Below are 108,847 nucleotides of genomic sequence, written 5' to 3'. Positions count from 1 at the left end.
CAGGTATATACATGTAGGCAAAACACTCATATACATAAAAATAAAATCTTTTTTTTAAAGACTGCTTTACAGAATGCATGGCTGCTAGCTGGCTCAGCCTTTCGCTACCATCTTTGTATATATTTAGTATGATCTCTTACTGGTCTTTTTCTACACCTACCAGCTCACGTAAATTTCTGATGCCATAACCCCATATGGCTCTGATTCTCTCTTGACTTTTCTTTCTTCTTCTCCTCTTTGGAAAAAAAAATGTTTTTAGATTTTATTTTATGTGTCAGTGTTTTGCTTGTGTATATATATGTGTATATGTGTGTGTGTGTGTGTGTGTGTATACACACACATAATGTTGCCCAGTACATGCCTGGTGCCTGCACAGGTCAGAAGAAGGTGTTAGATCCCCTAGAATTGGAATTATGGGTTGTGAGGCACCGTGTGGGTGCTGGGAATTGAACCTAGATCCTTTGCAAGAGCAACAATTGATATAAGCCACTGAGTTTTTTAAAATGGTTTTTGGGGGTTGTTTTTTGTTTGTTTTTTCAAGTCTAGGTCTCACTATAAAGCTTTGGCTGTCCTGGGGTTCACTATGTAGACCAGGCTAGCCTTGGAGTCACAGAGATCTGAATGCCTCTGCCTCCCAAGTTCTGGGATTAGGGATGTGTGCCATAAGCTCAGCTTAAAACAAAGATTTTTTTTTTTTTTTACAGTGTTCTGCCCACATGTGTGCCTGCAGGCCCAAAGAGGGCACCAGATCTTGTTATAGATAGTTGTGAGTCACCATGTGGTTGCTGGGAACTGAACTCAGGATCTTTGGAAGAACAGAACTCTTAACCTCTGAGCCATCTCTCCAGCCCCTAAGATTTTCCTTTTTAATTCTTCTCTCATATATTATGTGCTGAATGTGGTTTCTTCTCCCTCCTTCCCTGCTATTCTCCCCACCCCCACCTCCACCTCCAGTCCTCTCTGTTTCTCTTCAGAAGAAGGCAGGCCTCCCAGGCCTGTCAACCAAACTGGCATATCAAGTTGCAGTAAAACTAGGCACCACCCCTCAGTAGGAGGAAAAGTAGGAGTCAAAAGAGTCAGAGATTCCCCCAACCCCATCCCTCCCACCCCACCCCATCACACCCTTTCCCATTGTTCAGGGTCCTACAAGAAGACCAGGGCACACAACTGTAGCAACAGATTCCCTAATTGTCAGTTCAGTCTCTGTGAGGCCCCATGAGCCCAGTTGGTTCTGTGCATAAGACAAAGAATTTAAAAACATATATATTTCTTTAACTATTTCTCAGTTTTTCTTAGTTTAGACTCTGTACTGGGAAATCTGGCCTGTCTCCTATTCCCATGCTAATCTCAGTTTAGTCAGCTGCACTCAGCAGTAAAACTCCTCTGGCCCCTGCACCAGGTTCTGCAGTTGGACCTGGAGTTCAGGAATGGGAACAACACAGTATTTTAGCACTGCCAGAGGGGACAGAATCTGTTCAATGTCTACTGAGGTTTCTTCAACTTCACAGGCTCTATCATAAGGCCAAAGCTCAGTGTCCTTGCTCAAAGAACATGGGAGATGCTGCCTGCCTTGTGAAGACATTTGTCACTTAGGTCAAGGAAGGGAGAGGTTTTATCCTTTACTGACCCTGCTCCCGTTTTTGTTTATTGAAAACAGTTTCACTGTGCAAGCAAGGTTGGCCTCAAACTCACAGTCTTGTCTCAGCTTCCCTAGTGATGGGATTACAGATGAGTGTCTCCATATCTGGCTTTTCAATTTTCCCGCCCCACCCCTCCTCCTTTTTGCTTTTTTTTTTTTTTTTTTTTTTTGAGACAGGACTTCATGTGTGCCAGGAAAACATTGTGTGTAGCCTAGATAACTTTGAACTTCAGAGCCTCCTGCCCCTCCTTGTTGGTATGGAGTGCTAAGGATCAAACTCAGAGCTTTCTGCGCGTTGGCAGGCCCCCTACTAATTGAGGTACATCCTCTGGCCTCTTTTTGAAGAATTGATCACGGTCGTAGACTTACGAAGGCTTTGGTTAGCTTGATTAATTAAACGTCCCTCCACATCACACCTAAGACTACCAAGGAAGGCAAAACAATAAGCCTCATCAGAACAGCCCCAAAGCAGTGCATTCCTCGGTGCTCAGGTTAGTCAGGTTACATTCCGCATAAAACGATAAACCTCACTGAATGATGTGGGTTTGTGCTTATTAACATAGCAGTATTTACAGTAAAATCTTGAAATTGCCCTTAAAAATGGGGCTGGAGACATGGTTTAGCAGTTAAAAGGCACTTGCTCTTGTAAAGGACCGGAGTTTTGTTCCTAGCATCCATATTGGGTGCTTATAACAGCATGAAACAATAGCTCCAGGGTTACAACTTTTGCAAGAACTCTTTGTTTGTTCGACTGGTTGGTTTTTTGTTTGTTTGGTTTGGTTTGGTTTGGTTTTGAAGACAGAGCGTCTCTGAGTAGCCCTGGCTGTCCTGGAACTCACTCTGTACACCAGGCTGACCTCAAACTCATAGATTTCCTTCTGCCTCTGCCTCCCAAGTGCTGGAAATAAAGTCATGCTCTGACACTGCCCCTACCACCCAGCAAGAAAACCCAGCATGGCCTTCAACTTGACAGCTAAAGATGACTTTGAACTCCTGATATTCCTGTCTTCACCTCCCAAGTGCTGGGATTGCAGGGCTTTACTACCACATTATATATGTCATATATAGTATTCATAAATATAAATGTATGGAGAATAACAGGCCAGGAAGATGGCAGGCACATTCTTGGAGAGTTGGTTTTGTTTAACTAAACCAAACAGAATTCAAAATTAAGGATGTACATGAGCTAATATATGCTAATCAGTCCTTGGCTTCTAGTTTATAACTTAAAAAAATAAAAAATAGCATAAGAAATCCAATATTTACTAGCCAACCTCAGTGAATAAAGAGAAGAATAAACACAACCATGTTTGCGTTATTAGGCAGCAGGATTTAGGATTTTCATTTTCTCTGTGGTCCTGTGGAGTAAAGACAAGGAGATGTACAAATGACTAAATGACTATTGCACTAGTTCTTGGCTGAACATGAGACTGCCCTGGGGGCTTAAGAGATACTTAAAAGCCAGGGCCCACTCTGGAATGGTTTCATTGCTCTGTGACAGAAAATGGATTCCCCCCCCCCCCCCCAAGTTCCCTCAAGTGATTGCAGAGTGCCTGTGAGAATTAGAAGATAACGGAATGAGAAAGTTAGGTATTGAACTGGAAACAGCCTAAGTTAGCTAGCCAAGAGTGGGTGGGGACTGGGCAACTATAAAGGGTCTTTGACTCCATAGTGGGAAGGCATAACTAGATTCCAGAGGTAGGTCTGTAGCCATGCACCTGCCGGCAGGGAGGAAAACGGCCCTTGTTTCCTAATCCCACTGGCCACCTTGGCAGGCCATCGCCATTTTTTGGATTGTTTGTTTATTTGGTTGGTTGGTTTTGCTGTTGTTTTCTGAGACTAGCTCAAGGGCAGCCCAGGCTAGACTTGAGCTCTTGACCTTCCTGCCTCAGCTTCCAAAGTGCTGGGATTAGAGGTGTTTGATATCACATGTGGAAAGCCTACTTGTTACATTAAGCATGGGGCAATATCAAGATGGAAATCTGTTATCCTCTTCATTTAGCTGAGAGTAAGCCTAGCCATTTTCCTTATCAACTAAAGCTCCACCTGCCTCTGTCACAGAGTTCTGGGATTAAAGGCATGCACCACCATTGTTGGCCAAGAGGTAAGAACAACTACTTCTCCTCAGTGCCTACTATGTGCCAAACATTAATTTACATTTTTTAACATTAAAATAGGCCAGCATACCCCCATTTATATATAATATGGGAGGCTTGGAGAGCTTTAAGAAATGGCAGATAAATGTTCTGAAACTTATGAGTCCCCTCTCTTGAAATAATGAATTTCAATTCTCTGCCTAAAGTACTAGCTATAGAATTTTTGTTTTGTTTTGTTTTTGTTTTTTGAGACAGGGTCTCTCTGTGTAGCCTTGGCTGTCCTGGACTTGCTTTGTAGACCAGGCTGGCCTTGAACTCACAGTGATCCGACTGCCTCTGCCTCTCAAGTGCTGGGATTAAAGGCATGTGCCACCATGCCCCGCTTAGAATTTTTAAGAGAGAAGTTGGAAAACAGCCAATGCCCACCTGACAGATCAAGGCCAGGCCTGAATCTATGTCTTGTAAAAGTGTACATTAGCTTTGATTCGTTAACCAGTTGCTCATTTTGCTCCTCAGGGAGCTCATAGTTAACCAGTGGTTGCTAGAGACTAAGAGATGACTGGACACTCCCAGTGCAGGCTGTCTTGCAGCCTGGAGTATCTCAGCTCCTCATTCTTGTTCTAGGGTCCATGACCAAAGCAGCTCCAGCAGCTCCCCCATCATGCCCTCGAAGTACTCCTTAGTCACCCCATACCCTTCAGCTTCTATTGATTATAGGCTTATGTGCCCTGTAGTTGGTAGGCTTGATGGTTAGAAAACAATGCTAATATGATGAAAAATGTTTATTTGAACCTGTTTAAGTTGAGTGTTTTGTTCATATAAAACTGAATTGGACCTTCAGCCTACAGAAGCATAGCCACATGGTAAAGGTGTGAATGGCTGTGCAAAAGTCCACCTGCAGAGGAAACTGGATTAGATGCACTAGGCTGGTGTCCTGCTGTATTAAAAAGGGACATCACCATGACTCACTACACACTTGAGAAGGGACATAATGTTCATTTTATTTTGAGGAGATAGCTTAAACACTTGGGACTAACCTAGTCCTTCATTTCCCATCTCTAGCCAAGTGGAAAGAGAGTTGACGTCCCATAGGTCAGGATATGTCTTCTCAGATGTGGATGGCTGGTAGAAACATAGTTGCCTGGAGCTTTTTGGTCTGGGATTGCCCAGTTCCTCTACTAACAGTGGACATGATATTTTTGTGATATGTGCACTTCTATCCATGCACACCTGTCTCCAGGAAAACAGAAAGAAACCACTTGACTTCTAGATGCATAACCTTCACTAGCCCCTAAGCTTCTTGAGGATAATATGAGCCTATGAAATACTCATTTCTATATTCTGGAAGCATACCTAACAAAGCCCTTAATAACTGTCCTTCTGAAGACAGCCCTTCTGGCACCCTGCCCCTCCCCACAGCCTCATACTGGTCTTAATTTTAAGTGTAGTAGAACTCATGGCTTCCACCAGGTTTGACTTTCCCCAAGGTGACAAGTCTTGGAGAAATCTGTCACAGAGAAGATAAAGAGTGGTCATTTAGGAAGACAAAGTGGACACTATGCTACAGATAACTACAGGGGCTTATCTTGGTGGAATGGTGGGCAATTACTTTTTTTTTTTAAAGACTGGCCTGGAACTATGAAGATCAGACTGACCTTAAACTCAGAGATCCACCTGCCTCTACCTGTCAAGTGCTGGGATTAAAAATGTGCACCACGACGTCTGGCAAAGGGGTTATGGGGGTAACTAACTACCTTTGCTGAGAGCCTACTATGTGCCACCCCCTATACACAGAACATGGGAGGCTCCAAGACAGTAAATGTTCAAAAATCACAGCAGTGGTGACCGTTGCAACTTAAGCCCACAAAACCCTCCCTCTGCCTAAGCAGAATCCGACACATAGTAGGTGTTCAGTAAATATTACAGCAAAATTTTTACAAGGGTGAGGCACCATTTTCTCCTGGGATGTCCAGTGCATTCATAGAAGTATCAGAAATCAAGCCCACAGTCCCGGCCGCAGCATTGCTTGGGACAAGGCTGATCACCCTAAACCTAGAGGCCGGGTTGGTGGCTACATCTCCTCTTTGAGGGGTGGCGATGGCCCCCAGCCTGGAGTGGCCCCGGCCAGCTTTGCAGGCGGGCAGGAGCTCCGAGGCCATTGGCTGGCGCGCCGGCTGCGAAGGGCGGGGAGCGCCACCGAAGGGGACTGTTTGCTCCTACGGGCTGTAGATGGAGCTGTCCGGCCCCGGCAAGGGGGAAGGCGCCTGGAAAACGTTCTTCTTCTCCCTGGCCGGCCCGAGCGGGGAACAGCACTCCCAGGATGCAGTTTGTGTCAACACGGCCGCAGCCTCAGCAGCTGGGCATTCAGGGTCTGGGGCTGGACAGCGGGAGCTGGAGCTGGGCCCAGGCTCTGCCCCCGGAGGAGGTCTGCCACCAGGAGCCGGCGCTGCGCGCGGAAATGGCCGAGGGAATGCCGCCCATGCAGGTGGGTGCAGCGCCCGCGGGCGCCATGGCCGCGCCGCTGCCGTGGGGGCGGGGCGGGGCCGGGCCTCGGGGAGCCTCGCGGCTGCCGCGGCCCCGGGCGGACGGCGGAGCGGGCCCGGCGCAGGCCCCGAACGCCAGGCCCCGCCGCGTCGCCGCGGTGCAGCTGTCCCTGCCGGTGCTGCCCGGATCCGGGGCCCGCGGGATGCAGGAGCCAGGGCTGTGCTGCCCCGGACTTGGCGCGGCGGTGGCCGCTTCACTGAGCCGGGAACCCGGGTTCTTCTTGGCGTCCGACCCGCCTGGGTTTGCGGCAGGCCTTTTCCCGGCCCACAGAGGGAACAGTTCAACCATGTTTACACTGTAGTCAGTTTAATAGAAGGGTTTAAAGCTGTTTTACTGTTGTCTTTTTCCGACTATAAAGGGCAGCCCACTTTTCCTCTGTAGAAGGGGTGAGCAGGGGAAGGGACTGGGAGGGGACTTTGTCATCTTGGGTTGGCAAACTTGCCTGCATATTGGAATCGCCTGAGCAGCCCAAGACAACTGACTACGCCCAAACCGTAAACCCAAGCGTTGTCTTGGGGTTCTGGGGTGAGAAAGAAGGCTCCAGTTTTTTCTTTAGGCTCTCTAAGTGATCCCAGGATGCCTAGGACTTAGCCGGTTGCGGCCTTGGGTATAAAACACAAGAGGAAGGTTCAGAGTGGCCTCACATCACTGTCTCAAAGGGGAGGCTTTGAGTTGCCCGACACTCTGTAGAAAGCCCTCGTGTTCCCTTCTGAATCTCAACCAGGACTTAGGCCTTGAAAAGTAAATATGAAGTCGCTGTGTTGTTTTTGAGCAAAAAGATGAACTGTAGGTCATCAAACTTGGTGAAATGCAACCAGGCTCCGACTTCCTAAACTTCCAGTGTCACTCTTATCCCCTTTCTCTGGACAAGGCCCCAGGGAAGCCTCCATAAAGCCAAAGGATGGCACTCCTAGGGCCCTGTTGCTCTCACTCATTCCTGTGTCCCAGAGGAATTCTTAGACACTGTGGGGTGGTCCTCTGGCTGTCACAGCTTCTCTGAGTTTGAGGAAATAGTTTGTATGCTCGTCAAAGGCCAGTCCATCTTACCTCAAAGCAATAGGATTCTACTTTTCCACACTGGTGGGCCCCTTCAGCAGAAGCAGGGAGGAGAGAGAGAGAGGGGGGGGGGGGGGGGGAGAGAGAGAGAGAGAGAGAGAGAGAGAGAGAGAGAGAGAGAGAGAGAGAGAGAGAGACACTGACTTCTTCCTGTCCTGTTTGGGACCAAGAGTCAGCTATGAGCCTGGGCTGCCATCCAGCACACCCTGACCACCCTGCACGTTTCTTTCTCTGCCATAGGGCTCAGCACCTAGTCTGGAAGATAAAGAAGGAGGCTCCGGGTCGTGGGGAGCCCCCTCATCAGGAAGAGGGAAGGGATCTTTTCCTTGTAGCTCTCACAGGGGTGAAGACTGTCCAATGAATGATACTGTCTAGTGAACCTATTTTTGGTTTGCATAGTTAGGAAAAAGTAGCTATGTGTGGAATCTAACAACTCCTGCTGTGCCATCTAGCCTGGGTGCTCTGGTCTCCTCTGGCTGGTAGGTGTAGTAGGAACGGCGGTGGCCGTGTGTTTGCAGAGTGTTCATGTTAACCTGTGGCACTTCAAACCCTGCCAGCTGGCAGTGCGGGGCGGTGCTGAAGAGTGACCAGCTGCTCCTTTTGTTCCTCAGTTTCATCATCTTTAAGGCAGAGATAATCATTCTTGCCCTAACCTGCAAGAGAGATTGCTCAGAAGATTAACTTCAGGCAACTCACACGGAAATTCCTACCTTGAAACAAAGAATGAGAGCCAAGTGGGAAGTTTGTCATTCAGGGTAGCCACAAGAAAAAAGCAGCTGTTCTACTCAGAGAAAGGGTCTGTGACATGGTAGGCAGGGGGCCTTGACCTACACTTGCCAGAGGCCAAGGCAGACGAACTAGCAACCAGCCTGGCTCTCAGAGGAAGGAAATGGAAGAATGGTTAGTCGGGTGGGTTGCTGGCTGCCTGCTCTAACTATCACTGAGGCCATTAATGAGCACAGCCAGAGGTAGAGACTTCGTAGAAGAAAGATCCTGCTAACATTTGGCTGGCTGTCCCATTTGAGGCCACTTCCTCTCATGCACATGTTCTTACCCTGAGCTGTCACTTTCTCCCCTTGCACACAGGCTCAAGAATGGGACATGGATGCCAGGCGGCCTATGCCTTTTCAGTTCCCGCCCTTCCCAGATAGGGCCCCTGTGTTTCCCGACCGCATGATGCGAGAGCCCCAGTTGCCCACAGCAGAGATCTCTCTCTGGACCGTGGTGGCTGCCATTCAAGCTGTGGAGAGGAAGGTGGATGCCCAGGCTAGCCAGCTACTGAATCTGGAAGGACGCACAGGAACGGCGGAGAAGAAGCTTGCCGACTGCGAGAAAACGGCCGTGGAGTTCGGCAACCACATGGAGAGCAAGTGGGCCGTGCTGGGGACCCTGCTGCAGGAGTACGGGCTGCTGCAGCGGCGCCTGGAGAACCTGGAGAACCTGCTGCGCAACAGGAACTTCTGGGTCCTGCGGCTGCCCCCTGGCAGCAAGGGGGAGGCCCCCAAGGTATGTGGTGAGACAGGGGCAGGGCTAGAGGCGAGGTGAGCAAACCCTTGGTTTCATCTTGCCAGGCTTTGCAGCCATCACTGCTTACATGTTGTCTCAGTGGCTTTATGAAGCCTGCCTTACGCCTTTAATGTGGTCCTGCATGTTGTACCCCAGAGCTGGCCCCATTCCCCCTGCAAAGACCCTATGTGCTTATCTTGGAGCTTTGTTTTGTTTTGTCTTGTCTTGTCTTGTTTTCTTTTTTGAGTCAGGATTTCTCTGTGTTAGCCTTGTCTGTAGTCGCTTTGTAGTCCAGGCTGGCCTCGAACTCACAGAGATCCAACTGCCTTCGCCTCCCAAGTGCTGGGATTAAAAGCGTGCGCCACCATACCTGGCCCCACTTTCAGTTTTTTTATATTTGTATTTTTCGAGACAGGGTTTCTCTGTGTAGCCTTGGCTGCCCTGGACTCACTTTGTAGACCAGGCTGGCCTCGAACTCACAGAGACCTGCCACTTGCCTCTGCCTCCCTGGATTACCGGCGTGCATGCCACCGTGCCCAGCATCTTGGAGCTTTTTATCTTGTTTCCCCCTCCAGCTTCTTGGCGTTGTGTAGCTGTCTACAGACCTGTGGCTTTTACTGCTTGGTTTTATTCACTTCACGGTATATGTGCTTGACTCGACCGTAGCTGCACAAAGGCTCAAAACCATGCTAGAATCATGTTTTGAGTTATGATCTCACTGACTTCAGTTGGGCCCTTCTAGGATTTAGAATTCATTTCAATTCCCATTTCTGTCCTCCTCCTAGTTCATCAACACTGCATTCTCACGTTGATGGCCTTTTGTCTATTTCTCTCAAAGAACGGAGGCTTCAGGAGCTAGGTGTGGTGGTCCACACCTAGAGTCTAAGCACTGAAGGGGCTGAGGCAGCAGTGTTCAAGGGCAGTTTGAGCTATACAGTGAGTTCCAGGCCAGCCCAGGTCTATAGAGGGAGACCCTGTCTCAATAAAACAAAAACAAGACTGGAGAAATGGCTCAATGGCTAGGGGAGCACCGGCCATTCTTCCAGAGGACACAGGTTCGGTCCCCAGGACCCAGAACTGACTCCCACAAGTTGTCCTCTAACATATATATGTGCACAAATAAATGCAGCAAACAAACAAAAAGGATGACTTCAGAAATAGAAGTCTGTTCCTTGGTCTGCAGTCTCGGTGCACATGGATTCTGCCTGCACCTGCCTCTATGGCTCTGTGTCTGCCCCTGCCCTTTCCTCTACATCATCAGTCGTCTCCTCTAACCTAGATGACCCTCACTATCATGCGAACCCTGTTCTCTTGTTTGGACCCTACACCTCCCTCTACCTCACTCTCACTCAGTCTTACCATCACTACAGAAAAAAAAAATGCCTCAGAAGAGTTGTCTATGTTTATTATATCCAGTCCCTCCCTACCTTTTTATTATAGGCTTTTCAAATACATACCAAAGCAAGCAGGATATTGTAATGAACCCTAAGTGCTTACCATGAGCTTCAACAATTAAACCCTTGCCTGATCTTAGGGTTTTTGTTTGTTTGTTTGTTTGTTTGTTTTTTGTTTTGCTACTCATTTCCTAATTCTTGTTGTATTTTGAAGTTAATCCTAGGCATCAGTAATTTTATTCATACCAGCTGTGGTGGTGTGTACATTTAGCCTCAGCCTTTGTGGGGCAGAGGCAGGCAATCTGTGTGTTTGAGACTAGTCTGGTCTATACAGTTAGTTCTGGCCAGTCAGGACTACACAGTGAGCCATCACCACCACCACCACCACCACCACCATTTTACTCATAAATCAATATTCACTCTAAAGTGTAATTACTTGTTTTACAGTATGATGAGCTCCATATGACCCTGCCTTCACCACGATGTTCAGGTTTTCAATTGCTTCTTTTTCTTCATTTAAAAAAAATTTTTTTTTAATCAAAATTTTTAAAAAGCCGTATATGGTTGGATAACAGTTTTCAGGACTTGGGTCTCTCCTTGTACCGTGGGTTCTGTGGTTGAACTCAGGCCATCAGGCTTGTGAGGCGTAGACTTTTACCTGCTAAGCCATCTTGCCAGCCTAGGACAACCTTCATTTCTTTTTCTTTTTTTTTTTTTTAATTAATTAATTAATTAATTTTATTTTCTTTTCTTTTATTTATTAATTTATTCTTGTTATATCTCAGTGTTTATCCCATCCCTTGTATCCTCCCATTCTTCCCTCCCTCCCATTTTCCCATTATTCCCCTCCCCTATGACTGTTCCTAAGGGGGATTACCTCCCCCTGTATATGCTCATAGGGTATCAAGTCTCTTCTTGGCAACCTGCTGTCCTTCCTCTGAGTGCCACCAGGTCTCCCCCTCCAGGGGACATGGTCAAATGTGAGGCACCAGAGTATGTGAGAAAGTCATATCTCACTCTCCACTCAACTGTGGAGAATGTTCTAACTGTTGGCTAGATCTGGGTAGGGGCTTAAAGTTTACCACCTGTACTGTCCTTGGCTGGTGCCTTAGTTTGAGCAGGACCCCTCCTTCATTTCTTATTCTGCCTTGTACTTTATGTGGGAGGAACTGAGCTGTCTGGATCCTCTGCCCCCGTTGAACAGGTTCATCTGTTCTCAGTATGGCAGTAAACTGGTAACTGGATAACTCTCTCTGAAACCAAGTGCAGATCAGACCTTTTCTCCCAACTTCCTCTCTTCTTGGTCTTGTTATGGTCTTCATTGGCCACTCGCCTTGTCTCTGCCTCCATCCTTCTCATTCCATCACCAGCAGCAGGTAGCCACTTCTTCCCTGGAACACCTTTTGTGTGGCTTCTAGGATGCCTCCCTCTCTTGATTCCTTCCCTGTCTCACCAGCTGCTGGTCCGCAGTCTGTTTGCTGGCTGTGCTTCCTCTTTTCATCTTCTGAATGTTTGTAGAGTGGTCCTGGCTCAGTCTTGGCATTTGTGCTCATTTGTGCCCCTTCGCTTATAACTTCATCTCCACCCATGACTGTAACTGCATTCTATTTGCTTGTGACCTCCCAAATGCACTCTTTCCCACCTGTCCTACACCCCACCCAGATTTTCTTCTTGGACGTCAGGTTCACCTTTCTTCCTGTTTTTGTTTGTTTGTTTGTTTGTTTTCGAGACAGAGTCTCTCTGTGTTAGCCTTGGCTGTCCTGGGCTAGCTTTGTAGACCAGGCTGGCCTCGAACTCACAGCAATCCACCTGCCTCTGCCTCCCGAGTGCTGAGGTTAAAGGTATGCTCCACCACGCCCGGCCACCTTTCTTCCTGTTAACTCAGCAGTTAATGTGACCAGACTGATCTCGGGACCTTTTGTCTGAAGCTTGTTCTGTACATAGTCCCCCTCATCTTTATAGATGACAGATCTGTCCTTTCACTCATTCAGACAGAAGCCCTGGGATCCTTCCTAGCTGCTGTCTCTCTCCCATTCCACCTGTGCTGCGCCGCCATAGTCTGACCAGCTTCCTCACCTGCTTCCAGCCTGTCAGATTAGGACCTGATTCTTGTCTGAGCCTCTTGACTGGTCCCCTGTTCTCTATCCTTCAGTAGGTCTCACACACTACAATACGTTTCTAAAAGAATAGCCACAGCAATCTGATTCGAATAACTCATTCACAAGCTGGGAATATGGCTCGGTTGGTAGAATGCTTGCCTAACGTGCACGAACTGATCCCTAGCACCTCATAAAATCTGGCATGGTAGCACATGCCTTTAGTCCCCACGCTTGGAAAGGGAGGTGAGAGCAGGAGGATCTGGATTTGAAGGCTATCCTAGGCTACACAACAAATTCAGGGCCACCCCAGAGATATATCTTTTAAAAATAAAATAAAATAAAATGAAATGAAATAAAATAAAATAAAAAGGCATCATGCTCTACCATCCTAAACCTTACAAATGGCTTCTCATATTTTTCTTCTTTTTTTATGTACAATCTTTTGTCAAACATTTTATTTAGAGGGATGACCTTCGCCATAGCATGTCTATGGAGGTCAGAGAGCAAACTGTGAGAACCGATTTTGACCTTCTACCATATAGGTCCCAGAGAGGGAACTCAGGATCGGTGGCAGGTGACTCTCATACTGAGCCATCACACCAGCCCTTGGATTCCCATCTCATTCCAAATAAATGTCCAGTAAATGTCCTTGACCTTATCCCCATCACGCTCCCTCTTGCCCAGTACCTGTCTGGCCTCCTGCTGTTCTCCAGCATTACAAGATGCTCCTGCCACAGGGACACGCCCCAAGAAAGCTCCTTCCCTGGTTACCTGCCTGCTTCTCTGGTCAATCCCCCACTTCCACAGGGGTTTTGCCTAGCTGTTACTTAATCAATGTGTCCTCCCGTGGTCACCTGACACTAAGGAATCAAACCCCAAGCTTTGTGTGGTAGCACATGCCTATAATACCAGCACTTGTAAAATAGGAAGAGTTTGCGTCACGGCCAGCATGGGATATGTCTTGAGTTCAAAGCCAGCCTATGCAACATAGCAATACCCTTGTCCAAAATAACAAACAAGCAACAGTACCAAGTTCCTCTTGAATCTTGAATATTCACTTTTTCCCCCTTTTGATTGGCTTTCCCACACCAGAATATGAGTTCTTGGTTCATGGCTGTGCCTTTTGTTGAGAGCAGCAATCGGTTTGGAGTTGTTATATGAAACACTTACTTAGTCTCTGACTAAAGAGCTCAGAACTCCTAGGAAGGGACCATGTCTTCATGTGTCTTTGTGTCCACTGGGATGCCCAGTCTGTTGACACTACCAGAGAAGCTGCCAGACATCAGTGTGTCTAGGCTGTGTGAGATGGAGCTGTAATAGCCCCAAGTGGATTTTGTGTATGCTGTTCTCCCAGCATGATCAGTGTTTCCTTGATTCACCCGCTTCCCTTTGCTCTTCTCTGTACTATGTGCCTTAACTCAGTGAAGTATTCTTACCTCGCACGGCACGTGTTCTATATGTTGAATAAAGCGGTAGGAGTCTCAGGTTGCCACATGCCATTGCGTGATAATGCAACAGTTATGGAATCAGAAGATGAGGCTTGTTTTTCTTTTTTTAAGAATTTATTTGAATTTTACTTCCCTGCATGTATGCCTGTATGAGAGTGTCAGATAAGACAGTTGTGAGCTGCCATGTGGGTGCTCGGAATTGAACCTGGGTCCTCTGAAAGAGCAGTCAGTCCTCTTAACCACCAAGCCATCTCTCCAGTCCCCCAGACTTGGCTTTGTATCTTGACCTTTTGGCTTTCCTACTATTGGGCATGTGTATTTTTTGTAGCCTCTAAGCCTCATGAGTGTCTCCTTAAAGAAGCGTAAATAGTTTAGCAAATTTCAAGCTGATCTCTTTGAGCTTCAGTGTTGTCATTTATAACATGAAGATGATGCTGTAATTGCTTTGTGGAGTTACGAGAAGCCATTGATTTTGTTTATAGGAAAACACTATGTGGTCATTGTTAGTTATTTGTTGCTGGGCAGTAAATGATCCCAAAGTGGTAGCCTAAAAAAATATATCATCTGATAGTTTCTGTGAGTGAGGAATGAGAAGAAACAGCTTGGATGGTTCTGTTCAGTCAGTTCTGTGGCTTTTGACTGGTGATGCTGTCATTTGAAGGCGGACTACAACTTCCTTACCTGCTTATTGGACTTCCCTATGACTCCTTGAACCTACTTACAACATGGAAGCTTCTGTTCCTGGGAGTGAGGGGTTCTTGGGTGTTCAAAATGTGTTCTTTTTATCTATTATTTCAAGAAGGATATTCTCTCAGATTCTTTAGACCGACTGTGTCCACTGATGGATTCCTGCAGGCTCCCATCTATCTCAGACCATATCTTAGATGTCTATATTCTGTCACCATGATGCTTTTAAAGAGTGGTGTCTGTTTCCAACTGTATAGAAAGTATTCTGAGCGGGCAGTGGTGGTGTACGCCTTTAATCCCAGCACTCCAGAGGCAGAAGCAACTGGATCTCTGAGTTCAAGGCCAGACTAGTCTACAGAGCTAGTTCCAGGACAGCAGAGAAACTCTGTCTTGAAAAATATAAATCTACAAGAATAAATTTAAAAAAAAAAAGAAAAAAGAAAAATATAAATCTAAATAAATAAATAAGAAAGAAAGAAATTATTCTGAAGTTTTTGTTGTTCTTGTTTTTTGTTTTTCAAGACAGGGTTTCTCTGTGTAACAGCCTTGGCTGTCCTAGACTTGCTTTGTAGACCAGGCTGGCCTCGAACTCACAGCGATCCGCCTGCCTCTGCCTCCCAAGTGCTGAGATTAAAGGCATGTGCCACCATGCCTGGCTATTCTGAAGTTTTAAAAAATTAATTAATTTATTTTTATTTTGTGTACATTGGTGTCTTGTCTGCATGTATGTCTGTGTGGGTGTGTTGGGTCCCCTGGAACTGGAGTTACAGACAGTTGTGAGCTGTCATGTGGGTGCTGGAAATGGAACCTGCTCTGGTAGAGGAGCCAATGCTCTTAACCACTGAGCCATCTCTCCAGCCCCTGTTCTGAAGTTTTGACTCTCCAAAGAAATGGTAAATAAGGTGAAGAAGTTGCCTTTACAACAGAAGATAGTAAGCACACCCTGGATGTATTTACTGTTGGATATTTAGAGCTGATTAAAAGAAGTGGTTTAGAAGGCCATGGAACTTCAAAGGGGCGAAGGAAGGCCTAAGTCATCCTCAAAGAGGTAACAATTGCAATGAAAACAATGAAATTGCCAAAGGGGAGGTGAAGACGCAGAGCTTCATCTCAGATGAAGAGGGAACAGCTTCTCTTTTTGCAGGTGGGAGGTGGATGAGAAAACCAGAATGAATATGGCAGGTTTGGCTTAAGATGAAGAAAAAGGTGAAGGAGGAGCTCCCTAACGCCCACCCAAGGACAGAGAGGGGCAGGAGAAGATGCAGGGAGGCTGGACAGACCTTGAGGAGTGAGGTTTGCAAAAAGTCTCCTGGGGAACATGGCACAGTATCAACAAGAGGTCAGCACAAGGCTTCCAAAGCAGCCATGGCACAGCTGGTGTGAAATTTGTGGCGGATGTTGATTGCAGGATGTTGTGGTATCATCTAGCAACAGCTAAATAGAATGAAGAAAGGGGACTGCATCTCTTCCCAGTCTGGGGATTTGTCCAAGTCTGGTAGGAGTTTTAGTTCTAATTCTAATGATGGACAGGGAGCTGTCAATCGGTAGGCCTGAGCCATTGCACACAGCTGTGCATATCGCATCTGCATAGGGTCTCCGTGCAGGGGTATGCACCTGGCTTGTGGACTGATAGACCTGGCACCAGTAGCTGTGCACCAGGCCTTGCTGGCTCTTTATCATTCACACAAACGTGCCGCACAGGCCAGCTTTGGCCCTGTCTGTGCCGTGTAGACTAGGGCTTGGGTGAGATTTGAGGTACCAGATTTCAGAGTGAGGGTGAGGTGCTGATTTAGTAGGGATGAGAGGGGGCAAGAGGGAAGCCTGTGTGGTCAGAGAGGGAAGTTCCGTGATTAATTAATGAAAGTGGAAAGTGAAACCACTTGGTCCGAAGGGAGGTGGTGCTGCTGGAGGCGGAAATGAGTATGGACGAGGCTCCTGGTCAGAAGGAAAAACAGCTCTAGACAGCAGGTCAGAATATGCTGACTAGCAGTGAGTAACTGATGGCAGCCACAGGACAGCAGGGCGTCATCATAAAGGCAGGGCAGGATCCTGGAGCTGAGGCATATGCCTCTGGATTAAAGATATTTTACTGACAAAATTTAACTTTTGGGGCTAGAGAGATGGCTCAGTGGTTAAGAGCACTGGCTGTTCTCCTAGAGGGCCCAGGTTTGATTCCCAGCATCCAAATTGAGACTTACAACCACTGTAACTCCAGTTCCTGAGGACCTAGCCCCTCTCCTGGCTGCTGTCAGCACTGCAAGCCTACGGTGCACAGACAGACTTGTAGACAAAGCACTCATATACATAAAGATAATTAAATCCTGTGAAGAATTCAACTGTCTATACACAGGTGATCTGACCTGAAGTACTGGTTTTGTCACCCACTTTTACTGTACTTGGCTCTCTGATTCCCACACTTGGCATCTCTCATATCTCTGTTGCCCTGAACCCCCAAAGAAACACACCGACTATGGCTTTGTCTGAAATAGCAAAGGACAAGGTTAAGGGCTTAATAAAAAAGAGAAGAGAGAGCCAAGAGATGGCTCAGCAGGTAAGGGTCCTTGCCACCAACATAGATCTTGGTAGAATTTGAGAACCAGCTCCTGCGAGTTGTCCTCTGACCTCCACATGTGTGCCATCGCGTGGATGCTTCTACACACATATACACAACACACAACAAATAGTTAAAAAATAAGAAAGGGGTTTTAAAAGGGCAGCATTGACACCAGTGCTATTGGATACTTAGGAAGGCCAGCCACGGGGAATTCTGAGTCCGTAGAAATGAAGAGACGTGACCTGGGATGTTGAAATTGGGATGCTGGGAACAGAGGCCAACCTCTGAGCTAGGTTGTCTCCGTGACCCCTCCCCAGGCGAGTAGGGTGCAGAACAGCAGCAGGCTGCTGACTAAAACCCTTGTTGGTCCAGGTCCCCGTGACCTTCGTCGACATTGCTGTCTACTTCTCTGAGGACGAATGGAAGAACTTGGATGAATGGCAGAAGGAACTCTACAGCAATCTGGTGAAGGAAAACTACAAAACCCTGATGTCCCTGGGTAAGGGCACCTCCTTCCATTGGCGAGCGCTCTCTGCTGAGGGCTCCAAGGTGCAAAGGAGCCTAATGGAAAGTAACACGGAACTGAGGATAGAATGAAAATTAAAGGGTGGCAGCTGAGCCTGTCACGGTGGTAGTCTATGTGACACTACTATTATTCTAGAATACTGTAAAATGATCGAGTTTACACCTCCTTGAGTGTATCCTAAGAGTTTGGGGTCAACCACAGACTGACTGTGTGCTCTTGACTCTCAGAGACCAGCTCTTTTTACAGTAGAGGCCTTGGATTCTGTTGGCTTGTATTCAAGGTTCCATCCTTACGTAATGGCTGCCATGCTGAGGGACACTGGTGACAGACAGCCCTGCCTTATCACTGCGATCTGAATTCACTTCATACAACTTCATATGACACACCCCCCCCACCTCTTTCTCACTGCCTCACATACAGACACAGATGGCCCAGTGTCCAAGCCAGATGCTCCGGTCCAGGCAGAACCCAGGGAAGAGCCTTGTGTGTGGGAGCAGCATCACCCTGAAGAAAGAGAAATCCCAGTGGCTGCAGACGCAGGTAATAGCTGTTGACAGGGATGGGAACAGGGAGGTGCAGGAGAGGAGAGCTGGGCACCCTCAAACACTGTGTGAGTCAAGAGAGAATAGCTCTTAAAGCTCCCAGGAGCCACTTCTGCCACCTTTGCAATGTAGTCACTTATAGGACCTGCCCTCGGCGCCTAAAACCATACCATATGTATTGGCCTTTGGTAGCTCAGAACTTACAGGTGAGCTTGGGAAGAGGTTGGGAGTGGTGCACACCTTTAATCCAAGCGTTCAAGAGGCATAGGAGGCAGATGGATTTCCATGAGTGTGAGGCCAGACTGGTCTATGTAGAGAATTCCAGGCCAGCCAGGATGACACAGTGAGAACCTATCTCAAAAAATTAAAATAAGTAAATAAATAAGGAAGGGCTTGAGCTGAGACACCTCCCAGACTTGATGGGATACATGAGGTCTTAGACTTGGGAACAGATAAAGGTCCCAGGCCCAGTTTCAGGAAGACTAACAGGAGGTGGAAAGTGTGCAGCAGAGATGTGCTTCTGTCAGGCCAGTGCTTGCTGTCTGGGTGTAATCCGCATCTCATACCCCGCTCTTGCTTTGGCACACACTTCTCCACTACCCCAAGTCCCCTCCCTTGCTCATAAGGGAGCCATTAGTCCTGAGACTATCACATTTGAGCCGAGTGTAGTAGTGCACACCTGTAATCCCAGCACTTAGGGAGACAGAGGCAGACGGATCTCTGTGAGTTGGAGGCCAGCTTGATCTACAAAGTGAGTCCAGGACAGCCAAGGCTAAGCAGAGAAACCCTGTCTCAGGAAAAAGAAAAAAAGAAAAAAAAATGTGTACACACACACACACACACACACACACACACACACACACACTTGGCAGCTATCACTGGAATGGAAAACACTAGGGTCTAGCTTTAACTGTGCCCTGGAGGACTTCCTGGTGCCTCTGCTTCCTGAGCAGTATTGGGCAAGGTGTGGCGTGATGCTGTACTGGTGTCCTCTGCTTGACTTATCAACTCTCACTCATTGGTTCTTGACCCCCACATTTTTGCTTCGTTTTGTTTTTGTTACTCCAGATAGGGTTTCTCTGAGTAGCCCTGGCTGTCCTGGAACTTGCTCTGTAGACCAGGCTGACCTTGAACTCAGAGACCCACCTGCCTCTGCCTCCTGAGTGCTGGGATTAAATGCGTTCACCACTGGCCAGGTCCACCATTGTTTTTTAAATAGATTATATTTTCATGGAGATTTCTAGCACTGTTCTTTCTCCTTCACAATCTTTAGTTTTGTTATAGTTTATTGGTCATAAAATTCCCCCTTTAAATGATTAACCCAGGGGTCCACGGAGTCACAAAGACGTTGCCACTGGAATGCACGCATATGAGGCTCGCCCTTACCTTTAGCAGCCCCTCTGTGTGTCCTTTTCCTGCAGCTCAGCAAGGTAGACCTACCCCTGTCTCTGTGGACTTCCTGTGATGGATGTTTCATTTCAGGGCCCTTCTCCACTCTTTATCAAGCACTGTGGATGTTCTTTGGTCTAATACTGCGTGGCAGGTTTTTACATTTTGGACCCTGTGACCTCAACAGTTTCACTGAGTTATCAACACATAGGTCTCAAAACAAAACCAGAAATGCTTCACCCAGAGAGATGAGAGGCTCGTGGAGCAGCAAGCTGATGGTGGAGTTGAAACCAGGCTCGTCCTCTTTCAGCTTCTCACTCAGCCTCCTGTGGTCTGAGGAATCTTCCACCAAGATCTATTACATTGTCCCAGAAAGCTCCAGAAAAAAATGCCCTGTTGAACACAAAGCAGAAAAATATATGTTGTTAGCTTTTTAAGGATACCATCTTACTCGCCCAACATCAGGATTTGGTTGTGCCTCTGCCCAGTCCGATTTTTTCACAGAGCAGTATGTTTATGTCTGGCCACGAGGGTAAAAAACAGGGGTGGGTGACTATTACACCAACACACTCCACGTTCTGGTTAGCCCCACGTAGTATGCTGTTTCCAAAGCCTGCCTTTGGTATCTCAGACTTCATGTTGCTGTTGGCCTAGTCTTTCTTTTTTGGTATGGGGGTCTCACTCTGAGCCCAACCTGGCTTAGAACTCACTATGTTGCTCAAATTGATCTCCAACTCATGATAATCCTCCTGCCTCAGTCTCTTGTCCACCAAGATTACAGGCTTGAACCATCATGTCCTTTTTCTTTTCTTTTGTTTTTTTTTAATTTTAAGATTTATTTATTTATTATGTATACAGTGCTTTGCCTGCATGCACACCAGAAGAGGGCATTAGATAACATTACAGATGGTTGTGGGCCACCATGTGTTTGCTGGGAATTGAACTCAGGACTTCTGGAAGAGCAGACAGTGCTCTTAACCCCTGAGCCAACTCTCCAGCCCCCATATCCTTTTTTCTTATCCCCGTTTCTTGAATATTGGTCATTTCTCTGCTACTGGGACCTTTTGCTCTACAGAGTCCCATTTGGCTTCAATAGATACCCAAGATTCTTGTCCTGTCCCCTGGAAGTGCTGGCAACCATGATTCTGACCTCAAAACATCCTGGTGACCAACATATGGGGGACGGGGGAAGGGGGGGGGGCTAAGAAATGTGGTTCTCTCTCCCCAGGAACAGAGCCTCTGGTGCCTGCACAGGACATGTCCTCCCAGGTGAAACGAGAAGAAACCCTGTGTGTGCGGGGCCAGCGGGGCCTGGAAGAGAGAGCCATCCCTACAGAATCCATTACTGGTGAGTGAGCCAAGTAGCTGCTTGGCCAAGGAGGGGTGACACACGGTATGGACTGTAGCTCCTGAAGGGTGTCAGGTCTATGGCAGCAAAGGAAGAGCTATGAATCCAGAACTGGACCTAGACAGGCTTCTTCAGAGGTACAGACATGGCGCTCAGCATTGAGGGCTTCTAGCTACCTTCTGCTTTGCTTGCTCTGGTTTGTTTTTCTTTGTCCTCTCCTTTGTCCAATAAGTGTTGGATTGTCCCTCTGCCCCATAGAAAAGCAGCTTAGAACAGTCACGTTACTGGACTCTATGGGTGGTAGAATATCCAAGCCAGTAAGACCTGATCCTGGACCACAAAGATGCACTGCACAAGTATTTATGGGCTGCCGCTTCCACGCCAGGCTCCCCACTGCCTGCATGCCCACGGGGACCTGCTCCTAGACAGTGTTTCAGCTGAACTTGGTTTAGATGAGAAACTGCTATGGCAGGTGTGTGCCTGAGGCCCAGTTCTTCCGAGACAGAACCAATGGTTTGTGTGTGTGTGCCATGTGATCGTGTACATGCTTATATGTAGAGGGATTTCTTTTAATAAACTGGCTAATAGGATTATAATGGCTGACAGATCCAAAGTTTGCTAGCAAGTAGGCTAGTGGGATAGGACCTGGGAAGGATTGGTGTTGCAGCTCTATTCACAAGATTGTCTATGGACAGTATCTCTTCTTCCCTGGGATTGGCTCTTTTTCAATTAAGACCTTTACCAGGTTAGATCAGGCCCATTCCCATCATAGTGGGTCATCTGTTTTATTTAGTATACTTACTTAAATGTTAATCTCACCTAAAACAAAAAAACAAAAACAAAGTCCCAAAACCCTTCATAATAACATCCCGAATAATGTTTGACCAAATATCTGGGTATTGTTGCCATAAGCTACTAGTAAGTATCCCCGACTCATCCCTCCCCCAGGAAGGCCTGAGATACACAGGCAAGTGGTAATAGCCAAAGGGCAGGAGCCAAGCCTTCCTTCACTCAGATGGGTTCCTTAAATGCACCAAGTATTGTTAAAGAGATAAGACAAAGCTAGATAAAAGATAAATTGAAGTTGATTGAAAAAGAAAAGAAAAATAAATAAAAATGGATACAGAGTCTAATGTACCCAAGGCTAGCCTCAAATTTTCCATATAATCAAGGGGGACCCTGAACTTGTGATCATACTGGCTCCACCTCCCAAGTATGGTGATTACAGTTGTTACATGCCAGTTTAGTAGCCTATGAAAAAAGGATGTTTGGCTCAGATAAATAAGGGCTATGTTCCTGGGAAATACCTGCATGAGGATCTCTTCTTCCGTGGAGGTCATAGCTCCACAGAAGAGACCTCATCCTGGTTGGTTAAGTCTCTCGGGACATTTTTATCCTATTCACCACCCCATGACATCCACTGACTTGTGTAGCCTTGGCTATTCTACATTCACTTTGTAGATCATGCGCTGGGATTACAAGCATGTGCCATTGCGTCCAGCGCTTTATTTATTCTTATTCTTGACTTTTCGGGAAAACAAATAATTGCAGGAAATCAGATTCACTAAAAACGCAGGCTGGTGGGGATTTCCTCTGCTCTAACCCTGTTGCTGCCTTTGTTCCCACGAGTAGACTCCCCCATCTCTGCCCAGGACCTCTTGTCCCGGATTAAGCAGGAGGAACAACAGTGTGTATGGGACCAGCAGGATCTGGCAGAGAGAGATATTCCTACGGACCCCAATTCAGGTGAGAAAGATGTCAGTGTGAGTTATTAAATTTAGCATTTATTGTGTCAGTGGAACCAATATAAATATTACTTTTTGAAGACTCAAAATCAAAAGGTTTCAAAATGCTATGTGTATTTTCTGGAATTTCTTTCTGTTGTTGTTGTTTTTGTTTTTGTTTTTCAAGACAGGGTTTCTCTGTGTAGCCTTGGCTGTCCTGGACTCGCTTTGAAGACCAGGCCAGCCTTGAACTCACAGCAATCCGTCTGCCTCTGTCTCCCGAGTGCTGGGATTAAAGGCGAGCACCACCACACCTAGCTTCTTTTTTGTTTTGTTTTATTTTTGTTTTTTTAAGCCTTATTTTAACTTTTTGCTGGTTTTTTAGTGAATTTCACATCATGTACCCCAATCCCACTCATCTGCCCCTCCCCTCATACCTGCCCTCCACCCCTGCAACTTACCCAACAGAAAAAAAAATCTTGTGGAAGCTGTAGTGTGTCATACTATACCCGTTTGTCCACACTTCTTTACTTGGAAATGTTAATTACAATGATTCGTTAGCCTGGTACGAGCCCTCTGGCTTCTGCTGCACTATCAACACTGGAACCTCACTGGGATTCCTCTCAGATATCCTGTTGCTGCCCTGTGTCATGGAGATCCTGTAGCTTTGGACCTGTAGGACCAGCCCCTTCATGCACTCCAGCAGTTCATCAGTGGGGCAGATGTTGAGGTGGGCCACTTCAAAGCCCTGAGAGATATCTGAGCTGCCACTCTCAAGCCCTCAGGGCCAGCTCACCAGCAACCCTTGAAATCAGGGCTAAATCTACCTTGCTGCCTAGGTGAGGTGGAGGGCCTGTTCTCTTATGTGTTGCAGCTAGTGAAGGTCATGGCCAGTTCCCCCTCTCTCATGACCCCAGTGCCAGCTTTCCCACCTGCCATAGATGGTGAGGGACAGGGAATGGGAAGGGGATGTCTCTTCTGTCCAGTACCACTGCCCAGCAGACAAGAGGCATGGCCAGCTCACCTGCAACCCCACATTCAGGGCCAGCTTTTTACTGCGCTGCCCAGGTGGGGTGTGAGGCCTGCTCTCCCTAGTGCTGCAGCAGGTAAGAGGCAGGGCCAGCTCTCCTGATCTCATGATCCCAGGGCCAGCTTTCCCATTCTGATGATCTCAGGGCAGGTCTCCTGCCTGCTGTAGGTGCTGAGGGGAAAGGAGGGAGGAGGGTATCTCTCTCTCATCCATGACACTGCACAGGAGATGAGTGGTAGAGCCAGCTCACCCACAACATCGGCAGCATGCTCTCTCTTGCAGCTGGCTAGGGGCAGGGTCAGCTCTCCTGCTCTCATGCCCCTAGGGCCAGCTCTCCCATGATGCCCAGGTGAGGGGTGGGGCCAGTTCTGCACAGCCCTCAGACATTAACATGTTCCTGGCTAGCTTGGACCAGGGATGTCCACTTAGCCTTTGGTGGTAACAGACTCTGCCATGGACTCAGATGTGGCCCCTGGTGGCATCAACTGTACTCATTCCAGTTCTGTGTCTCTTCACTGTGCCCACGTCCTTGTTTCTCTTTCTCTTCCATTTCTCCCTCACTTACTCGCTCCTCTTAGTGGCACCTGGGGTCTCTGAGTGTCTGGGGTTGACTTAGGAGTGGTCTTCTGTGGTGCCAGCCTAATGGTTGTTTGAGGCTAGCTCCCTTTCCAGGCTCCTGGCACCGGACTGGTGATCATCTCAGGCTCACTTTTTCCTGGGAGTGTTAGGCTCCTAATCATTCAGATGTTCATAGGTGAGAACACTGAGTGTAGACATTCCTCTCTCTTCTCTGCCACCTCCTAATGCACATGGACCCAGCAGCCACACCTGTAATGCCTCCAGGGGCAGGTGACATCTTATTTCTAATAACGCATATGTGTGTGCCTACAGAGACTAGATTTCCTGGAGCTAGAGTACAAAAAGGTCACGAGCTACTGATGTGAGTGCTGGGAACTGTACTCTTAATCACGGGACCACCCCTTCAGCCCCCTTCCGGAGTTTCATTTGTATGATATCTCCCATGGAAACTCTGGGGAGGTCCCAGCTGTTTAGGGAAGGTCTCCCACCTGGGCTGGGGATGGGTTTATGTATGAGTTTGTAGATCTGGGAGGCCGAGTAGCATTCCTTTCAGAAGTTCTGACACTATCTCATCCTACCCTCCATATCTGGAAGAGAGGATGAGAAATTGAGTGTCGGTTGAGGGGGCCAGGCAGAAGGGAAGCAGAGTCCCCTCCTGGAGTCCTCAGGTCTTGCCATGGGCTCGCCAGTGGCTCTGCCGCTGCCGCTGGTCAGACCAGCCAGTGGTGGCCCGGCAGGTTCAAAGCTGAGCTTTCCTCCAGCATGTCCTGGCCCCAGTCCCCCTGGAGTTGGGTGGATAGTAGATGCTCACTGAAAATGAATGAAGTCTTAAGATTGCCTTTTCCCCTCCAACAACAGAATCTCTCATCTCGGCACATGACATTTTGTCCTGGATCAAGCAGGAGGAGCAGCCGTACCCTTGGGGCCCACGGGACTCAATGGAAGGAGAGCTTGGACTCGACTCTGGCCCCAGTGAGTAATGTGTGTCTCTGCTAGGACCCTGGGGTATTTGGTTGAGAGAAATTGAAGCCTGCAGCAGAGCTGCTTGCTGAAGCCTACTCTCTTCCAGGACGATTTTTGCTGGTGGCAGTCTTTTTAAGAGTCTGGAGGAACTGTCACTGGGTGGGAGAGGTGTGGGTCCTTGCTTGGAGTGGAAATTCAAGCAGTCTTCTTTGTGACCTGTTGGCAAACCAGGATGATGTGTAGGAGAACCAGAAGCCTGACCACTGGCCCTGGAAGAAATGATAATAGCAGCCACCTCCATATCCCCCACGTACCATTTCTAGATTTGGCATTGTTAATTTACTTTCATTTTACATCTCAGCTGGGCATGGTGGTGCACGCAGAGGCTGGTGGATCGCTGTGAGTTCAAGGCCAGCCTGGTCTACAAAGTGACTCCAGGACAGCCAAGGCTACATAGACAAACCCCATATCGAAAAACAAAACAAAACAAAATAAAATTTTACATCTCAGGGTGTTTTGGGCAAAGGCTCATGTAGCCCAGGTTGGCCTTGAATTCATTATATAGCCGAGGATGGCCTTGGACTCCTGACCCTCCTGTCTCCACCTCCTGAATCCTGGGATTAAAGGCCTATGACAACAAACCCAGCCCTATGTGGGTCTGAGGGGCAAACCCAAGGCTTCAGGCATACTAGGGGAGGCACTCTAACAACTGAGGCACATTCCTGGTGCAGTAGATCTGGCCTTCAGTTATAGGGAGCTAGCTCATTGGGCACTGCCAGGATGGTCCACTCAGCCTTGTTCTTGGCCCTGCCTTCCCATTTCTCCAGGTGGCTAGGAGCACAGGAGCCTGGAGGAGCCTTTCCCTAGGTCCGGGAAAGCTCCTTGAGAACTTGCTGGGCTTTACAAAGGGCCATTTCCTACTTTAGTTTGGATATGACAGCTCACAAGACATTTAGCTCAGGGTATTTTATTTGGGGGAGGTCTCTGAGCCCTAGAATTTGGGAGGCAATGGCCAGAATTGCAGAGTCATGAGGGTCTAGAAATGTTTCTCTCACCAGGTGCTACAGCCTATTTGCAGGGCCTGTCTTAGAGGGAACCTGACTGCTGCTTACTTACACTAGCATATGAAATAGCATCTCATTTGGGGTTTTGGAGATTTTAGACAGCTCAGCGCAGGGCCTGGTAGTGCGTGCCTTTAATCCCAGCACTCGGGAGGCAGAGCCAGACAGGTGGATCTCTGAGTTTGAGGCCAGACTGGTCTATAGAGCAAGTTCAGGACAGCCAAGGCTCTGTCACACAGAGAAACACTGTCTCAGAAAACCAAAAACAAAAAAAAAAACCCAAAAAACCAACAAACCAACAAACCAACCAATCAAACAACAACAAAAACTAGATCTTCCAAATCTTTTGGACTGGAGAGGTAGTGAGCACCTACGGCAGGTGGCTCACAATCCCTTGTAACTCCAGCTCCAGAGATTCCATCACCTCTAGCTTCCATGGGCATTGCACTCATGTGCACATACCCTCACACAGACACACATTAAAACAAGATCTTTAAAAGATTTGTATTTAGCTTAGTTTATGCATATGAGTGTTTTGCCCACATGATTGTCTGTGCATCATGTAAATGTGGAGGTCAAAGAGGGGATTAGATTCCCTGGAATTGGAGTTATAGACAGTTGTGAGCCTACGGGGCATGTGGGATCTGGGAATTAAGCCTGGGTCCTCTGCAAGAACAAGTGTCCCTAACCACTGGGCCATCTCTTCAGCCTCATAGATAAAAATCATTTTTTAAAAATATTTATTTTACGTATATGAGTGCCCTATCTGCATGTACACCTGCATGCCAGAAGAGGGCATTAGAGGGTAGGTGGTTGTGAGCCACCATGTGGTTGCTTGGTATTCAGGACCTCTGGAAGAGCAGAAAGTGTACTTTAACCTCTCAGCCATCTCTCCAGCCCTGATAAAAATCATTAAAAAAAAAAAAAAAGATAGCCTTAGTACAGTGGTTTCCAGGGACAGCTGGACGGATGTGGTATTATATGTAAGAACCTTCTCGAAAGGGATTGGCAGGAAAGAGGGCAGTGGAGGGAAAGGATGAAATGCAGCCAGCCTCCTTTCCCAGTCCTAGACTGTGCACAAGAGAGAGTGCATGCACAGGGTATCCTGTCGGACTCAAGATCAGACTTCAGCCCAACTGAATGTGGCATTTTAGTGATATTTTCTCTCTCTATTTTCTATATTAATAAATGTGAATTGAGGCAGTGTAGGGAAAAATTGGAAATACATTTGCTAAAAACTACTGTGCATGAGGCTCCATTAAGCAGGAGGTCTATCTGGGTAGGACTTTGGAGTCCACCGGCTGCCATGCGCTTCCAGAAGAGGCTGGGACTAGGCACTCTCTACCCAGATGCCCTGCATTTTGAAAGCATTCTCTCGAAACTTCCATGTTATCCACTGCCTTGAGTCATAACAATGGGCCCCACCTTTTCTTGTTTTGGTTATTTAACAATAATTCACTTTGTGCCTACTCAGTGCTACACAGTGTGTAAGTACACAGGACAGGCAGGGAATGAAGGGGACGGGCAGTAAATAAGCCAATAAGCAATCCCATTAAGTAAAGGTGGAATGTGGCCAGTGCCCCAAGGATGCCAGATCAGAAAAACAGGAAGAAGGGAGCAAGCAAGAGAGCCAAGGGCAAAAAAACCAAGAAAGGGATTGCTGAGTATCCTCTAGACACCCCCACAAGAGGAGACTGTCAGCCTATCTGGAACAGTAGACTAGAGGGAAGGGCAAAAGCAAAGCCAAGCAGGCTTTAGGGGCTGGGCCTGGGTAGTGGGGGGAGGGGGGAGAGGGATCTCAGAGGACAACTTGTTGGAGTCAGTGCTCTCCTTCTACTATCTAGAGATCACACTCAGGTCATCAGGCAAGCATTGAATGCCTTTTCCTACTGAGCCATCATGCCAGCCCTAAACTGTATTCTAATAAGGAGGAAGCCTAGTGAAGGGAGCCGGATAGGGTAATGTCATGAGATCTGATTGTCTCCCTCTTGAGTGCTGGGATTAAAAAATATGCCTCGCCATCTTTTAAAGACTTACTTATTTTTATTTTATGTGTGTGAGTATTTTATCTGCATATGCATGCATGCTTGGTGTCTGAGGCCTGAAGATGGTAAATTGCCATGAAAGGGGTGGTGTTGGGATTTGAACTCAGGGTCTCTGCAAGAGTACTCTCCAGGCTCCTGGTTCTTTTTTTTTTTTTTTTTTTTTTCCTTTTCTTTTCTTTTTCTTTCTTTTTTTTTATTTTTAAAGTCAGTTTGCCGGGTGTGCTGGTGCATGCCTTTAATCCTAGCACTCCAGAGGCAGAGGCAGGCGGATCTCTGTGAGTTTGAGGCCAGCCTGGTCTATAAAGTGAGTCTAGGCCAGCCAAGGCTACACAGAGAAACCCTGTCTCGAAAAACCAACAATAACAACAAAAAATGGGTTTAGAGCTGGAGGGGAAGCTGAGGAAATGTTTGCAAGTTGAGAAGTTTGCTATAAGCCGAGGGAAGATGGAGTTGGCACAGTCGGTAGCAGTGCTCACTGAAAGAAGGAATGGGAAGTAACTGGTGGGCACATGGAACATGAGTAATCAAGAATGCCTTCTAGATCTGGATCTAAAGGAAAGGATGTGCGGCAGGACCTAGGGCTGGATTGACTTGGGAGTTACAGGCTGAACAACTTTAAAGATTTATATATTTACATATATGAGTGCTCTATCTGCATGTACACCTGCACGCCAGAAGAGGGCTTCAGATCACATTACAGATGGTTGTGAGCCACCATGAGGTTGCTGGGAATTGAACTCAGGACCTCTGACAGAGCAGTCTGTGCTCTTAACCATTGAGCCATCTCTCCAGCCCCGTGGCTGAATGACTTTAGGTGCCAGCTCCCTAGAGCTGGGTCATACATCATAGGTTCAGTCTACGTTGGCACTTACATCAGATACAAGCATCCAGTTTGTGAGGCACCAGGCCACCTCTACCTAGGACTCCAAATTTGAGGATTTCCACTCCCTCTCAAGTTCAAACATGTGATAGAATTCCCCACAAAATTCAGGGATATGCTGTGCTTATAATTGCAAGGTTAGATTGGTTTGGTTTTGGCTTTTCAAGAAAGGGTTTCTTTGTGTAGCCCTGGCTGTCCTCGAACTCAAAGATCCACCTGTTTCTGCCACCTGAGTGCTAGGATTAAAAGCATGTGCAGCCACCTCCCAACAATTACAGTTTTATTATAGCCAATGAATTCAAATCAGAACCAGCAGAAGGAAGAAAGCTGGATAGGTCAGGGTGGGTCCTTTCCCAATGGAGTCAGGATATGCCATGCTTCCAGCACATTGGTATGTGGCAGTATGCAGGGTACTGCCACCCAGGGAAGCTCCCCTAAGCTCCAGTGCCCAGAGTGTTACTGTAGGTATGATTGATTGAATCAACACCATGATAACCAACAAGGTTAAGTGACAAATCCCAATTTTAATTATGAGGTTGATCTTTCTGGAGTGGCCAGCCCCATCCTGAGTCAACTTACTAGTGTCAGCTGTCTTGGGGTCCATCATGAACCCATTAACATACTCCATCAGGGCCCACTGGTATCGAGAAGGATATTTCTGTTAATAATTCACCTTCTTCACCATTATCCAAAGGCTGCCTCTGAGTGGGCGTCAGACTCCTCTTGGGGAGGGAGGACCAGAAAGTGATACACTAACAGAGGAGGTAGAATAAGAAGGAAATTGAAGTCATTTTTCCGACACAAAGAGCCCAGACTCTGCCCACTGCTTCCCCCACCACACATACAAACACACACACTGGTACAGAGCAGTGCTGAGCTTTGCGACTTATTGCCTGGAGAGGCTGGGGTGCCAGGGAAGGGTGCCATTGCCTGGGAGGAAGCAGTTTCCTGGTGAGGCCTGTTGTGAAATGGCATCGCAGTTTTGTTAGAGGCCAGATCCCCTTGGGTCCTGATAGGACTTACACCGTCCTAGTTGCTCAACCTGCTTTTCAGGCCTGGCGCCCAACTGCACATCCCTCTAAGGTGTGGGCACACGCTCCCTGTGTTGCTTTCTGGTAAACCTCTAGACGAGTTTCACCTCAGGCAAATTCTCTCCCTCCCATTGAGGGAATTGCCAAAGATAAATTAGCATTTTCCCTCAGACTAAAGCTAAGTGTCATTACTTCAGGGCAATGAACATTTAATTTTTAAAATTTATATAATTATTTTTGAGACAGGGACTTACGATAGCCTAGAACTCTCAGAGACCTGCCTGCTTCTACCTCCTGTGTGCTGGGACTAAAGGTGTACACCACTGCATCCAGTTCAGTCTATCCTTACAAATTTTTTTAAAATATGTATATAAGTACATATATATGTATGTATGTATACATACACACACATAGGTGTGTGTGTGTGTGTGTGTGTTGCCTGCATGTATGTCTGTGTTCCATGTGCATGCCAGTGGAGGCCAGAAAAGGGCATCAGGTACCCTAGAACTGGAGTTAGACAGTTAGCTGTAAGCCGCATTGTGGTTGCTGTAAATCCAACCTGGGAAGAGGTAGGGCTCTTGACCCCTGAGCAGGCCACCTCTGAAGGTGACTTCTGGATAACTGAAGCGATCTGGAGGTCTTTCCTATCCCTGATCCCAAAGCCCTTGTGCTTTGGTGAGCCTTTAGGCTTATCTAATTATTAGAGAAACTGAGGCCAGGAGGATCCAGGGCCCCTCAGGGACACAGATCCTGAAGATGGGCACTCCCAGCGTTTCACGACTGCCTTCCTCCCCGCCCCTAGGTGACAGCCTGCTGCTGGTGAAGAACCCACCCCCAGCCACTGCGCAGCCCCAAACCCAACCTCACCAGCAGAGCCTACCCACCTTGGCGGTGCCAGAGAATCCTGGCGGCCCCGGGAGCCGAGGCCTGCTGGAGGACGGCTTCCCGGCGCTTCCGGGGGAGCGCAGTACCGGAGGCGAGGCTCAGTCCGGCGGGGAAGGCAGCGCCGGCGGTGGCGGCGGTGGCGGTAGCGGCGGCGGCGGCACTAGTGCGAGTAGTGGCAGCGGTGCTGGTGCGAGTGCAGGTGCGGGTGCTGGCAGTGGCTGCGGCAGCTGCTGCCCCGGTGGCCTGCGGCGGAGCCTCTTGTCTCACGGCGCGCGCAGCAAGCCCTACTCTTGCCTGGAGTGCGGCAAGACCTTTGGCGTGCGCAAGAGCCTCATTATCCACCACCGAAGCCACACCAAGGAAAGGCCCTACGAGTGCGCCGAGTGCGAGAAGAGCTTCAACTGCCATTCAGGCCTCATCCGCCACCAGATGACGCACCGCGGGGAGCGGCCCTACAAATGCTCGGAGTGCGAGAAGACCTACAGCCGCAAGGAGCACCTGCAGAACCACCAGCGGCTGCACACAGGCGAGCGGCCCTTCCAGTGCGCGCTCTGCGGCAAGAGCTTCATCCGCAAGCAGAACCTGCTAAAGCACCAGCGCATCCACACGGGCGAGCGGCCCTACACGTGTGGGGAGTGCGGCAAGAGCTTCCGCTACAAGGAGTCACTTAAGGACCACCTGCGCGTGCACAATGGCCCGGGCCTAGGGGCCCCAAGGCCTCTCCAGGTGCCGCCAGAGCGAGACTAGGGTTGGGCTGGGGGGTGGGGAGGACTGGACTGGAGTTGGGGCGGGCTAGGGTTCCTGAGGACCAACCCTCCTGCCTCACAGTTCTCAGCGCACCTCCCTGCCCTCTCCTCACCTCCTGCTGGAAATCGGCACAGGAATTGCACTCCAGACAGGGTATTCCAAGGGGTAGACCTGGGTACCCCAGTACTGTCTAACCCTAGTGGACAGTCCAGCTCATCTCATTGGGTGGACCCAGTGGCCAGGGAAAGTGCCAGAGGGACAGCAAGGCAGCAGGAATTGTTTGGACACACCTCGGACTTCCTAGTGTGCCCACTGGCCGCCGGGGCTACAGATTCTGATCAGGGAAAGCGATCAGGGAGTCTCAAAACCCTCCTGAAATAAGGAAAAACTGATCTATCCTTAAGTGAGGAGACTCCCTAAAAAAGAAAGCAAAGATGCAATGGGGAAGTGGAGGGATGCGCTAAGGGTAACATCCTCAAGACAACACTGCCTCGCGCTCTGATAGCGCTTTATACTTTTTTAAAAAGTGTTTTCTATCCGTTATCTATTTACACCCTTAGCTTATCCCTTCGAGATAGGTGGGGTAGGGTTTTCCTGATGTGGTAACTGAGGCAAATGAGACACAGGTGAGATACTTGCTTAGCAAGCCCACATGAGAACATTGCGGCCAAGCCGCACTAGGGCTCCAACCCAGTGCAGTGTCCCCACCGCATACACTGCCTACCTCTGTCGGTCTCAGACCGCTCTCACCTGGCCTTCCTGGTCTCTCTCCTCTCTCCCTTCCCTCCCCGATTCCCCAAATCCTCTCTGAAGCAACAGGGGCCAACTCCTGGGGTTACTGGGATAGGGGAAATAATGGGCTGTACAATGTCTAGGCTTGTTGGGAAGGCTCTTCCTTGATATGAACCTGGGCCCTAGCATCCTGGTCCCCCAGCCTGTCCGTCTCAATTCTGATCATTCAGTCAGGTGCAGCAGCAGCTTCTCACTGCACAGTTAAGGCCAGGCCCTCCAGAGGCAGCTGGTGCCCTGCGTCAGACCTCACCCTGATAATTCACTCCAGTTTCCCAGGGCACAGGGTGAGGGAAGACTGGCTGCCAGAGTAGCCACCAAGGAATGAGACTCTGCCCAGGAGGGCTGGGCAAGTGGGTGCTAGAGCCTGAGCTCTCTCCTGCCCTGGGCATCGCAGTTGGTGCTATCTGTTAACTGATTGTGCTCATGGACATGGACACAGACCTACTATGCTCTGACCCTGCAGGCGCCTTGGGAAGTACCCAAAGGACTCCCTGTCATGTTGGTGCATCGCTCCATGGCTCCCAGCACTGCAGCCTGGTGGGCCACTCTCCATTTCAGCATCTTGCATGGCCAGGCACTGGGGTGGGGTGGCATGCCCCAGGACCCTTGTTTGTGTCAAAAATAGCTTTCCTGCTCCTCTTGTGGATCCTGTTTCTCTCCCAGCTTGGGAGCGTGGTGGGTGGCCAGAATTTCATGGCACCGCCTTCGTGAGCGCTCTGCTTCTGTCCTGCTCATCTGCGCTGCTCCGCTTTCCTCAGACCCTTTTTTGCCGTGCAAAGGGAATTCTTGAAATTAAATAAAAGGTATCCAGATTGCAGACTGCATGTTCCCAAAGCTGGAGGCTCCTCCAGCATGGCATCCTACAGCCGACCTCAATGAACTGCAACTCCATATGCTGGGATTTCTTCCCTCCCCCTTTCACTCAGCTTTTTGAAGGAGGCTGATCTTAGGAAAAGTTATCATGAGATAAATGCAAGGGAAGGTTCAGGTGAGTTCTGGTAGAGCAGGAGGGGACCCTCCAGTTCAGGGATTGTTTGGGAGATGACAATGTACTATTTTCAAAAGCATACAAAGACAATAATTCATAATCTAAATTGCAGAAAGATCCAAATATTTTTGGCTGCTAGAAGTGGATGAGGGAGTATAGCTACTGAGACATAAGTTTACACCATTTAACATATAGCTTGAGTTTAATTCCTTTATTTTACCCCAAGAAGCTGATTCCCAAAGAGGTATGGTGATGGAGCTATTGACAGCCAAGGATCCAGTTCTCTGGAGCCCAGTCTGGCGGGCCCAACTGCTCTCCACTACACTCTGAATGGGCCCCTTCCTGATGTGGGTGCTAGAAACTGAATTCAAGTCTTCTGTAAGAGCAACAAGAACCCATCTTTCCAGTCCCAGGTGTGTGTGTGTGTGTGTGTGTGTGTGTGTGTGTGTGTGTGTGTGTGTGTGTGTGTGTGTGTTTAAATATAGTCTCAGAGCCAGGTGTGGTGGCACACACCTTTAATACTAGCTCTTGGGAGGTAAAGGCAGATAAATCTCTGTGAGTTCGAGGCCAGCCTGATCTACAAAGTGAGTTCCAGGACAGCTAGTGCTACACATAGAGAAACCCTGTCTCAAAAAATGGAGGGAATAAAAGAAAGAAAAGAAGAAGAAAGACCTAGGAAGGTGAAAACACCCAATGCTCAGAGCTGTTTCTAGGCCCTTCCCTACCTATGCTCATTGTCCCAGACAGCTGATTTGACTTCCTGGATTGCAGCATTTCTTTGCACTGCCACCACATACTCCTAGGTATGGAGCCTTGCTTTAGGCCACTGTTCTAAAGTAAAGAGAGACAAGAGGTCCTAAGGAACCATAAAAAGAGTCTATTGTCTCCAACACACTAAATACAATTCCACCCAGTGCAGCTTGGTGAGTGAGCTTACTAAGGTTGATTGATTACAGAGGCATGGGCAACTTAGGCAGTCACACCACCAATGAGTTCCACCCCCAGTCTTCTGCCTCTTAAACACATTAGCATGTCTACAATTATACAGAGCTGGGGCAGGGCGGAGGGCTCATTGAACCCTCCTGTGAGGTCAGCTGTGACCCTTCCCCTTCCTTCCACAGGGGGACATTACCAGCCTCACTGCCATTACCACAAAACCAGCTATTGGCTGTATCGTTATCTTACTGTGCCTGAGTACCAAGGTCTTCCTTCTGTAGGCTACCACAGCCAGCTCTGCTTCCTCATGGCGATGGTCACATCAATCTTCCTGAGAATTGCTATGTGACACTAATCAGCTCAGAGAATTTCAGACTCAGGACCTGAAACTCCCTCCCCCCCCCTTTTTTTTTTGAGTCAGTGTCTCATTATGCAGCCCTAGCTGGCTAGAACTTGCTATATAGACCAGCTGTCTTCAAACTCACAGAGATCTGCCTGCCTCTGTCTTTTGAACACTGGAATTATTATTTTTTATTTTATTTTATTTTTTTGGTTTTTCGAGACAGGGTTTCTCTGTGTAGCCTTGGCCATCCTGGACTCACTTTGTAGACCAGGCTGGCCTCAAACTCACAGCAATCCACCTGCCTCTGCCTCCCGAGTGCTGGGATTAAAGGTGTGCGCCACCACGCCCAGCTCTGAACGCTGGAATTAAAGGCATGTGCTACCATGCCTGATCTGGTCCCTTAACTTTTGTGACTTCTGTCATTATATAAGTGTTTAGAGGGTAAGACTGAAGCTCGGTGAGCCTTGGGTCACTATTCAGCATTTAGTGACCATGTATAAGACCCCATCCTTGTCAAGCTTGAAATGTAATAGGAGAAAGAAGATACGTGTGAGACTGAAACCACGTGGCCTAAACCATGAGAACAGCTAGGAGAAACACGTGCTTCATCTCCCTTAGGGCTTGCCACGGTGGCTTGATACAGGAGAACACTGGTCTAGAGAAGCCAGACATGGCCAATGAACACCAATACCCACAGTGCCTACCTGTGGATTCCTGAATCATAGTCCAGTGGGTCTCACTACACTACACTGGTCTCTTCGGCTGCACCGTGAGTGGCCCCAGTCCCTGAGATAGGCCCTGGGAGAGTAAGCTCTGCTCTGAGAACTGACCAAAGGCAGGACTCTCAGTATGTTGGCCTTTGCCTATCATTCATTCAATGACCCATTTTCACGTTCAGCCCATGTCAGTCAGGATAGGCGGTATGTTGGGGGACGGTTTCCAGGTGACTAGAATTAGGAGACTGATCCACATGAAGAAGAAATGGGCAACCCAGGATAGTAGTGCTTGTTGACAACTGGTCTATGCAAGAAATGCCGAGCTCGTGCTGCATAAAGCAGCAGGTGCGGCTTCGGGCTTGAAGCATGCACAAAAGGAAAGGAAGGCAGGGAGACTGGGATTTTAGGCAAGAAGGAGATGGTGGGGCTAGAGCGGTGAGGTAAGAACCCGTGGTCATGGAAGACCTTGAATATTCAAACTTCCCTATAGATAGACCATCAACAGGTCTGGGATCCACTGTGGTGTAGCCCTATAGAGCAGGTGTAGCTCTCAAAGGAGGTCAGGAAGGATTCCATGGAAGTCCTGAGAAGGCAGGATAAACTAGAGACCATTGAAAATGACAAAATACAGGTACATCATCATCTTCTTCTTATTCCTTTTTTTCTTTTTAAGATTTATTTATTTATTAAGCATACAGTGTTTTGCCTGCATTTGTGCCTGCACACCAGAAGAGGGCACCAGATCTCAGTGTAGATGGTTGTGAGCCACCATGTGGTTGCTGGGAATTGAACTCAGGACCTCTGGAAGAACAGGCAGTCTTCTTAACCTCTGAGCCATCTCTCCAGCCCTCTCCTTTGTTTTTAATCTAAATGGGCTTTTCCATTTCTGAGCAAATACATTTTGTGTGCGGGTACACTCATGTACATGAGCAGAGGTTGGTGGGTCCTGTTCTTTGTTCTCTGCCAGAGAGGGTCTCTCACTGGACCTGGAGCTAAGCGGGCAGCCAGCAAGCCTCAGGGGTCATGTCTTCCCTTCCCGCCCCCCACTGCACCCACAACACATTGGAGTTTCAAATACATGTGACTTTTTATGTGGGTGCTGAGGATTTGAAATCAGGCCCTCGTGCCTGCATAGCCAGTGCTCTTACCCACTGAGCTATCCCCAGCCCTTCCCTCTCTCCCTTTTGGGGATGGGGTGGGGTGGGGTGTGAGTGGGTAATGCTGAAGTTTGAACTCAAGGCTTCCTAGATGTTAAGTAAGCACTCTGTACTTCCACTGTACTGCCTCCCAGCCTTTCCTTCCTTTCTTTTTTTCTGAGATGGTCTCAGAGTGGTCTGCAACTTTCTATACAGCCTGATCCTCCTGCCTCCACCTTCTGAGTACTGAGACTATAGGCATGTACCACCACACATGCTTCATACATTGCTGTGTCTGAGTCTCTGGGTTTATGTGTGCAGGCAAATACTATCCACTGAGCTGTATCATATCATCCTATGCTCAAGGATTCTGTCACTATTCTTAAAAGATTTTGAACCACTCTCATCACCAGCAAAATCTCAGAGCCCACCACCTGGATCTTTCTCCATCCAGCATTTTCCCCTGTCTAAGGAGCAGCCTTCTGTTCTGAAGCCTCCTCAGTCCTTCTTTCCAGGATATACTGAGAAACCCCAAATCATCTCCCCCTCCTATTATTATTATTATTTTGTTGTTGTTGTTTTGAGATAGGATTTTCTGTGTAGCCTTGGCTGTCCTAGATTCCCTTTGTAGGCTGGCCTCAAACTCACAGAGATCTGCCTGCCTCTGCCTCCTTGAGTGTTGGGATTACAGGCATGCTAAATCTTAATTACACCTGGCTAAATCTTAATTTTTAATGCAGCACAATTTGTTCCATCTTTGCTGACCTTCTGTTTCTAAGACATTTCCTATAGCCTCTTTTTTCCACAATTCAAATGGTAAATAAAAAACTGGTGAAGCAAAATATTAGTTGTTCTTTAAGAGAAAGTGTGCATCATTTTTCCAAACCATCAGTCAATGAATAGAATTTTGAAGATTTTGTGTTAATATATTCAAAATAAAAAAATGTAAAAAGGGAAGACAAGGGAGAAAAAAAAAAAGATCCTTTCACACATATATCTGTTTCCCCTATAAAGAAGCATCCAAGTTATGAGTTTTAGGAACTACTCCCTATAATGTTACTTTCGTAAGGAATGCTACTTTGACCTTTGTGTTACTTTCTTCCTTTCATCAGGTGTGTGAGAAATTACTGTGATGGTTGCATAGGAAATGACTTTCCTTTTGTGGTTCCTTTTTTCTTTTTTAAATCGAGATCTAACCACGTAGCCCCAGCTGGCCTGGAACTCACTACGTAGAAAAGGCTGGCCTTGAACTCCAGAGTCCGTCTGCCTCCTAGTGTTAAAGGCAGGCTGCTACCATGTCCCACTGAGCAGTTGTGTTTTTTCATGGAGTGAGTGGGCCTCATTTATTTGCTTATTTTTACCAGATCCCTATTGATTACCTTGTGGTTTTTATTGGGGGTGTTTTGTTTGTTTGCTTGCTTGCTTTGGACACAAAGTCTTACCCAGCCTAGGCTGGCTACAAATTCACTATGTAACTAAGGACAGTCAGCTTCTATCTACCAAGAACTGGGATCACATAGGTATATGTCACAGGCCTTTTTTTTTTTTTTTTTTTTTTTTTTTAATTTATCATTATTATGAGGGCAGGGGGTGGGGAAGAGGGCATGCTCCACTGTACACTGTGGAGGGGTCAGGGGACAACTTTGAAGAGTCAGTTCTCTCTTTCTCACATTACCTTGATTCCAAGGAAGGAACTCACATCACCAGGCATGTCTGGTAAGTGCCTTTACCCACTCAGCCATCTCACCAGCCCCACCATGCCTGTTTTTAAAGTAGCACTTCTTTCTCTGCACTGCACCTATGAAAACAACATAAACATTTCACCCTTCTGGCAATGCTCTCACTGGCCTATCCTTTACTGCCCAAACTTCTGTGCTGGGCCACGCCTGTACCTTCAGTGCGACCAGACCATACTTCATTTACTGCCATGCATGCTCTCATAGGTCCCGGGTCAGGGGAGCTATGCTTTACTCTTGTTCCCTCAAACTCCATCTCTGGCTCTACCTCCTCAATAATGAGTGCCCCGTCACTCTAGGTTATGGCCTCTCCTGATTTTGAGCAGCGCTTTTAGAGATATTTCACAGGCACCTAGAAACCGTGTCTGTGAAAAGCACAAGGACAGGGTGGAAGGGCCTTCTGAGCTCTTATATTTGGTTCAACTACAGAAAGCTATAATGATTTTTTTTTAAAGGTGGCATCAATCTCAACACTTTGCTTTAAGCCACGTGTGATGGTATATGCATTTAATCCTAATAATGAGGGGGCTGAGGGAGAAGGATGACTGAGTTTGAGCCTGTCAGAAGCTATATAGCAGGATGCTCTCTCAAAACAGCATCTTGCCTCAACATCCGCCCTCAGAACCCTGCTGGGACTACAGCATTATGCATCACCATGCCCAGCTTCATGTAAAACTTCTTAAAAAAAAAAAAAAAGGTGCCAGACACCCCAGTGTGGTAGAAAACTTTCTTCCGAGTGTAACAGCCATCATCTTTATCAGAACAGCTGCCGCTGCTTGCAAGAAACCAGATCTGGAGGCTGACTACCAGCATTCCCTCATAGAACAGAATAGGAAGGATCCCTCCTGCACCTCCCAGCCATTTGAATGTAAGTCCCCTCTAAGTGCATGTGGTCTCAGTTCTCAGGGGCTAGAGCACATAGAAGGGTGACTGAACGAGGGGGACCCCATCTATGCCGCTATAATGAAGTGGTTGTCCATGCTGGAGTGTAATTTTGCAGTGGTGCAGCTGTGTTGGGGTCACCCGCACCCCTGTAAATCACCCTCACCCATGCTCTGTAAATAAGTTCAATAAATGCATTGGTTCCCCCATGCTGGAACCCTACTTTGCTTTGTTGTTTGTGCTGTATAAAGAGGGGGTAGGTGTTTGTCTACTTCAGCTCAGGGAAAGTTCCCAGCTTCCTATAATTTTTAAATTAAAAAAAAATTATGCGTCTAGGTGTTTCACCTGCATATATGTCTTTGCATCACATATGTGCCTGGAGCCCACAGAAGCCAGAATAGAGTAGATGCCCTGGAACCAGAAAGACTTTTGTGGGAGCCATGTGGGTGTCCCAGTCCTCTGGAAGAAGAGCCAGTGCTCTTAATTGCTGAACCATCTCTATAGTTCCCCAAATACTTTTATTAGTCCAAGTGCTTCTTTCTAATTGTGATCAACAGAAGACAGATGACCAGCTGGGCATGAGGAGCTTTCTGGAAAGAACCTGGAGCCACTTAGACTCAGAGGTGCAGTTGAACCCAGGACACATAGAAAATCACCCCTGATCTCTCTCTGCTCCTGTCTCTGGCTTTGGGTCTCTCTTCAGAACCAGCTTACTGAGAGAGAAAAAAAAAAGAGGAGAGGGGGGGCAGGGGAGGGAGGGAGAGAGAGAGAGAGAGTGTGTGTGTGTGTTGGTCTAGCTCTTGTCATAGGCCCAGCCTGCCTCAATGACTATTACCCGGAGATAGGATGCTATGATGGGGCCTTCATGAGTATATGCCCAGTACATGTTTTTAGAAGCCCTCAGGGGCCAGAAGAGGGCATCATGTACCCTGGAACTGGAGTTTCAGGGGGTTGTGAGCCACCATGTAGGTTCTGGGAACCGAGCCAGGTATCTCTCCAGCATTTGCGCCTTAAATTTTTTTTTTTTTTAATTTTCCTTATTTTATATGTATTGGTGTTTTGCATGCATGCAGGTCTATGTGAGAATATCAGATCTTAGAGAGAGTTGTGAGTTGCCATGTGGTTGCTGGGATTTGAACCCCAGTCTTCTGGAAGAGCAGTCAGTACCCTTAACCACTGAGCCATCTCTTCCACCTACAAATAATTTATGTTTGTTTATTTGTTTGTTTGAGACTGGTTTTCACTATATAGCTATGGCTGGTCTGGAACTCAGTGATCCACCTGCCTCTGCTTCCAGAGTGCTAAAATTAAAGGATGAAGCTGGGCATAGTGACACACGCCTGGAATCCCAGTACTGGGGAGAAAGAGGCAGGTGGATCCCTGTGAGTTCAAGCCAGCCTGGTCTACAAAGTGAGTCCAGGAAAGCCAAGATTACACAGAGAAACCCTGTCTCGAAACAAAACAAAAACAAACAAACAAAGGACACAACACATATACAAATAGATAAATTTTAAAGACATAAGATGGAAAACAAAGAGAAGAGAGTTAGTGTGGCCACTTTGGAAAGAAGAGATTAAGGGGTCCAGTGTCCTCAGCTCTGTCTTTAGGATAGTAATAGGATTTTGGGGGGGCTTATTTAGAATTGAAACAAAGGGCAAGAAAAATGCATAATTAAGCAGTCCTGGTCAATAGATGGTCTACAAGGCCGTTGTCCCAGTTTGGGTTCCGTAAAGTGGTTAGAAGCCCTTACTGCTGCCATTGATCTGCTGGCGAGGACACGTCTGCTTCACGCGTATGGATAACTGCCTTAATCTGAGAGGTGATCTATCTATCCTTCAACATTCTGCTCTTCCTGGGCTCCAGAGTGAAGGTTCAGGACAGAGACTTATGTCTGTGCCTTCAACTTAAAAGGGATAAGATGGGTCAAACAGACACACTCCTTACATGATCAACACTCTTGCTCGGAGTCAAGCAGGGATTTGATCCAAACAAAAGCAATAAACATAAAATGAAGGCAGAGACACCAGGACCTGCCTTGTTGCCTAAATGTGTCAATGCTTTTAAAAAAATATATATGTGTGTAGGTTTTAATGTGCCTGTTAAAGCAGATGCTGAGAAATTTCTTCCAGCAGGCCATCATGTTATACCGAGACTGCTCAGTGTAATACCGAGATCACCTAGATCTTGAGACCCCCAAAAAAGACCATCAGGACTCCATACGGATGCAATATGCACAGGGTCCTGTATTACGGGCTCAGAGCTTCGGATCACAATCTTTCCTGACTCAGCAGGATAGGAGAGTGATACCGGAGCTTCAAGGGTAATGGGTTTATAAGGAAAAACTGTAATTAGGGGTTGGGGTTTCAGGAATGTAGGTCCTTAGGCAGGTTGAGTGGAGGCTGGATCTTCAGGGAAGCCATGGGTCACAGGAATGTAGGTCCTTAGGCAGGTTGGATGGAGGCTGGATCTGGAGGGGAAGATTTTTATCTCAGAGGAACATTGGGAGTTAATTGTATCTAATCGCTCCTGTGGAGTTTCTGGAGGCTGCTGGTAGGTCTAGTTTATGGCAGTGCATGGTCTTTCCTGGAACGCAGGAAGTAGTGAAGTCACCCGGAGGACAACTTCTCACAGACCACGGCATTAATTGTAGAATATACATTACATATAAAATATGGCATTAATTTTGCCCTTACAATCAGATTAGGCACTGGAATGCAGGAAGTTGTTAGCAGGAGTCAGTGTAGACAGGGATCACTTGTAAAATCTTCTCTCTTGTGGAAGAAGGAACCAGTCTAGTGAGAGTAGTTGAATTCTCAGAGGAAGCTGTTCATGCCTATTGTTCAAAGTGGAAACTCATGTCACGTTCTCACTCATCATCTCCAGGACAATGTGGTGGGAATGAGGCAAATATGATGATCACTGTGGCTAGAATGGGTTTTGGGGATTTGGGGAGTTTCTGGCTAGCTGGAAACTCACTACATAGCTGAGGCTCGCCTCAAATGCCAGTGGTAATAGGGCCAGCTATTTCCATGCCAGAATGCAGAATACATTGCCTCGAACACTCAAGATGGAATGAGGTCTAGGTTAATTATTTTCGATTAAGGCTACCTTGACTTCCACAATGCAAGTGATTACCATAATAGTCTACAGCGGGGTGGCCTAAGCCCCAAATCCCGATCCGCGGACATTTGAACCCGCGTTTCTAGTTTCTAAAAAACCAGTGAACATTCGGAATAAAATCACTCGCCTTTGACAACTCATCTTTTCTTCAGCTTAGGCTGTGTTCTTCCCTCAGGAAAAAAAAAAAGTGTGAGTTTACACATCTTAAAAAGCTATCTTTTGACAATTATATGCGTGTCTTTTTGTAAAAAATTATACATAATTGAATCTCTTAAAGCATTTCGCGGAGTGCAGGCAGGACTTATCTTAAATTCAGAAGGTGCTCTTTATTTCGAGAGCCCTTAGAGCTTACGCCCCACACTGAAGTTCCAAGCTGCTGTTCCCCTTCCAGGACCACAGCGGCGCAATAGAAATCCCGCTCGGTAGTAGGAGCGGCCGCAGCTCTTCTTGGCTGGGGGGCGGAGGGGCGAGCGCTCCCAGAATGCACCTTGTATCAACTCGGCGGCGGCGGCGCTCCCCGGAAGGTCCAGGCGTTTGGCGGAGTGGCACACGGTCCGAGCACTATCCCGCCAGTCGGTGTTGTGGGACGACTGCGACCATGGCGGAGTCGGCGCCTGCTCGGGTAAGGCTGCTCTCTCCAGGTCGGGAGGGCCTAGCGGGGGGAGACAGCGCCCTGCCCGGGGCGGGGCTTGAGGAGCTCGGTCGCGGGCTTGGTTTTCCTCCGCGGCGGTTGGCGCCGACGGGTGCCGACCTTCCTCCCGGCTCCCCCTCGCCCTCGGCCCGACCGCTCTCGGGTCCTTCCGCGTCGGGCTCGGAGCCTCGGCGCTCTGCGTCTTCTTTCCGTGGAAACTTCTGCTGCGAGGCGTGTTAAATTGTTTGTGACTGTGCCCACATATTTTCCTGCTTCGTGCTAACCAGGGACGCGTTTTCTGAGTTGGAGTGATGGCGCGGGTTAAAACCCTGGGTTCCGGTTGTTGCCTTTGAGCTCCGCTGCGGAAGACCCCAGGGCTTACGGCTTCTCTCCCTACAGTGGGCTCTGGTCCGGGTGCCATGTTCTGCCGTAGATTTCTGTTCTTGAGTTTGCAGCCACAGGTTGAAGCCAGGCGGGGCCTCCTCTCCTTAGGGACAGGTGTATTTGCTGGATTTTGTTTACGGAGCTGTAGGTGCACACTGTTACCTGCTTTCCTCCTCTTTCAGCTATCTATTCAGGGAATGTGAAGACACTGAAAATTGGTTAGAGGAATATCTTCCGTAACTCAGCGCTCACCTATTCAGTGCATGGTTTTCAGCAGCCTGTGCACACCTCTATAGGCTTTTGTCTCCTTAACTTGAATTGGGAATGTTGGGTTCGTTGTTAGCATTTCTAAAGTCTTTTCTGGCTCCAGGCTTCTCATACGATGTCACAGTAGCGGTTAACTTAGGAAAAGGATAGGATAGATGGAACTTAACTGCCTCAGTCTGTAGCACAGGCTGGCCTCAAGCTAGTGACAATCTTCCTGATGCAGCGTCCTCAGTGCTAGGATTACAGGGGTGAACCATTCATTGTGTTGGCTTTTTTTGTTTACTGGTGGTTGTGTTTTGAGGCATGTGCCCCAGCCTAACCTATCCGAGGATGACCTTAAACTCCTACCTCTACTTATAGAGATTATAAACATAAGCCTTTTTCTTGTCTTAAGCTTTTTATTTATTATTATTATCTTTCAAAATAAAGTCTTGGTATGTAGTCCTGGCTGCCTGGAACTAATTATGTAGACCAGGCTATCTGTCTCTGAACTTGGAGCAATCCCTGCTCTGCATCTCAAGTGCTAGTGAGACTATGCTTTAGACAGACTCCCTGCGGGGGTAAGCAGATAGGGAGAGGGGTAGGCAAATTTCCAAGATAGGCATCATCTTCCTCACCCTCCTGACTTGAGACTAGACTGGCTGTCGGCTTAAAGCAAAGGCTTTCTAGGGTGTTGTCTCCCACGGTCAGATCCCCTGCTGGTGGACTGGCTCACCAAGCTCATGGTCTGTTGCGCAAGAGCTCTGGGCCAAATTGACTTACCCTAAATGAGAGGAGGAAGACTCTTCAAAGGCTTTAAAGCCCCCCAAATCCAGTAGCTTTCTGAGTTTCCCTCCGCTTTGCAGAGGGTCTTTTTCTCTGTGTCTGCAGCATGTGTGTTTTCCCACTCTCAATAAACATTTTGTTTTCAGTTGTGGATTCTGTCAGTAGTGTTTAAGACTTCTTTTATGATACCTGCAGGGCCTGAGTTTTTCCTGCCTGTTAATTCTTTAGCTAGCAGAGAAAACGAACCCGACCCAGACCCATAGAGTGTCTCATTTTCAGATTCCTAGACTGTCTCTGTAGGCACTGTTGTGCACTGTGAGCTTTTGAATTGAGTTTTACTGCAGCTTTTTGGGTCCAGGAATAGTTTGGGAATTCCAAGGTGTTTTGTTTGTTTGTTTTGTGTGTGTATGTGTGTGAAAAAGTGAAGAAAATTTGTGTTGAAAACTTTACCTTGGTTGGAATCCACTGTAGTTTTCTTAGAAAGTGGGTAAGAACTAATTAGGGATGAACTGAAAGATTTATCAGTGTTTATTTTCAGGGAGTTAACTGGGGAAACACAACACTAGGATTTTCTGCATTCGACTCCCGTGAGACACAGATGCAGTCTTTAAGTGTTTTTCTCTTAGTAGATTAGTGCTAAAGAGAGTTGGGAGGACCAACACACTCCTTTTCTGGTCATTCCATGTTTAGTTATTTGTCATCAACAGATGTCGTTGAGAAGAAGCTGGGCATGGTGGTTCATGCCTTTAATCCTAGCACTCAGGAAGCAGTTCGAAGCCAGCCTGGTCTACAAAGGAGTCTAGGACAGCCAGGGCTGTTACACAGAGAAACCCTGTCTTGAGCAGCCTAAAATGTGCTGTTCACGCGCATGCGCGCGCACACACACAAACACATACACACAAAAACTATGTAAATATTATCTAAATTTAATAGTAAATCATAAACCCATTATTTTGTATGGTAATTCAAAAATAATATAATAAATAATATTTATAGCTCCAAAATCAAAATCATGAACGCTTAAGAGATGAACAGAGAAGCCAGGCACGGTGGCTCATGCCTGTAATCCCAGCACTCTGGGAGGCAGACAGGTGGATCTCTTTGAGTTCAAGGCCATCCTGGTCTACAAAGTGAGGCCATGACAGCTAGGGCTACACAGAGAAAGCCTGTGTCGAAAATAACCAAAAGAGGCCGGGCGTGGTGGCACACGCCTTTAATCCCAGCACTCGGGAGGCAGAGGCAGGCGGATCGCTGTGAGTTCGAGGCCAGCCTGGTCTACAAAGTGAGTCCAGGATGGCCAAGGGCTACACAGAGAAACCCTGTCTCGAAAAACCAAAAAAAAAAAAAAAAAGAAAGAAAATAACCAAAAGAAAGAAAAAAAGGAACAGAGTTGTGAAAACATTTTCTGAACAGTTACATTTGATATTTATAAAATCAAGGAACCTTTAAAAAAAGAGAAAACTCAAAGAGTTAAGAGTCATCAGGACCCCATAAAGGTGGACTTGAGAGCAACACTGGGTCAAAAGGTAAACTTAAAAAAAATTTTTTTGAGTCAAGGTTTCAGTATTGATATGTAGACCAGGCTGGCCTTGAACTCAGAGATCCTCCTGCCTCTGTCTCCCAAGTGCTAGAATTAAATGCCTGGCTGAATAAGACAGTAATTTGTTGAGGAGTTAATGACAAATAATTAAACTATATGACAGCATTGATTTGGAAATTAAGAAGAAGGGATCAGAATTCAGAAGTTTAGTGGCCTTTCTTTGTAAATATACTTCTCATAATTTCTAGGATAATTGCTAAAAGACAATTGAGTTAAAGGCAGAGATTATCTGGATGGGAAAATTCCAGCCTTCTGGTTTATAACAAATACAGCTAAAAGGTGAAGCTGTACCATGGTTAAATATAAAGGGATATGAGAACAATTTGTCAGAACAATACTAACTAAAAGAAACTTGGCTTAGAAGTGTATCATTGCCAGAGATCGAATGTATTCCTCCACTTACAATGGGAAAAGATTCAGTTTTCCATCTTGAGATTTATTTATTTATTATTTATATAGTAGTCTGCCTGTACCTCAGAAGGCACCAGATCTCATTATAGATGGTTGTGAGCCACCATGTGGGTGCTGGGAATTGAACTCAGGACCTTTGGAAGAACAGCCAGTGCTCTTAACATCTGAGCCATCTCTCCGGCCCAGTTTTCCATCTTGAAATGATATCTTTTTAAACTAATTGGAGCCTAATGACATTTACTGGTTTGAGGGTAGATTTTAAAATTAATAGACAAAAGTCACCATTATAGAATAGTCAAATATAATCTAGTCTTTTTTTTCTAGCAAAAGAAAGCAGCAAGGGGCCTGCTTGCCAGCAGAACTCTTGGTGAGCAGTACCGTTGCAGAGGATGGAGGTATTCAGCTGCTTTTGCTGCAGTTGTCCTTAGCCACATAGGACTGTCAAGTCTTAAAATGCAGCTAGTATGACCAACAAAATGAGTTCTAAACTTTAGTTTAGCTGATCATGGTGGCTATCGTGACCAGCACTTGGGAGAAGCAGATGAGTCTCCATGAGCTCTAGGCCTGTTGCATGTTCAGAGGTATATTGCAAGACTTTGCCACCAAAAAAAAAAAAAAAAGGAAAAGCCGCCAAAATGGAAATGGGGCAGTGAGCTGTGGAAAGGCATATGCCCATTTTCTACCAGCATATAATATCTATGTATAATGAGAGAGAGAGAGAGAAGCAGAGACAGAGAGGCTGGAAACCTTTGTTGCTCTTGCAGAAAACCCAGGTTCTATTCCCAGCCCCAACATGGTGGCTCAGAAACCATCTGTAACTCCAGCTCCAGGGGATCTGATGCCCTCTTCTGGCCTTCACTGGTCCTGGGCACACTAAATTTTGGGATGGGTTAATACCTAGTAAGAGCTGCCTGGTATAGGAAACTAAGAAATATGTTGAATTTTAAAAATGCTTTAAAAATTCATTCAAATGCAATAGCATAATCTTTGTATGGATCAAAACATTTTATCCTAAAGATATTATTTCTCAATTTTTTCTTCTGTGAGTTGGGCATGGTGTCCCACTCCTTTAATTCCAACACTTGGGAGACAGAGGTAGATGGATCTCTTGAGTTCAAGGCCAGCCTGGTCTACAGAGTGAGTTCCAGGACAGCCAAGGCTACACAAAGAAATCCTGTCTAAAAACAAAAAACAAACAAACAACAACAACAACAAAAACCAGAAAAAAATTATCCATGAAAGTTAATGCATTTCCAGACATAGCCTCTGAAGATATTTTTGTGAAACTCCTAATGTTTGTAGAATATCAGTAGGCCAAAAGAAGTCAGGTACGACTATAAAATAAAGAGATGGGATTTGTCTTAGTAAGGATCAATAATTACTATGCAGCTAGAGTTAATACAATTATAATATTGGTAAATGACAGAAAAATTAACCCATAGAATAGAAAAAAATAAGAAATCAGGCTGACAGGTGGCAAAACTTGTTAATGGTAGAGAATAGCATTGCCTATTAATGTGTACATGTTGATGACTATTTTTATTATTGTTGGGGTTTTTTTGTTTTGTTTTGTTTTTGGTTTTTGGTTTTTCAAGACAGGGTTTCTCTGTGTAGCCTTGGCTGTCCTGGACCCACTTTGTAGACCAGGCTGGCCTCGAACTCACAGTGATCCACCTCCCTCTGCCTCCTGAGTGCTGGGATTATAGGCGTGCGCCACCATACCTGGCATATTGTTGGATTTTTTGAGACAGGGTCTTACTGTATAGCCCTGGCCGGCCTGGGACTCACTATGTAGCTCAAGATAGATATAAACTCACAGAGACCCACCTATGCTGTGGTTAAAGGCATGTGCCTGTTGGTGTACTTTTAACCAACTATTTTTAGTTTGGATTCCTTAAATCTTTTTCTCCCTACTCCACCCCAAACCCAACAACCCAACACCAGGTAGCAGAGAAAGAAGCTTAGTGGGGAGATGGGCATAGCTTTCCTTAGCTGCTTCCTGCTGTTTAGGGTTGTCGGTTCCTTGGGGCAAGTCCAGTCTTCATTTTGTCACACTATACCAACAGCCACCAGGAGCAGCAGAGGGAAGCGCCAGCAGCCTTATTCTTTCTCTGATCTCCAGTCTCTCTCTGGGTCTGGCTTTTATCCTCATTGACAAAGACCACACCCCCACCTGAGGTAGTACCCAGCTGACAAAGATCACGCGCCCTCTCCGTAGGTAATGATTAGCTGTGGACAAACAGGAGCAGCCCCCATATCCCACACCTGGGATTAAAACAAAAATGTGTTTACATATAACCCAAAACTTTCTGTTTCTATTTTTTAAAATGGCTTTTCTTTTGCTTGTTGTTGTTTTTATAACCCAGTATTGCCAGAAATGTCTCCTTTGTTTCTCTTACAGAATGTACCATATTTCTCAGATTTAACGCACCAACTATTTTGAGCTCTGAGGCTTTTAGCAGTTACTGGGAAAGTTAATGGTGGTAATCTCTTAACCTGAGGCCGCTCCTCTGGCAGCACAGTTTGTTCAAGATTAACCTTATTTCTTGAATTGGGCTTTTTCTCTTTCTGCTTCTCCTGGCTTCCCAGCCTGCCCAGGGGGTATGGGAACATAACACTGAAAGTGGGTAGAGCAGGGCAGGGCATCAGTTGTGGGAAACTCTGGGTCTCAGTTACCAGGTGTTTCCCCTTTACCAATGGGCTTTTTGCTGTCCAAGTGCTTCAGCCTCTACCTGTAAACTCTCTAGTTGTGCAGCCAACTCTGCAGTACTTTCCAAAAAGAAAATGGAATGTAGGAAGACAATGAAGCAAAGCCAGAGACTCCCCCCTGGGAGTAATGCAGGAGAGAACCCAGCAGCAGAAACCACAACAAACCTTTCACTCATATCCTAAAACATTATATTCATTTCTCCATACCCTGCTGCTCCTCTATGGTATTAGAACCCAGATGTTTCATTAGGCCCAGCCCCATGTTGGGCGCCAGTTGTTGGCCTCTTTTCAGAATGTCTCTAACTTACTGTCATGCCGCATCAGCAGCAGCTAGGAGCAGCGGGGAGGAGCACCAGCAGCCTGCCTTCTTTTTCTGATCCCCCAGTCTCTCTTTAGGTCTGCCTTTTATCCTCACTGACAAAGACCACACCCCCACACAAGGTAGATCAGAGCCGACAAACATCACATGTCCTCACAGGAGGCAACTATCAGCTGTAGACAAACTGGAGCAGCCCCCATACCCCACACCTGGGATTAAACAAAAACATGATATAAGCAGAAACTTCCACAACATGTACCAACATGCTTGGCCCTATTTTATTTATTTTGTGTGTAGCGTTTGTTATGTAGGTGTGAGCATGCTATTATACTCATGTGGTCCGATGCCAGTGTGTGGGAGTCAGTTTTCTGTTTCCACCATGTGGGTTCCAGGGATCAAACTTAGGTCCTTGGGCTTGGCCTTTATCTGATCAGCACTCTCAATAGCCCAATAATGGCTTAAAATTTGTTTTTTACATTTATGTATTTACTTTGTGGATATATATGCACGGATATATGTGCACACACGCATTTGGAGGTCAGAGGACAACTTGAAGGAAAAGTTTAGCTATGTATGATAGTATTTTGTCTATTTTTCTAATGTTTTCAAAATTATTATATAGTATACATTTAACTTTAACTTTTTCTTCCTTCCCTGCCCAATCCACACCCCCGTTTTGAGACAGAGTTCCAAGTAGTCCATGCAGGCACTGAACTTTAGATCCTGATGCCTCCATTTTAAGTTTTGGAATTATAGGCATGCGCCACAGTTCATGCAGTGCTTCAGACACAAGTCAGAGCTTTGTGCTACATGAGCCTGATGCCAACAGAGCTGAATACCCAGCTCCCGTTGAATCTTCAGTATCCGTCTTTTAGAGTTTCGATTGCTTCCATGAAACACCATGACCAAAAAGCAAGTCGGGAGGGATTTGTTTTGCTCACACTTCCGTATCACTGTTCATCATTGAAGGAAGTCAGGGCAGAATCAAACAGGGCAGAACTCTGAGACAGGAGCTGATGCAGAGGCCATGGAGGGTGCTGCTTACTGATGTTGCCCTTGGCTTGCTCAGCCTGCTTTTTCATAGATTCCCAGGACCCACAGCCCAGGGACGGCACTATCCCCGATGGGCTGCAGAAAATGCCCTCCCGCCCCCAGGCTCTCCTACATCCCAATCTTATGGAGGCAGTTTCTCAATTGAGGCTCTCTCATCTCCAGTGATTTTAGTTTGTGTCAAGTGGACATAAAATTAGCCAGTACAATATCAGAATAAATACATTTGAATATTCTTGGACTTGTTTTTCTCTTTCTTTCTTTCTTTCTTTCTTTTTTCCCCCTGTCCTGGACTCACTTTGTACACCAGTCTTGCCTTGAACTCACAGAGATCTGCCTCCCAGAGTGCTGGGACTACAGGCTTGTGCTACCATGCTTGGCTCTGGACTTGTTTTCTTTATTTGATGTTTGGAAATGACCTTGTCTCATTAGCCTTGTACCATCAATCCTACAGCACAGGAGGAAACGGCGCTCCACACCATTAGCTCCGGCCACACCCCCTTCACAAACAACAGAGAAAAGCTCTTATTTCCAGACCACAGAAATCTCACTTTGGACAGTGGTGGCTGCTATTCAGGCTGTGGAGAAGAAGATGGAATCACAGGCTGCCCGGCTGCAGAGCCTGGAGGGACGCGCAGGGACAGTTGAGAAGAAGCTGGCTGACTTTGAGAAGACTGCCGTGGAGTTCAGCAACCAGCTGGAAGGCAAGTGGGCCGTGCTGGGGACCCTGCTGCAGGAGTACGGGCTGCTGCAGCAACGACTGGAGAACGTGGAGAACCTGCTGCGCAACAGGAACTTCTGGGTCCTTCGGCTGCCCCCTGGCAGCAAGGGGGAGGCCCCCAAGGTAGAGCTTCTTAGTGTAAAAAGTTAGACAAGAAGGGGAGTCCAACTTTGATTAGTCAAGATGTTAAGTCACTGGCTGGTACTCTGTGAGTCAAAGTGCTTATTGCTTGTGGCTTACAATTGCAGGTGTCCGGGTCCCTTGAGAATGATGGGGTGTGTTTCTCGGAACAGGAGTGGGAAAACCTGGAGGACTGGCAGAAGGAGCTCTACAGAAATGTCATGGAGAGCAACTATGAGACTCTGGTCTCTCTGAGTGAGTGGCAGCCTTCTCTCTAGAATTCTTTTTTTTTCTTTTAGTTTTAGTTTTTTGAGACAGGGTCTCTCTGTGTTAGCCTTGGCCGTCCTGGACTCACTTTGTAGACCAGACTGGCCATGAACTCAACAGCAATCCGCCTGCCTCTGCCTCCCGAGTGCTGGGATTAAAGGCGTGCGAGAATTCTTAGAGCCCTCCTGACTGCATCTGGACTCTGCCTGCCTCTCATCCTCTGTGCTCTGTGCTGAGCTGAGGAGTGAGACTCCAAGTCCAGTGTCTCAGGGATGAGCCTTTTGTATTTCTCCTCTGGTAACAATGGCTTCTTGAGACTATTTAGATGTTATTGCTGAAGCATAATATAGGTCTGTAATAGCATAGCTACAAAGTATTGTATTAGTTACTTTTCTGTTGCCTATAAGACACTGTAACAAAGGCAGCTTAGAGGAGAAAAAAATTTGGGGTTTATGGTTTTAGAGGGTTAGAGTCCTTGATGAGCAAGTGGCAAGTGTTGGGAAGAGCCCTGAGAGCTCATATCTTGAATCTCAAGCAGGATACTGAGAGAACTAATTCAAATTAGCTTGAGACTTTTGCAAGCTTAAAGTCTGCCCTCACTGACATGCTTCTTCTAACAAGGCCACACTTCCTAACTGTTCCCAAACAATTCTACCAACAGAGACCAAGTTTTCAAACATATGAGCCTATGTGGGCCATACTTAATCAAACCACCACAAGTATAATATACTTTTGTTTTGATTTTTGAGACAGAATCTCTATGTAGCCCTGGCTGTCCTGGAACTTGCTATGTAGATAAGGTTGGTCTAGAACTCACAGAGATCCTCCTCTCTCTCTCCTGAGTACTGATACTAAAGTCAGGTACTACTATGTCCAGCTAATGTGCTATTTCTAATATTTAAGATTGTTTAATGAGAAATCTTGTAACTTAGGAACCGATGAGTTGGCTTAGTGGATAAAAGTGCTGGCTATACAAGCCTGTTGGCCTGCATTCAATTCCTGGAGCCCATGATGGGAGGAAACAAAAATCTTGTCACTTGAGATGAGATATGCAGCACTGGCCGACAAGGCAAGAGTCACCACCAGCCAGTGTGGTCTCTATGTTGTTTGGTAGACAGGAAGCACTGTTTGTGGAGGTGTTTTGTGTAAAACACTACTAATACATGCTATATAACAACGGTGTGTTTTTCTTCAAGACAAATTCTTTTCAAATGTGAGCCCTTGGAGAAGTACCAAGGAGGCCACTGGCTTGAGCAGAGTGAGGGTGAGAGAAGTCAAGAGGTCACCATGCTAGCCCAGATGGGTTCTGTGCTCTCTTTGAGGCTGTTTCCCTGGGTCACAGAGTCTGTCTTACCTAGCAGTGCTTCAGCAAAGATGAAATTAGGCACTGTAGAAGGAATCCTTGGCAAAACTCCAGCTGTCCAGGCAAAGGTGATAATGCTAGGTGGACACTGGCACTTGAGCCCAGTGTCCCTAATGAAGGCACAGCAGAGCAGCAGCTTGACCATCCATTGGCCAGAGATGTCTAGGGAAAAGTGACAGGATCATTAGCTCTTGTGTCTTTTTAGCTGTTCATATTGATTCCCTGGCATTGGTCATTTGTTCATTGGCATCTGACCAGCATGCAGTAAGTTTTTAATCTCTTAGATTCACACTGTATCTTTTCTAACCCAGAGGTCCTTGGCCAGCCAGAGGAAGAAGCAGAGTTGGGTGCAGAGATGGTGGGTGACTTGGTGGAAGAAGGTACCCACCTGGGTGAGTAGTTCTAGAATGTTCTTCTGTGTTGTTCCTCCATCCCCACTCTGTAGATTTCTATATCTTATAAGAAACTTTCCCACAGCTGAACTGCCAGATAGTATCAGTAACCTCATCTGGCTTGTGCAGGTTGTGGGCACCTGTTTGCTTGGTTTGTAAAGGTTTATTTTACTTTTATATGCATGTATGTGTGACTGTATGGTGTGCATATGTGGGTATCCACAGAGGGAAGAAGAGGGGGGTAGATCCCCTGGAGTTAGAGTTACAGGTGATGGTGAGCCACTTGGCATGGTGTTGGAAACAAGTGCTCTTGTTCAGTGGGCCACCTCTTCAGCCTCTGCTTGTTTTTGAGACAAGTCTTATTTGTTGTATTTACTTACTATGTAGTCCACAGTAGCATAGACTCAATATGGAGCCCAGGCTGGTTTTGAACTCCTGATTCTCCTGATCCTGCCTATTGAGTGGAATTACAGTTGTGAGCCACCACATCTGTGCTAGGTGACTTTATAATAGCAGTTCTCAACCTGTGGGTCACAGCCTCTTTGGGGGTTGAATGACCCTTTCACAGTGGTTGCCGAAGACCATTGGAAAACACATGTGTTTACATTATGATTCATAACAGTAGCAAAATTACAGTTATGATATAGCAATGAAGATAACCTTATGGTTGGTGGTTACCAAAACATGAGGAACTATATTAAATGGTTGTAAGATTAGGTTGAGAACCACTGCTTTCTAACTTTCACTAGAACTGTTATAGGTGTTCCTTAACTCCTGCCAGTCTTTGGAGTGGTGCAGACAGTGTAGCCCTATAATAGGCTGTGGTGAGAGATGGAGGGTGGGCAACAAGTCACAGGGCCAAGGGAAAGAAACCAGGAATGGCATTTGAGCAGAATATCCAGAAAGAAAACAACTGGACATGCGATCCTTTATTTTATTATTTTGCGTGTGTGTGTGTGTGTGTGTGTGGTTTTGCCTGTATGAGTGCCTGGGGACTGCGTGCTTACAGCAAAGATGATATCAAATCCCCTGAAACTGGAGCTACTGATGGTTGTGAGCCACCATGTAGGTGCTGGGACTTGAACCTGAGTCTTCTGCAAGACCAGCTGGGATTCTGAACCACTGAGTTATCTCTCCTGCCCCTGGACGTGTGATTTTTCAAACTGTTAGTTTAGTGTGTTAAATGCAGGGCCTTGCACATGTTAGGCACGCATCTGCAGCTGGGCTTTATCTTTTTAAAAATTTAAGATAGGATCTGAGTTACCCACGGTGGTCTTGAACTCCCTCTGTAGCCTAGGCAATCTATTACTTTGTGATCCTCTTCCCTCCTTTTTCTGAGTAGCTGAGATTACAGGCCTGCATCACCAGACCCAGCTTCAATTTTGTAATTTTAACACTTTTGAACTAATCAGTTGTTAGAGTGTATCATGTCATTTTTTTTCCCCATAGAAATTAAATGCCAGTGTGTAGACAAGGTTGGAGAATTGTAATAACATTGTTCTCTAAGAGTGAGATGTTCAGATCCTCCTCCACATGACCTGATTCAGCTGTTCCTAAGGAGCTTTGATTTGAGCCCTCTGAAGTCCTCAGTGTTTGGCTCTGGAGATACCAGATGTGCTAGGATGTGATTTTTGTTGGTCTTTTTCCTTGCAGCAGATAGAGCCATGGTTAAACAGGAGATGCTCTACAAGCAGGAGGACCCTGCAGTTCTCCCCAGCGTGTTTTCCAGTGCTGCTGAGCAGCAGGCTTTCTTTGGTGCGGAGCCGGCTGTGTTCTGGAATAGCCCAGGAGACTCTGCCCTCTTGGAATCAGGCCCTGAGGACTCTACTAACCCTGAGTCTGTTGAAGGTAGTGGAGACCCAGCCCCTGTTAGGAATCTGGACTGCCCCCGAAAACAGAAGTCTCACAAGCAGGCACAATTGGGTCAGGAGTGTGGGCAGGGTCTGAAGGCTAAAAGAGACACCAGCCCATACAAATGTTCTGAATGCCAGATCAGCTTTCCCTACAAGCAGCAGCTGACAGCACATCTGCAGAGCCACGTGGGCAGGGAGTCTAATTCCACCACAGAACCAGAGGAGAGCCTTAGGCCCAGGCCACGGCTGAAACCACAGGCCAAAAAGTCGAAGCTGCATCAGTGTGATGTGTGCCACAGGAGCTTCAGCTGCAAGGTCAACCTGGTGACCCACCAACGCTGCCACCAGCAGGAAGGCCCCAGCACCAGCCCACACATCCAGGAGAGATTCTCGCCTAACAGCTTAGTTGCTCTGCCCGGCCACATCCCTTGGAGGAAAAGTCGGAGTTCTCTCATCTGTGGGTACTGTGGCAAGAGTTTCAGCCACCCATCTGACCTGGTGCGGCACCAGCGCATCCACACGGGTGAGCGGCCCTTCAGCTGCCCTGAGTGTGGGAAGAGCTTCGTCCAGAAGCAACACCTCCTACAGCACCAGAAAATTCACCAGCGCGAGCGGGGTGGGCTGGCTCCAGAGCCTGGAAGGCCCAATGGCTTGCTTTAAGGTTGCCAGCCCCTCACTGTCTGGGGGCTGAGGGGGGGTCGGCATCAGTTCCCCCGAAGAGACACTACAAAGTCAGGCTGATTTCTTCCTGAGGAGAATTGCTTCTGCTTTGCCCTCCTTGGCTAAGCACAGAGGCTAATCTGAGGCAAAGAAGATCTGTGGCCCCAGCCTCTGCCATTTTGGCCCTGTTGCTAGGCTTGCTGTTGCCGTTCAGGTCCCTGGTTTTCTCCTTTCTGGTGCACTGTTACTCTACAGGGACCAGTGGCCAGTTCCAGGGCCCAGCCTAGCATTTCACACATGTCTTCCCACAGTTGAATGGGGGCCACAGAGGTATGTGGAAAGCTCCAGAAAGTGTTACCTTCCGTTCCCTTTTTTTTTTTTTTTTGTAGCCTCCTTGTTAATAACTAGTATAATTTAAATGAACTGTTTAGCCTGTTCTAAAGACCCCCTTTTGGAGTTAGATTCTTGATGATTTTTTTAAAATATAGCTCAAAACTTGTTTTATAAATTTCAAGAGTTGTAGAAGTTGTTCCTAACATGGGAACTAAGCCTACCCTCCAGGAGGGAATAGTTTATGGGGCTCTTTTAGCCCACCCACACTTAACATAGGCCAGAGAGCCAAGACACACTGCTGGGCTCCCTTGGTGGGTTGCCAAGCACACTCAGATGGGGCTGATTTTCTCAGGTGGGCCAAGAGGAAGCCCCTAAGCCCCTGCTGAGGGTAAAGACTTTGAAGAAGCTGAGAGTTCAGTTCTGGGAGTTTGGTGTCTCAACATAATTTCCCCCTTCTTGCTCTTCTCTTTGCTGTGTTTCTGCAGACCCGGGGCGGTGGAGTGAGGGTGAAAGACTGAGCTTGATTCTAGCACACCAGGCATCAGTTGAGGTTGTTCAGATTAGACTTTCCAGTACCAGAGATGAAAGAGAAAAAGCACAGATGCTTGACTCAGGAGTGTTGAGTAACTGCCCCACTGTCGTTTGGGGAGGGAGTTGAGAGTAGGTTCCTTGGTCATATGTGAATGTACTCTTGTCTGGAATAAATCTTGTTACTTGTATTTAAAAAACCAAAATGTTCACATGGAATGTTTTCTCTTTGTCAGTCATTCTCACCTGGGGTCAAGGAGGGGGCAGTACCTCACCAGGAGGTGCCTAAACCTGTGACCATCTTGCCTCAGAGCTCACACACTGCACCAGGGGTACAATTGCTTCTACTGTTTTGTACCTTAATGTCAAAGTTAGATTCTGAGTTCCCTGCTCCTGGAAGTATGGTCTCAGCACTTGATAGGAGCTTGAAGGTATTACAGGTCAGGCTCCATCTTAGACCTGTGGTTGGAACATTTGTTTCTGGTTTTCAAGGGTTTCTCTGTAATCCTGGCTGTTCTGGAACTTGCTCTGTAGGCCAGGCTGACCTAGCCACCAGCCTCTGCCTTCTCAGTGCTAGGGTTAAAAGTGTGCACCACTAACACCTGGCTTGAAGGGGTCTGGGCTTTTTTGTTGTTGTTGTTTTTAAACATTTTTTTATTAATATATTTCTTTTTTTCAAACATACACATTTATATTATTATACATAAATAAGATAAACTACATACATCAGGAAAAATCACAAGACAATCAGGAATTATATAAATGTTATATTCATAGTGATTTGGCTATTTGTATTTGGCAAACTTGAAATATCTTTCCTATCTTGTTGAGCCAAAATTTCTGAATGAAAATCAATATCTATCATATCCCATCTCTATCAACTTTTTTTTTGGTTTTTTGAGACAGGGTTTCTCTGTGTAGCCTTGGCTGTCCTGGACTCACTCTGTAGACCAGGCTGGCCTTGAACTCACAGTGATCCGCCTGCTTCTGCCTCCCCAGTGCTGGGATTAAAGGCGTGCGCCACCACGCCCGGCTCCCATCTCTATCAACCTAAAACATCCATCTAGATCTAAAAACAAGGGGTCTGTTTTGAAGGGCGCATAGTTCTGGAGGTGCCTCTGTCAGAGGCAAAGGCCCCCTCCCTACTGGAGCTTGGGTAGGCCTGTGAATGTAACAAAATGACCTCCCTACACTGGAGAAAATCAATGGCCTCAAGTCTGCTGTGGTGTTTTGCAGGGCAGCTGCAAGATTGTCCTAATATATGATAAGAATTTCATTCAAAAAACAAAATTCCTGCATCCCCACACCAAAAACATTTCTTACTCAAGAGTTAACTTGTCACTTGTGCTGCTAATACTTGACAATATACTTCATTGGAAACCTACAGCCAAAAGACTGAAACCGAATCTTCACTCAAAACAAAATGAGTAACTTGAGATTTATGACGTCAACACACAAGAACAGGAAGAGGCATGGAGGTGTCTGACTCAAAACTGGTGAAACACAGGTAGGTGTCTATATGAAGAGTGGAGCGAGACCCTGGGGAAAGCTCCCCATGGTCCATGTGCACATACAACATTTTTTTTTTAATGTATACAGTATTCTGTCTGCATGTAGACCTGTAGGTCTGTAGGCCAGAAGAGGGCATTCGATCACATTACAGATGGTTATGAACCACCATGTGGTTGATGGGAAGTGAACTCAGGACTTTTGGAAGAGCAGGCGGTGCTCTTAACCACTGAGCCTTCTTTCCAGCTGCCACACCCCCAACATCTTAACATCATTATCATTATGGAACTGCCAGTAGGCATGTTTCTATTTATTTATTTATGTATTTATTTATTTATGCATATTTGTGTGTTTGAGTGCATGCATGTCATGGTGTATATCTGGAGGTCAGAGGGCACTTTGGTTCTCTCCTATCATGTGAGTTCCCAGGGATCAAATTCAGATTCAGGTTGTCAGTCTTGGTGTTAGCTTTTTTTTTTTTTAAACAGCTTACTCTAACCCAGCTGTTCTAGAACTTGCTATCTAGCCTAGGCAATCCTCCGACCTTCAGTCAGCCTCCTAAATCAGGAGTGAACCACCACACCAGGCTCCATAGGCACTGTTTTAAATGACACAAATTGTGTGACCTGTTCCAACTATCTCACATAGAAAGGCTGTTTGGGGAAAAGTGTGGAATAGCAAGCAGGAAGTGGACTGGTTAACTTAGACATAGCACACAGGGCAGCAATGTTACATACCCAACTAGCTATCGTTTGGGTGGGTTTTTGTTTGATTGTTTGTTTTCTCCCCATTTCATTTTTTGAGACAGGGTTTCTCTGTGTAGCCTTGGCTGTCCTGGACTCACTCTGTAGACCAGGCTGGCCTGGAACTCAGAGGTTCTACATGCAGAGGCCTACAGAGTGCTGGTCTTACAGGTGTGCTCTACCGCTGACCGGTCACAGGGTTTGTTTGTTTGTTTTGGTTTTTCAAGATAGAGTTTCTCTGTGTAACCTTGGCTCTCCTGGACTCACTTTGTAGAGCAAGCTGTCCTCGAACTCACAGCAATTCACCAGCCTCTGCCTCCCAAGTGCTGAGATTAAAGCCATGGGCCACCATGCCTGGCCCAGTTAGGATTTAATGGTCACTTACTTGACCCTCTAGCCAGTCTAGCTAGTCTCATCACCATATAATATTCTGGAACATTGGACATGGCCTTTCTTCAAAGCCTTGCCATGGCATTCCTAGCCTACTGGCTCACAAATACCTGTAACTCTAGCTTCAGGACACACAACACCCTCTTTTGGCCTCCTCAAGCAACCAGAACACCATGCCCCCCCCCACACACACACAAATAAATTCTAAAAAAACTGTCACAGGCCAGGCGGTAGTGTCTCATGCCTTTAATCCCAGCACTTGGGAGGCAGGCGGATCACTGTGAGTTTGAGGCTAGCCTGGTCTACAAAGCAAGCCCAGGACAGTCAAGGCTACACAGAGAAACCCTGTCTCAAAAAACAAACAAAACAACAAAAAAAGTCACACTTTTCCTGTTGCGGTGGTTCATGGCTTGTAACTCAGTACTAAAGAGGCTGAACCAAGACTTTAAGGCTAGTCCAGGCTATATACAAGTTTACCGGCCTATGGAGATCCTACCTTGAAAAGAAAAAGCAAAATAATGCTTTCCTGAGTAAAGCTCTTTCCTAATGCTTTTCACTTTCCAATATATTTTCAGATTCTTCTGATTGTATTGCACATTAGCAATTATTTGTTTGTTTGTTTGAGGCAGGCACTTAGTCTCACAATGACTACACTTACTCACACAGGGTAGTCTGAAATCCACAAGGGTGGCCTGGAACTCATAAGCGCCAATTTTGCCCCAGCCTCCAAAGTTGCTAGGATTACAGGTGTGTGCCACCATGTGTTTTATAACCGGAAATATCTTAGACTGACTTTTGATAGAATCCTACGGAGGATCCTATTATATTGAACACATATTTGCAGTTTGTCTTTAGGTAGGATCACTTAAGCAAGAATTTTCAAGATGAGGAGCTGGTTATGGTGGTACAAACCTGCAATCCCAGCACGGGGGAGACTGAGTCAGAATGATCATGAGGCTGGTCTGTTACATAACAAGACGTTGTCTAAAAATAAATCCAGCCAGACATGGTGGCACATGGCCTGTAATCAATCCCACCACTCCGGGAGGCAGACGCAGGCAGATCTTTTTGAGTTTGAGGACAGCCTGATCTACAAAAGTGAGCCCAGGACAGCAAGGGCTGCACAGAGGAAACCGTGTCTCAAAAAACCAATAAATAGGGAGCTGGAGAGATGGCTGAGAGGTTAAGAGCACTGGCAATTCTTCTAGAGGTCTTGAGTTCAATCCCCAGCAACCACATGGTGCCTCACAACCACCTATAATGAGATCTGATGCCCTCTTCTGGCATGAAGGTATTCATAATAAATTTGGATCTTGTTAAAAAGAGGTAAATTTTGATATAACTCAAGGTAGCACTTCCTACCCCTCGTCCTAAATTCCAGTGATGCAGTGACACATCTTAGAGAAAGGATATCTTGTGTCCATACTATGTCAGCTCACCATACTCCTGTTTGGAGATAATTCCCACCACTCCCTCCACCCCCCAAACCCAAAGATTAAAAAGATTAACAAAACAAAACAAAACAAACAAAACCCAGTTGCAAGATGGAGGCTTATTGGCTTATTGGCTAAAGACCATAACATGAGGGGAAAATACAGGAAACAAAGAAAAAAGTTTTATTCCAAAGTTAATTCTGGCTTTCCTGAGTAAGGCTTTCTAGTTTCAGAAGGAAATTGGTCCTAACTGGAATAGTTGATTCAGAATAGCTCAAGACATGAACCGGTTAGAGAGCCTTACTTATGAACCTAGGAGCTGCGGTCCTGTCCACTTTCTCATTGGAAGCCTCCTGGCAGGGAGGGCAGGATGGCCAACGCCAGGTTCCATCCTGGAGCAAACGCTAACAGGATGCCCTGCTGGTGTCACAAGCTACGCTAGACTGGGTGTGGCAAAAAAAAAAAAAAAAAAAAAGGCTGGAAGAAGGAGCTCTTGCCCCGCGTGTGCTTATGAGACTCACAAATCCCAGAGACTAAGACCCTCGAAGGTGGGTGCTAGACAATACTCCGGAAGTACCTCCCTTGGGTTCTGGCGCAAGCCAGGCAAGCACTCTACCACGGAGGTGCACCCCAGCCACAGGCTTGCATCGTTTTAAACTTGCTGTTTCCCTTAGCGCTTCCAATTCGTTCTAGAAAAAAACCAAAAGGAGAGTTTAGAAACCTAAATGTTTGTCCCCTAGCTTTAGTTAGAGGTTCTACAAAAAGGGCCTCTGAACACCCTAAGGATGACGGTGTTACGGTCGGACACGGAGTCTGGAAATTTCCTGAGCGTTACCCTCACGGGCGTCTTCCATGAATTCACCCGCCCGTGGGCTTGCCTGAGGCCAGCCGCCTGGAGACCCGACGGCGCACCAACGTCAGGCACAGTCCAGGTCGCAGGCGGGCGGCCGCCTGGTGAAGCTCCTGAGGGGGCGGTCCTTCCGGCTGCAGGGGGCGCTGTGCGCGCCGGGACGCGGCCTTTCCCGCCCCGCCCCCTCCGCGGCTCCGTTAAAAAGCCCGCGCGGGACGTGGCACGAGACAGCCGCTAGGCAGCAGCTCCGTGTCTGCACGGTTCCCGCTCGTCCCCGTCGCGCAGCCAGCGCTTGACTAGCTCGGTTGACTGAGGATCACAGCCTGATCAGTCGGCGGAGGAGCGCAGACCAGCGACGACGCGGTAGCCATGACGGAAGCGGCGCCTGCCCAGGTAAGCGTCCCGGCCCGTGGCCGCCGCGTGCGAAGGTCTCGGCTTCCCCGGCCCGGAGCGCCCCCTCCCTACCCTGGCCCCTGCTCAGCCCAATGGGGTTACGGAACTACTACCGAAGCCACCCGCCTGCACCCGGCAGCCTAAACACCAGGCCCGGTGGGTGGGCCTAAAGACCGGTGACAGGGACCTGGCCCCCGAAGCCCCCGCTAGTCCGGGCGCTCAGGTTTCTCCCGAAAGCTTCGAAGGACCCTGCCGAATACACAGCTGAGAGTCCCTGTCGGTTTTTCTTCTGAGGCCTGAGGCTGAGCAGAGAGGAGCCAGTGTGGCTTACCTGCCACATCCGCAAGGCTGGGGCTGGGAAGGGACAGGTAGATGTTGAGTTTAGGCCCCAGACGAGCACGTTAGGAGGAGCCCACTATTAAAATACTTAGCGGCTCTACTTTTATGTAGGAAACAATAGTGAACCCAGTTGGCAACAGGTTTCCGAATTTTGTGACCTTTTTGGTTCTGTTTACTTTAGTGGTTCTCAACCTGTGGGTAGTGAGCCCCCTTGGAGCCCCACATTTACATTACGATTTATAACAGTAGAAAAATCACAGCAAAATAATTTTATGGTTGGGGGCTGTACTTCTGGGCTTGTATGTTAATTTGACACAAGCTAGAGTTATCTGAGACAAAGAAGGCTCAGTTGAGGAAATGCCTCCGAGGTTCAGCTGTAGGGCATTTTCTCAATTAGTGATCAGTGCAGGGGGCCCAGCCCATTGTGCGTGGTGCCATTCCTGGGCTGGTGGGCCTGGGTTTTATAAAAAATAAGACTGAGCAAGCCATGAGAAGCAAGTAAGCAGCACCCCTCTATGGCCCCTGCATCAGCTCCTGCCTCCAGGGTCCTGCCCTGTTTGAGTTTCTGTTCTGACTTCATTCAGAGATGATATGAAAGTATCAGACAAAAAACTCTTTCCTCCCCAATTTGCTTTTTGGTCATGGTGCTTTGTTGCAGCAGTAGAAACCCTAATTAGGACAGGGATCACCACAACATGAAGGTCACATCTGTTGAAGGTTGATAACCACTGAAAGTTTAGTAGTTTTTAGAAGGGTAGCTTGGAGCCTGGTGGTGCTCTTTACACCCCCCCCCCCCCCCCAGTCCCCCACCCCTCTGCTGAACAGGTAGATCTCTTGAGTTGAGGCCTGCCTGGTCTACAGAGTGCGTTCCGTACAGGCCAAGGCTACACACACACACACACACACAGACACAAAACCTATCTTGAAAAACAAATAAACAAACAAAAAACCAAACAACAACAAAAGTAAAATAAAATGAAGAAGAAGAATAGTAGTAGCTTGGTCATGTTTACTATGGCAATTCCGAGGACATTCTAGAAGAACTTTTACTGGTAAAAAAAAAAAAAATCTCTCAGTAAGTGGTATTTATTATTACCAATACATCTCAGATACGTTTCTGAAACCTTAGTCCCCTAGAAGCTTTCGGAAGGGAACCTCTCCTTTTCTCTAGTTGGCTGTGTGTCCTTCCGGGTTTCCTGACTGCAGGGAAGAGAACGTAAGCTGGAGAATGACGGGTTATGGAGTGGGTCTGGAGGCCCTTCCTGTACCTGTCCAGACGATGTCCTCCTGCTCTTTCCACCTGCTCCTACACCTCAACTGTGTGGCAGTACCTACCTACACTACCTACCCCATTATTGTAGTAACTCGAGCAGATAACAAGGGATGCTCAAATCCCTTACGTAGTTTCGTACACTGTTTGCATGTACCCTACACATACGCTCCAAAATATATTAAATGGCCTCTAGAGTTCCAGGACAATGGAAAGGCTAGTGGAAAGGGAACTGATGACAAGAAAAGTATGTACATGTTGAGAACAGAATCAGGTTTTTTTTTTTTTTCCAAATATTTTTATTTTATGCCAGGTTGGGTGAATCTTTGAATGTAGGCCTGCATGTACATGTGACAAAATGCCTTTTTAAGAAAATACTTATTTATATGTATGAGTGCTCTATCTGCATTATACCTGCAGGCTAGAAGAGGGCATCAGATCACATTACAGACGGTTATAAGCCAACATGTGGTTGCTGGGAATTGAACTCAGGACTTCTGGAAGAGCAGACAGAGCTCTTAACCACTGAGCCACCTCTCCAGCCCCCTCCTCCCCCCCCCCTGCCCCCTTTTTTAAAAAAAGACACTGTTATACTATTCAGTCCTGGCTGGTCTGGAACTTGCCCTGTAGATCAGACCAGGCTGGCCTTGAGCTAACAGAAATCAACCTGCCTTTAGCTGCCAAGACAGTGCCAGTCTACCTGGCTGGTGTCAGCTCCTGAGTCTAGGCTAGCCTGGAACTCACTGCCTAGCTGAGGCTGCCCTTGAGCTTGAGGTTTGTGAAACGTTGGGATTATAAATAAGGCACCACCATGCCCAGTTTACAGTGTGGATATTTTGATTCTCCTGTCCTCTGAGCAGCTTTCTGAGGGTGATAAGCAGATGTGTAACAGAGGCCTCCCACCCCTTTCTCTTCACCCAGCCAAATGCAGAGAAGAGCTCATACCTCTGCTCCACAGAGATCACACTGTGGACGGTGGTGGCTGCCATTCAGGCCTTGGAGAAAAAAGTGGATTCTTGCCTGGCCCGCTTGCTGACTCTGGAAGGACGCTCAGGGATAGCCGAGAAGAAACTGGCTGACTGTGAGAAGACAGCTGTGGAGTTCAGCAACCAGCTGGAGGGCAAGTGGGCCGTGCTGGGGACCGTGCTGCAAGAGTACGGGCTGCTGCAGCAGCGCCTGGAAAACATGGAGAACCTCATGCGTAACCGGAACTTCTGGGTCCTGCGGTTACCCCCTGGCAGCAAGGGCGAGGTCCCCAAGGTAGCCTTTGGATGCCCTGAGATAGGGAGCCTGAGAGTCCATGCCTGCAAGCATGTGGGTGAAACAAGTGTGACACTGTGGTTTCAGGTACCCCTGACCTTTGATGATGTGGCCGTGTATTTCTCTGAATTGGAGTGGGGCAAGCTGGAGGACTGGCAGAAGGAGCTCTACAAGCACGTGATGAGGGGCAACTATGAGATGCTGGTCTCCCTGGGTAAGGCTGCAGAGGAATACCGGGGCTTCCATCCAGCGGTGGCTTCCTGCAGTCTTTGCCTTTGCTTTGAGCAGCCAGACTCAGATCTTACCCCACGCCCTCCCCATTCTGTATGCAGATTATGCCATCTCCAAACCAGACATCCTCACGAAGATAGAGAGAGGAGAGGAGCCCTGTCCTTCAGGCTCCTGGGGCCAGGAGAAGGGGAGTGAGGAGGAGACAGTATGCCTAAGGAAACCAAACACTGGTAAGTACTAGCACATATTGGGAGCTGCTGGGGCAAGGTGGACATCAAACTACCTTCCTGGGTATATTGGACCATTTGGAGCTGGGAGGGAGCACAGGCCCTTTACCCAGAGTGGGCTGTGCTTTGAGGCTGCTCTGAGAGAGAATAAACAGAAGGCTACTCCTTAGAGCTGTAAGGATTCTCCTGCCTCTTTATAGGAGGCACCAGCACAGAGGGGGTGGTCGTGAGGTTAGAGGCAGCAAACACAGGTCAAGGATAGGACAGGCATCTCCTGAGTGGGCCGGTGGTCAGCTATGGTAAAGCACAGTGGTGTCTGCCTTGGGCCACCTCACTATTGGTCAGCTCTGCCAGCAGCAGGAGACTACTGCTGCTGTAGCACTTGTCTCTGGGATGGGTCTTTGGGGGACAAGGCTGGGCTGCTCCATAGCCTGTGTTTAGCAATGGCTCCAGAGAGAATATTATTGACTCCTCTGGGGGCTGGAGAGGCTCAGTGTTTAAGAGCACTCACTGCTTTCACAGAGGACTCATGTTCAGTTCCCAGCACGCACATGGCTGCTTTTAGTTGTCTGTAACTCCGGTTTTAGGGAATCTGGTGCTCCCTTCTGGCCTCTGTAGGAAGGAGGCACACATGCAGTGTACATATATACATATATATGCTGGCAAAACACTCATGTACACACAAGCATACATATTTATTTACTTATTTTCGGTTTTTAAAGTCAGGGTCTCACTATTACATAGATCTGGCTGTCCTGGAATTCACCGTGTAGGCCAGGCTAGCCTTGAACTCAACGGAGATCACCTATTTCTGCCTCCCAAGTGTTAGAATTAAAGATATGTGTCTTCATGTTTGGCTAAAGACTTCATTTAAAAAAATTAAGGCATGGTGGCTCATGCTTTAATCCCAGCACTCAGGTGGCAAGGGCAGGTGGATCTCTGTGAATTCAAGGCCAGAGTGGTCTACACAGAGAAACCCTGGCTCAGGAAACAAAAGACAAAACAAAACCAAAAAAGCGGGGGGGGGGGGGGGGGGGGGGGGGGGACGGACGGGCAAGAAAAACCCAACATAAGCCAAAGTAGAACAGGACAGTAACAGATCGGCACTGATCTTCAGCAGTGAGTTTTAGGCAAGCCTGGGCTACAGGGTGGGATCCTATGTGAAAGGAATGTGACTGGGCCCCAGGTGAAAGAAGTCTTTGGGGGCTTTGTTCCATTGAGAGGTCTTTGATACCCCCCACTGAGAGAAGCCTCTGTGATAGAAGTAAAGGAGCCTTTTGGGCCCAGGGATTAAGGACTGGACCAGGGACACCAGCCGGCTATTGTATTGCAAATCGACCATAGATGGGAGGAGGGAACCAGAGGAGAGACTTGGGGTTCCAGGCCGGCTGGGAGAGGCGGCAGGGTCAGACTGCTTCGATGGGGAGAGGCTCTGTGTACAGGCCCTGAGACTCTAAGGGAATCGCCCCTCGGAACTGATACCTGGAAGGTTTATTTTTATCCTTCTTACCCTCCTTTCCTTCCTGCTTAGGATAGTTGAGTTGTAAGGAAGATCCCTTTGTTTAATAAGTTCATAATAAAGTCCTATTGTTAAGGAACAAAAACCACCAATCCTGTGTCAAAAAGAAAAGAAAGAAAAGTCAGTGATTGAGATTTTGCCAACCATCTCCCTTTTTCTAGACATTTTCTACCACAGTATCATCACCTACCCACAGAAAATCATCTTAATACCTGGTCTTTATTTTGTTTTCAGTAGGAACTTGGATCCTAGTTTGTTTGTTTGTTTTTTTAAGATTTATCTATTTATTGTATATGAGTGCTTTATCTGCAGAAGAGAGCATCAGATCACACTATAGATGGTTTCGAGCCACTATGTGGTTGTTGGGAATTGGTCTCAGGACCTCTGGAAGAGCAGGCGGCGCTCTTAACCTGAGCTATCTCTCTAGCCTGTTGGATCCTAGTTTTAATGACGCAAAGTCCATATACTGTATTGGGTTTATGTCTTTTAAATCTATAAAAAGCCCATCAAAGTCCTCCTACATTTTCAACAGTTTTACTGAAGTGTAATTTATGTACCATACAATTCACCTATTAAAGTATAACCCTAACTCCTCAGGGTCTGAGGTGGGAGGATTGTAATCTTTTGAAAAACAAACAAACAAACAAATAGCACAGCCGGGCGTGGTGGCGCACGCCTTTAATCCCAGCACTCGGGAGGCAGAGGCAGACGGATCGCTGTGAGTTCGAGGCCAGCCTGGTCTACAAAGTGAGTCCAGGATGGCCAAGGCTACACAGAGAAACCCTGTCACGAAAAACCAAAAAAAAAAAAAGCAAATAGCTAGGGAAGAATCTGGAGTCCATGTTTAACCAGGGACTATAGAACAGGCTGGTAAAGCGAACTATGCTATGGGCCAGGAGACTCATAGATGAAAGCCTGCTTAGCCTACAGAAGGAGTTCAAGGCCAGCCTGGGCCACTTAGTGAGATCTTATCTCAAAAGTAAAAAATGGAAATAGGGCTGGTGAGATGGCTTAGCAGGGAAACACACAAAAAGAGGTTTGAGACAAGAATGGAGCTGCAGGCAATGGGCGTGGCCACTGTATCTTTACATTCTGCCTTTGGTCTGATAGCCCCAGATCCCACAGACTACTTTTAGTGTGGCCCCAGAGTCACTGGCCACCTGCCTGGGAGACCTTGGCATAGGGCTCAATGACATTGGTTTGTGTTTCTAGGCATCTCTCTGAGTCCAGAGCAGGCCCCAAGTCCAACCAGACTTCCCCAGAAGAAACAAAAAAAAAGGCTGACACCTAAGCAGCAGCAGCAAGTGGAAGCAAGTGTGGCTCCACCTGAGCCAGGCGCTGGTGAGTGGGGCCAGCAGGACAGCAACACTGGTGTTCTCAAGTGTAAGAAACAGGCCAAAGGGTGAACTATGCTGGCTTGGCTCTTGGAAGGTGGGCCTTGGAGAGGTAGGTTTAGTCTCTTCAGTGCTTAGATGTCTATGACTGGCACTGTGGGGGCCTGGCCATACCTGTCTAGCTGGAGGAAGGGGATGAGTGTGGATGGGGCCTGCTGGAGCTTTTCACAGCGGTCATGTGAGCATGGTGATCTGGGTCCTAGTGTGGCATTAGCGTGGCATGCTGCAGTTTCTCAGTATTCTTTCTGAAAACTTGTTGAGAACTCTGACTTCTCATTCTTTCAGGATTCTGTGTCTGCTTGTGTTTACAGGCAGCTCTTGCTGGTCCTTCTCTGAGACTGACTCAGAGGATGTGAGCCTCCTGCACTGAGCTGGGCTTTCCTCTCTTTCCTTATTCTCCCTTCTTGCTGCTGGCCTCACTCCCAATCCTTGCTGCCTTCCTGCTAGTGGTTTCTCTGCATTTCCCCTCACAGGACATGGCTTGTCCCTTCTCTGTGTTCCTCCCAGCCACTGTTAGCTCAAGCTGTATGCATGGAGTTTATGAAGTGGGACCTCGGGTTGGACAGTGTCCTTCCCCATTGCTGACCTGGGACTCTGTGCTGGGGCCTTTCCAGACCTTCTGTTATTTTGAGGCTGATGAAGGTGACAGATGTGGAGGGACATGTTATGAACCTGGGCCTACATGGGACTGGGGATGTGGCTGTCATAGCTCTGTTCTCATCTCAGAAGCCTTCCAGGTGGAAGCCTGAAGATCTCTTCTTCCTGGCAGGCCCTTAAGCATGTCTAGAGCCTGCTGAGGAAACGGCCATGTTTCTTGTGATACTTGTGTCAAGAATAGCCCTCATTTCACTCTCCCTCTCACAGGGATTCGAGCAAGCACCAGCTCTTTATCAATTAAACAGGAAGGAGACTCCGCAGAGGGCCAGTTGCCACCCTCCCTTCCCACAGATAACCTGCCTTCTCTGGGGCCAGGTAAGTGAAAGGAGGGGCCACATGTGGCTGTGGCAGAGCCCCATAGATGTTCAGAGGGCTGTTTGGTAGTAACAGTCAGCCTGTGATCAAGTGGCCTTACTGGAAAGTTACTGCTTGAAGACATGCTGCATATCTTAGGCTGTTCATACGGTGTACTCCAGTCCCACAGTAACCCTGTGAGGTGGCCTACTTAGATTTACAGCCTGTGGTATTTTGCACTTTGCATGTTGACCTAAAGTTGAAGTGTAGGTAGAGTCCATGAATTTTGATGGGGTTCAATGCCTTTATTCTCTAAACTTGAGGACCAGTATCCTCACTCCACTCAGTCTATGTTTTTGGAAGCAGATGGGGCCCATGGGTGCCCTGTCCTTCTCAGATTGTAACTGTTGTTATCACAACATTTTGGGTCTTGCTAGCACCATGGCCATGACTGTCTCCCTCTAAATTCCCCTCCATTTGTCTCCCAGAATCAAATGCTGGACTCCACAGGGTCCCTGGCTCCTGGCTTCCATAGCTCTCTTCCTCCTCTGCTGTTTTTAGCTCAGCGTCCAGGAATGAGTCATAAGATAGCAAACTGAGCTGAGTTAGGCATGAGGCAATACCTGCCCCAGGGTTTGTGACTAGGACCCCTGACCTGCTCTGATGTCACTGACAGAAACTGGGGAAGAAGGAGAGGCTTGAAACTGAACAAGACCTGGATCAAATGGTGGTCCTCTTGGAACCAGTAATGATTGCTTTGCCAGGTGGTGATGCTGTGACCATCAAGACAGAAGCCCCATCTGAGGATGACCCTGAGCAGCACCTTCTGGAGGCCCCTAGGCAGTTCACACATCGAGTCCACAAAAGGCCCAGAAATAAGACTAAAGGCTCCAGACAGCATCATGCCCAGGGAGTACCTCGGGTGCAGATTGGGGAACCCCAAGCAGCAGAGGCTGTGGGCGAGCCACCTAGTATCCTCCCCCGACCACGGGAGCGGGCATTCCTGTGCCCTGACTGTGGTCAGAGCTTCCACTTGAAGATTAATCTGACAATCCATCAGCGGACCCATGTAGAAGAGGAACACAGTGAGGCTTTCAGTGGCTTGCCTGCTGGGTTGGAGGAAAGCCACTCCACACTGGAACCGGGGGAGGTGGTGGTGCCTGGCCCTGTAATTCGCTGTCTACCTGAGGAGTTCACAAGCCATGGTTCCCTGGCAAGCTATGCCATCATGGGACGAAGGCCAGCAGCTAAGGTTTACCACTGTAGTAAATGCCTGCACTCCTTTCAGCAACGGAAGAGCCTGATACTGCACCAGCGTCAGCACACAGGCAAAAGGCAGGGCTGGCCGGCTTGTCCCTACTGTGGCAAGGCCTTCCGCCGGCCCTCAGACCTCTTTCGTCACCAGCGCATCCACACTGGCGAGCGTCCCTATCAGTGCCCTCAGTGTGGCCGAGCCTTCAACAGGAACCACCACCTGACTGTCCACATGCAGACCCATTCCTGAAGCCAGGCAATCCTGCATTTCCTCATGCCTTCTGTCCTCCAGGGGAGCCCAGCCTGGAAGAGGAAGGCTGACAGGAGCCTGCCATGAGACCTTTGGCTGTCCTGGTAGGACCTGTATTACCTGTATTACCTCAGGGCCTTTCTCTTGTGCCTGACCTGACATTGGTCCCTCTATCTGGGATGGCTTTGGAGAGTTTGTTTTCCATTAAAATGGGAAGAAGCTGGTTTTTTGGTGACTGTAAGTGTGACAGGGAGCTTCTGTCTCCTAATTCCTCCTTTTGAACATTCCTGACTTGTGAAAGATTCCTTAAGGTAGGGCCTGGCATTGTAATCAGTAGGAACAGAGACTGTGTCTCTTCCGGGATGGGACCAGAGAGGCCTCAGGGGGAAATGGTTCGAATGGACAAAAGTCTGTAGTCCACCTGAGAGTAGTTGGCGGATGCCTAAGAAAAGGCACAGGAAGTTTGCTTTCTTTCTTTTCTTTGTTACTTTGAGATTTTTCTTGACAACCAGAAGCTCCTTAAGGACAAGAACATTCTGCTACCTCCTCCATGTGGTGCTGACAGGGTGGAAGGACCAGCTTAGTGTTGACTTGTTTAGTGGGGATGCCCCGAAAGCAGAGTACGCAGGGGTTTTGAGTGCCTAGAGTGGCTCAGTCTTCCCAGCTTCCCACTCACATGGCAGCCACATCCATTGTGACCCACTGTGAGTTGTGAGGGAAATGGAAGCTCGGGATGGATTATTCCTCTCAGGTCTCAGGGTTGACAGTGTGGTAGACCCATTGCAACAGGCCTGCAAAAATACCTCAGGGGAATGTAGAGCAAGCCCAGGAAGCACCTGCCTAGAGAACTCTGGGACCGCAGCTAGGCAGTCCTTCAGCTCTGTATACATAATCAATAAATCTGTGACAAGGAGAACAGCCCTAAGTTGTCACCTTAGAGTTGTCTGTGTCAAAAGAGGCACTAGACAAATATGCCTTGTTTTGTCCTTCCTTTTAAGTCTGGGTCTCTTTCCTTTGTTGATCTTGTGCTCTTTGTCCCCAGAAAGAGTCCTTCAGGAAAGACCTTTCTCTTTTGCCACTTGGCAGTTCCTTCACTTTCTGGGTGAGCTGGTAATTTAGGGGCCCTTCAGAAGCACAAGTTCAAGACCAGGAATTTGAGGTGATAGCATCAGGCCTCCTAGTCTTGGGGGCGGGTGGTTTGTTGTGCCTCTTTGCCACACCACTTTGGGTGCTGCCTAGACAGCCTGGTGGGTGCTTCGGAAGCTGAGGTGATGGATCCCAGTTCTCCTGATAGTTTACTTTCTTGTTTTGCTCAGACACCAGAGCACATTCAGGGGGGCTCCCAGGTGCCTCCATCCCTGGCTGTGCTATTTCCTGATGTCCTTCAGACTCTTGCCATTCAAAATTCCTGCCATCGTTCCTGGGGCAGGGGTAAGGAAGCAAGTAAGTCTGTGGCAATTTGACCGTGGTTCTGGATCTACTTGCCTGCTCACCCAACTGTTGCTTAGGCCCTACAAGCAGAACAGCAACTGTTAATGAGTGCTCAGACAGGATGGGCACAGTGTAGCTTTCCCAAGCGTAATCCTCAACAACAAGAGCCCACTGCTGCTGTTCTGGAGGTTCCTAGGCCTCTTTTCTAATGCTTTAAATGCTCTCTGGAAATAAGTATTCTATATTTGAAGCACAAATTCAAGTGCTAGAGGTGGGGAAAGGGGTGCTGTGTCGTCCTGGCTGGCCTTGGCCTTGCCATGCTTTTCCTACCTCTATCTCCAGAGTGCTAGGATTTACTTGCCTGTGCCATCATGCCCAACTGGGCTTACTGCATTTGTTCTGGAATTCAATAGGACATGTTAGATAGTGGTTTGAGTTAAAAATGGACAAAGGGCCTTGCGGTGCCTTATGCCTTTAGTTCCAGCACTTGGGGAGGCAGAGACAGGTGGATCCCTATGAGTTTGAGGCCAGCGTGGTCCACAAAATGAGTTCCAGGACAGCCAGAGCTATACAGTGAATCCCTGTCTCGAAAAATAATTAAAACGAACAAAGGATGCTTGGTTGCAGGAGCCCAGAGATGGAGTCCTAGTTGGATCCCAGGCTCTTCTAGCTCATTTTGTAAAACAAAGAAATGGTTGGGTCACAAGGCCCTGAGAACGATGGAGGTGTCAATTTCGGCCTAATCTGTGCTCTATAAACACATTTGAATAAGCAACTGCGTGATCGTGGCCTAGTTTGTTCGGGGAAGTCTGAGCTGGTGATTTCAGTGGTTTGCTTGGCTCAACACAGGTTGAGTTCATGAGTAAAGGAGCCAGACACCTGGCGCTCACACCTGCGGGGCGGGGCTTCGCGCTAGCCATGCGCCCAGCTAGCCAGTTGAATTTGGGCTCTGTGTCGCTAGGGGGCGGGACCTCTAGGGCTAGCCAATTGGGAGCCTTTTGGGGAGGGTGGGGCCTGTGGTGCAGTCCCGGGAGCCGTGGAGGAGCAGCTAGCTGGAACGCCGCCGACTCACCGTTCTGCAGACTGCGGTCCCAAAGCTGTGCGCCTCGCACGGCCACTCGAGTTCGTGTGTGTGTGGTCCAGGAAGGGCTGCCTGTAGGGAACGTCGCGGCGACTCTGGGAAAAGGCAGGATCGATCGCAGCCATGACTGAGGCGGCCGCTGCTCCGGTAAGAGCGGTCTTCACCGACCTGTGGGGGGTGCGAAGCGGTTCCTGAATTTGCCCGGAGGACATCTTACCTTCTAAAATTGGGTAGAGCTCAGCCAAGGTCTCAGGGAGAAGGACTAAGGCGCCTATGATCATATCATAAAGTCCTTGTCTTTTCTTGCCATGGTTTTGATCATAATATAAGTCAGCTGAGCTTAACTAGGAAATGCCTGGCCCGGGTGCACCAGCTGTGGACGTTTTTACTCCACGTGATTCCTTTTCCGGAATCTCGCTGCTTACCCTCCTACCCCCCAAATTATTGGCCATCTAATATCCATTCCTGAGCTAAGGCTTCTCCAGTTAGCCCACTTGTTCCTGGGAGCTAAAATCTTGTTCCTGCCAAGGAGGGTTCTAAGGCCTTTCAGGCCTGAATTCGATTCTAATCAAGATGGATACATATGTCCTCACCTGCTGTTTTGCAATAACCCCCAGGAAGACTTTCCTACTGGGCTAGTAGGAAATCAGCATTATACTAGAAGACATTGGGTGGGCTTGTATTAGGCTCAGGCTTGATGTGTATTGCCTTCCAACCCGTGTGAGTGAACTGTTGAGATATGCTGTTCCTGAAAATAGAGCGTATCTCCTGCTAGCAATAGCTTTCCAGTGACTTCAGAGACATTGCTCGGTGCCAGATTCATGGTAAGGGATCACAGAGAGACTAGTGCTTTTCATACCTGTAGTTTATTTCATCCTTCACCACCTTGTAATTGAGAAATCAGAGTCATAGAAGAATAGTCTGTCTTTGCCTCAACTGCACAGAATTCAGTTCCGGAAGAAGCCTGTTCCTGGACTCCTGTGTTGTGTTGTCCCTACAGAGGAACTCCTTGCTCTTTGTCTTATTTACAGCTGTGCATGATACCTTTAGACAGGGTATGGTAGGTACTATCTTTTAAGTCTTTTTTATTTTTAACCTCTTTTCCCCTTCTCCACTTCCAATCCCTTCTCACCTACAGGTAGAAGAGAAAGAACGTTAGTGGAGAGAGGGGGTGTAGTTTTCCTTAGCTACTCTCTGCTGTTTAGGCTCGTCAGGTTCTTTGAGGCAAGTCCAATTTTCTGTTCAGGACATCTCCAACTTCTCATCAAACTGTATCAACAGCAACCAGGAGCAACAGGGAAAGCACCAGCAGCCGCCTTCTTTCTCAGAGTCCCCATTCTCTCTCTGGCTCTGGCATTTTTTCCCCACTGGCAAAGACCAGGACCCGTCTCATGAAGCTGTTATCAGCTGTGGACAAACTGGCGCAGCCCCCATATCCCACACCTGGGATTAAAACAAAAACATGTTTACATATCATAAACCAAAATTTCCACAAGAGGGTACTCTTTGGGAATCGCCTTTTAACCAAGATGCTGGCTTTCAGCTTTCCCTGGCCCTGCTGCCGCCAGAGAAGATCTAGCTTCCAGTGTAATAACTATTGAGGGGCTGTGTGATGAGGTGCCACGGCCGTAGAGACCTAGGTAGGGTCCAGCTGTACACAAGCTGGAGTCACCTGAGAGGAGGGACTCTCAACTGAGAAAATGCCTCCATAAGATCCAGCTGTAAGGCAAGCCTGTAGGGCCTTCTAATTAGCGTTTGGGGTGGGTAGGCCACATCTGGGTTGGTGGTCCTGGTTCCAAAAGAAAGCAGGCTGACTCTGTCTTGAAAAAAAACAAAACAAAAAAACCAAAAACAAACAGAAAGAAAGAAAGGAAGAAAAAGCAGACTGAGAAAGCCATGAGGAGTAAGCCAGGAAGCAGCACTCCTCAGTGGCCTCTGACTTAGCACCCGCCTCCAAGTTTCTGCCCTGTTTGAGTTTTCCCTGACTTCCTTCAGTGATACACAGTGCTGTGGAAGTGTAAAGTAGAATACACCCTTTTCTCCCCAAGCTGTTTTTGGCCATAGTGTTTCATTGAAGCAATAGAAACCCTGACTAAGACAGGCAGGTTAGGAATTCACACAGTGTTAGCCGAGTCACTGAGTTCTCAGAGATCCCTCAAGGGCAAAACGGCAGGGCCTCATTTTGGGGAAAGCTGCTCTAAAAGGAGGTGAGGGCTCTGGGTTGTGGCACCTCACGCCTTTAATCCCAGCACTCAGAAGACAGACCTATGGATCTCTGAGTTTGAGGCCAGCCTGGTCTGCAGAGCAAGTTCCAAGGGCAGCCAAGGCTACAGAGAGAAACCCTGTCTCTGGGAGGGGGTGGGGTGGGTGGAAGAGCTGAGATTGCCAATGGGCATGGAGGTTTTGTGGCCCTGCTGTTGGGTTGTGTCCCCAGAGGAAGAAAAGGTGGTTAAATAACGGATGGAACTAATGTAAGTAGGGGAGAGGGATTAAATCTAGTATACATTTGGATTCTATTTTATTTTCCACTGCAATGGGTCTAGGCTCAGTGTTCCTCCCATGAAGGTTCTGTGGGGTCTCATGTCTGTGGTCGTAGACTGGGATCTGACCAGTGAGGAGGCTGAACCCATTCCAGAAGACAGTGCTCTGTCTGTATTTGCGAACAGTTCTGGGGCCTTCTTCTGGAAGCCAACATATCTCCTTGTTTCTGGTCTCAGGACTGGCATGTGGGGACTGACCTCCAGCAGCAGGCCCAGATCCAGTCTGCAGAGATCTCCCTTTTAGCCATCCTGGCCGCTGTTCAGGCAGTGGAGAAGAAAACAGAGTCCCAGGCTGTCCACCTTCAAAGCCTGGAAGTACGAACAGGGTCAGCAGAGAAGAAGCTGGCTGACTGTGAGAAGACAGCTGTGGAGTTCAGCAGCCAGCTGGAGGGCAAGTGGGCCGTGCTGGGGACCCTGCTGCAGGAGTACGGGTTGCTGCAGCGGCGCCTGGAGAACCTGGAGAACCAGATGCAGAACAGGAACTCCTGGGTCCTGAGGCTGCCCCCCAGCAGCAAGGACGAAGCCCCCAAGGTATTCATAGAGTGGATGGAGGCCTCCAATCTAAACTCTGGCGCCTAGTACTAGTCACCGAGGACTTTAAGGAGCTTTAAAAAAAATGTCAGGACAGTGTGACATCAGAAAGGTGTCTGCTTAGGCATAGTGGGTTGTTGGGAAGTATATTTTTAATTAAAAAGAATTATTGAATTGTTTTGCTAGGTGCTGGTACACACCTTTAATCCCAGCACTTGGGAGGCAGAGGTAGATGGATCGCTGTGATTTTAAGGCAAGCCTGGTCTACAGAGTGAATTCTAAGACAGCCAGGGCTACACAGAGAAACCTTGTCTTTAAACAAAAAAATAATTTTCCCTAGGTGTGGTGGTGCATGACTTCAGAGGCAGTTGGATCCCTGAGTTTGAGGCCACCCTAGGTAGGCTACATAGGGAGCTCCAGGGCAGCCAGGACTAGAAAGAGAGAGAGAGAGAGACCCTGTCTCCAAAAATAAATAAAAATTTTTAAAAAGATTATTTTCATACATATATTTTGATCATGTTTTCCTTTCCTTCAATTCCTCCCTATCTCCCTACCCACTGAACTTTGTTCTTTTTCCCCTCTCTCTTTAAAGAACAACAAAAAGCCCCTACAAAAATGCAAAAACGGGTACCAAAATATACAGACAAAACACCAATAGGACAAAAACATGCCCAAACAAAGAAAAATTAGACAAAGTCTGCAAAAATACCATTGAGTTTGCTTTATATTGGCCAACTACTCCTGGGCACGGGGCCTGCTCTGGAGTGTGGTTAACACACTCAGTGAGTCTCCATTGGAGAAAACTGATTTTTCCTTTGCCGTCGGGTATCAGTTGTAGATACCTTTTTGATTGGAGATCCCTCAGTACAGAGACTCCGATCTGCCTTGAACCTGTGCAGGCCATGTGCATGCTGCCAGGCTCTGTGGGTACGTATGCACATCAGTCCTGCTGTGCCTGGGGGATTGTTTCCTTGGAGTTTTCCATTCCTATGGCTCTTACAATCTTTCTTCCTCCTTTTCCATACAGGTCCCTGAGCTGTGAGGAGAGAGGTGGCATTTCATTGAGGACTGAGTGCTCCAGAATTACTCACTCTCTCTGCACATTGTCCATTGTGGGTCTCTGTGTTAGTTCACATGGACTACAGAAAGAAGCTTCTTTGATAATGCCTGAGCTAGGCACTGATTTGAGTCTCAGTCTGGTGTGGCCACTGGGGGTCCCTCATAGAAAGTATTTCTAAGGATGGGCAGCTGACATAAAGGAATGGTGCTGGGCTAGAATGGAAGGCCCCAGAAAGACTATTTTGAGAGTGAGAAATAGTTCAAATAGAGGAAATGTACAGAAAGCATCTCCATTCAGGTGTGCACGAGAGCTGGGAGGACCCTGGGCATTAGTCCTCCTTTCTATAAAGTAATGTGTTGGGTAAAAGCTAGCATTTGGTCAATGGTGCCCACAGTTTTGGAGCTGGTTCTGGCTGGTTTCTGAAAGGGTGCGGGGGACTTGTATTCCTCCAGGTTTCTCTGACTTCTGAAGAGCTGGCTGGGTGTTTCCCCGAGCAACAGGAAGGTAGCCCGGAAGACTGGCAGAAGGAACTCTGCAAGCACACAGCAAAGGAAGGCCGTGAGGTGCTGGGCTCTCTGGGTAAGAGACATCCCCAGGGGCTTCCACGTGTCTTTTCACTCATTTCCTCGGTGTATTGAGACTGGATCTGAGAGCCAGAGGAAACTGGTTCCTCTGCTTTCAAGCTGGTAGAAGGTATCCTTAATTCCTGTCTTTAGAATTAAGTGTAGACATGCTTCTATTTTGTGTGTATGAGTGGTTTTGTCTGTGTGTATGTCTCTGCATCATATGCTTGCCTGGTGTCTGTAGAGGCCAGAAGAAGGTGTTGGGTCTTCTGGAACCAGAGTTACAGGTAGTTAGTTGTGAACTGCTGTGGATAAATTTAGAATCGAACCTGAGTCCTCTGAAACAGCAGCCAGTGCTCTTAACCATTGAGCCATCTCTCCAGCCCCATGCTTTGTAAACGTGTCTCAGATCTGAGAAGTGGGGGCCAGCAGTAATCTCTAGGTCCTCTGGCCAAGTGTGCAGGAGTGTGTTCTTGTGTGAGTCTTGATTAGCTCTAGAATTTCGAAGCTACATCCCGAGCCCTTTCATCAATTTGGAGCTTGCAGAGATGTTAAATGGCTCATCAGTGGAGACACAGAAGTTGGAATCTGCCCCTCAATGTCCAGTTCTTCCCAGGCCATTTCTGTAGCGTGGAGGCTTCCCCTATTTATGTTTGTCCCCCTAGGACTTAGATTTGTAGCTATGCCTACTCCTATCCTACCACTGAATTCTGTTGTCAACCCAGGAGCTGTGGAGAAAGTCAAGGGTGATGCAGATGGTTTACTACCTCCATTAGACTTTCGATACCTATACATGCCTTTGGCCCAGCTCTTTACCCTGCTTCTACCATGGTGTGCTCTCTTCAGGGAAGAAACTGAGTCGTGGTCTGTTTCCCTTCTACACTGCCTGGCTCACCCTCGGATGATAAACGAGGAAGGGTACTGGGTCAGAATGAAAGTTCAGTTTTTGTTCTCTGTCAGATAATAGCACCAGATTGGAATGCAGATTGTGAAGCCATTTGCTTTGTTTTCCAGTACATAGAGATTAAAGCTGGCAAATGCTGAGGAAAGCCCCCTCCCACTGAGTTATAGCTCCAGTCTTCTGTTTCCCTCTCTGGCAGGATCTCACTATAACCCAGGCTGGCCGTGAAGTTATTGAAAGGGAATAGGTCCCTCTTTGCTCAGAACACAAAGATTAGCCAAGGCACCATTCTGTGTGCATGCATGTGTGCGTGTGTGTGCACCTGATTGTTTGTATGTGCCTCTTGAGGCACTGCACACATGTGATGCTTGATCCCCTAGAAATGGAGTTGGAGTCTGTGGTGAGCATCATCCTCATGTGGGTGCCAGGAACTGAACCTAGGTCCTCTGCAAGAGCCATCCCTTGAGTCCCTTTCCTTGTTTTTAGATTTTTAAAAATTATGTTTGAGGAGAAAAGCCCTTATGTGAAGGGGTCTGTCTGGGTAGGTAAATTAAGGAAGAACACGGATTGGTTGGCAAGTTGCACTAAGATTAAACATGTTTGGGGATCCCTGCAGGGGTTGGCACGCCACAGAGAAGGCAGAGTACCAGGGTACAGAAGTCAGCCAGCAGTACTTGGAAGGTCTATGAGGGTCCTGTGGTACAGTGAGGGGGCCTGGGGCCCTATGGTAGGCATGGCCAGGAAGCAGATGCAGAGCAGGCTAGACTTGGCTGGTATGTCCCTAGTGGTCCCCAGAGTTTTCCTATGGAGCTTTGGCGTGTTCTGGAATGTGGTGTCCTCAGGGACATGGGGCTGCCCTGCCTTGGATAACCCTGGCTGTCACTCCTCCCTCCATTAGTTTCTTCACTGTCATCTGATGTAAGCTTGCTTTATTTTCTAGAAGTTTCCAAAGGCAGCTCTTCCTGCCAAACTGCCGAGGAAAGCACAATTGATAGGCGTCAGTTAGCATAGGCATACAGTTTCAGCATGTTCAAGTGATTTGGATACCTCAGAGTTTGAGACGGTGGTTATCGGGATCCCCTGGACAAGGACTGATGAGCCTCTAGCCTTTTGATTATGCAAATTCTTACATGAGTATGTTTTCACTCAGCAGTGTGGAGGTCAACTAGTTCTCTCTTGCTATGTAGCCCTGGCTGGCCTAAAACTTGCTGTATAGACCAGACAGGTGTCAAACTTGTAGCTGTCATTCTGCCTCTGCCTTCTGAGTGCTAGAATTAACAGTTGTGCACCACCAGGCCCAATTTAAAAGGTTTCTCGTGGGCTGGAGAGATGGCTCTGAAGCTAAGGGCACATGCTGCTATCCAAAGGTCCTGAATCCAATTCCCAGCACCTGTACTGGACACCCATATCAGGCAGCTGTGAGCTGCTGTAGCTCCAGGGGATCTGACACCGTCTGTCCCCGAGCACACAGGTACATATCTACATCATAATATTTTTTGACAGCTTCTCTTTACTGACCGCCACCTCGATCCCGAGCCCCTTCCAGCATAGCTGCTATTCTTATTATTGGTGTCTGTACTCAGGGACCTCGCCAAGTGTAGATGGCAGTCAGAGGGCAACTTGTGCGAATCACTTTTCTCCTTCTGTCATGCGGGTTCCAGGAATCCAACTCCAGTCATCAGACTCGGTGGCAAGTGCTTTACCCAGGTAGTTCGTCACTCCTCTTTCTCTGAAGCTTGAAGTGCCACCTGCTAAAACTTGGTTTTCTAACTGTTTGGATAAAATTATGGAAGCAGCTATGTAGGGAGGTGTGTACACATGGCTGGACAGCATCTTCTCAGTATGACTGGATCACAGGTGGCCCGGGACAACAGAAAGCTCACCCTGTATTTCTGGCTCAAAACCTAGCCCAGTGTTGAAGCATATGCCATTGGTAGTTGTGGCTTGAAATTGAAATGGTCTTGACTTTTTTTTTGTTTGTTTGTTTGTTTGTTTTTCAAGACAGGGTTTCTCTGTGTAGCCTTGGCCATCCTGGACTCACTTTGTAGATCAGGCTGGCCTTGAACTCATAGCAATCCGCCTGCCTCTGCCTCCCGAGCGCTGGGATTAAAGGCGTGCGCCACCACGCCCGGCTCTCGACTTTTCTTTTTTTCTTTCTTTCTCTTAACTATTTAACATTCCTTATGGAGGTGCACGCTTGGTGTGCTGTGGTATGGATGTAGATCTTAGAGCTTGGCACAGATTAGTGAGGTTATTTGGCCCTTTAAGGACATGTGCTCTAGGGCACTGTACTACGTAGGCTTCCAGAGAGAGATCGATAAAGCCCCACACCCAAATAATGCGTGGCAGCTTAGACAAGATGGCTCCTCACTCCTGACAGGCTTATTGTCAGCTCAAGGCATCTGAGACCCCAGTGCCTTTCAGCTTACTGTACCCACCTCTCCTAGGGAGCGGCCTTGCCACTGAGGTCAAGGTAACCGTTAGGAAGCAAGTAGAAGCTGCGTGTGGCAGCACGTATCTTTAACCCCAGTACTCAGGAGGCAGAAGCAGGTGGAACTTTGAGTATAAAGACAGCCTGGTCTACATAAGTAAGAACATGTCTCAAAACAAACAAACAAAAAAACCACATTAGGACCGGGGAGTGGCAAATTCAGGACAACTAGAGCCGCTCAGAGAAACCCAGTCTTGAAGGGGGAAAAAAAAAGGGCAAAATGGGCTGGAGAGATGGCTCAGAGGTTAAGAGCACTGGTTGCTCTTCCAGATGTTCTGAGTTCAATTCCCAGCAACCACATGGTGATTCACACCCATTTGTAATGAGATCTGGTTCTGCAGGTATATACACAGGGAGAACACTGAATATATAATAAATAAATCTTTAAAAAAAAAAAAAAAACAAACAAAGTACTAGGAGAGAAAGATTTGCCCTTTTCTCTTAGATGATATATTTATTTCCAGTTTAACAAGCAAAGTTAGTACCTATGTACTATAAACATTAATCCATTGAAATCTTTTGTTGGTTTTTGTCTTTTTCTATATATTGGTGAAGAAACTAAGCCAAGAGAGGCCAGGTAAACTATATACCTGGAAAAGTCTGAGCCCTTACATCCTATTGGCTGTCTGCTGGAAGGTGTGTTCTAGAAACATGGTCTCAGGGCTAGAGGGATCTGTGGGTCCAGTGAAACGCCAGCTGTTTTTTCCTATAGAAAAGGGATGGTAGTGACAAAACGCTGCTGTCTCTTGGTCAGAGGCAGCAATGTACGGCAGCTCTCCTTACCGCTGACTACACCACCATGTTAGCCTTATCAGAAATCTCAGTATCTCTTCTGCCAATGTTGTGTCTGGTTCTGTTGGGGGTGTTTTCTGGTCACTGGTCCTGGACAGAGACTGTGACAGGAAACAGGCCATGACATCGGATTCCCCTCAGGGCTTTTTCTCTTTTTCTTAGAAACAGGCCCGCTGGAATCTGCCCCAAGTGTTCTTCCCTGGATCAAGCAAGAGGAAGAGGCATATGAAAAGAGTCTTCAGGAAACCAGTGCATACCTCTGCTCAGGTGAGGCCCAGGTCAGACTGCTTTTCTGGCTCTCTGAACTGTATGAGACCTTGTGTGTGTGAGTGTGTGTGTGTCTGTGTCTAGAAGTGGCAGCAAGCAAGTATCTTGTGTTATCTTGCTGTTTCTTTGCTGTGGCCATCCTCCCACAAAGTTGCATGAGATTGTCAGTTTGTTCCCACAGTCTCCTTGCTTTGCTTTGGGCATTGCAAGAACCGACTGATGCATAGGACACAACTCCCCATCCCCACAAGGGCTTTTCAGTTAAAAGAAAGATTGCCACAAATTAATAGTGCAACATAAGAAGAGGAAACCATGCCTGAGCCAGAGACCCCTTTGAGAATGATTTAAAAAAAAAAATGTGGACAGTATCCTCAGCAGGTATGCACACTCGCAGTGTATTTACAGGCAGAGGCCTTGTGTAGTCAAGGTGTGGTAGGCAGGCTATCTTGTTCATGGTCTTGGTGACACAGATCAGGGCTTGTCGGGGAACATCCTCTGGAGCTGCTCTTGGGAGGCTGTTGAAGTACAGATGAGAAGAAGAGACCTTAAGCAGAGGCACGTGTTGGCTCTGTTTTTTAACAATTACACTTTATTATACAACCCAACTAGCTTACACAAAAGGGGGAAAAGGTTAAAGGGAAACAAGAGTGAACCTTCCGGTATCTGTTCCACGGGACGGGTCCCTAGGTGTCTCTGGCCTGCGCGCTGGTCCCGCCTGTTCACTGATCCTCTTCCCGATCCACGTGAGCTCAAGCCAGGTCTGAGCCTGCTGCTGTCAGTCCTCTTCGCCTGCCTGTCTCCCATTGAGGGTCGATTAGAAACAATAGTCCAGGTGGAGTCCCCAGGTCCACTTCCTGAATTCCAGGCCCAGGATGGCTCCACCCAGTCTATCTCAAGGATAATCTCAGGGAGTATTCGTGGTGTGACCAAGGGCAAAGCCCGCCAAGACTGCTTTCACCTGTGACAAAGCTTAAAATCCTTCCCCCAGGCAGGGCTCAGCTGCAAGGGTATCTGGCTGACATGTAGATAACTCAGTGAGAGCCTCAGGCCTTTGCCACCAAAGCACAGAGGGTCGGGTGTTTTGCCTCCAGAGCCTGTGGCAGAGATGACTCCTTGCTGTGTCTCCTCTCACCAGAAACCTGGATGTCTAATAAGAAAAGGACCCTGGAGGGAGAGTCCATGGCTCCTGCGCCATCTTGGGCAACTGAAGGGAGACCTGGCAAGGAGGGCTTTGAGCAGGGAACCTGTGGGGATCTGCTTCCTGTTTCCAGAGAGAGAGAGGTGGCCTCCCATCCCCGAGGCTGTCAGAATCAACCTGTGCCAGCTACTGAGGACACTGAAAATGTGCAGAACTTGAGTGTCAGAGAGCTCAGCACTCAGCACGAGCACCCACAGCATGGATCTCAGCCCTTTGCCAGTCTCCAGTGTCCTCAAAGTGCTCCGCAGCACGCCACTCTCCCTAGGAACCGTCGTGCACCTACAGCCCAGCGTGCCTACACCTGCGTCCAGTGTGGCAAGAGCTTTGTCCACCAGTCAACACTTACCACGCACTATCGCACACACACTGGGGAAAAGCCTTACAAATGTGCTGAGTGTGAGAAGCGGTTTGGCCGCCTGTCCACACTGCTGGAGCACCAGCGCACCCACACCGGAGAACGACCCTTCCCGTGTGCACAGTGTGGCCGTCGTTTTGGGCGCCTGTCCACTCTAGTGGAACATCGGCGCACACACACGGGGGAGAAACCATTTCCGTGTACCCAGTGTGACAAACGTTTCACACGCCTGGCCAACTTGACAGTGCACCAGAGTGTGCACTCCGGTGAGCATGCTTTCCAGTGCACCCAGTGTGGCTCATGCTTCACGCACAAGCCCAGTTTCCTGCGGCATCTGCGCAGCCACTCTCAGGAGAAGCGCTTTACCTGTGGCCCGTGTGGCAAGAGCTTCACCTGCCGCTCCTGGCTGGTGCGCCACCAGGGCAGTCATGCATGCTCAGCCCCCTCTGCTTTTGTGGCTTGTGAGAAGAGTTCACCAAGTTATGTGTCACCTGCAGGCCTCCTTAAAGGTGCAACTAGAGGAAACTTCGCTAGTGACACTTCTGTCTCACCCAGATCCAAGGACACGAGGGCCAGTCAGGACTACAGAGCATACAGCAGAGGCCAGCAGCTCAGCGACCATGGGCAAGAAGGTCTGGTGGGGACTCTGCATAGTCGCCTGTCTGTAAAGATGGAGAATGCAGGGTAGCACTCAGCTCCTAATGAGGCCACTAGGACACGGGGATTCTAGGTCCCGTTGAATCCAAGCTGCCTCGCTAAGGCCCCTGTCATTGGCTAGGCTTCCCATAGGGAGGCTGTCTCCCATGGACTGCAGGTACTAAGTGCCCCTGAGATTCTTGCTGCAGGGAAGCGTCATGCACACAGAAACAAAGCTGAAGGGAAGAATGGAACACGGGTGTTACCTGTCATCAGCTGAAGAGCCCCCCCCACCCCCCCTCCCGAGATCGTGGTGGCTCCCATCACCATCTCAGCAGTTTAGGCAGCAACCTGGGCTTCTCACCTGTCAAAGGTGGCTGGCCAGTTAGGCGTGTTGCAGTTTCCCTAGCCCAGGGCTGAGCATGTGACTCAATAAATAGAGTGTTCATCTAGCATGCAGGAATGGAGCCATGTTAGATTCCTAGCATCACATTAAACTGGCCATGGTGGCACATGCCTGTAGTCCTCCCATTCCTGTGGAAGCAATGGAGGATCAGAAGTTCAAGGTCATGTTTGGCTACATGCCTGTTTCAAGAAACAAAAAAATATCCTTAGGAGTTCAAAGTCCTAGTTGTCAGATGCTCCATCTCTCTGACCAGTGGCAACTGCTTGTAGAACAGCATGTGTGTTCCCAAGGACTCCCACTGGAGGGGCTGGGACCTTTTAGAGCCCTTGTCCTCACTTTGGAGGACTGTGGGTAAACAGACCTGTGCTGTTTCTTGTACATTCTGTTCTTTGTCTGCATAGGGGGCTGGGTTTTACTAAAGGTCTGTGTAGCCAGTCTTTGCTATTTGTGGTTTCTTTTTTCCCCACCCTTTATCCCTCCAGTTTCACTCCCTCACTCCCTAACACTAGATAGGAGAGAAACAAGAAGAGAGGGGAGGGACAGATTAGGAAAATCCCTGAATCTAACTTACTTTTTCTTTGACTATGGCTACTAAGAAACTGCAACCAGCTTCCCCAAATGATCAACAACCACCCTGGTCCTGCCTCCTTGGGCCCTTGCATTTGTATACTCTCTGAAATGTTTCCAGAATTCCAAATGTCACAAAACTATCTGCAGCTGGCAAAACCATGCCTCTGCTAGTACACAGGCAGATTATAGTCAGCGGCTGTGGGAGCAGCCCCATATCCTCACGCCTGGGATTTAAACAAAAACATATTCTTACAATATTTCTATTTTCCTTTTTTTTGGTATGCAGGGCTTATCTGTGTAGTCGTGGCTGTCCTGGAACTCTCTTTGTAGACCAGGCTGGCCTCGAACTCACAGAGATCTGCCTGCCTCTGCCTCCCAAGTGCTGGGATTATAGGTGTGTGCCAACAACACACGGGTTTATTTGTGTTTTTTAGAGAAACTGAAATTCCGGAATTGTCCCTACATTCCCCTACCCCACTTCTGTTTTAAGCCTTTATTTATGCTGGGCAAAGCAAGAGGTTAGAAACAGACATTTTCAATGATGTAAGTGCTTTTCCACTTATCAGCCAAGGTTTTTTTGTTTTGTTTTGTTTTTTCGAGACAGGGTTTCTCTGTGTAGCCTTGGCCATCCTGGACTCACTTTGTAGACCAGGCTGGCCTCGAACTCAAAGCGATCCACCTGCCTCTGCCTCTGCCTCCCGAGTGCTGGGATTAAAGGTGTGTGCCACCACGCCCGCCTCAGCCAAGGTTTTTAGGCAATCTCTCCTCCTCATTTCTAATCTTTTATCTGTTTTTTGTTGTTTTGGTTTTTTGAGACAGGGTTTCTTTGTATAGCTCTTGCAGTCCCAGAACTCACTCTGCAGACCAGGCTGGTCTCAAACTCAGAGATCCACCTGCCTCCCCTCCCAAGTGCTGTTTTAATGGTATGTACAGCTTTTCATTTCCTGTGGAAATACAAGTAAATCTGTGTCCCCGACACAAACATTCACTCGCTTTCATTCTGATGTTAACATCTTTATAGAATTTAGGCTGATTCAAATCTAAAGTTTTTTTTAACAACCCAGTGTCTCGTGACTGCTGCTGTTCCTTTCTCATTAACATTGAGAAAATTTAAACTTAAGAGCACGCCTTAGTCTATACCTGGAGGGGGGTCTTTAGTCTTTCTTTTTGTTTTATAAGCATTTCCTTTAAGGTGTGATTAGATCTTTCTACAACTGTTTGTCCTGCAGAATTGTGTGGTATACCTATATTGTGCTTTGTATTATAAATCACAATTAGTTCCTCTTGCTGAAGACATGCAGGGGCATTGTCAGTCTTTATTTGTACAGGTATTCCCCACTATAGCCGTTATTTACAGTAAAGGTGCAATTACAGAATCAGCCTTCTCAGAACAAAAAGCAGTTGCCAATTGAAACCCTAAATATGTATCAATGGTATGGTATACAAACATTAGTTTTCCAAATTCTGTGAAATGAAACACATCCATCTGCCATATTTCATTTCTTACGGTATCCCTAGGATTACTTCTAGTGGGCAATGAAGTTTGGTTATACAGAGAGCAGGTAGGACATTTTCACATAATGTCCTTGACTTGTTGCCAGGTGATAGAAAATTTTTAGTTTAAACCATCACTGGGTTTTGTTTTGGTTTTTGGTTTTTTTTTTTTTTTGTTGTTGTTTGTTTGTTTTTTGAGACAGGGTTTCTCTGTGTAGCCTTGGCTGTCCTGGACTCGCTTTGTAGACCAGGCTGGCCTTGAACTACAGCGATCCGCCTGCCTCTGCCTCCCGAGTGCTGGGCTAAAGGCATGCGCCACCATGCCCGGCTTAAACCATCACTGTTAACATGGTGTTTTCCATGAAATTTTGAGGTTTCTGACAGATTTCCTATTGATAATTGGTCAAGTTTTTCATCTCCTTGTGCCAATGGACCTGGTAAGCCTGTATGAGACTGAATATACATATAGATAGATCTACAGATCTATCTATATATATATGATAGTTTTGATTTCTGATTGCCTGTTGCAGCTGTATAAGTAACAAGGTTAATTCTGAATTATCCAGAACAAATTAGGCAGTTTCTATATGCAAAACAACTCTTTGTACATATTGAGTCAGTATTTATATTAAGAGATTCAGGAAAACCTAATAATACCATAAAGATTACATGCAACTCTGATTTTTGAACTGAAATATTTGGACTTTGGATCACTTTGCTTATTTTGTCTGTCTCACAGCTAGCCATTCCAAACTTACTTGTATCAGTATAGAATGTAGCTGCTTCAGAAATTAGCATTCCTTTTACAATACTTGGGAGAATCCAGTTAATTCTTTTTATAAACTGAAGACACTTGCTTTTATCAAATAGTTGCTACAAGATTTTTGCCAATCATTATTGATTATCCATAATGACATAATCTCAGCATTAGTTTAAGGTACTACAGTTTCTACCAGGTCTGTCCCTGACAATTAACGTAGTCTTATTCTACCTTTTGTGATTAAGTCAGAAAGTTTATCTATGTAAGTCTTTTTCACTTTGTGTGCTAAGAAAATCCATTCCATAATACTATCTTCCCTTTGCATAATGAGCCCAGTAGGAGAATGAGTTAAAGGCAAAAATAACCAAGTTACAATCAAGTTTGGTATCTATGCAATCCACATATGTGTCGTACAGTCTCTGTTCTACCAGGGTTATCTCTCTCTGCTTCAACACTTAGCTATCTTGGATTGTTTAAGTCCAAATCTCCTTGTAACATTTGAAACAAATTAACTCATCAGTAGTTAATCCAGTGATTGGCTGTAGCCAACTAATATCTCCCATTAATTTTTGAAAGTCACTGAGAGTTTGCAACTCATTTCTTCTGAGCTGTACCTTTTGTGCTTGAATTTTTTGTTGAGTTATTTTATAACCCAAATATTGAATAGAATTTCCTCTTTAGTTTTTCAGAAGCAGTCTATAAAATTCAGCATGGCAGAATTCTTTGTTTCCTTAAACATTTTCTGTAAAGTATCTATGTCAGAGTCAGACAGCAAAATATCATCCATGTGCCGGGCATGGTAGAGCACGCCATTAATCCCAGCACTCGGGAGGCAGAGGCTGGTGGATCGCTGTGAGTTCGAGGCCAGCCTGGTCTACAAAGTGAGTCCAGGACAGCTAGGGCTACACAGAAAGACCCTGTCTCGAAAAACAAAAATAAAATCTATGTAATGATAAATAATGGATGGATTGAGGATATTCTCTATGAATTATATCTAGTAGTTTTGCAAAATATTGACATACAGTTGGACTGTTTAACATTTCCTGTGGAAGAACTTCCCACTGATATCTATTACAGTTTGGGCATTTTTATAAATGGATACTGTTGAAGCAAACCTTTCCTATCCTGTAAAAGTAACTTTAATTCTCTTGATGTAATTATCGTCTGAAAGCCTTACTACCTCCATCTGCTAATTTATGCCTAGTCCTGGAAGCTTCTAGTCTCCATACAGTCTAATCCAGGCCTAGAATGTTTTCAGCCTCTGAGACTTACTGCTGAACAAGCTCACCTTTTTAGCTCTTTCTGAACTCTGGCTGCTGGTTCAACTCAGCTGTCTAGCTCAAAACTCCTCTCCAAACTGACTGGTTCAAATTGGCTTCCCTCAGCCTCTGACTGATTGCTCTGGTTGGCCCTTACTAACTTTGGCAATATGTTCTAATCTCCTGGCTCCTCCTTATTCTCTGGCTGATTTTGTCTTCACCTTGTCTAGCTTGTTCTCTCTTCAACTTATCTCGCAAAACTCTCCTGGTAAAACTGCCTCTGAATTCTATGAACTGAACAGTCAGGAACTCAACTATATTTCACTGCTTCTCTCAACTCACTCAGGCAACCGAACTGCCTGAAAAGAACTGAAAGATCTGCATGCCTCTGTCTCCTAAATGCTGGGATTAAAAACGTGTGCCACCGTGTCTGGACCGAAGCTTTTCTTTACCTGAAACTTTATGCCAGTCTAGCCTTGAATTTAGAGATCTGCTTGCCTCAATTTCCTGGAATTAAAGGAGTGTCTATATTCCAGCCAGAGTAGCCATATTGCTGGATTAGAATTCCTCTACACTGTCCTGCTCAGGCAAGGGGATAGTAAAAAAGCAATCTTTTAAATCAATTACTATCATAGCCTTGACTTAGGTAATAAAGAAGGTAAAGAAATTCCAGGCGGCAATGGACCCATTGGTTGAATTTCTCTGTTCACGCCTCTTAAATCTGTTAACAGTCTCCATTTTCCCGATTTCTTTTTTATACCAAATACAGGGGAATTGCACGGGCTGGTAGACCTATATGCTGGGCCTCCGGCTACTCTTGTCCCAGCTGCTCAGGTGCCTGTAATTTTTCCTTAGTTAAGGGCCATTGATCTACTCAGACAGGCTTCTCAGTCAACTGTTTTAAGGGTAGGGCCATTGGTATTTCAGAAGTGTGTGTCCCCCCCCTTTATAAATTTGGAGACTTAACCCCTGTGTTATGTCCTGTGTCTGGACAACTAACACAGCCTGGGATTGTATTTGATGACTTTTATCAATACCTTCCCCAGGAGCATCTACCATTTCACCCCTCATTTCATCACGGGCAGTCTCTGGGACTGCAAGGAATACTGATCTGAGTACCCCACTGTTGTAAAAGACACCTTCCTTATAAATTTATGGGTATATCAGCTACAAAAGGTCTTAACTCATTTGACCTTATGGTCCCACACATTTAACCCGTTGTACATTTTGTTTTATCTGAGATAACTTTTGAGTTTCTAGAAACTGGGTATAAATCTTTTGAAGAGGCCATTCTGAATTCCAAGATTTTTGTGAAGTGATAGTTACATCAGCTTCTGTATCCATCAAACCTATTTCAGTATTGCAATTTTAGTTTTGGTCCCTGATCATATCTGTTTGCCAGAACACACATCTTCAATGCTTCAAAACTCCTCTTTTTCCTACTGGACCGGCTTTGCCTTTGATGTAGGAATCACTAGAATCAGAGCAAGCCTATTACCTGTGTTAAATTGCATCTCTTTTTACAGAGGCCATAATTTTAACTTTCCCTTTGAAATCTGCATCTCTAATTTCCGGATGCACAATGAATCCTTGGGGCATCAAGCCACTCCTTCCCAAGATAGTCCCTACTGTCCCTGAGAACAAAAAACCCATAAACTCCAGTAGTTATTTTATAATGAGTTTTTGGGGATAGAGTAAGATGTTTACCTCTGACCAGGCCTAGAGTAGTATGCATTAAGTCTCCAATGCCAAGTGAAAGTTTTTCAGCCTGCATGTTACTCCTTGCCCGAAACATCTCAATTTTTCAGGGGTCGGGGGCAAGCCAGGCTCTCAAGGCCATTTCCCGATAGTAAGAAGTTACCATAAATATCTTTTGGACCTACAATCATTCATCCAGTGGCAGCCCTTGCTGCATCATCTCCACATACCTGGAAACCCAGGCCTCCTTTCTGGTTTATATTTAGAAAAGCCATCACCTCTAGTGATACCTTGTTCAGAATTTTGTTGCATGACCATATTTCCCACAATTAAATCACTGGGCATTTTGAGAGCTGAGACCTTTGGCGGCTTGGTCACAGTCTCTTTGCAAATGACTATATTTGCTTAAATTGAAGCCCCAGGGGGAAAAAAAGAAAGAAACCCCAGGCATTATGATACCACAGACCTCTAGCAATAGCTTGGCCTCTTATATTAGCATGGTACATGTTAGAACTAATACTGGTCCTATCGCTTATCCATTCCTCTATAGGTGCTGCTCACAGCTTTAATAATTTTTTTATATTCAGTATTTGTATTTTCAAATGCCAAGGCCTTGGTTGGGGTCTGATAAAGCTTTGTTCACTGCTAAGATCAACCTTTGTCAAAAATCAATGGAGGCTTCTCCAGAGCCTTGATTAATCTTTTTAAACTAAGTGGACTTTCCCCCGTGCTCCTCAACTTTGTCCCAAGCTCTTACAGCCACTAAGTGACATTATTCTATTGTAGTGTCATCAAGTTGAATCTGTTCTATAGCAGAATACTGCTTTTTTTTTTTTTAAACTATTTTATTTGGAGTATTGAAGCCTCTACCCCCTTTCCATCTTAACCTTGGGTAAGAGAAAGAATATTAGTGGAGAGAGGGGGCAGAGACCCCTTTACTTCTCCTGGCTGTTTAGGGTCAATTGGGTTTAGGATGGGGGCAATACCAATCTATAAACAGCAAACATTCTCTTCCAAGCTGCCATGTTGAAACATTTTTCACCATCTAGCTCCAAGCCATCACACTGTCCATCTCTGGTCTCTCCAAACTGCTGCACCCAACAAGTTCTCTCTCCAGGTTCTCCTACTTATCTCCCTTAGAGTCCTTGACCACACCCCTTGTCATGCATCACTAAGCAGGCTGTTACCAGCTGGCACAGACCATGCCCCCCAGGAGGCAGTTATCAGCTGTGAACATACTAAAGCCCAGACTAACATTGGGATTTTTTTAAATCTTGGGATTAAAACAAAAACATGGGCTGGAGAGATGGCTCAGTGGTTAAGAACACTGGCTGCTCTTCCAGAGGTCCTGAGTTCAATTCCCAGCAACCACATGGTGGCTCACAACCATCTGTTATAGGATCTGATGCCCTCTTCTGGTGTGCATGAAGACAGTGTACTCATAAAAACATTTAACATAGCTGAGTTTACAAAGAAACCAAAACTTGCATTACAGTTCCCCTCTATTTTGCTGTTCAACATTCACAGTGTCTACGTTCCCCCATGTTAACCATTGCTACTGTGGACCAGCCTTAATACAGCTGTTACCAATCCCTTCCAGTCTTTGGAATAATTTGATTTTTTTGAGTAGCCCAGTTGTGTATAATTTGTTTCACATAAGGCGAGTGCATTACATATGAAATCATAACCTCTTTAAACCGCCTTAGGTCTATCTTCTATAAGACACCATCCTATTTCACCATAATCTTACCCCACACCATCAGCAGGCATAGGCTGTACAACTTTTGGAAAAGCTACTTTGTGCGTTCTTCTTTTCCCCACCCTTTATTTCCTCCAGTTTCACCCCTAACACTAAATAGGAGAGAAAAAGGATAGAGAGAAGGGAATTAAGACAATCCCTAAGTTTGTTTGTTTCTTCTTTGACCACAGCTACTAACAAACCACAAACCCCTGCCAGATGACCAACAACCACTGATCCCGCTTCCTGAGGCCCTAGCATTTATATATCCTCTGAAAAGTTCCTTAATTCCAAATGAAACTATCTGCAGCTGGTAAACCCCCACCTGTGCTAGAGCACAAGGCAAATCCTAGCCACTGCAGACAGTTGGAAGCAGCCGCATGTCCCCACATCTGGGATTAAAATGAAAACATTTCTGGATGTGCATGGGGGTGGTTTTTGTTTGTTTGTTTTTTGAGACAGAGTGTCTCTGTTGTATCCTTGGCTCTCCTGGAACTCTATAGACAAGGCTGTCCTCCAACTCAGAGATCTGCCTGCTTCTGCCATTAGAATGCTAGGATTCAAGGCATGCACCACTACCACCCAGCTATTTCTCTATTTTTTTTTTTTAAAGAAACCAAAGTTCCAGGATTGTCTCCACAGGTCTGAGATTTATCATGTTTACCTTAAAAACCTGTAAATAAAGGCATTTATGAAGAACTGTAAACCCCCCCTTTTGCCCTGTTGACCCTGCCAAAGTTGGTTATGGTTTGTGATGTAGTAACATTATGTGGCTCCAGATTTGGGTGATAGTGGCAAATTATTTTCAGCTGTGTGTCTGTGTTGAGGTTCTGAAAGAGCAATTTTGGAGAAGCACCATGGAGGCAGGCTTGGGGCAAGGCAGGCTAGTCTTACCTGAAGAGCATTGTCTAGGCCATCAAAAGCCCAACTGCCTGTAACTCTAGCCCTCTTTTGGCCTCAGTGGACACGTATAAACACCTGCTACATGGACACATGGACATAAGTATAACATTTTAAGAAAGCGCGGTCAGTGGAATTGTGGTGAGTATGCTTCCATAAGGAGGCACCACAATTCATTATTTCCCATTTGTGATGTTTATACATTAACTTTTATTAATCCTAAGGTCCATTGATTGTTAGACATACCTTTGTTTTCTACTTCTCTAAGCAAGGAAAAGTTGTAGCCCTGTCCATATGTCTCCTGCCAATCAGGATGGTAAGTGCATCCAGCTGTAGACATGTTTACGAATTGAGCAAAAGGGTCAGGCTTTCCTGGGTAGATCCTGACCAGCAAATGTCTCCACCTCCACAGGCACCGGTGGCAACCTGTATTCCTTTCCCTCGCTATTAACTCTGTACCAGATTTAAGCTCTTTACCTAACACACACACTCAGGGCATGGACTATCATAGCAGACTCCAGTGACATTTCAAAACTCCCATAGTGTGGAAAGTGCTCCTTAGTGAACTAATTCTCCAGTAAACTCCAATCCCTCAGCTGTTGTTTCACACTAGATGGACAAGGACTTCTATCAAGGAAGCAATCATTTCTCAAACACCATCAGGGTGAGGATGTCCTGAGCCTGGCCTGTGCTTCTACATTGGCTTCTATAATCTCAAGGAATGAGCAAGTGTCTTGGGATAAAACCATGATGGCTGGAAATAGAGCCTGCTAGAATGTTTGCCTAGCATGCATGAAGCTGTGTGTGAGATCCCCAGTACGATATAAACTGGACACAATGGTGTACACCCACGACCCCAGAATGATCAGTTCAAGGTCATCCTTGGCTACATAAGGAATTCAAGGCCAGCCTGGGTTACATATACCATCTCAGAAAAGAAAAAGGTGTTATGTAACAGGAATGGAATGTTTGGAAACCGGAAGTAGAAGTGGCAGGAAGAAAGTCCAGTCCTGTGCAGAGGGTGCTGGAGTTAAAGTGAAGCAAACCAAGATGTTGAGCTCTGGGGCTCATTTATGTAAAGGAAGGGTCTTGTGGCTGAAGCCATGGAGCTGTTGATGAAATGAAAAGCCTTTTCTTGTGCAGCCATCTCTCACTACCTCAGACAAAGGCCATCCTAGTTGTCATGCCCTCCTCAGCGTGAGGGACCACACAATACTATACTGCAGTCTAAGATAAATCCCTCACTAACTAACCAAGGACAATACAATAGTAAACATCAACCCCCTACTCTGATCTACCCAATGGACAGGACATTCTCCACAGTTATGTGGAGAGCGGGGACTGACTCTGACATGAACTCTGGTGCTCCATATTTGACCACCTGCCCTTGGTGGGGAGGCCTGGTGGCACTCAAAGAACAAGCAGGAGACCAAGATGAGACTTGATAGCCTATGACCATATAGTGGGGGAGGAGGTCCCCCTCAGTCATAGACCTTGGGGAGGAGAATAGGGTGAAAGCAGGAGGGAGGGAGGAATGGGAGGATACAAGTGATTGATTAGCAATTGAATTGTAATCTGAATAAATTAATAATTTTCTTAAATGAAAAAAAGAATCCCTCCATTAGATGGCTTCTGTAAGTGTTGTAAAAGCAGGAGTATGGTAGCACTCGCCTTTAATTCCAGCACAAGCTGAAGTAGGCAGATCTCTGTGAGTTCGAGGCCAACCTGGTCAACATATTAAGTTCTAGGCCAGCCAGAGCTGCACAATAACACCCTGCCTCAAAAAAGTGTGGAAGCTGCCAAAGCCAAGGTGTGGGATGATTATAAACGGGAAAAGTACTTCAAAAGAAAGCTGGCCTCAAACTCACAGAGATCCACTTGCCTCTGCAGGGATTAAAGGCATATACCACCCCATCCAGCATTCTCAAGTTATTTTAACTCATCTACTTTCTTCTAGTTATTTTATAAGTTTCACCCCACTGTGGTCATCTAGTTGGTTTAGTTGGTTAATGTGAGGCTTGAAAAGCCATTATACAAAGCAGGATTTTCTATATACTGTTTTAATGCCCCTTTTAAGCTGAGTACCTGTTACCTGTCAAATTTTTGTAAGAAATACAATTAACAGAACAATGTCCCAGTGCTTTGAGATAATGTCAGCACTTAGAGGCAGTGAAACTGAATTTAATAATATGTTTTAGGTCATCACAGACAGAGCCATTTCTTCTAAACCTTGTTGCTCAGAAATGGCTGAGTCATGACAGGGACTAGAGAGATGGCTCAGTGATTTAAAGCTCTTCCAGATGGACCTGGATTTGATTCTCAGCACCCACATAGCTGCTCTTTTCTGTGACTCCAGCCTGCAGTTCCAGGGGGCTCTGATGGTATTGTTGGCCTCTACAGGTACCAGGCACACTAGTGATAGGCACACATGCAGACAAACACCATACACATAAAAGCATTCTTTAAAAATGGATCTTAAAGAGCCGGGCATGATGATGCAACCTGTAATCCCAGCACTTGGGGAGGCAGAGGCAGGTGGATCTGTGTGAGTTCGAGGCCAACTGGGTCTATAAAGTGAGTCCAGGACAGCCATAGCTACACAAAAGAACCCTGTCTCAGAAAAACAAAACTAAAAACTAAAAAACCAAAAAGGATCTTAAAGCTAATGTTGCACACTTTTATTCCCAGCATTCAGAAGGCATAGACAAGTGTGCTCCTGAGTTTGGGCCATCCTGGTCTACAGATTGAGTTCAGGACAGCAAGAGCTACACAGAGAAACCCTGACTTAAAAACAAAAAAACAAAAAAGAAGGGTCTTGATATTTATATATAATTACTGCTCATTCTCCCAACATGCAATCAAATGAATTGGAACAATTTCACTGAGGTACAATCAAAATGGAAATACAAGTAGCAGGTGGTGGCACACTCCTTTAATCCCAGCACTCAGGAGGCAGAGGCCAGCCTGGCCGGTACATAGAATTCCACAATAGTCAGACCCTGTCTACATTATGTGTAGACCCAGTACTATACATAATGTCCTGTTAGATGCACTTTAGGAAGGGATCAAAACAAACAACCCAAAGAACAAAAAGAAAAAAACCCCACTTAACTATAAATAACAAGATTAGTGATACTTTTTGGGAGGAAAAAAATCCAGATCAAAAAGGAAGATTATAAATAAAAAAATAAAAAGAAGATTATACCAGCAATGAGACACACCTGTGATCCCAGAGACAAGAAGACATGGTGGTGGTCCTCAAAAGAAGGGCGGGAGGGATGGGAGCGATTATGCAATGCCCTTCTCTTTCCTGGTCTGGTGGGGCATTCTGTAAATAACCATGGGCTACACTAGTATTAGAAACAGTATGTCCACAAACTTAACTCATTGTTCCCAGAAATTGTGAGTATGAATCCCCTTTTTTCCCCTCTTGGTGTTCAGGATCAAACCCTAGGTCCCACACATGAAAGGCAGGTTGACTACCACCGAGCTAGAGTACCAGCACCAATAAACTTTTTTTCAGTGCCGGGGATCAAACCTAGGGCCTTAGGTATATTGCTACTGAGCTACCTCCATAGCTCCCGAATCTCCTTTACCTGTATTTTACAACAACTCACAAGCAACTGGGTTTGGAAACTATCTTAGTCCTATCTTTAAAACATAAGTGTTTTGGCTATAGCAAAAACTCAGTGAGTAAAGGCAGTCGCCACCCTACAATGCTAGCCTGGTGACTTGAGTTGGAACCCTGAAATCCACATAAAGGTGGATGGTGAGAACTGACTCCACAGAGTTGTTCTCTGACCTCTGCACATGTGCCATGGCATGCAGGCCCCCCCCCCATACTCACACGTACACATGTGCTTTAATAATATGTGTGTGTGTGTGTTCGCTCCAGGATTACTTTGAACTCCTAGACACAACTGATCCTCCTCTGTTGGCCTCCCATGTATGTGTCACTACAGGCAGCCTTGGCTTTCCTGGACCTCACTCTGTGGACCATGCTGGCCTTGAACTCATAGACTGCTTTGCCTTTGCCTCCCATGTGAAAATAATAGACTTAAAAATTTATAAGAAATATATGTGGTTAATATACATATGTGTATATATAAACATATATTAAAATGGTACAAGAATATATAAGGAAGCAAGGCATGGTGGCACACCTCTTTAATCTCAGCGCTGAGGGGCCAGAAGCAGGAGGAGCTCTGTGAGTTTGAGGTCAGGCTGGTCTACATAGTGAGTTCCAAGAGAGGCAGGACTTTGTAGAGAGATCCTGTTTTAGGAGGAGGAGGAAGAGGAGGAAGAAGAAGATGAGGAAGAGGCGGAAGAGGAAGAAGAAGAGGGCTGGAGAGATAGCTCAGAGGTTAAGAGCACTAACTGTTCTTCCAAAGGTCCTGAGTTCAATTCCCAGCAACCACATGGTGGCTCACAACCATCTATAATGAGATCTGGTGCCCTCTTCTGGTGAGCAGAACATTATATACATAATAAATAAATCAATCTTGAAGAAGAGGAAGAAGAAGAAGAAGAAACCCCTTCTAGCTCTGGTTCACCCCTGTAAGCAAATCAATCGTGCTGGGTTATTACATGTCTTTCAAGATTTTTCCATACATACATACGTTACTCTTTCCCCCCTGACAGTCGGGCGGGGGGGGGGGGGGCTGACATTGTCCCTAGGGATTTCTTGTTTTCTCTTGCCAAGGTTTTCAAAGCGTAAGAGCACAGCCTGGTCTACAGTCATGCTCGTGGCTAAAGAGCATTCCCTCTTCTGTGTTCCCCATTACGTCTCACTCAAAACCACTGTTGCTTCTGATGCATGTCAGGCAAACCACCATGTCTGTTAGCTTCTGATACCAGGAACTGTGTAGATGGGAATGGGGCACACAGTAGGCATCACGGAACGTTTGTTGGTTAAATGACTGATGACTACCAATGTGACAGTAGGCTCTTTCTGCAAGTGGGCTGGTAGGAAAGGGCCTCGGGGTGCCTGGTCCACACTCCTGCCTTCAGATAGGAGGATTAGGTTTTGCAGTGTGCTTGAGCCCTCTTGCCTGCCAGGGCATCTTATAGCATCACATGCTGTTGGTGTCACTTGGTTTCCTCCGATATGAGTTGAAATCTTTCCTTAGTGCCTCTTACTTAGCCTTTCTCCTATTTTGGGAGTACAGCTCCAGGGAAAACTATTTTCTGGCCAGACAAGGTGCCCCCCCCCCAGGGCCCTGCACATCTGAGTAGGCCTGTGAAGCTGGAGAAGATGACACATGCCATCCTGCAGGCACCAGGGCTACCTCACTGTTCTCAGTAAAGGCCAAGGTTCTGTCTGGGGAACCCCAACCTGGGGCCAAGTCTCCTAAGTTTGCCGGAGCAAAGTACCACAAGTTATGGTACCTCAACAGTAAAAGTTTAATCTCCCATTTCTTGAGAGTAGAAGTGTGGAGGCTAGGCTCAGTTCCTTTCCCCACTCCGTCTTCCTCAATCCTGGGGTTGGCTATCAATCCTTAGAATTTCTTGTCAATCCCAACTCTACTAGAGTCTTCATGTGGTATCCTTTCTGCGAATGTGTCTATGCCTCTCCTCCCCTTACAAGGATACCAGTTGGCCTATTGACTTCTCCTTGACTTCATTAAGTGCAGTTACCCAGCACTGTTTCCCAACAAGAGCACAGTCAGAGACAAGATATTAGAATTTCAACATGTTTTGTTGTTTTTGGAGACAGTCACATGTAGCCCAGAGGGCCTTGACCTCTCCATTCTCCAAGTGCTGGAACACAGGCATAATCTACCACACCTGGCCTCAACAAATCTCTTTAGGCAGCAATTCAAACCATAACAGTGATCTTACCCCATGGTGAACACAAGCGTAAACACTGCCTGATTGCCACAGCTTCTCCTCCACCACCAGAGGGCTGTAGTGTGAATAAACCACAAGGACACGCAAGTGGAAAGCCAGGATGGGGTAGGACACCTGGACTTCAGAACACCTGGACTCTAACCTCAGCTTCTGAACTTGTAGTTCTGGAGCTTGAACTACTGGCAGGTCTGGTGGCCCCTTTTCTCCCTGGAGTCCCAGAGAAGACTCAGGTACTTACTAATCTGTTGGGTGGGGGGTGGGGATGTGTCCCTGCTATACCACAAACACCACTTTGCCTGGACTGTGTCCTGGTCGGTTTCTGTCAACTTGAAAATATATTTGGGAAGAAGAGATCTCAGTTGCGGAGCTGCTTCCATCAGACTGGCCTGTGGGCCACCCTTGGGCTGTAAAAGAAAGCAAACTGAGCAAGGCAGGAGTACGGCAGCACGTAGCATCTCTGCTCCAGGTCCTGCCACTATGCTTCTGTCCCTGCCCTGCTTGACTTCTTGCCCTGATTTCCCTCAAATGATGGACTGAGATTGGGACATGCAAGTAAAATAAATCCTTTCTTCCCTAATCTGCTTTTGGCTATGGTGTTTTATCACCGTAATTGAAACCTGAGGCTTTCCACACCACCCTTCTGTCCCATGCTTGCATCTGGCATCATGGATAGAAGCAGAAACCACACCAGACCAAGGAAAGTCAGACACAAGCCTCAGCCTTTCTCTCTGGAGACCTAAGTGTGAATGTGTGATCTGCAAATACTGGAGCTTATCTCTACCACGTGGAGACATGGCTGTGAGACATGAAAGCTGGCTTTCATGGAACCGAAAGTGAACCGAAGCTGGGTTCAGTGGCATATGCCAAACTCCAGCACTCACACAGCAAGAAGAAAGCAGTTAAGTCCCACCTGGGCTATATAGTGAGAACCTGTCAAAAAAACAAACAAAAGTAGGAATCCAAAGCTGGAGAAACAGAGTTCTAACAGCAGTCGAATTCCTGATATTCATTGGCTTCTCTGATATTTCCACTGTCATGGCCTGGTAAATTCCTTTTATCTTGTATCCACTGAAATTTAACAGCTATCATCTGTAGCTAGTGTGACCAGAACAAGAAACTAAAAGTACAGGGGATTAATAAGAACATTATTGCCAGCAGGGGGTATAGCTCAGTGGTAGAGCATTTGACTGCAGATCAAGAGGTCCCCAGTTCAAATCTGGGTGCCCCCTTACCCTCCCATTGGTATGGGTTACTCTTTTGAGTGTCTAGGAGTATTTCGAGAAAAAAAAGTGAGGATAGTGGGCGGGAAAGGGGGGAGATTTGTTAAGAGCTGAAGAAACAGAATCTGTAAGTAGGTGTCCACCAGAGGGAGCGATTGATCAGGCTGAGACTGGACTGATCTAGCCATGTTTGCTTGACAGGAGAAATTCTTAGAGCAGCTACCCTGTGATGGCCTGGGCTGGGTGGGACCTGGCTTGATAACACACTACCACCTCCCCTACACAGGGCTTAGTCTCATTGCTCTTGCAAACTTTCTTTCTTTTCCCACACTGCTGACGAAAACATCAACTGAGATAAGTTTCTCTTTGTTGATCTGTACACCACGCTGAAGCTCAAATGTCCCTTGGCCTTGGGGCTTGGGAAGAGAGCACAACTGAGGTGGAGGACAAAAAATATCCAGCTTAAGTTTACTGTGATGTTATTTAGAATAGCTGAAATGCAGAAGCAATATGGGCTGCAACGATAATGCATGAGCAAAATATAGTGTGCATGTGTGCAGGTATGTAAGAAAGTGTAAGAAGGCACAGAGGGTGGTGGTGTGAATGAGAACGGCCCCCATAGGCTCAAACATTTAATTGCTTGGTTCACAGTTAGTGCAACTATTTTGGAAGAATAAGGAATATGTAGCTGGTTTTGTTGGAGGAGGTGTGACACTGGTGGTGGGGAGGTTTTAAGGTTTCAAAAGTTCATACGAGGTCCAGTCTCTTTTCTTGCCTTCAACTTTTGAATAATAAGTAACCTCTTAGCTTGTCTTTAATCCCAGCAGTGCCAGAGGCAGGTGAATTTCTGTGAGTTCAGATTTCGAGGCAGCGTGGCCTCCAGGAGCGAATTCTAGGACAACTATAGTTACAAGGTGAGACCCTGTATCTATCTCTCTCTCTCTTTCTCTCTCTCTCTCTCTCTCTCTCTCTCTCACACACACACACACACACACACACACACACAATGTAAGTTCTTAGCTCCTGGTTATTGCTCCAGTGTAGTGGATGTAAACATGTTTTTGTTTGATCCCAAGGGTGGGATGTGAAACAGACTTGTGAGAGGGGATGTGATGTTTATCCTCTAGAAGAAGAACTGCTTCATGCTAGGTCATGGTTTTTGTCAGCTGATAAACATCCTGGCACGGACTCTGGAAGACAATATATATGAACCCCAAACCAGAGGCTTTTTTTTTTTTTTTTTTTTTTTTTTTTTTTTGCATCACTTCACATCACTTGGCTGTTCATCACTTCCAGATGATCCTAGAGAGAAACACTCTAGAGAACGCTTCGAGGTTCCAGATTCTAGCCGCTTCGGCTGTGATCGCTTTTTGCTGAATTTCTGGTTTGTTGTTTAATGGGTCTTCTGGAATCCTGACAACGAAGAGTAGAATTGTCCCAAGGAACTGAGTCTAAAATGGTCTACTTCTCCTGTCCTTTTACCTCCTTCCTCACCTATCTAGGGTAGGTGGGTTGGAAGTCATTAAAGAACCCCAAATAAAGTAGGTTTGTGAAAGATCAAAGCCTACACTCCAGCATCATACCTGCTTGCCTGCTGCCATGTTCCCCACTGCCACTGTAAGCAAACCAGTAAGCGGCACTCCTTGATGGCCTCTGTATCAGCTCTTGTCTCTAGATTCCTGCCCTGTTTGAGAGCCTTCCCTAACTGCTATTGATGATGAACTGTGAGCAGGAGTAAAGCAAACCCCTCCCTCCTCAAGTTGCCATTGATTGCAGTGTTTCACCACAGCAATAGAAACTAAGACACGTGGTGGCACACACCTTTCATTCCAGCCCTCAGGAGCAGAGGCAGGTAGATCTCTTCGAGTTCAAGGCCAGCCTGATCTACATGGGGAGTTCTAGGCCAACCTGGGCTACACAGCGAGGCCCAGTTTCAAAACAAAACCAAACAAACATCCAGATAATGCACAGCAAGGGCATTAAGCTAAGCGAAAGAAATCTAGTCACACATAAGACTAACATGAGTGCAAGGAAGACTGCTCAGTTGGTAAAGTCTGTAAGCACCAGGAACTGAGTTCAAACCTCTGCACTCACATTAAGGAAAAAAAAAAAAAAAAAAGCCGGGCATCGATGGTACACATCTTTACTCCCTGCATCTGGGAGGCAGAGGCAGTGAGATCTCTGTGAGTTCACAGCCAGCAACTATCTACAGAGCAAGTTCAAGGACAGTCAAGGATACATATGCAAAGAAATCCTGCTTCCAAAACCAAAACCAAACCAACAAAAACCCATACAAACAAAACAAGAACAACAAGCTAGGCTTGGGCCAATGAAGTGGCTCTGTAGTTAAAGGTCCTTGCTGCCAAGGGGGAAGGCCTGAGTCGAATCCCTGGAGCCCACATGGGGGAAGGAAGGAGAGAGCTGACTCCCATTGAGCTGTCCTCTAGCTTCCACATGTATCCTGTGGCTGACGCGCGCGCGCGCACGCGCGCGCGCGCACACACACACACTCCCCAAATTAAAAAAAAAAAAAAAAAAAAGGTCAGCCGGGCGTGGTGGCACACGCCTTTAATCCCAGCACTCGGGAGGCAGAGGCAGGTGGATCACTGTGAGGTCGAGGCCAGCCTGGTCTACAAAGCGAGTCCAGGATGGCCAAGGCTACACAGAGAGACCCTGTCTTGAAAAACCAAAAAAAAAAAAATAATAATAATAATAAAAATAAATAAAAAACAAAGGTCCACAGTGTAGTGCACACACAAAGTGTATGGATGGTTCTATTTATGTGAAGTGACACTAGTCATTGAAATCATGATGAGACAGAAAGAGCAGTGGCTCTGGGGACCAGGGGACGGGAGAATGCTGAGGAACTGGTTATAATGTCTCAGTTTTACAGGATGAATTATGAAAAGAGATATACGGTGACAGTGGGAATAGATATGAAATATGCTGGATTTTCAAAAATTGTTCCTTATTTTTTACTTAATGTGTGTGCTCCAGTTCACAGTGTAGATTTTTACTTTTAAATGTATTTTTATTTTATGTGTCTGAGTGTTTGTATGCATGTATGTATACCAAGTGTGTGCCTGGTGCCCACAGAGGTCAGAGAGGGTGTTGTAGAGTTATTAGTGTTTGTGAGCCAACATGTGTGTGGGTGCTGGAAACTGAGCCTGGGTCCTCTGCAAGAGCAGCAAGTGCTCTTAACCACTTCTCCCCAGCTCCAACATTATGCCTTTTTAACGATAGTGCTGAACTGTGCATTTAAATTTGGTTGAAATGGTAGACTGTATGTTCTGCAAATTTCACCACAGTAATAAATAACAGTTGGAAAAAGATCTCAAGTGTATTTCTATATTTCAGGCACAATAGAAAATATAAACTATACAAAATTACAATTATTATAGCATAAAATATGAAACATTAGAAGTAACCTAACCAAAACACTGATAGAATTTCCTCCACCTGGGAAAATATAAAACCTCGAGGGAGACTGTACACTAGATAGATGAAATAAACTACTCTATGTTCCATTTATAAAATGCTTCAATTCTCAGAATTAACTTAAGAGAATCTTTGAATTCCAACCAAATTACTGACAGGTTTCGCTTGGGGTATGAGAAACCAACAAATGTTTAAAAAAAAAAAATATATATATATATATATATATACAAACATGTGTGTGTGTGTGTGTGTGTGTGTGTGTGTGTGTGTGTGTGGTTGTTTTGGTGCACACATATGATGACTCATGTGTGAAGATCAGAGAATAACTTCTGGGAGACAGTTATCTCCTTAACTCTAAAGTTTATGTGACAGATATAAAAGGTCATAGTTTGTAAGACACTGGAATAGGTGCAAGATGGGGAAGCCAGCTCCACCAGTTACGATTATGAAGCTTTAGTTAAGACTGAGCTTACAGCACAGGCAGAGGCGAGCCGGCCAACGTGATACAAGGGGTCAAAAACAAACCCCTATTGTAGGAACTACAGAAAAAGAAGCTGGCTTAGTTTTTACCATCACTAAGCTAAATCGCATAAAATGTCCCCAGGGTTTGGTCCGTAAACTCTAGTCAGCTTCCTCCTATGGAGGACTTAATTTTGTCAGTTCAGCTCCAGGAAGGAAACAGACACACAGCAAGACCTTCTAAAGAAGGAATATGAACTTGAACCAGAGGCCCTTTGATCCCAATCAATTGGTCTATCCTTAGCCATGCCTCCTCCTTCTGAGAGGAGATTGCCATTAAGCCTTCTGTATAATTCTAACCTCACCCCATACTGGTTGTTATGATTTAAAAATGAGATGTCATGACAGCTTGCTCCAACTAGCCCTGTTTCGCTGTAAATGGACTTCCTTGTGCCCCATTTTCCAAAAACCATCATTAGCCAGGTGGCAGTGTACCTTTAATCTCAGCAGAAAGAGGCAGAGGCAGCTGAATCTCTGTGAGGTGGAGCCAGTCCTGGCCTACACGTAGAATTCAAGGACAGCTAGGGCTATATAAAAAGACCCATTCTCAACCAACCAACCAACCAATCAACAAACAAACAAACAAACAACAACAAAACACGCAGGTTGGAAAGTTACTGCGTGTTCCACGAGAGATAATACACCATTCCTGGCTTGGAAGCCAAGCAGAAGGCGAACCCCAGAGGGAAGGTGCTGCTTTCTGAGCTAAGACTAGAGCTTTCACTCCCAGCTTTACAGCCGAGATCTGTGAAGGTTGATATTGTGAGCCTGACAGCATCTAGAATCACCTAGGAGACCAAGCTCTGTGCATGACCTCGCTGGTCATGGGTTAGGTTGCCGTGGGTAACCCTGCCTTCAACATGGGTGGTGGCACGTCTTGGCCTGGGATCCCAGACTGAATGAAAAGGAGATGCCGTTTTAATTACTATTGCTTTAGAGTAAAGTTTGAGATCAGGTATGGAGATTCCTCCAGAGCACCTTTTATTGTACAAGATTGTTTTAGCTATTCTGGGTTTTTTGTTTTTCCATATGAAGTTCAGAATTGAACTTTCAATGTCTTTAAAAAATTGTGTAGGTATTTTGATAGGGATTGCATTGAATCTGTAGATTGCTTTTGGTAGGATGGCCATTTTTACTATGTTAATTCTCCTGATCCATGAGCAAGGAAGATCATTCCATCTTCTCATGTCATCTTCAATCTCTTTCTTCAGAGTTTTGAAATTTTTTTCAAACAAGTCAGAACATTCTCCACAGTTGAGTGGAGAGTGGGATATGACTTTCTCACGTACTCTGGTGCTTCACATTTGACAATGTCCCCTGGAGGGGGAGACCTGGTGGCACTCAGAGGAAGGACAGCAGGTTGCCAAGAAGAGACTTGATACCCTATGAGCATATACAGGGGGAGGAGGTCCCCTTCAGGAACAGTCATAGGGGAGGGAAATAAGGGGGAAATGGGAGGGAGGGAAGAATGAGAGGACACAAGGGATGGGATAACCATTGAGATGTAACAAGAATAAATTAATAAAAAAAAAAAAAGAAAAGGAGATGCCGGAGGCTGGGGAGATGGCACAGTGAGTAAAACACATGCTGCGTGCGCATGAGCATCAGCATCTCAGTCCCCAGGACCTGGCAGGCAGGTAGGACACAGAAGGAAGGATCATGGAGCAGGCTGGCCAGCTAAACTAACTGAACCGCTGAGCTCCAGGTTCAAGTGAGTGTCCTCATCTTAATCTCAATCCATAAGGTGAAAAGTAGTTGAGGAAGATGCCGGACATCTATTCTAGGTCTCTACACATGTGTATCTACACATATCTGATCATGAATATATGCACAATATCACATATACATAACAAGAAGAAGAAGAAGAAGAAGAAGAAGAAGAAGAAGAAGAAGAAGAAGAAGAAGAAGAAGAAGAAGAAGAAGCTGAGCACCAGCACTTACTGCTTTCTGATATGACAGCTGCTTGGGCTGATGCCACCACAGTTTCCCCACCATAGTAGACTGTCACTTCTTCAACTTCAAGCAAAAACCTTTCTTTCCTTAGCTTGATTCTAACATGCATTTTGTTAGTGTAACCAGAAAAAGATTTTCCTGTAACTCAGGGTATGAGACCAAGATGACCCCTCTCATGTGTCTCCTTCAAATTCTACATCCACTCAGAGTTTGCCCTTTAAGCATTGGTCACCACTTGGATGTCTTGGGCACATTAGCTGTCCCAGGTCCCCTTGACCGGGCAGTCAGCTGGCTGTCCCAGGAGGAGCCCCTCCAAGCAGGTTGTTGGGAAAAAAAAATGACTCAGTGCTTTGCTGGTTCTAGAAGGAGGTCTCCCTTCTTGCCACGTGGGGCTCCTCACAGGGCAGCTCTATGTGTCCACATGACATGCACTTGACTTGCCCCAGAGAGCCCAGGAGAGCAGATGGAGTCAGTGTGCTCAGAGACCAGGCTCAGAAGTGACAGTTCCACTTCTGTTACACCCTGTCCGTTAGAACACTGTTACCAGGGCAGCTCATGTTCAAAGGGAGGTTAATTGAGCTTTATAGCTTTTGTGGAGATGGATTGGAGATTTGTACCACAGTGCGATCAAAGTGGCGTAAGAAGACAGATCCCGCTGAACTTTCCCAAATGGACTCTGATCTGGGATTTCCCAGTCCTGATGTGTTAGTTCCAGGGGCTAAAATGGCTCCAGAAAGATTGTTCAAGGGGGGCATCTGGATTTGAACCAGGGATCTCTTAATAATTATTGGCATATATAGCTATATATAATTATATATTAGTTTCATTATGACATTTTCACACATGTATACAATATATTCTTATCATATTCACCCCATCACCGTCTTCAGTCCCTCTATTCCCTTTTCTTTCTACTTTCATGTCTTTTTACAATTTCTTTTTGTTTGGTTTTGTTTTGTTTTTTTGAGGCATTGTTTCTTTATATAGCCCTGGCTGTCCTATAACTCACTTTGCAGATTAGGCTGGCCTTGAACTCTGAACTCCACCTGCCTCTGCCTTCTGGGTGCTGGGATTAAAGGGGTGTGCCACCATGCCTGGTTACACTTTAAATTGTTTACTTCCTTATTATTGTGTGTGAATACTATGCATTCGTGTGTGTGTGCGTGTGTGTGTGTGTGTGTGTGTGTGTGTGTGTGTGTGTGTACTGTGTACGTGTGACAGCATGTGTTTGGAGGACAGAGGCAACCTTGAGTCAGTTCTTTCCTTCTGCTATGGATTCTGAGGGTGGGAACTCAGGTCCAGGCTTTTCAAGGCAAGGCTCTTCTTAACTGCTAACCTCATTCATTCCCTGCCCTTCTGGAAGTATGGGTGTGGGGATTTCATGCCAGAGCACGGGCACCTTACCAGTAGCTATGCCACATACTTTGGTTGCAGGACACAGAGAAATCAAACTGGAGAACTGACCTGGCTGCTTCCTCAAAGATCAAGAAGGTGCTGTGGGGCTGGAGAGATGGCTCAGCAGTTAAGAGCACTGCCTGCTCTTCCAAAGGACCCGGGTTCAATTTCCAGCACCCATATGGCAGCTCACCCCTGTCTGTAACTCCAAGATCTGACACCCTCACACCAACACACATAAATTAAAATTAAATTAAAAAAAAAGAGGGTGCTGTGTACACCACTGGGGGTTGAATTGTCTAACAGTCTTCCTCAGCTATAGACCATAAATAAAAGCAGCAACTGTACCTGAAAGTGGTCTGAGGACAGTCAGGAGGAGTCTCCCATGGGAGGTGCCCCAAACTGGGGCGATAACTAGGGGATTCTCCCTAGAAGTTTGCCTTATTGGGCATGCACCTAAAACCTGGAGTTCTCAGAAGTGGGGCATTATCAAGGAGTGGTTAGGGTTTGTTTGTTTGTTTGGAGGGGAGGGACTATTTACTTATTTGTTTATTTGGTTGTTTTGTTTTTATCAATTTGATACAAGCTAGAGTGTTCTAAGAGGAAGCCTCAATTGAGAAAATACCTGTGAGGCATTTTCTTGATTGATAATTATAGCCCCCAGGGGGCAGAGACATCCCAGCACAGGTGCTTCTCACTGCTTTGATAAAGACCATGACCAAGTCAGGGAGGAAAAGGCTTATTTTACCTCAGCTTACCATTCATCATGAAGGGACATGTCAGAGCAGGAAACTCAAGGCAGGAACTTGCGGGCAGGGACCGAAGCAGAAAATATGGTGGAACACTGCTTACTGGCTTGCTCTTCCTAGCTTGCTCAGTTTGCTCTCTTTCATTCCCTCCCTCCCCCTCCCTTCTCCTCCTTTCCTCTCTTTCTTTCAATTCCTTCCTTACCTTGACAGGCTCTAACTTTATAGCTTTGGCTAGCCTGGAACT

The 108,847-nt window shown here is 46.8% G+C and overlaps 4 protein-coding genes and 2 non-coding genes across 7 annotated transcripts; 5 read left to right on the top strand and 1 right to left on the bottom strand.

The window, feature by feature from the left end:
- The first annotated feature begins 5,917 nt into the window (after positions 1-5,917).
- Znf282 (zinc finger protein 282) lies at positions 5,918-33,691 on the top strand. Its single transcript, XM_051152451.1, has 8 exons — positions 5,918-6,220; positions 8,422-8,841; positions 17,396-17,522; positions 17,970-18,089; positions 20,709-20,828; positions 22,461-22,574; positions 25,020-25,133; positions 30,944-33,691. The coding sequence occupies exons 1-8, from the start codon at positions 6,056-6,058 to the stop codon at positions 31,771-31,773; spliced, it is 2,010 nt and encodes a 669-aa protein (XP_051008408.1). The 5' UTR covers positions 5,918-6,055; the 3' UTR covers positions 31,774-33,691.
- LOC127194913 (small nucleolar RNA SNORA17) lies at positions 24,303-24,432 on the bottom strand. Its single transcript, XR_007831305.1, has one exon. It is a non-coding gene; the product is annotated as a small nucleolar RNA SNORA17 (small nucleolar RNA).
- A 9,202-nt stretch (positions 33,692-42,893) lies between the features above and the next one.
- Positions 42,894-56,085, top strand: LOC127194860 (zinc finger protein 212-like). 2 transcript variants are annotated; one of them, XM_051152449.1, is made up of 5 exons: positions 42,894-43,044; positions 51,013-51,402; positions 51,528-51,654; positions 53,341-53,421; positions 55,078-56,085. In XM_051152449.1, the coding sequence occupies exons 1-5, from the start codon at positions 42,904-42,906 to the stop codon at positions 55,932-55,934; spliced, it is 1,596 nt and encodes a 531-aa protein (XP_051008406.1). In that variant the 5' UTR covers positions 42,894-42,903; the 3' UTR covers positions 55,935-56,085. The 2 variants fall into 2 exon arrangements, with proteins under 2 accessions (XP_051008406.1, XP_051008405.1); XM_051152448.1 differs by having other exon boundaries at positions 55,075-56,085.
- A 6,004-nt stretch (positions 56,086-62,089) lies between these two features.
- LOC127194189 (zinc finger protein 783-like) lies at positions 62,090-71,003 on the top strand. The gene is made up of 7 exons (XM_051151513.1): positions 62,090-62,148; positions 64,583-64,982; positions 65,070-65,196; positions 65,315-65,443; positions 68,172-68,300; positions 69,218-69,325; positions 70,069-71,003. The coding sequence occupies exons 1-7, from the start codon at positions 62,090-62,092 to the stop codon at positions 70,806-70,808; spliced, it is 1,692 nt and encodes a 563-aa protein (XP_051007470.1). The 3' UTR covers positions 70,809-71,003.
- Positions 71,004-73,214: 2,211 nt separating this feature from the next.
- LOC127194859 (zinc finger protein 282-like) lies at positions 73,215-84,706 on the top strand. Its single transcript, XM_051152447.1, has 5 exons — positions 73,215-73,467; positions 76,038-76,391; positions 77,904-78,030; positions 82,361-82,465; positions 83,601-84,706. The coding sequence occupies exons 1-5, from the start codon at positions 73,444-73,446 to the stop codon at positions 84,704-84,706; spliced, it is 1,716 nt and encodes a 571-aa protein (XP_051008404.1). The 5' UTR covers positions 73,215-73,443.
- A 15,780-nt stretch (positions 84,707-100,486) lies between these two features.
- Positions 100,487-100,558, top strand: Trnac-gca (transfer RNA cysteine (anticodon GCA)). The gene has a single exon. It is a non-coding gene; the product is annotated as a tRNA-Cys (tRNA).
- The last annotated feature ends 8,289 nt before the right edge of the window (positions 100,559-108,847 follow it).

The sequence above is a fragment of the Acomys russatus genome, chromosome 10 (genome assembly GCF_903995435.1).
Source record: "Acomys russatus chromosome 10, mAcoRus1.1, whole genome shotgun sequence".
Taxonomy (NCBI): Eukaryota; Metazoa; Chordata; class Mammalia; order Rodentia; family Muridae; genus Acomys; species Acomys russatus.
Note: the sequence above shows the minus strand (reverse complement) of the source record. Positions and strands in the feature narration are given on the sequence as shown.

Excerpts from the sequence above, each read along its gene's own strand:
- LOC127194189 (XM_051151513.1), top strand. The coding sequence starts at position 62,090 with ATGACGGAAGCGGCGCCTGCCCAGGTAAGCGTCCCGGCCCGTGGCCGC. Across the intron at positions 62,149-64,582 it reads CGTGGCCGCCGCGTGCGAAG|CTTTCTGAGGGTGATAAGCA; the intron begins GTCTCGGCTTCC and ends TCCTCTGAGCAG. Across the intron at positions 65,197-65,314 it reads TGAGATGCTGGTCTCCCTGG|ATTATGCCATCTCCAAACCA; the intron begins GTAAGGCTGCAG and ends TTCTGTATGCAG.
- Znf282 (XM_051152451.1), top strand. The coding sequence starts at position 6,056 with ATGCAGTTTGTGTCAACACGGCCGCAGCCTCAGCAGCTGGGCATTCAG. Across the intron at positions 18,090-20,708 it reads CCCAGTGGCTGCAGACGCAG|GAACAGAGCCTCTGGTGCCT; the intron begins GTAATAGCTGTT and ends CTCTCTCCCCAG. Across the intron at positions 20,829-22,460 it reads CCCTACAGAATCCATTACTG|ACTCCCCCATCTCTGCCCAG; the intron begins GTGAGTGAGCCA and ends TCCCACGAGTAG.
- LOC127194859 (XM_051152447.1), top strand. The coding sequence starts at position 73,444 with ATGACTGAGGCGGCCGCTGCTCCG. Across the intron at positions 73,468-76,037 it reads CTGAGGCGGCCGCTGCTCCG|GACTGGCATGTGGGGACTGA; the intron begins GTAAGAGCGGTC and ends TTCTGGTCTCAG. Across the intron at positions 82,466-83,600 it reads CAGTGCATACCTCTGCTCAG|AAACCTGGATGTCTAATAAG; the intron begins GTGAGGCCCAGG and ends TCCTCTCACCAG.
- LOC127194860 (XM_051152448.1), top strand. The coding sequence starts at position 42,904 with ATGCACCTTGTATCAACTCGGCGGCGGCGGCGCTCCCCGGAAGGTCCA. Across the intron at positions 51,655-53,340 it reads TGAGACTCTGGTCTCTCTGA|AGGTCCTTGGCCAGCCAGAG; the intron begins GTGAGTGGCAGC and ends TTTCTAACCCAG. Across the intron at positions 53,422-55,074 it reads GGAAGAAGGTACCCACCTGG|CAGATAGAGCCATGGTTAAA; the intron begins GTGAGTAGTTCT and ends TTTTCCTTGCAG.